Source organism: Haliaeetus leucocephalus, unplaced genomic scaffold (genome assembly GCF_000737465.1).
Source record: "Haliaeetus leucocephalus isolate CR32 unplaced genomic scaffold, Haliaeetus_leucocephalus-4.0 Scaffold206, whole genome shotgun sequence".
In the NCBI taxonomy this organism is placed as follows: domain Eukaryota; kingdom Metazoa; phylum Chordata; class Aves; order Accipitriformes; family Accipitridae; genus Haliaeetus; species Haliaeetus leucocephalus.
The window spans coordinates 2,233,499-2,354,139 of record NW_010972642.1 but is presented as its reverse complement, the minus strand read 5'-3'; the positions used below and the strand labels follow the sequence as shown (position 1 = coordinate 2,354,139).

Here is a 120,641-nt window from a genome sequence, read left to right as displayed (position 1 = left end):
GGGGGGGGAGGGGGTCGTTAATTTTTACATAATTCAGGCCATTTGAAGGGGCTTGTATGCAATTCATATCCTTTGATACATTCTTGTCCAAAAACCTCAACCACCAAAAGGTTTCCATGTTCTATAGTTTCCCATTTATATAGAAAAGATAATCAGTATTTCAGTATTTAAAGTTTATTCACAAATCTGTCTGTATTTATATTTCAGATGCTGCCTTTGCATCTTTTACCTTGTATAGAATAATGTGTGCAGTTTTTTTCCAGGGAATTATATAGGCATCATAACATAACCATGTTGGTAGATAATCTGTCATTTACATGCAAATTAACATATGGACAATTAAATAAAGTCTTTTTAATTGGTGAAAAGATTGTGTTTGGTGACAAAACTGAGTAACATCCTTAGTGGAATGACCTTCAAGGTTTTGACAATATTTGCTATGAAGTCTTTTTACAGAGGTCTCTCTCTCTTCTTTTTTTTTTTTTTTTTTTTAAGGCCATATTAAGTGTGACCCATGATTAAGTTAAAAACAAAAAGCAGAATGGCTGTATTGCACTATTTTAAATTGTGCCAATTCTTTGACAAGATGTGTTCAGCATATGATGGAGATTTTTGAGGGAAGAATGTTCTGAGAATCAAGAAATGCGAAAAGGTTTTCAGAACTGTCATTAAAAACCAGGACATCAGTACAGTTTTGAACAATTTTACTAAATCAAAATTTTTCTGATAGAAGACATTGTATCTTACTTGGGAAATCTAAAATAGACTTTTTCTTTGGTTTTCCTTGTCCTGAAAAATAGTATGAAACATTTTTCTTTCCCTCTGGAGAAAATAGCCTGAGACATCAAGGTTGTCATATTCTAGCAGAGAATGAAAAGGCATGACTTAAACAATGCCATTTTCTGTAATGCCATCTGTTTCATCCCACACTGCCCAGGACATTTTTTTTTCTTTATGAGCAAAGACAAGACAGATATCTTTAGTAGCCCTCATGTGGAGGCTGTCAAAGTAGGTACTTTAGTGCCACCTTTGAAAGAATCTCAAAGTACAGTGTGGTTCTAGCCATAATGTGTTTCCTGCAGAGACAGCTTCAGTTACCTGTCTGGTAAAGTCTGGCTGCTGCTCAGTGGATCACAGCAATGCCAGTGGGAGGCAGGATTTGCACAGAGGATGAGGGAAAGAGGAGGTGGCGTGAATCAAAGATTGAGTGGTGGAATTTCGCCAGATCCTTGAAATTGTATCCTAAAATGTATCTTACAGAAACATCTGTAAGATGTAGCTGGTTACAGATGGGTACTGGTCAAGAGGAAAAGAAAAACCAGCTACTGAATGGCTTGCTTGAGTCCTTTGGAGTACTCGTGACGCTAAGCAGTTGAGACCTTTTCTAGACCTAGTGAGTTCGATTTTTAAAACTGGTACTCGATAGGTTTAGGCTGAATTTAATTTCTAACTGCTTCAGTGATCAGAATAGGTTGAGAACATTCTCCACAACCTTCTATTACAGCATTAGTATCTTACAGTTTCAGCTGCATTTAGTTGGTTTAATGATGGGGAGTATTTTATATCATGATATTAAAAATTGGAAATTGAAACAGAGGTTTACTTAACCAAGGTCACATAGGAAGTCTGATGAAGCAGAAAGTGAAGCCAAAGGGCATATCCCTGATGCAATTAGCTTGATGTTGTGATCCCTGAATGACTGTCAGTGAAATACCTCAGGTACTGAAATGCATGTCAGTGCAAAGCTGCACCTGGCCCCATATGAAGAAAAGCCAAATATCCCTAGAGAAACTTTTTGCTCATGAGGCTGGACTGTTTTTGAGATATTAGCTACCAGCTTTGCATTATCCTATCTAGAAATTCCAGATCACTCACAACCCATTCTGCTGTCTTAATATGGCACTGCCCTGTAACATGATAAGCTTAAGGTCCTTACTTCATCAACTTGGGACCCTGATCACTAAGGTATTCTTGTCCTTGTTGTGTCCTGTAATGATTCTCATTTGCAGGATATATTCAGATTGATAATTTGATCCATTGGATATGTTTATTTCTCGAACATGTCTGTGTTGAAATCAAGTAAGAACAGTTCAGATTTTGTTTAAACGGAGCTATTAAATATATAAATTAGTGTGAGACTTCAACAAAATTACATTTATTTAATTTTTTTTTCGTTATAGTGACACATCTATTAGAGTAGCAATGTGTCATCTTCTGACAACTGTGTTGAAGTGATGTTGAGACGTTCTGACTGTAGTCCCCTCCTCCATTTTCACATAAAAATTTCTGAAAACTTCTACTGCACCTGTGTAAAGCTGGAACAAAGTCTCAGAACTGTATGAAAGAGTAATAACACAGCAGTCAAGGGAATAGAAGCTAAGAAATGTCAGAGTCACTGCAGTGAGAGTACATGGGGGTGTGTACATATGTGTATATGTTAGTCTAGCCAGTACTTTACATTAACCATCACCATGTAGTTTCTCTAACACTTCTAGACTTTCTGGTCCAGAAAGAACTTTAGCTTCCTGGACTGAATTTTTTTCTCTTGTTACCTCCATAGTTTTATTTAAAAGATTAAATGCAAATGGTAGAGCCGTTTCCTTGAAAGACATTAGAACGAAAATATTCTTAATAGTTTTGAAATGTTTCCAGCTGGTTCTCTGCAAAGCTCTGATATTCCTGTGGCATTGAAGAAAAGTTTACAATTAAGAAGATTGGACCCTTTTTCAGTGAAAAGCATTTCAGACTGCAAATAGTGTACACATTTTCTTTTTTTAATTTGTGGGACCTCTAGCACACACTGATAGTATCCTTACTGCTAAAAATCTAAGCATTGTGACTGGTGAATATACTTCCAGTTCTCTACAGCTTTCTCATATGGAATGAACTTGGAAGTTTAATTGAAGAATTACAGTAACAAGTAATAATAATCATTAAGACCCTGCTGCTCTCGATCTAGAAAGTAAATTAGTTAAAGACAGTAGATTCCTTTGCTGATTCTGTTGACATTGCAGTCCTTACTCTGGAGGCAGAAATTATAATTTACAGATGTTATGGTTTAAAGTTACTGACAAATAATTCTAGCATGTCATCTGTGTTAGAAACACTACCCAAATACGTAAAGAAGTTTATAACTTTAAACTAGATGTTTTTTTGGAATGTGCCAAATCTTTTATGACTCTGGAGATGGTTATCGCTAATTCTGTTTCTGTCAAAACATTACATTCATGTTTTCTGACAAGCAGTATTCACTTGTGTAGCCAATAGATGTGGATCATCAGGATTTATTCTGCAAAAAGCTGAACTGTGTGGAATGTGAATAATCCTATAATTATTGGAAAAAATGTGTCTTCTCAGTCTTGAGTACTGAATATTTGATATCACGTTTATTTTTGAGATATCAAAATGACTGACCTAACAGTATTTTGTCTGATGTATCTCAGTGGAACTCACTCATGGAAACTGCCAGTGAAGCTAAACAACTGCTGTGCACCAGTATGAACACTTCCAAAATCATTAAAAGAGAATGGGAGGAAAATTCTTACAAAGCTACTTCTCCCACTGTTGTCCTAATCCTCAAGGAAAGTCTGCAAAGTCTATTTGAAAGACAAGCATGGGAATGAAATTCAGAAATCTATTAGATCTTAAAACTCTTGAACTCAGTTGTTTTATATCACATTAATTTTCTTGTCCACTTCAGCTAATGCCACCATTTTAGCACCTTCCCCTTTAGTGGGAGAAAAAAAGGAATAATTAAAAAAAAAAGAAAAAATTATTAACAAATCTTGCTCCCCTCTACTGGACTCTAACTCCTTTTCTTCTCAGCTGGTCTGATAAACATACCTAATTTCAACTCAGCATGATGGTTTTCAGTTTTCCTAAATCAGTGAACACTGCTGCATTTATTTCAAGATTGAACAATGGCTTTTGCTTCGTAAGCTTGTAACTCGTTTCCAGCATTGTCAGTAGATGTAACAAAAGATGCTGATCCTTGTGTTAACCTTGCTTTAGTGGCTTCAGTGCTGCTTGTAGTAATGCTAATATCAACATACGACACGACTACACCATGCAGATAGCATTCATTTTACTGACAGAACATACTCTTTCTAGATGGGTTGGTCAGTTCGTTTCGTTCCTCAGAATAAATGAGGGGTGTGAAGGCTCGTAGAACCACTTTATGACAGTCCAAGGGCTTTGACTTAATAGCACATAGGAACCTCAAAGTATGCAAAAATAATGAAGGTTATTATTTCTCTGTGTTAGAAGAAAAGGGGTGATACAGGAATACTTGGAAATAAGAGGAAAAATTCCAACCTAGAAGTTCTTTAGATGCAGTTTAGACCATATTTATTGCAACATCCTTTGGGGCTGTTCTAACCTATTAGATAGTTTTGAGTTTGTGTAAACAGTGCACATTTAAGTATATTTAAAAGAAGTGCAGAATATAGGTGATTTTCAATACCTGTGTTAGAGTATTTTTGGATTGCTTAAAACCTCTGGTAAATTTAAGAACTAAATTTTAAGTTAACTTTCTTTAGGTGTACTTACCTGCAGTGGGTTCAGTTTGGACCAGTGAGATTTGATAATTGCTTTTCTTAAATACAGTGTTTAAAGTCTTGCATCAATGTTTTGGACCTTCAAATGTGGGTTCAGTATCTCACCTCATTTGGTGCATGAAATAAAAAAGCCCCGGGGCTCTTTCGTATCATTTCTAAGGTTACTGAAGGTGGCTGGTAAGTAATCACAGGATTATTCAGTTCGAAACTGACACAGAACATCACTTGTCCAACCTCCTGCCCAAAGCAGGGTCAGCTCTGAGCTCAGACCGGTCTGCTGAAGGATTATCCCATAGGGTCCTGAGAGCCCTCGAGGATGGAGACTCCACAGCCTCTGGGCAACCTGCCCCACCACCAGACTGTCCTGGCATGAAAACGGTTTTCCTATATCCGAACTTCTCTGTTTCAAGACAAGCCTGTTGTCTCGCTTCATCCCATCATGCAATGCTATGAAGAGCCTGCCTGTTCTTTCTTCATAGACTCCCTGTACAGATGAGCAGGCTGCTGTTAGGACCCCCGGAGCCGCCCGCTCTCCAGGCTGAACCGGCCCAGCTCCCTCAGCCTCTCCTCACGGGGCAGCTGCTCCAGCCCCGGACCGTCGTGGCGGCCCTCTGCTGAACTCGCGACAGTTTATCCGTCTTTCTTCTATCGGGGAGCAACAGAACTGGACGTGGTCTTCCAGGCAGGATCTCAGAAGCGCTGAGCAGAGGGGACGACCCCTCTCCTCCCGTGAGTGGAGCTGCTGGCCACATCCCCATTGGTCTGTCGCCCCCGTCGGTCTGTCGTCCCCGTCGCTCCGTCATCCCCGTTGGTCCGTTGGCCCCGTTGGCCCGTCCCGGGAGGCCGCCGGCCATCTCTGCTGCCAGGGCACTGCTGGATGGTGCCCAGCTCGCGGCCCACCAGGCCCCGGGGCCTTTCAGCAGAGCTGCTCCCCAGGCAGGCGGGCAGGCAGGCCGGCCCCAGCCCGTGTGGCCGCCGGGGCTCGTCCTCCCCGGGGCAGGGCTCTGCCTTCGGCCCTGCTGAATTTCATTAGGTTCTTATCGGCCCATTCCTCCAGCCTGTCTGGGTCCCTCGGTACGGTAGCCCCTGCCCTGCAAATTGGTGTCATCTGCAAACTTGGTCTAATCCACCTGCTTTTGTCGTTTTCTTGAAGGCTCCAGTCTTCCTCTCTGTTCCCCATTTGAACTTCAACTTCTACCTACTGCGTACTTGAACCCGTCTAGGCTACGTGGCCATCTCTTAGTGTTAATCCAGCCAGATCATAGTCTCCAGGGAAATCTTTAGTCACTGCACTGGATGTTGGCTTCGGTGTCATTCCCTGTAATTCATTTGGGTTTGTGCCATCTCCTTGCTTGCTGCCGAGCCTTCACTGGATTGCATAGTTTGAACAATACCCGATCTCGACCAAAACAGCAGTCCTTCCATATTTTTGTGACTAAATTGAAAACAAGTTTGTCAAAGGGTTGCCACAATAATCAACAGTGTTGCTTATTAACAACTGCTAACATGCAAGCATTTGCTTAGTTAGAAAATAGCACATAACATTTTTCATCAAGCTTTTCAGTAATATGTCAATATCCCTGTCAGAAATTTTGAAGTATTACAATGTTAGTTAGTGGATACTACTGTTGCATTCCTCTGTTACACAATTGCTAAATTTTGTAGTTCTCTTAAGCAGTTACTAGACTTTAGGCATCACTCCCATTATGCTTTTCCTTGGCTGCTGGCTTCCTCACATTGAATTCAGATTTCCAAGACTGTTAGATTAAAAGTCACTTTTCATAAGTGGTGTACAAATTTTAAATAGTGGTCAGTCAGTTGTTAGACAAGGCTAAATTTAATATTAGATGCCACTAATATAAGCCAGAAATATTTGAAATAACATAGTTTTGCAGTCAATCTTTGAATATAGAAGACTGCTATTTACACGTTTACTGCATCTAAGGTATATCCTTGAAGTTACACTAAATGTCAGAATTATTTTTTTAAATACCCATTTGGTTCATCTTTCAGAAAATACTACTTCTTGCTATGCTCACTGTTTTTTTAAACTTTTTGAAGTTTATGAGGAGGGGTACATCGGAATGCTGATAAGAGTAGGCAAGTGATATCTCTGTGGCAGCAGCTTTCTATGAGATTCTTTTTTTTAAACAGAAGATTGCTACTAAAACTTCTATAAAAAGTAGCTTTATTTCTAAAGATGGCTGGTTTTCTTTATCATAACCTGACGGAATGACTGTCAATTTTAGGACTATCGATCAATTTAAAATCTGTTTTCATTATCAACTACTTTATATTTATCAATTCCTAAAACTTTTTTGCATAAATAGGAGTTCAAGATGAATGTTGATTTAGACTGTTTATTTTTCATAGAACAAAAATCTCCTTTAAGTACTAGAATTTTTGGTTTGAAGAACCTTCAAGAACAGTACTGTATGAGCAAGTGATGCTTCTTTAATGGCCTCCTTCTGGATTAATTTTTGGTTTGGGTTTTGGGGTTGTTTTTTGCCACTGGGGGGAGCAGAAGACTGTCACAGGCTTCAGGGAATGGAATAAGAGCGTTTGTCTTCTGTTTCAGAAGATTCAGGTCTTAGTTGTGAGCTGTGGGAGACTGTGGGTCTTTCATGTCTGGCCCATGCTTGAAAACCTGTTTTACAGTGAATAAAGTCCCTAGGTAATCAGGTTTCGTGATTGCTTTTTTCCCCAAACAATTACATTCTGAATTTGGACTGGATTAAACTTGAAGCATATTTTAGAAAAGGAAGAGAAGAAAATATCCTCTACATTATTACTAGTATGAAGAGTAGATTGTGATTGGTGTTGGCTTAAGTAGAGTGCTAAAATTTTTCTCTGAAACTTTTTGTTGCAGCCGTGCCTAACAGCGAGCTCCCTCTCAGCATGAAAGTGCAATGTAAATGACTACGTCACTTGGATTGGGGTGGTTTGCTTTAATAGAAGATTCTGTAGCTGAGAAATGTGTATTTTTTTTTTAATTAACATTCATATGGCTGTTGCTTTAACTAGATGTTTGCTTTAATCCTGGTCTTCCAGAAGTAAATATAAAAATATTGTTTCCTTCCTCTAAAAGCTTTAGAAAGGAGGAAACAAGTTCATTTTCCTTGTTTCTTTTAGTTTTTAAATGCATAGAATCAAAGGCTGAATACATGTAGGGTGCTATAAACATGTTATTTTAGAAAGACTAGCAAGTCTAAATGCTGACTGTTCATTCCCAAGCTTATTTAAGGTTCTTTGTCAGTGTTTATATGTCACTGTAATTGAGAAGTGTCCCAGAGGCTGTTGCAGCCTTGCCTTTCCTGCTAAGGTTGCTGGACTGGTAATGTTCATGCTGCTTGCAGGTTCTATTACATATCTTCAACCTGTTTGATATTTGGGGCAGAACAAGACATGCCAGTTGCAAGCCCAGGTTGGGCTTTCCCTTTGGAAAAACTCGTTCTGTCTGTTCTGCCAACAGCAAGCAGTCAAAATTCCTACTTCAAAATTCATTAATATTTTTGTTCATGGTATACAGAGCTTAAACTAAGCAGAACAAGCTTAAGGAAATGCTAAAGCAACACACCAGTGCTGTCATAGATTTACAGCAATTTTGTGAAATTTCATGGGTATAGCAGAAATTGCAGAAGACAGCCAGTAGGTCCTGGAGCATACCAGCAACCTGGGTTTGGTTCCTATGGGGTCATTTGCTTTTCCACCTCCTCTTTCTTGTTTTGAGAGATATAAGCTGCCTCAAGACCTTTCGCCCTCAATTTTTTATTTTTTTAATAGGACATTCAGTTATAAATTATTTTCTGACCAGTGTTTGAAACAGCTATGGATTATTATTCTAGGAACATAACCATCTGAGGGGACTGAGTGAGCTGGCAGATGTCACCGTGAGACTGTTTTTTCTTTTATCAGTGTGGATAACCCTGATGACTAGAAAAAGGCAAACATTACTGTTTTCAAAAGAAGAGCAAGAAAGAGAATCCAGGGAACTAAACACTGGTCAGCTTCACCTTTTTTCCTGGGAATATTATGGGGCAAATTCCCATAGAAACTATTTCTAGGCTTGTAGAGGACTGGAAGGTAATTGGAAACAGCCAGCACGGTTGTATCAAGGAAAAATTGGTTGCTTGACCAATCTGACTACTTTCTACAATGACTGCCTCTTCAAGTGAGGGGGAAAAACAGTGGAAGCCACTTACCTTTAGCAAGGCTTTTGGTATAGTTTCATGTAGTATCCTTGTATCCAAATGAGGGGGTATGGATTGAATGAACAGACTACAAGGTGGGTGAAAAACTGATTGCACCATTGGGCTTAAAGAGTAGCAATCAATAGTTTGAAGTTTTAAACGAGTGGCTGTTTACAAGAAGTCTTTCTTGCAGTTGATACTGGGGCTGAAACTATTTTAACACTCCTCAGCAAGTTGGGCAATAAGGCAGAATGCACCATCAGCAAGTCCCTGGATAACACCACCCTTGGGAGGAGGGATCGGTATGCTGGAGGGCAGGGCGGCCATTCACACGGACCTCAGCAAACTGGAGGAGTGAGCAGACTGGAACATGCTGAAGTTCAGCAAAGGCAAATGTGCAGGTGGAGGAGCAGCATCCTGGAAAATGGCTTGCAGGTCCTGGTGGACAGCAACCTGAATGTTAGTGTTATGCTGCAATGGTGACAAAGGCTAGCCACGTATTGAGCTGCCTTCAAAAGTGATGAATTGAGGGGAATAATGTGTCCAGATTTGGTCCTGTCAGTATGACAGGGAGACAGACAAACTGAGTCCAGCACTAGCACGGTTACAGGGCCAGCACATATGATGTACAAGAAGAGGCTGAAGGGAATTGGTGTGTTTCTGCTGAAGAAGAGAAGGTAAAAGCAGGGACATAATTGCATGGGCTTTGTAGAGGAAACAGACTCTTCTCAGAAGTGCATAAAGAAAGGGCAAGAGGCAACGGTCATAAATTGCAATGAAGTACATTCTAACAGGTTAAAATAATAATAGTAAAAAAAAACAAATCACAAAGCTGTTGAGCACAGAGGGGCTATGGAATCATTATTCTTGAAGATTTTTGAAACTCAACTGGACAAGGGCCTTTCCAACCTGATCTGGTATAGAATTTATCTCTGAGCATAGGGTTGAACTTGATGACCACAGGGGTCTTGTCCAACTTACATTTTTGTATGAGTCTCATTTATATGGGAAATCTTTTTGATTTAAGTTTTTTATACAGCATAGCACTTATCCTGAGACTGTCCATAAGACAGCCTGTTGCATTCATCAGAAGCACATTCCCTAAAGCAGATGTCTAAAGAACTTGGTAATAACATGAACATAAAACCCTAAATTCTGTGGAAAATACAGGTAAAGTTGCCATGTGGTCATCTGTACCTATGTGCCCAGAGCAATTTTATTTTCCCCTGCTCCTTTGACCCAGTTAATGTTGTTTTTTCTTTATATTGGCTTGACTGAAAAACAAAATCATTTTTCTTCTTATTTGAAAATAGCAAATTAGGTTTACTGGAATGGTCCATAACTCTCTAGGATAGATAGTATGTTCAACAGTGACAAATTGTGACCAGTTGTCCTACTCTGATTTAGATTTTCAGGATTCATCAGTTTAACTTTTATGATATTAAACTATTGGTTTAAAATTATAGTGCTTCAGCACTGGGTGCTATCTCAGTTTGCAGGCTGTTTAGAAGTGGGGAGTTAGCTTTTTGCTATGAAATGTAACTTTGTATTTTACTGAAATCAAAAACTGAAAAATAGCAGAAAGTTGGTGTATTTTACTACTAAGTTTTTCTCTCATTCAAAATTAGCCCTTACCTACCGGTAAGCTACCATGTCTCAAACCTGATAGTTCTGTCTTCCAGCTGCCTTGGCCCTGCTTGTCTTTGTCTTCAAACATCATGTGCTAATGCTTTATCAAATCTTAACTCTGAAATCAGGGGTGGAGGCTATTAATGAAACATATTCTTCTGGAAATAGCACAGCTCCTACAAAGAGAGGCATTAATGCCATGGAACTAACAGGACATTAATTACTTCTATAAAGCTTATCGTGTGCTAGCAAAAGAGGAAAAGCCTGCCAACTTAATTTCAAGCACTGGGTCAATTTTGTACATGAACAGTGCAAGCGAGAAAGGGAAGCATAGTCTCTAGTATTGACCACTTAACACATGACTAATGGTAAAACTCTTCAATTTTCCAACTGGTTTCTGGATTGTTAACTTTTGACTTCAAGTTTCATATTCCATACCTTTCTGGAAACACCTCTGCTCAGGTTTTGCACTCCAGACTTTTGCCAATTCTAAGTGTGACAGGTGAAATTGTTTCAAAATAGGTCACTTGCCTTAAGGGTTAGCATTTCTGGACTTTGAAGCCAACCTCTTTCTGACACAGAAAAGTTATATGATCTCACCCATTAAGAAGACCAGCCTCATTTTAAAACTCTTTATTTCCAGTTTACATATCTCAGACAACTTGCATCTGTTTGTTCTAACCTCAAGTGTTATTTACCTTTCCTATTTCCTTTTCCTGCGTTACCTATACTTAGCATCATCTTTATGTAGCGTAGTCCTGTCCTACTTCATACTGCTCGGCCAGGTGAGGCTTATTCCTGTTATCTTCCCTCTTAGAGTGAATGGTCATGTTGGTAAACTTTTATTTTTGTTCTAGTTTAGAGTAATAGGTATAATTAATTGGCATACATACATTACTTAATCATATCCTGATTCTGCTGTTCTTCAACCTTTCTCAGGCTATGGACCCATTAGAAAAGGGACAAATAAAGTCAGTGGGAAGTGCAGACTTCTCCGTGTTTTACTACAGAAGTAGCCACAGGACACTGAGGTAGAGATCTCAGGTTAGAACCATCTGCATGCATACAGGATGCCATTCACATTCTTATCTTTTTTTTTAGCAGATATTTTGTTAGTTAGCGGTATCACCTTACATTTGTACTCCTGAATTTTGTTCTGCCATTGTTGCTCCTTTCTCTTGTTTATCCATTTCTTTCTGTATGAAACTCATCTATTTCTTATACTTTATCAAATATAGCTCATATGTCTGATGATGCCCTTGGCTTTGTCACCAGCAGACTTTATTATGTATGCCTTTCTTCTTAGTTACTAATGAAAACACTAATTTTAACTTAGTCCTCTGAACAGGATTGAATTCTGGTAGTAGTCTTCTGTGCATCAGCTGGTTCCCGGTTTTGTACTTGGCTGCTGCTCTTGAACCAGTTTCTTCCCTACCCCAGTGGCAGCCTGTTCCCATGCATTTGTTTCTGTTAGTTCATTCTGCCTTCCAGATCCTATGGTTGATACTCTTCACATTGAAAACTGAGGAGGAATATTACTCAAGTTTTGGTCCTTATCTCTGCTAACTCCCATTCTAACCCCTTTCTGACTGCATACCAGTTCTGTGGGTGGGGTTGGTTGGTTTGTTTTGTTTTGGTTTTTTTTTCCCCCAGTCGTCTTTCTATCAGAAGAGTGTTTTTAGTGTCTAACTTGAATTGCCATTTCTTTACTTTGAAGGCCTGTGTGTTCTTTCTGGTTTGTTCCTTTATCCTTCCCTTAGAATTTCTGATCTTACTCATGCTGGATCGTTTTTAAAAAGCAGTGATTTATCTTGTGAATTTGAAACCTTTTGCTGCAAGATTATTCTCTTTATAGCTTGCAGATAACTTCACTAATTATAACGTCAAAAAACTTCAGGCCTCTTCTGTAGTGAAAGGCTTGCACTGCCCTCAGTCTAGTTGACTGAAGGCAGTACTTTCCCACACAGTGCCCCCGTTGATTACTAACCAGCTCTAAACTAACATACTGTTGGTTCAAGACTGTTGACAATCTGTGGGCTGTCATATATAAAGATATGTGACATTAATTTGAAAATATTCATAAAGATAATCTTTGATGTTTATGATTTTAATATGAAAGCTCTCTGTCCGTACTCTAGTCTAAGTTTTGGAATTTATATAAGACCCCAGCCATCCCTGCAACTTCAACTCTAATTTTTACTTTTGCAAAAGTGCATTTTACATACCACATAATTTATTCATGCTGTTCATCTCCTTTTTGCTTTATACTTTTGAAGTAGAATGTTAGTCCATGGTTTTTCTTTCCTGCATAGAAATTTCCTTCAGTACCTCTGTTATGATCATTCCTTTCTTTTCTGTGGTGTTATTCACAGTGTGTATAGCTTCACATCCTGCATTAGTAGTTTGGATGCATCTATTTCAGTGTCAAAGTTCCCAATCTTAACATACAAGGATTACATTTTTTCTATTATTTTTTTTTTCTTTTCATCCAGTTTCCTAGCCTTTTGTTCACAATGGAATTGGGCAAGTGCTTTCTGAGGATCTTTGATTAGAGTCCATTGTGCTTCTGTTTACTCCCTGTGACTGGGACAAGGCATGCGGGAGGAGAGAAAGGGTAGTGGGGCAAATGTTGGGGCAGAAGGAGGTCAAGAGAGTGAGAAAGGTGGCCCAGCTGAGGGCCACCATGTGGAGTCGAGAACTTCTCAGCTGAATTAGCTGGAGACTGGTAGAGAGATGCTTAGTGCTGTGGTGGTCTGCGCTAGTCTTTGCTCTTCCCCTCCAACTCAGGAAGTGTTTTATGAATATTGCTGCAACAAATAAAAACTTTGCAAGTTTAAGGTAAATTAGAAGAGTGTATTTAGATAACAGAGCCAGCATGTGTTGTTCTTCAGTTTTTCTGACTGTAACATTTTGTCCGACCTTGTGATGTGCTCTTAAAAATCTTTACTATTAGCTCCTGTTGAAACTTAATCGTGTTGTTAAATGTTTTGTCTTCCATCATCTAGAGGTAGAGATTTTATTGGTAGAAAAGAGTTGGTAATTTGGAGCTGCAGTAACATTTCAGAAGTATGTGACATCACTCTGGTATCAGCTTTCTCGGAGGCTAGCAATCCTGACAGCTAAGTTGCTTTTTCTCTGGGTCGGGGTTGTGCAGTATTCACTGGGGAGCGGCTTCCAAGAGAAGAGGGTTGTACCTCACGTCCTTATGTGTTTTTTGTTGTTTGTGTGTGAAGCTTTTTGTAAAGAATGAATTTCCCCGGAGACTGGTGAGTAATTCTCATACGTTTTAACAACTGTTTTTCTTTAGACATAAAGCATTTCTTCCTCCTTTGGAAAAACCCTTTTTTTTTTTTTTTTTTTTTTAAATCCAGCATTCAATAATTCACAATATATTCAAAGTAGCACACAACATTTATAGCATTCAAGTTAAGATTTTAAATAGAAGACTAATTTTAGGTAGAAATTAAGTGTTTACTGATTTATTACTTCCTGTAACTGTGTATAACTTCCAAGATTTTTATTCAGACATGCTTGTCTACTAGATCATATGTCTAAGAGATTGAATGTAGCAGGAATTTGAGCTTTTTTAATTAGCTTGCAACACTGAATGGGAAGTACTCTCCAAATAGACACTTGTAAGTTGCCTTATTTTAATATACAGCTCATACGGCAATGTTAATAGATGACCATCTTTCAAATGTTATTTTGGGGGTTGTATATGTGTGTAGGGGGGACCAAATGGAAAAACAGATGCATTTCTAGTTAGTGTATGTATCTGTATGTGTATCATCTGCCAAGCTGTATGTTTATTTCTATATGAATGTCATATATTGAGCTGCAAAATCTGTCAGCATAAAAATTATTTAGGAAAAAAACCAAACCCAACCCACAAAACTGTATCTGGTTGTAGCTTAAGTTTTAAATAACTGAAATACACTTTAGTTTCCACTTCATGGTAACTGTTTTCTCATCGCAGAAGAAATATAAAATACATGCCTTTTTTTCTCCTCCCTAGCACTTAAAGGTCTAATTGTAAAAGTACTGCAATACTATGACATTCAGAAGCCTTGGCTGATTCCAATTTTGAAAGGGTTTTTATTTTAATATGCTAATAATCTTCCATATTATACGTAGAAAATTACAGCATACCTATCTACACAGAGGTATTTTGCAAGGGAAGCCCAGGGTTTTGCTGTGTCACTTTGGTTTTGGTTTCTTTTGGTGTTTTCTTTAAGGATGACAAGTCTTGATGAATGAACACATGCAAAAATATCTTATTCATCTGTTTGAAGATTCTGGGGAGTAGTGAAACTCATCTTGGTAAAAGTTAGATATTGATTTCCAGCGGGAAATCATTTCCAGACTGAATTTAGATGGGTCTGAATCAGAGCTGTGGGTAGCTATGTGGATGTGATAAGCTAGCTTTCAGAAGCCTGTGCTTAGGATAATTTAATTAATGAGTCAACTGACAATTTTTATGATACAGTGGTGTGGTGATGATATATTGCATGTACAGAATTGATATAATATTTATGATTTATGTGATATGGCAGATTACTATTAGCATAGAAATTCCTTTGTAGCTCTGACTCTTCACGTTGATGGCTGGCTTCCAACCCAGAACTAAAAGCAATGAGCTGTAGGAAATGCTTTTTAAATTATATTGTCACTAATAGAACTATTTTCTATGTCATTATAGTTTCCAAATAAATTTTAATGTTGAATTTAGATAAATTGTAATGGTTCATTTTAGTGAGATGTTTATCATACCTACTTGGCTTTATTTTTAAAGCTTGATAAGTTAAATTTTATTACCAGTTTTATCACTGTTGTTTTTAGTGTAATTTGGGCTTACCCGAAATAGGTTTTTATAGGCAGTTATATCAGACTGTCTTCAAAGATATTTAAAGTGTTGGTCTTTTTGATATATGTAAACCCTAATGAATGTGCTATTAAATGGAAAGGAATAGAGAAATTATACATGAATATGAGGTGCTATAAGTATATTAGGTTAGGACTCATATAAGTTGAATGACACAAATAGCTATTTTCTTGTTCTGTTGACTGGAATTTAGGACTGTGCGTAAACTTCTAATTTGCTGCTTTTCTTTACCAAAAGAGAATATGCAGCTAAACTTTTTAAATTCATCAGGATAACTTGTTTAGATCCTTTCCAGGAAAAAAAAAGGCAGTGGAATGAGAGAGGCCTTTCTTAAATATAGGTCTAAAAAAAATACTACATCAGCTAGCTTTATCACATAATTGCTAATAAGAAACTTTCTGGTTTTGTTGGTTAACTGAATAGAGCCATAGTTTGAGTTAGTGTGGTGATGGCTGGAATTTTCCAGTTACTTTTTCCTACCTATAGGAGTAACAGTCTTGCTCATAAGTTTCCCATTTTCTTGCAGGATTGGGGGGTGGGGGGCTGTTAAGGAGAAAAGGATACAGTTTAAATATGCGCAAGTGTTTTTTTAAACCTGGAAGTAGATCTTATTTGAAATGTGTGGCTAGCTAATATAGGCTAAAAGAGGAATATATTTATGTATTTAAAGGTATATGTCACCAAGCCAAGTGACTGAAAGGAACTTCTGGCTTTGCTTCTAAACTGAGCCAGTTGTATCAGTCAGTCTGCTTTATTGGGGGAGAGGGGGGTGGAGAGCGGGGTTAAATATGTTTCTTCTGGTACTGAAACTCCTATTTTATCTAAATAATATGATCCCTAAAGGAACACAAACTAAACATTCAGTGTGATCTATATTTTCCCTTACCTGACTTTAGAAACAAATTTTCTTCATGAAAAGAGTGAAAGCTATCATTCTGCCAGAAATTTTAAAAAGCTTAAAGCGTGGTGTTTATTTTGGGGGGGGGTGGAGAGAGGAAGGGGCAAATTTCTGATTTCATCTGAGCAGTGAAATAGTTTAGAGCAATGATCATTGAACAAATTCTTCACCTCAAAATACCTTCTGCCTAATGAGGAAAAGTATGAACAACATTCATGGCAAGACATTACCACTTGTTCACACTTGCTTTTGGTGAAGCTGATGAATTTATTGCTTGGCCTGAACATTTTATTTGATTTGTTTCATACATTGATCTGTTTTCATCTTCTAGAATGTTCTTTTTTCACAAAATACTGAAAATGCTTATTTTGTGAAGACCATTTTTGCTTCTATAAAATACATACTATGTGATCAAACTTTTAGCTTAGCATTAAATCATTAAAAACTTAGCTCTTTAACAATGTCAATCATTTTCTGGGTTGGAACTATCCAAGTAAAAGAGAGAATAAATTTTATCTGAAGTTGATCTACCAATTCATATTTTGGCTTGTGCATTTTCTGCTCCTTTAAAATGCATAAAGTAGGTTGGATTGTTTGATTTGGATGTTTTTGCCTCAATTATCACCAGGGAAAGGGCATGAAGAGGGAGGAGACCACGGCAAGTTTTTTTCCTGACTGTCATTGGCAGAGCATTTTCAGACTCCCCTGCCCGAGGCAGCCAGGGAACAGGAACAAATTGAGTGTTAGCATACCCTGCAGTCAATGGACATCTGGAAACTTCCCAGCCTAAGGCAATAATACGGCCAAACTCCCTACATTCATACTGCATGGAAGAGTTATTCAAGTGGCATTTTGTTTTCAACATGCAAGACTTACTTTTGTGCCCATTTTTCATGTGGAATGAGAAACTGCTGGTGAACTGTCATTCTCCCCCCTCCCCAACGTTCCATTGTTAAAATTCCTGACCCTTGCTTTATGAGACTCAAATGGGATAGAAGGAGAATTAATAATATTCACAAATAGTAGTTAATTCTACCCAGCAAAGACCTGCGTTGTGGAGTTGCTGTCTTTAAAGTTGGTGTTGCTTTGTGATCTCTCGATTCTTATTGAATGTCAGTCCTAAACATATACAGAAAGATTTGCAAAGGCTGTGTCTTCAAATGACCTTTTTATTGTAATGTCCACCATTAAGGAGAAACATTATTGTATATACAGCTCTAGACAGTAGCCTGTTTTAGAGATTTCATTCCTATTTTGATCAGAGCAGGCATACACAATAAAAGGCTGACAAGCAGTTAGAGCTGGTCCATGATACCTGTTTTGTGATATGCACTGTGCCTGAATCTTTAGTGTACACCAGGAATCTGGGTTTAAAGCAAACAAACATACAAGCGAACAGTGCTCTTTTCTGCCAGGAAGGACCAGGGGTCTTTAGTGCAACATCTAGGTTTTGGTTTTGGTTTTTTGTTTTGGTTTGGTTTTTTTTTTTTTCTTTGTAACAATGATGAAGTATTGTGCTACTATAAACCTTGCTAGCCCTAAGTATATTTCAAACCCCCCACACTTTGTAGCTAGGAGAGGGGGTATACCCATATAGAGGCTGGATACCCATAAAGAATGCTAGGAAATTGTGGATACCAGAAGAAAACCATTCTGAAACAATTTAATGTCAGAAGGTACATAACATGTAGAACTGTATTGAGTAGCTGTAGATCTGTAAAAATTCTGCGTAGCATAGTCACTTTATAGATCTGGAATATCTCTAAAATTGCTGATTCTGGAAACGTTCTGGAAGGTGAGAGATACTGTAAAAGCATCTTTTTTTACAAATATTCTGTTTTATAGTCTTGAAATGTAGCCTAAAATCTGCTTTTCTGATAGAACGTGTAATCCGGAAAGAAAAAAAAAATGACGGAAGAAGTTTTCACTTCTGGGTTTCGTATGAAAATTCACTGCCTTGCAAATCTCTTCCTTATGTTCATGTTTTCTAGTGGTAAAAGGAGAAATGAGTAATACTCCATATGGTAAACTGCAGTTAATTTATCTTCTTGGATACAATTTTACTAGTCCTTTAAAATTCTTTCTAAAGCCAGATTCAACATAAGAAAAACAAGTTCATAAAGAAGTTGATAGAAGATTGTGTTTCCCACCCAATACAAAGAGTGGTATTGGATTTTCTTTCTCATTTAAAAATTCCATTGAAATGACTTTGACATTGAGTGTGATGTCTGCCATCCAAGTGTCCTTTTGTCCCAGACCCCCTGCTCTGACACAAATGAAATGAACTGATTTGTCATTTTTACGTATGGTGTTTCTTTATGAAATGAGTCTTTACCAGGACTTTTTTTTTCAGCACCATTTAGTTACACTCTTAGAAATGTATAGTACTGATAACTGCTCTGACATTAAAACCATCACTTTTGCCAGCTTGAGGCTGAGGTTGTAGTTACACCAATGCAATACTCAGCTGTTGTCAAAAAGGCCGGTTACACTTCTCCTGGCTGCACCCTGTGCTGTGAGCCTGCAGGAACGTTAGTGCCATGAAAACCAACTCATTTTCAGTTCGGTGAATGCTGCGTGACTGCTTGAGCACTGGTGCCAGCACAAGAGCAAAGGGTGGAGTGGGCTTGTCATTCTAGAGCAGCTAGCCGTTTTCTCAAAGCGGTTGTAAGAGTGTAGCCCCAAGACCTGGCTTTGAGCAGAAGACATCGACCTGCACACAGAGCATCCCTGCACATGTAACAGCTGTCTGTTGTTTGGGTGGGCCTGGCATATGCATTTCCAATGCAACAGCCATGTATGTACCTGCCTTACTGCTGCACTGAGGCTGAAGCCTGTGGTTCTTCTATCCCAGTTGCAGGTTGTGGGCTGTATTTTGTGTGCAACATCGAAATACTTCTGTGTTACAGCTGCTCCTGTGTTATATTAATTTCAGTGGTCGGTGGCAGGTGTGTGAGTGTGCGTGCGTCACATCAGAAAATTCTAGCTGTTGGGATTAAAACTCAAAAAGTCATCACCGATGCTGTTAGCATTTTATTACTCAATATGTGAGAGAACAGCCTACCAGAGTTGGCCGAAGATGGCTTGTGTAGACTTTGGATGGCCCAGCACAATTCCAACAGCTTGAAAAAACCACCTGTGAAAGAAAACAGCTCCCAGCTTCTGGCTCTCACTGAGGTATGAATTTAATGCAAGAAAATGCTGACAAGGTCATCAGAGGCATCATGTCTTTTCAGAGGAGGTATTGACCTGCAGTTTTTTCTACCGCTGCAGTTAACCTATGATAGTAATTGGAAGAGACAACCTGTTGTGCTATTTTCTGAAGGGCTATGTGTTGCTGGGTCAGCAACAGTTTTTAATAAAAATTAAGTGTTATTTCAGTTGTATTGTGGGATAAGGATACAGTTGTGAGGGTCAGGATGTAAAACTAAGACTGAGTTATAATAACTTTTTGCTGTCTATGTTTCCTGCATAGCTGTCAAATCTGCTGACAGTTCATTTTGTAAATAAACTGTAGTTGTTCCTTTGCATTTATGAAAAAAATGGATAATGCAGAACAATCTGTGTAGGTGTTGAAACTGAAGATGTGAAAATACAAGGGGAGACAGCCAAGAAATACTTTTGTCAAATGGAAATTTCCAAACTTCTAGAGCCAATGGTTTGATTATACGAGACCAACAGACATCAAAGTGATTGACAATCTGCGTATAAGCACTAGATGTAAACTCTTGATCAGATGGGGTGCTAAAATTTCATTTGGTAAATTGAATAATGATATAGCCTACTACCTAAATGACCTTGTTATTATGGTACTTATTTTGGCCCATTTGCCTTTTAAAAATACCTGAGTGTATGCATTAAAACACATTCTAAAAAGTAAATCTTTTTTCAATGTACTGCAGCCATTTCCTAAAAGAAAATACCTTAAATAGTTCATTTGTGTTTACCCATCATACAGAATTTTTTTCTTTATTTAAAAAGGCCAAATTGCTTTAATCTACAGAGAAAGCGTATTGTAGTTACTCTTCATCTGTTCCACTTCCTTACCTAATAATGAGTAACAGTGTTGCTGAAGTTGTCATAAATTGTTGCTACTACTTCAGCAGTCTGAACTGTGGTATTCATTTATTTTCTAAGAAACTTAGCATTCAGATAGGAAAAAGTAGCTAAAACACTACATAAAGGAAATAGTACTTAATCTTGTGTTCAGATTGACTTGCTTTTTTTGCTATTTGTAGGTAGGCTGGTGCTAAAGTCAATGGATTTTATCATAATAATTTTTACTGTGAATAATCTTTATATGGAAGTATCCTTTTAACTGTTTTTTCTTTCTTAGTATTCTTTTTTTAACTAAGTTGGCATTTTTGAGATCATTTAGGGGAAGATGTCTGAATGATGTAAAAGATTCTACACAGCTAGGAATCTTAAGTAGCAGACAATGACATTTGATAACAGTACCATAATGTTACTAAATTTTTCTGTGTGCCTTCTGAACTAACAGAAAGATACTCCACTGTCTGGGGCTCCTACCAGTTGTGATGAGGCATATAACAACAGATCAAGAGAAAGCAAACCAAAACTGTATTTGAAGGAGGGTTCATTCGTGGTTTTGGGGGGGGGTTGTTTGTTTGTTTTTTATGGGAATCTGACTAATCACCTGTTACCTAATCTTGGACATTTTCCTTTAGACCACTGCTTCTAAATGCTCCCACTCTTTCATTTTTGTGCCTGGTAACAGAGGGAGGGCACCAATCTCCAGTTCCCAGCCATAATTTGGCTCTGCCTGTTTCCGTGGTGTATTTCTCAGCCCTTTTCTTGTTGCATAAAACTGTGGGCTTCCATTGCTTTTTGATCATATGCATCAAAGCAAGGAATTAATGCTGCAGACTAATAGCATTAAACAGCACGGAAGATAGATTAAATGCTGTGAAGGGCTGGTTTTGCTAATTGCTGACAGGTATTCTTAGCACCAACAATTAGGCGTAGACAGTCACTTAACTCTGACAATCAGAGTTAAACTCCCCATAGGAGCATAAGGGCTGTCGCCATAGACCCGACAGTGGGTCCATCTGGCCTGACATTTTCTCCCTGGTAAGGACTTCTGCTGATGTTTGAGACAAAGGTGTGTGAGGAATTAACATCATGTCGAAGTGTGATTCTCTTTGGTATTTTTTTGTGGATAATATTGTAATGGTGTTTTTTCTGAAAAGCAGTATTTGCTGAAGTGTTGAGGCCTGCCTAATTTTTAGAAATACTTGAAGCTAACAAGATGAATAGTAGGGAATGATGAATTTAAAACCAGAGAAAAGAGAGGAAATGTGGCCTTTTTTGTAGTTAGATCAGTTCTCAGGGTTTCCCACAAGCCTGACTGGCGTCCACACCTCCAGATTAAAATATATTATATCTATCTCCACCAGGATCTTTAATCTGAAATATGAGCAAATGAACATTAAGTGCAAACATGAACGTGAAGTGTGAACATTTCAAGGAAACAACATAGTTTTATTTAAAGGACGTGAGTGTGCAGAGAAAATCCTGAGATAATTTCTGATCTACTTGTGATTTCAAACAAATCCAAAATGAATTTTATTTGTTGCTAACGTTTCAGTCTTTTGGAGCCTTCTAAAACAACTTGCTGCTATTCTTCTAAGACAACAATATTATTATTTTTCTGAAATGATCAGCTGCTGAAGCTGAACCCGAATGGACTGAAAGAAACAAGAGCTGAGCGAGGCTGAGCTGTGCCCTCAGACCTTGGAGATGACAGCTGACACGTTCAGCGTTCCAGTTCAGTGCCATGCGTTATACCCTGTGTGTCTCTGTACTTGAACTTTACGTCATAAGCAATGAATATTTTTAATGAAGTTTGTACTCTTTTGTCTGAGATGACTGTAGGCCCACACATGGTGTAAGCTTCAATTATTTATCCTCTGGGGTCTGGTGCACATATTTGCATACGCTCTATCAGTGGACCACCAAGATTATTCAATTAAATCCTTACAATGGCTTTAAGAAGGCCTGTGATTAAAGTGTTAGTGATGACTGTTCATTTAGAAAATAATTATTTTTATAAATTTCAGTGTCTACCCTTATATCTTGCAAAATAGGATCTATTGTGGGGGAAAGCCTGAAATACAGGATGTGTCTGAATTGTTACCACAATTAAAACTGATACGCAAGTGGATGCCCCAAAATTTCAGCTGCTTTATTCTGTCAGATTGTTAAGAGAAATATTTCTAAGCATTTCCCAGATGATGGTAATGTATTTACTTTGCAGAAGCTTGCCAGACCATTTTCCCCTCTCAGCAGACTGAGGAAGTGTCTAGTTATGACCTAGTATGTTCTGATATAAGTGCTTGATAAGCATGGCTTTCTTTTAAAAGTTCTACTGGGTTCTTAATAGAAGTGTGTTGTTATTTACTAAAAATGGCTGTTTACTAGAGATGTGATTGTAGAAGTATGCCAACTCTAAGGCACTGGGAAAGTTATCAAGAAATCATGGAAGTCATGTAACTATCTGAAGATGGTATTATTTTGTTACACTTCTGTGTAACCTTGGCTAAGAAAGGGATTTGCTTCATAGACAGCTAATACTGTGATTCACATAATCTGGAAAAAAAAAAAACAAAGCAAAACACCCACCACCACCACCCCCCCTCAGAGTAATAATAAATCATAGCAGATGGGATAAGGGAAAGAGATCCCTAGAAATCTGGCCAAAGGTAGAAAACTTCTAAGAGAAATAAGGTATTTAACTACTTCTGTTAACGCATATCCGATTTTGATCCTGATGTGCTTAGCTAGATTTGTGAAGCAACACAGTGTGATTTCACCAAATGTCTCTTGAAAGTCTGCTGTTGAATTTGAGGTAGTAATCTACTGAAATTATATATATTTTTTTAGATTTATATATATGTATTACATTTGTAACTCAATAAAATGAAGCAGCTTTACTTCTTTGCAGTTCTACAGCAGGAGTTTAATTGAAAAATTGACTTGTGCTGTAACTCCTGCAACTATTCTTTAAAGGTTGTGACTGCTGTTAAGTAGTTTGAGACTAAGCTAAACAAGATTGAGTTGTATGATACAGGAGTGAAAATAAATACTAAGCAAGTCATATCTTTTAACAAACCAGCAAGCAGTCCAGAGTGAAGACAATGGACAGCTGAGATCTAAGGAGACCAACAATGGAAGCAAAGTGGAATGTGAGTTTTGAGAGAATGAGAATCCACAAAATTTGAGTTATTTCAGTAGCAGGTAATTATATGCTGTTATTGAAGAGGGGAAAGTAGGGAGAGGAAGAAGGCATGACAGTGAAAGCATTGAAATTGTTGCACAAAAAGAGTGGAAAGCTGTGGAACTACATGCACAGTTAATCATTTCATGGTCCTCTGGTTTGTCAACTGGGAGAGAGGGAGAGGCAGGGACAAGGCTTTTAAGTGCTAAATGTTGAAAATGGAAGAGTCATGCAGTAGATGATGAACGTGTACTCATAGTGGGCTCTTTTGTCTATACCTTAAGCAAAAAAAAACAAAACCCAAACCCACAAAACAAACAAACAAACAAAACCCAAAACAACACTCAAACCCCACGCAATGTGGTGAAAACTGGAGTGAAAAGAAATCTGATATGTAATGTATGTGGGGCAAAACAGATCATTAGTAAGAGAACTATAAATAGGGGGCAACTATACCAATTACCTAAATTTTGTGAAGGGGAATTGCTGCCTGTTCTGAAACGCTTGTTCTGTATCAGAGAACGCTCCAAACTGGTTGAAAAAACTGAGGGGAGTAAACACTTGTAGGATTTATTGTTCTTGTTAGCAAATGCACAACTGTTTCTGAACGAAATCCAAAGTTTTCTTTTGTGTGTGTGTCCTCCGATTACTGAATCCATTGAGATCCCTTTTGAACTTAAAGTGGAGAAGGAGCTGGATTGAGCAACAGGACAGTCAAGGTTGTCAGTGCTTGAGAGGTGGAGAGAAGTGGCAGTGATGCAGGCTCTTCAAGCCGAATGGAAATTAAGACGTTGTAGCACAACTTTGACTTTTTTCAGGGTATGCTAACTGGAGACATCCTGAGCTCTTGAAACCATGTAAGCCTGCAGAGAAGTCTGACCCAAGTCAGACTTCAGTTGGAAGTACTTTTGACAGCAAGATTGGTTTTTTGCATAGGCCATATATTAATGTATTTTAAAATATATATACACATATGTAGGTAATAAGCCACTTAATTTGTCTGCATTATCTTTTCTTATAGTTATCTTAGCCAAGCCATTCTTTTTCAAAGCATAATTATTGAAAAACATGTAAAAATTAGTAAAAGGAAGTGTTATTAGAGTAAGTTTCTCTTGCAAAATGTCTCTAGTTTCTTTACAGTGAAATGGAAGCATAAGTCAAAATTACCTTTTGAGTTCATACTTCTGTTTCTAACACTTGCTCAAGAGCACATTTCGCTTATGCTTCTAATACTGTAATAAATCACAAAGGGCAAGGCTTGCAGAAATGAGCTTAGTGATATGTGTTGGAGATAATTTTCTGTCTAGTGAGCTTTGAAAACATTTAAAGTTGGTATGCAGCTATCAAAGCATTTACTAAAAGTTTTTACTGAAATTGATGCTTAGAGTTGTGGAGGGTGACTAAGACAACTGAATTCGCTCTAATTTACTTGGTGCGATGAATTGCTCTGGGTAGTGTGGTACAATCACGATCATGCAGTTAGTTACACAGCCCAAGCGTATCTGTCCCTTATAAATTCAAGTCAGGTTTGTTTCTGGTTCTGAAAACCTTTAACATTCTATGTGTAAGAAAATACCAATTAATGGTTCCTAATTAACTCATCCTAATGAAATGCAGCAATTTATTAGTCTGCTAATCTGAGTGGTCTAGCTTCAGCAGCAAAGAGACCGTGTTCTTCGTATCGGAACAGCTGTTGACTGTGGCTTTTTGTTGCCCTCTCCACAAGTTAGCTTTTACTGCTTCCATCCTCTCTACCTCTTCAGGAGAGGCTGCAGCGTGTCCCTCCCGCACTGGGGAAGCAAGCTTTTGGGCAGCACTAGCTGATCAGACATCTGCTGTCAGTCTTCAACAGGAAGAGGCAGCAGCAGCCAGATTGGAGCATCCAGTGCTGCTTCTGGTCCACAAGCCACCTGCTGAACCATACTACTCCAAATCCCGTTTTTCTTTAGAAAACAGATTGTGGGTTTTCACTGCAGAATTGTTATGTTACTCTAGTTCTTGGAAGCTTTCCAGGTAGTTAACTATTAAGGGATGCTTGGATTTCAACTATCAAATATGAGGCTTACAGATAATTCTGCCTTCTAACACCCAACTCACTATTTTCTCAAACTTATCTCAAACAGCAAATGATGTATTAGTCATTTTTACTACAGACTAATACTTACAGAATTGAAAATTTTCATCATCTGCAGTGCTATTATCAAGGTACTACATTAGACGCTGTGCCCAGAGCTTAAAATGTATGTAGTGAAATGTTTTATAAATTGATGATGTATAGTAAGTACCTCTCCCAAATTGCCACACTTCTGTTTAAAGGTGTGTGGCTTTTGTGGCCTTTACCAAGTCTCATTATCTTACAAATTCCCAAATATGTTATCTATAGAGTGAAAGACATGTTCCTACAAAGTTTTGGGAAAACTGAAAACAGTAACACTTTCTTTTCCTGAAAATACAGTGCTTGATTAGAAAGAACAGTTACTTATTAAAAGCTTCTCAGTCTGTATACAGTATATGCTATTTTAGAAAGTATTTAATCCTAGCATTTTGAAAGAGTTTTCAATATTTGCACTTAATTACATAAAGTTACAGTTTTACATGGGAAGTATGTCATGAGAGCATGTTAATCATATCTGCTCAAGTGAGAAAAGGCTTTGCTTTTACATACATATTTTCATTGGAATATAAACCTCATTTTAGAATAATCCCATTGAAATAAAGGTGTACAATTTCAGGGCAGTAGTGCTTAATCGTTTGGAAAATAAATATCAATAATAAATGAAAAGCTGAAGTACAGTCAGTTGTATAGAAATGTCCAGGTGCTTTTCCATTACAGCACCAGCAAGGATACCAAAACTCCCATAACTGTAACTAAGGAGGGCTTAAAAGGAAAGTCCACAGAATTGACACATTGCTTGAAAAAGTAAACGCGTAATAGGCCAAGAAAATGGTGGCAGCAGCAACTATAGTTTAGGTGTTGCATTGTCTGCCAAGACAATTAGTAGAATTTTGTATGCACCTTCCAAAGTGTGTGTACACATGAAGGATTATAAACACTTTACTCTTAGCAGCATATGTGATGTTATACAGGTCTGTCAGCACTTTGCTTTGAAACTGTCTCTTTACACCCTCTTTTGTTCAGACTCCCTGATGTTAAGTTACCATACTCACATGTTTTCCAGTGGAGCCATGCAGCCTGGTTTCCAAAGTTGTTGTTTAAAAAGCTTAATTGAAAAAAGGCTCATAATTCTAGGGTATGATAGCACTGACAAAAAAGTGCTTGCATTTGCTATTTACTGTACAATGTGGCATTACAGACTTAGTAAAATAGAAGAGTTGGTACAGCCACAGACCACATCCTTGCTAGCAGTTGTGTGGGGACTGCATTTACTTAAATTTTTTCCAAATTCAGGCAACTTTTTGTTAGATAACTGCAAGTTACTGCATTTATTTCAATTAGAAATGAGACATTCTTGCACTAGGAAGCAAGCATACAAGGTAAAAAATGCTGATGTAATTTCCTCCCCACCCCCAGTTCAGGAATGAAATGCTTCACAGAAGCAGAATAAAGCTGGCCTAGACTTGTCTTATGTTTGTCTCCAGTTGAACCTTAATTTTAAATGTCAGTGCAAAAATTTAGCATTAACGTAGAGAGGATGACTTCATTGCTCTGGTAATTTTGGTCGTCTTAACTTATCTGTAATTTTTTTAAGGTACTTTGTCATGAAGCAGGTATGAAAAATGCATAAAACTGCTTCTCATAAGAAATACCTATGTACTCTGAGTATATTTGTGATATACAGAGTTTGCATGTTTGCATAATAGAGATTAGATTGTCAGACTGAATTGTACCTAAGATGTAGAATAAAAGTTAGGAGGCAGATACTTGTTGTAGCATTCTTCTGAAATGTGTTCTTCAGTGTTCACTTGTCAAAAGGAACAGTCTTTCTAAATTAAAGATATGGAGGCCTGTTGAAAGTTGTGTTCTGGTTTATGACTTTGTATTCTTTCAGTGAAGTAGAACTCAGCCTTTGCTTTGATGGTCACACTGAGAATGAGCAAATGAGAAGGCCCTAGCATTTAGGAACGCATAAATAAAGTCTACAAAGAAAGGGCATGAGAGAAGCTTTGAAGTGGCATCTAGTTTTAATTTTAGTGGGAGAAAACCAGATGTGTCTCTGGGAGTTCTGGCCCAGCTCTTTTTTTTTTGAGAGGACAGGGAACTCAACCAAATCATACAATGGAGAGACCCCAAACCAACTGTCTCCACCCTAGTACTTTGATCTTTCTTGCCACTTCTGAGTGAACTGCTTTGTTCCAAAGGAAAGATGGTCTAACCCTTCATTTTTAATTGTGTACATCCTCCTGTACAATTGGATTACATATCTCTCTTTTTTCCATTCTAACTGCTATTATCTGAGTTTATTTCCTATTTTAAAAAACCCTGATACTGTTAAAGATAATAGCAATTTCAAAACAGCGAAACTGGAGAGAATTTTGAATTTGCTGATTTTTGCGGTGGTGTATGTTAGAACAAAATATTGGTACACAGCATTTCTGGGTCAGCAGTCCTGTAAAACACAAAGTAGAATGAAAACAAACAATCCTGCTTGTGTAGGACTTCTGTTGGCAAGTGCTGCTCCTGGAATTATGCATTCTGTTGCTACTTACAAATAGAATAATACATTTGAATGATATATTTGAAGGCTTTTTTTTAGTAGTCCTTGGATCACATTTGGCCATCAAAAAGATTTCTGTTGACTGTATGTTTAGTGAGTAGATTAAAACTATACAAGAACATTTTTTGAGGATGTCTAGAAAATAAGTAAAATAATCCTGTCTTCTAAAGAGATTAAGGGTCTCAAGGGAGGGAAAGGAGGAAAAGCGTAGATAAGAAGGCAAAAAACGTGAGTCAAATTCAAGGTTATTGTCAATTTCTAACCTGAACAAGAGAAATCCTTTTGCTCTGAGGGCTTGTCCATGTGCCAAAGCTAAGCTACGTGCCAAATGATTCCAAAGCTTGCAGTGTTCAGAGGAAAGGATTGGGAAGAAGTTTAAAAATTTTGAAGAAAAGAGGTCAAGTTAAGTTGGTCAGTTGTCTTGCACTGAGATAGCTACAAATGGAACTTGTCCCTGCATGAGCTATTTTGGTGTGGTTAGGGTTTTGTGTTGTGGGGGGTGTTTTTATTTATTTATTGTTGGTTTGTTTTGGTTTGGTTCTGATCCTTTTATAGCAGGTCATTTTCCCAGGCCACTACTGGAATCAGGAACAGAATATTATCTTGATACATGCAAGAACTATGCTTTAATTTGGATTGAAATGCTTATCTCTCATGTCATCTTAGTCAGCTGTGTCGATTTCTGGAGCCCAACACATCCCAGTATCAAATATTAATGAGGAATAATTTGTGCCATGTACTGAGTCTGCAGAGTATGCTCATGAATACTAATAAAATACACAGGGAATTTTTTCCATCTTTGGCTCTAGTGTTTATCATGGTATTAATACAGCCTAACTATGGATGCTAAAATAGTAATGGTCAGTTATATCCTTCAGTATAAGTGTGACAGTGTGTGTGTATAGTTACCCTGTATTCTCAAAACACGTTGATATGAAAAATTGATTGGAGAGAGAAGGAAGAAGGGTATTGTTTCCATGTACCTCTTGCTTGTGTAGAGATACAACCTCCAAAAAGTTAACATGCTGGCTTCTAGCTGCCTGTGTCAAAGTGAATCACTCTTTACCACATAATAAAAGTACAGACACATAAATATGCAGAGTTGAAACTCTGAATTACACACTGGAGTTTGTATAAAATCGAAATTAAAGTTCTCAGTAAAAAACAAAACAAAACAATTTTGGCTTTATTTCCCCTGAGATTTACTGATGAGATATGTATTATTATAGTGTAATATATGAAATACTAAGTGTGTTTGTGGACCCGGAAATTCATGGATGACTGAACAACTGTCTAAATTGGATGTTGAAGATTGTGAGTATCAAATTGTAGCTTGGCTTTAATGAAACCCTCTGTAGTCTGCAAGATGGAGTTTAAAACAAATGCCTTAACCTACTGTTATGTAGGAGGGTTATGATAATAATCATCAAGCTACTCTACACCTTACGCAAGTATTTTGAAGAGTCTTGTCAAAATATCGGCTAAATTAATGCCAAAAATGCAGTAATTCAGATGAGTAGTGAAAAAGTTTTCAAACAGAAGTATTTAAAATCTATTCATCCAGTTAGACATATTTACAGTCGTCACACTTCTTAGTTGTACAAGCTGAATTTTCAGTGTTCACTCATGAGATTTCACTTGTGTCTAAGCTGAAGAGAAAGAAAAGGTTGTTCTTCCTTTGCCTCACCTTTTTAGAAGGAAGTGACTATAAAGGTCTCTCAAACTCTAGAAAGAAAGTATTGTATATCCCACAGGAGAGTGTTTAATGTCTACAATATTTTTTTGCCTTTTATGTTATGTCAGCTACACCTCTATACATCTTGACATCAGTGTGAGTAGTAAGGAAAACCGTATTTTGTCCAAAAATTTTTGGAATGCTGACTTGATATATGACTCAAGCCCGAAACAAAATATTCTTGAATAGATTTGTGTCAGTGCTGCTCCTCCTCTCTAATTTCCTCCCCCTTTCTGCTTTCCCTCCTGGTTTTGTATGACCTCCCCTTTACAACCTTTGAGTACGGACTCTTCCTCTGTCATTCCTGTGAGCCGCACGCACTGATACAAAATGTGCCATGTGTCCCCTCTGTAGGGGTCCTGAGTATAGATGGTCCTTGGCCAGAAGTCCTAATCCATTTATTGCTACATTTCTGGATGTCAGCTGATAGTGAACAAGATGGCAACATTTTGGCAAAGCTTGTGGAGTGCCAGCTCATCTCCATAATTATGGGGTTTTTTTTCAGTTTGGTGTAAGAGTTTCTGAAATGTCAGAGGGAACAGAAAGGTTTTGGAACTGAAGAAAAAGAGGAATCACAGAAAACCCTGGATGCTTCCTCAGGAATGTTTTGAATTTTAATTCTCTTCAATCTGGGCCATTTTCACTTGAAAGGCTTTGTAGGACCATGGCAATTCGGAATGGCACAGATGTACTCTTTTCTGTCCCCTCATTGTAATGGATGTATTTCTGTAACAGAAGCTTCTTTAGAACCTAAACTTAGAATTCTGCTGAATTTAGTGTGAAGATAAAGTACCAGCATTTGCCAGCTCACTAGTTAAGCTCCATAACATGTCTAGCCATTTAGATATTAGTAGGTTTTTAAAATCCCAGTAAAGAAAGTGCAAGGAATCGGGCTATCTTTCTAATCTTGCACTTTAGGTTTATGCAGTGTTTTTCATCTGTCCATTGACCATGAAAGTAGTGTGAATATTTTTTATTAGGCTTTTGTTTGGAGGTAATTTTAAATTAGTAATGCTCCATAGTTGCAAAATCTTATGATCCAAAAGCATTTTCAAGAAACCTGGGGAATGTTAGTCTTTGTTAAGTGTAGGTTGTTTTAAGAAGCAGGAAGGGTAGAGAGTGTAACATTTGCTGGATGAGCTGTGCTTCATAGTTTTGAAAGCTAAGAAGGTTAAATGAATAGGCAATAAAAGAAGTAGGTGTTAAGGATGAAGTGCCATTCAAAGCTTTTTGTTGTTCTGCACCTCTTGTGCTATCTTGCAACTACAGCTTTTTTTTTTTTACTTTTTTTTTTGTCCAGGTTCTCTGTCCAGGAATGTTTTTCAGGGCTGAACTTGTGATAAGAAAGCCATAGTGTTATATAAGATACCTTACATGAAAAAGATTATCATCACATATTCTTTGCAAAAGTAAATACTAACAAATTGATTTACTCTCTTTGTGACTTAGTGCTGATTTCAGATACTGGTTTTCTTGCATTGTACACTTCTTTGTCTATAAATATTATTTAAAGTGTTAAAACTAGAACAGGTCAGTTTGTTTTGAAGCATGTGGGTTATATCCAAATAACGCATCTGCCTTATATAATCATTTCCCTTTTTTAGTCTGATTTCTGCTTATATGCTTTTTAATCTCTGAACCACGTTTCAGTTTCGTCAGTGCACCTTTCCTGCTCTTTCCTGCATTTCAGGGCCAGAGAGTTCAGAGGGGCTTATGGCAGTTCAGCCACCCTTGCCTCTCCTCGTTGCGCAGTCTTGCTGCTCGGCCAGCTGGTAGCTCGTGCTCTCAGGTGTGCTCGTAGCATAACTGGGGTGGGACCCTGCCGCCTGTGTGGAGGCTGGGGGTAGAAAAGCCCTGGTCTGCAGCAGGCACAAGTTATAACTGTTTGATATGCCTGGTAGGCAGTAAAGGCAATTCCTCCCCTTCTCTTCCTTCCCCTCTAGGGCTGGAGGGCTCAAGTCAAAACATTTCATTCTTGAGTGGCAGCGGCTGCTAATTGTTGAATTTTGGCAATTGCTTCCAAATTGTCGGAGCTGCTGTGATCTAGCAACACCTGTGGTTCAGGGGAAGGAGATACTGCAAAGTGGGTGTTTGTGCTGGTGAGGGTGAAGCCCTCAGCTGGCAGACTCCCTGCCCCTTGAGGGTACTCCCAAGACGGCTGCAGGGGAGCAGCATTAAAAAGTCACCAGCAAAAGTAGAACTGTGATTGCGATGCATCACTCTTGTTCCCATCGCTGAATATTTATCTGTAATTATTGAAAAATCTTAAACTAGTAACTTCATGGTCTAAGCTAGAAGACAATTGCTTTCACGGTAGTGATATTTCATCCCTACAGAGCAGTTGCTTATGTCTTATGTTTAACTTGTCCCTGTCTAGCTGAAATCCTGTTTATGAATATATAAAGACTTAGCTGAAGTGAATTATTGGTGATTATATATGAACTAGTAACACACTTACTGCTCTAGTTCTTAAATTCGAACCCATTACCAACCCGTGCCAATGTTTCCCATCTCTTTCCAGAGTATTAATGAAGATTCTTTAATACTTGTTATCATTCTTTTTGTTAGTTTATATATATATGTATCTGTGTGTTGTGTACATGTACATTGTTATATGCTGTAATGAAACATTTGTAATTGTTTTCACTGGGCTGATATACTCAATGTACTGGATTTATATACTTGAGTTGGAAAATCAAAGTATCATTGCCTAATAATTTCCTTATCTCTCTTCCACAGTCATAATGAACGAAAAGTAACCTGCAAACATCCAGTAACCGGACAGCCATCACAGGACAACTGTATTTTTGTTGTGAATGAACAGTAAGTGGCATCTGTTTCAGTCTATAAAATACATGTTTTAAAACTTGTTAATATTGAAGTAAGATTCAGTGATTGCTAATTGCAGTATTTATTTTTTCCAAGTCAGATTAGCATGTATAAAGTTTTACTTGTTTAAATTATTTGAAATACTAATAAATTTGAAAGTAATATTAAATATTTAATACTAATTTTTAAGATAAAAACCATAGCCCAAATTAGTTATATGATAGAAATGCAGCGTATTTATGCACTGTGTAAATTTCCACTTATCACTTTACTTATTCTGTAGTCAAGACATTTTCTGTATCATTGGATAATAACTTGGTTTTGCTATCTTTGCATTGGTTTTGTAGAATACACAACAATATGAGAAGGTATGCATGGAAGTCATACCTGACCTCAAGATTTTACATGTGGCTGGGTATTGGGTGTCCTACTCACCACCACCGCTGCAACACATTATACAGTTGCTAGAGTGAAAACCATCAGAACTGCAATATGTGAAATTTCATAAACATGCATGTTCTCACTGAAGTGGGACAAAGCCATATGGGGTCTTCAGAGACCATTTCTTCCCATTTCCATGTCATGCTCATACCTGTCTTTTTTCCTCCCATCAACACCTTATGCGAATGCAGAAATCCTATTTTAAAACAATGGCTTAAAATTCATCTATAATAGATTTAAGTTTAAAACACAGTGCAGGTAACTTTACAGTGAAGTGTGAATTGCTTTCAAATTGGAAAAGTAGGACACGGGCTGTATTAGGCTACATCTAGGGGTGTTTTTTAATAGCAGTCTGCACACACAGCATGTTCTAGTGCTATTACATATTCTATTTTCAGGACTGCTGCAGCAATGACATCTGAAGAAAAGAAGGAGCGACCAGTAAGCATGATATGTGAAGCAACTAACTATAATCTGACATCAGATTATGCTGCTCATCCAATGAGCCCTGTGGGCAGAGTAAGTGTGTCAAAATTAAATTATAATTAAGATCATTCTGTTATTCCACAAGGTACTAGACAGTGCTATATATTAGTATTTCATTGAAAAAGAGAAACAAAGCACATATTTTTTTCAGGGCACTTGGCTCCTTTCATGTTTAATTTGGAAACTGAAGTGTGTGAAACAAATTATCACTGAAGCTGTAACTTTTATCAGGTATATCGGATCTTGTGACTTGCATGTACTTAAATTGTTTACAGAATCTGACCTTTCTAATCTGTGTGAACAGTAAAATGTTGAGTGGCTGATCAAATATCTGAGTAAGCATTGTTACAGAAATTGCTCAATCACAAATAATTGACTAGATTTCTCCAGGTAAAATAGACAGAATTATAGTTGTACGTAAGAAGTAGTTACAAGAGAGATGGAAGGTGACCCTGTGGTAAAATTACAGGGCAGATGACATGACTTGCTGTCATTGGACAAGAGGTAGAAGTCCTGGTTTCCTAGGAAAATTCCTGGGAAAAGTCTTAGAGATTCCTAGGTCACCTTAATTTGTGTCCCACTTTCCCCATTCACCCAACTTCTCAGAAGGTTAAGGTAAATGCCCGGATGCTTATTGAAGTGATGCGTTCAATTATATTAACTTCTAAGTTTATTGGATAAAGCTGACGAGGCGGTGTGGATTTTTTTTCCATTTTCTGGATAGCTTTCCTGAAAGGAAAGTGCGCTTGCTACAAAATTAAGAATTTCCTTAAGTTTACTCGGACAGCAAAATAACAACTTTGATCAGTGATGACAGACAAGAGCCCTGTAATCTCTTCTACCCAGCAGTTAACATTTAAACAAGGAAAAAAACCCCATACTTTTGCTAGTCATTGAAAACTTCAACCCTGAGAAGGGCTTTTCAGCAGATTAATCGAACCTGCAAGAGAAAAATAAACTTTGGAAGGTGTTTTAACTGAGCAAATTCCTTAATTTCAGAAACTTGGATTGAAATAATTTATTTTCCATGTGGTAGGGAACATTGTAAGGTTACTTTAAGTACATCTTGGAAACATTTTTTTGTTGTTTTAAATGTCTCAGTAGACAGGCAGAATCCTTGACCTACATCAGAAAATTGTTACTTAATAAGAAAATGTCTTGATCTATTAGTGTTGCTGGGGGGGGGGGGGGGGGGGAAAGGGGAGTCACAGATAAATTATAAACAGTAACAAAATCCATCTCAACTTTCATATGATGATGCTTAAGTCCATGCAGGAAAGCCAGTTTAAAGCAAAACAAAACAAACTAGGAAAACCCCAAACAACAACAACAAAAAACAAACCCAGCTAAGCCCTAAAACAACCAAGCAAACAAAAAGCCCAAGACAGAGTTGTAATAGTGACATAGATTGCAATCCTCGCACAGAAGATGAATTACAACAGAACTAGCTAGGAAGCACTCTCAGGTTAAATGAGGAAATGAACTACAATTTAGGAGCACATGTTTTGCAAATGTATTTTTCACACTCCTCTTTCAAAAGAGAAGTTTAAAATGCCCTTTAGCATGTTTGTTTCATAGTGTTCTAGAAGGAAATCAAGAGTGCTATGGCCTGGTTATTGTAATTTCTTTACTTTCAATGATTAATGACACTTTAGCTTCCCGTGGAAAATACTATATTTTGAAAAAATAGACTTTTATTCCATTTTTCATTCCTCCTGTCTGTTCCAGTTATTTAAATGCACTTAAAATATTAATATGATTACTGTGACTGTATGTACAATTACTGTACATCAGTTTTCAAATGTAAATTTGTGTGAATTACTGCAACACCATTTAAAAAATTTTGTTTTCAGGAGATGAATGCTTGCAAAGTAGAACCACAGCTGATATTAGTCAGCATTTTCTGGCGGTTATTTAAAGCTAATGAGTTCAATTATTTTTAAAGATAACTATACAGAAATTGCCCACTGGTTGTACCTGGATACAATAACTGATTTTCTTCTATGTTTTTATTCATATCTCCTAACAGTAGAACCTGAAATTCTTAGCTGTCTTATCAACCTTTGAATATGATATGTAGAGTCTGTGTGTTTTGCAGCACAATAAGAGGAGTAAAATATTGATGAGGAAAGTAAATTACAGAGCAGAAGAATGCTTCATGTGGTTGCCACACCTGTTTTTTAGGTGTTTCTGTTTTCAGAGATAGCTCATAAACACACATAATATTGGAAGGTGATGAGGAATGGAAGAAAAGTTTGTGGTACAACTAAAGTTTCAGACAATTCAGGGGGTGTAGAAATAAGTTCTCCCTTTCTTTAATGTTAATTGATCTCAAATAGATACAGAACTTCACTATTTTGTGGGTGAAAGTCTCACTGGAGTTTAATGCTATATATACGTAATGCTGGCCAACTAACACACTACAGCTCTGTTAAGTGCTGCTACTTCCCTATTAGCTTGAAGTGTATTTCTAAACTTCAGGCCACTAGCACAGACCTCTGACTGTGGAAGAAGATCTACATAGGCTTGAGATTGCTACAGAGGTATATATTTCCACCCCTCTTTTTAAAATTAAGAAGTTGTTTTTGTAGTTATCTTTTTATTTTGGTTTTTTTCCCCACTGTAAAAATCGCTACCTAGACAAATATGATTATGCGTCCTGAAATGCATTCAGGGAATCAGCTTTTGAATGTGTAAAGTCTGTCATATTACCAGTCACACCCCACAGTTCATCTTTCCTGCTCTTTATTGCTGTCCTGATTATCAGCAGAATAAAGCTAAAAGTTTTCTCACAGTGAGTGTAATGGAGTGTTAGCCCAGTACAGCTGCTGCAGAGCTCCTCATGTCTCCATTACAGCTAGGATGTTTCACGTGGGTTATAAATATTGTTTGTTTATAGATATTTCATACAGTGCTTAAGCTAGTCCAGCTTTAAATGGCTAGTTTAGGTATAGCCATACATGTCTTCTCAGGATTCAGGTTAGCCAGAAATTTTGGAGTCTCAGTCCTGAGATACAGTAGCAAACAGCATAGTGAACAGGAGCAGTGTGAAGGGCAAAGTATTGCTGCTCGGGGCTCAACGCCTGTACTGTGTTTTCATGGTTTATATTCGGATGAGTCCAGTAGTGCTCCTTGTGCATCTTACATTTTAGTCTTATCTAAAAATAAATCCAGTTTGCTGTACTATGCAAACCAAAGCACAATAAGAGTGAATGATTGGGAGATTTGCTTCAAGAGCAACCTCCTGGTCCAAGCTAAAATGCTGAGGCAGAAACCCACTCAGCTCATGGAAAACTGCAACATTGGAAGGCGCTGAAATCGCCGACAAAATTCAGAAGGCAGCATCATGTTGGTTTGTGGTTTGGAAGATAATGTAAGACTTGAAGAGTGGAAACGTATTTTTAAACAGAAGTTGAAAGTAACAAAGATTTAGATTTCCATTCTTTGAGTTTACATGCAGAAAACTTCCTTATCAGCAAGGTTCTCAACCCATGTTTTTCAAACGTAGACACAAGAAGCTTAGTGTTAATTAATTACTTTTGTGCTAGTTCTGAAATTGGGAAGAAGCCTCACAGAAATTCTGTGTCCTCTACCAGCTAAGCAGAGAGAAGAGCAGCTTGCAGAGCGATGAAGTGTGCAGGCCCAGCTACTGACTGGACTGTTGCCCAGAGTTCAAAACCCTGCCAGTGGTTGTTTTCTTCAGGTTTGGGAAAGAGTGGATATCACTGGCTGGACTTCCTGGCTTCTTTCTCAGTACTGGAACTGTACAGGGTCCCTCCCGTAGGTTCTGGGTTTGGAGGCACGACAGTCGCTGGGACCGTTCCTTAGAATGGGTCAGATGGCGCCAGATGTGACTGGGAGTTTGCTAGCTCCGTTACCTTCTGCACCTTCCAGCAAGTGGTTAGTAGTTGGACCCTTCATTCACTCTCCTCCTTTTCTCTTTGCTTTTTCCAGAAGCTGGAGCTGTGCAGTATGCCCTGTATTTTTAGGGCTGTGGGGTAAATAGTTGAACCCTTCGATTTTATTTTTTTCCTTTCTTCCTGTTTCCCCAGTTTGAGATATATTAGGCATGTGTGTGAGAGAATATGGGATGGCCAGGGATCCCAGACATAACAAGAGCCGGAGGTGATCTAAAAAGTTTGAGTTTATGTATACACCTATGATATTTCAATATCCTAAAATACTCATTGTCTTAAGGCTCAAAATTTGTTGTGAACAGTTATTCTCTTTATGCAGTGTGTGGTAAAATAATCACGAGTCATCTGAAGTGTTCTCTGTATTAACTAAAATTAGAAAGCACTTGTGATGCTGTGTTTAATTAAAGGAAGTTTGTATTCACAGTTGGTAAGATGTAACTCATTAAAACTTAGCTGTGAGCTCAGTGAAAATGGAGTCAATATGGTTTATTATCAGACCTACCTAAGAGATGCCTATCTAAATTATCTGAATTTGTTGGTAGACTTGGCATTAGTAGTACTTGTGGTTGGTTTTGTTTTCAGAAGCATCCTTAATGCATTAGCCATTTTATAAGCATAGGAAGTCTGGAACACTCTTGAGAGGTTTTGAACCTTTAATACCTAATATTAAAGCAGCTATGAGTGTTATAAATTATTTCTGATTAAAATCTTGGCACAGTTCTGGTGTGATATGCCAATATAGTAGCCATACAGGTTAAATGAGATAGATGTAGCTAACTTTATAATGTGCTCTGGTTTGTTATATAGGTTCTCTGTATATTCCCTTTTTTTACAGCTGGATGTCATAAGTCTCTTGGCTTCTTACAAACCTTTGTCCATTTTGTACTGGTAGAATTGTTCAGATGAAAATGTGAAAGACTTTTACTTTTAATTAGGTTTCCAAACAGAGTTGAGTCAAATTTCTGTATCTCCAAGGGAAATTAAAAGCACTCTGATTGTTTTTATATTCCCTCCTGATTCTTTCAAAAAAGAAATACAAAACTACATTGTTTCATTGTGTTGTAGGCTTAAGGCAAACACACGTAGTTTTTGTAATATTACGCTTTTTTGGCTAAGCTATGTTATATTCTTCAGTTAATGGCATTGTTGACAAAAGCTGCACATCATTTTAAATTGCAGTTTTCAGTTTATGATTTTTAACCTACTGTGGAATTCTCTCTGAAGCGTGTATAAAACCCAACCGAGTTCTGTGATGTGTGTTGAGAGAATTTCCATAGAAAAACCCCATACCCTAATCTGCAGCGAAAACCGAGTGTTTGATTAGCCTTCCTCCTTTAGGAACTTTGCATAACCTTATGATTCATTTCAGTAGTAGAGATGGGGAAGCTGAAGCACAGGATTATATTGTCTCAGTTCAAATGGTGGATTTGGAGCAGAGCCATGAACACAGCTTAAACTTATTTGAACTTTACTTCCTTTGCAGAGTGGGATACTTTTGCTGTATCACATTGCATGCTCTCTGAGGCACCAGTTCTTACAGAATGTAAAACACGAACGTTCAGCTCAGTTGCAGAACAAACTTTCTAAATGTAGGCGGAAAAGAATGAAGTGTGAATTGGCAAAGCACTGCACGTTTCTTTATGCCTTTTCCTATTTCTCTTGGTTACTCGAGTAGAAGGCTAAAATCTAAAATGGCATATTTATCTTACTTCTCTTCATCATCTGTGATCATGGTGTAGCTGTAAGGTTGTAAAAAGTATAAGCAACAGCAGATATAAGTAAGCACTGGAGTTTCAGGGCAAATGTTTCAAAGTAGGCCTTAGTGCAAGCAGGTAAAATAATGAATATTCAAACCAGCCAAGGGATCACAGAGCAAATGGTTCTTGAGAGGGAAGAAAGAATTAAAAAAATTTAGTGTATGTTAGAAAAGGGGGAGTTACATCTTGTTGAAATCTGAACATGTTTGCATATATTAGGCCAGTGTTGGAAGCAGGAAAGAGTAGCATTTTCTTGCCCAAGTGATGGAATTTTTCATAATTTATAATAGTTCTGTTAGTTTTACTTCTCTTTCTACAGCTTGGTAGGCTACCTACCTTATAAGAAGGTCAGATATGTATTTTGTTGGTTTTTCTTGTTTAAAAAAAAAAAAAAAAAGCTTTACCTACTTGTCTTGGGATTTGTCTTTAAATTTTCTGCAGAGGAAAAGAAAGAAATGCTGAAGCCAGCAGAACCATCATAATAATTATTTATCTAAAAAAACAATACAGTTTGTATTCTGCAGTGCCCCGGAGGAACATGTGCAAGAAAAAGATCTTAAAGAAAAGAAAATGTGTTATGATTTTTCAACAGATATTGATGTCATGTTTTCTTTAACCTGTTCGATTCAATTTAGACATCACGATCTTCAAAGAAGGTTCATAATTTTGGAAAGAGATCAAATTCAATAAAGAGAAATCCTAATGCACCAGTTGTCAGACGTGGCTGGCTCTACAAACAGGTACTCTTCCCCTCTTCACCTTTTTTTTTTTTTTTTTTTTTGGTAAAGTATATAATGTACAAAAACCAATCATTGGCATAAACTACAATAATAGCAATATCAGAGTGAAACTATAAACTGTGACGAACTGACACATGGTATTTTAATTAATTAGCTATTTATTGGATAACATTCTGATACAAATGAATAAGGGCATCAGACAAGTGCAGAACATTGATATATTATATTTCTGTCTAAAATACACAAAGGGCTTGAAAAATCTAGGCAGATGTTTTTAGTAAATAGCTGAATTAATTTCAGGCATGCTGAGGTGATGGGACAAGGATACTAAGCCCAACATACTGGTTTTTTAAATTCTGAAGTTTCTTTTGGTAGACTGTATCTCTTAATGTTTTTTTTAAAGAGTAAGTAGGTATTTTCAATAACAAATTGGAAGTCACGCAATTTTTTCACATACAAAAAGAGAGGAATGCCTGTTTTCTTAACTCAAAGATAATTATCTTAAAACCAGAGATCATTTTAGTTTTTCCTATCGAATGTAAACTAATCTGAAGTATGTGCTCTTTAGTATTTAGTGACACTGTACCTACCCTGTTGTAGATTTGCTATTCTGCCATACCAGACCACTTGCACTTTCTTGCTCTGCAGGAAATCAGAGTAGAGTAATTTGGTCAAAAAATTGAACAACAAAACTGATTAGGCCATATTAGGAATATATTTTATAAATCCACCAAGAACCCTGTAACAACTTGCCATTTAAACTCAGCTGAGGCAAATGTGTACATGTAGTTTTGAATCTACATTCATTTACTGTTGCTACTCTGATAGACTGGTATGACCCACAGAGCTTTCTGGATGCTGTTGATGAGTCAGTTTTTAAAAATTACTATCAGATAAAAAGTCTAGAAGTATCTGTTTAGTAGATTTTTCTATGTTTAGATACTCTTGTGGCCTCTGCTCTCATTCAGTGTTGAGAGTGAAAAGTTGTCACAAAGGTGACAGATTTTTTTGCTTTGTTTTGGGGCTATTAAACTTTTTAGCTTGAAAAAAAATTCACTCTTTTCCTAAAGTAACATTTTCTGGATTTTTTAATTAAATGAGACAATCAGTTAATTTGATTGACATATGAAGTCTGGATTATAGCACAGGTGGTTGTGCTCATAAGTATCTGTTAGTTTGTCTTTGCTGCCTACTTCTGAATAAGTTAGATTCATGATGATCTGGCTTTTTATTCTGAAGTCCTTTGTAGTGAGTTTTACATGTATGAAAAGATATGGTTATGTACCTGAACTAACTTACTGGAATGCTCTAAAGATTATAGCTGATTTATGTCTCTTGTTTTACATCAAACCATGGATATTCAACACATAAAGTAGTACAAAGATGTTGCTTTCTGAAAAATTATACTCTATGTTCATATTACCAAGTCCATTTTAGTGTACAATTACATTATTTTACTAATGAAGAAACAGTAGCTATACTTTAAGATCACAGAATTATGATGGTTGGAAGGGTCCTCTTGATCATCTAGCACAACCTCCCCTGCTCAAGCAGGCTCAGCTAGAGCAGGTTGTCCAGGACTGTGTCCAGCCAGGTTTTGAATATCCTCACAGATGGAGACTGCACCACAACCTCTCTGGGCAACCAACTGTGCCAGTGTTTGATCACTCTCACACAAAAAAAGTTTACCTCTGCTCAGGTGGAATTTCATGTTTCTTAATTTGTGCCCATTGCCTCTTGTCATGTCACTGGGCACCACTGGGAAGAGTTTGGCTCTGTCTTCTTTACACTCTTCCATCAGGTATTTATACATGTTGGTAAGATGCCCCCAAGCTGCCCTTTCTCCAGACTGAGCAGTCCCAGCTCTCTCAGCCTTTCTTCACATGAAAGGTGCTTCAATCCCTTAACCATCTCTGTGGCCCTTTGCTGGATTCACTCCAGTATGTTCATGTTTCTCTTGTACCAGTGAGCCCAGCACTGAACCCAGCACTCCAGCTAGACCCCAGTAGTGCTGAGTCGAGAAGAAGGATGTCCTCCCTCCATCTGTTGGCAACCCTGCTAATGCAGTCCAGGATGCTCTTGGCCACCTCTGCCATGAGGGTCCATTGCTGGCTCATGATCAGTTGTTGTCCACCAGGACCCCCCAGGTCCTTCTCCACAGAGCTCCTTTTTAGTTGATCAGCTCTGGTGTGTACTGGTGCATGGGGTTGTTCCTCTCTAGATGGAGGACTGAGCATTGCCCTTTGTTGAACTTGATGAGATTCTTCCTGTTGAGGTCCCTCTGAATGACAGCACAACGGTCTGGTGTATCAGCAACTCCTTTATAGTTTGTATTACCTGCAAACTTGCTGAGGACTCATTCTGTCCCAGTGTGCAGGTCATTAACAAAGATATTAAATAGTCTTGGCCACAGTATCAACCCCTGGGATAGACCACTAGCAACTGGCTGCCTCTGGTGCCACTGATCACCACCCTCTGGGCCTGGTAGTTCAACCAGTTTTCAATCTACCTCACTGTCAAAATGCATACCATTGGACAGGGTTCATGTGTAAAATGATTTAAATGCTGTGATGTTTGATTGTTTTTGGTAAGAAAAGGCATTGCTGTATGTTTCCATGTTGTAGTAGTAATTGAAAGGCAATTTAGTCAAGAGCTTTACCAACAGATGCTATCTTCAGAAATTTACAGTGAAAGCTTGTGCAGGTTTCTTTTTAATAGTAAGATAACTTTCTTAACATGTTTGTGTAATCACAGAGAACGGCAAGTTTTGTTTGACTCGGGGTGTGCTGTCTCATTGCGTGTAATGCTGTTCTGTGTCCTGGTTTCAGCTGGGATAGAGTTAATTGTCTTTCTACTAGCTGATATAGTGCTATGTTTTGGGTTCAGTATGCGAAGAATGTTGATAACACACTGATGTTTTCAGCTGTTGCTAAGTAGTGTTTAGACTGAGTCAAGGAGTTTTCAGCTTCTCCTGCCCAACCAGTGAGAAGGCTGGAGGAGCACAAGTTGGCAGAGGACACAGCCAGGACAGCTGACCCAAACTGGCCAACGGTGTATTCCATACCATGGGACGTCCCATCTAGTATAGGAGCTGGGCAGGGTGGGGGCGGGGGGGATCGCCTCTCGGGGACTAACTGGGCGTCGATCGGCGGGTGGTGAGCAATTGCACTGTGCATCATTTGTATATTCAAATCCTTTTATTATTGCTGCTGTCATTTTATTAGTGTTATCTTTATCATTATTAGTTTCTTCTGTTCTATTAAATCGTTCTTCTCTCAACCCACGAGTTTTACTTCTTTTCCTGATTTTTCTCCCCCATCCCGCTGGGCGAGGGGGGAGTGAGTGAGCGGCTGCGTGGTGCTTAGTTGCTGGCTGGGGTTAAACCATGACATTCTGTCATTTTTCTACTAATTTTTAAGTCTGGAGTCAACTCTTTTTTTGGAAGGTGTTTACTGTGAACATACTGTTACCGTATTATGACATAATCACAATAAAGAGGAAACAATAATTAGTTAATCCACTGATACAGAAAGGATGTACTTTAAAATAGGAAAGAATTTAAAATATGAGAAGCACACAGTCATTTTGTGTGTGCCTCTGCTATGTCTGAAGAAGGCCAAAAGATCATTCCTAGCTTGTCTAATTGCTGGCAGAATTTTTACACGTGGCTGCATAGAAACCTGCTGGTGTTTTTGAGTGATGGGATAAATGTGACGTTGCATAACAGCCTCTTCAGAAAGTCCGTCTGAGGGTTTGTGATAATCCTTTATACTGAAGAAGTTTGGGTATTTTCACAGCGTACGGTTGATTTTTATGGCCAGTGTCCTCTGGGCCAGGGGTTCAGCATCCTAATCGACTACAGAGTCAGTGACCTTGTCAGTGAGGTGAGGAAGGCAGCCTCCCCTCCTCGTGTCTGCCTTTCCAGCTGGGAAATAGGAGCTGACTGCTATGGGCAGTGCTTCCAGACTTCATTAGTGGTTGTTAAACCACTTTGAGGTCCTCAGAAGGAAGGTGCTATAAAGTGTTTAGTTATTCTATTTATGAAAATGTTTGTAGCAAAAGGATGTTTTTAACTTTTTCTGAATAATATTTCCTAGCTAATGCTTGCTTCACCCTTTCTTCTCCCACCTTCAGCTTACTTTCCTCACCCCAAAAAGAGCAGAGCTTGAAGTATGATGCTAAAAATTATGCTGAATTTTCTCAAAAAAACCCCCCAAAGAACCCCAAAAACAAATCCACCCCACCCCACAGTTTTTCATTATAGAATCCCTCTTCTTGGTTGTCACAAAACCTATTTCCTACAGGAATATTGATAATTCACATGTAGTTTTCTTCTTGGAACAGATTAACATATTTATTAAATCTGATTCTACTAGGATGTGCGTGCTGCAATGCTCTGGCTTATTTACACTGCAGTAGCGGTGGCAGTCTTTCATTCCGAGTTGTGCAGTGTAAATTGGTTATAAGCATAAAAGAAAATGAAATTGCTTTATGAATAAACTTTATTTGGGAAAGAAATTTCCTCTAGATATGAGTGGTAGTAGAAGATGAAGCTCAGCAGAGAGTTTCTTCAGAAAACAAAGGATGATGTACCCCAATTACTACCTTGCTCTTTTCCTTTTTAAAAAAAAAGTATACATTTTTTTGGTTAACTGTAGAATGTAGTCTCTAGCATGCTAAAATAATCAGCTCCTGTTCTTGAATCATGTTAACTTTAGGCTTCCTGGGCTATGATCTTTGTTTGCAGTGTCAAGTAGGTGATGAGAAGTCAAAGATACTTAAAATATCTTAGCCAAGAAAAGGAACTACTAGCACATACCACAGTTATGTATAACTTGGTTTACTTTATGAACTATTGCTGTTAACAGTTTGAAAGTTCTTACTTGATCACTTTGATTAATACAGGATAGCACTGGAATGAAGTTGTGGAAGAAACGGTGGTTTGTGCTCTCAGATCTGTGTCTCTTCTATTACAGAGGTAAGTTCCACTCAGGAGAGCTTTGTTTGCTAGTTTTACTGGAAGCAGATACATTTTGACACACGACTCAAATGTAAGAAAGAAGAAGCTGCTACTTAATTTAATGGATTAAAGTAGTTGTATAGCTGTCAATATACAGGCCTGCTACTTTTATCTTCTTTTTTTTTTTTTTTTTTTTCTTTCTTAATTACCAATTTCACATAATTGCTTCCTGCTCGTCAGGTATGCTCAAAGGGCAAACCCATTCACAGCCACCTCTTTTATTAAATTCTGTATCGTAGTTTTCTCACTATTTCTGTTGCTAGGAACTAGATATGCCAGGTTAAATCTGATTTTGCATGCAAACTAAGTAACTGAAATGGGGATAGGAAAGGGATAGTGCAGGGGAGCTGAAACTCTGCCTTTGGAATGATAAAGAGAATATATATGCATTTTGGGAATCTAATCAGTGTTCATGAATACTTATAAAGTGAAATGTTGTCTAATTCCATATCAGTAGAAGTCTCTGCTGTATTTGGAACAAAGAAATCTGTTAGTACCCTTATGTAGCTACATCAGACTTATTTTACATGGGAAAAATTAGCTGCTTATAATTCTAGTCTGGAGATATGTATGTTAGAAAACTGATTCCTTCACCATTACAGATTATTAAATGTAGTGCTCCTGAGGGGATAAGCAAATGGGATTTGTGCATATGGAAATGTATTCAATCCTGAAATAAGGTGTACAGCCGTAATAGTTTAAAGGAGGCTATGAGCAAAGAACATTGTAAAGCATGGCAAAATAGAGGAAGATAAACAGTTAAGGCCATCTACAGCCTTAACTACAGATGAAGGATAAGAAAGGGTTTCAGTTTAGGATGAGACTTTAGAACTGGTAGAAGCGATGTTGATGCTGGTGATGCTGAGAGCAGTGACTGATGACTTTAAAATGCTGTTCTGTTAATGTGCAGCATGGTTCTAATCTAATCAAGACAAATCAGGTCATGAAATATAAAAGCTCTGTAACTGTTTAACTGTTTTAGTTAACAAATTCTGAATTACTGAAATATAATCATTAGGCTTTGTTTCTTTACCCCAAGAAGTATAGATGTTGGGTAAACCACTGCTGAGTCAAAATTAGGCTATAATTTCAGTCATGGAGACATTGATTGTGATACAGTTACACTGCATTTAATTAAGCGGTCATTATATACTCTGTGCTTTTATAGGGTTTTCTTTTTTAAACAAGTCTTCAGGCTCTGCCTTCCAAAGGGTCTAAAGACAATGCTGCTTTATAGCTGCCTTAAGAACAAATTAAATTGACTTAAAGCACTGCACATGAAGTATCTCAAAATAAAACAAAAAGCAATAAGCAAAACCAACAACAAATAAAATAAATCGAAACAGCTCTATAATCTTACTTTTTCATTTCTACATGTTAGTGTGCCAAATAAGCTGAAATACAAGCAGAATAGTCTAAATTGTTTACATGATAAACTTAGCTTTTAGCTATCACTCACTTAACAGAAAGCAGTTAAAGCAGATAAACTGTAATTAAACATGTATAGTGATAGTCTTAAAGGTATTAGAATTGACTACTAAAATATAAAAAACTTGCGCTCTAAAACATGTGCTTTTACATTTTTGTTAATTCTGTCTCAGATATTGAAAAAATGGGAAGGGGGGAGCCATGCACTTATTCCCAGATCGCAAACAGTGTTTCTGTTTGTGCGATTGTGGTTGTTGGGGTTTTGGGGGGTGTTTTTTTGGTTTTGTTAGCAAATCTTACTGAACTTTTACAGTTGTGTTACAATGTTAGCAGCTTAAATCTAATTTATAGATGAAAAGAAAAATTATTTCATTGTATTTTTTTGGAGCTTAGAGAATACTGGTTTTCTGTTTCACGGAGGGATAAAAGACTGCCTGCTTTCATATTGGAAGGTTATTGTTGCAACAAATAAAAGATCTTAGAGCTAGACAGAAGATCTGCTATTTTTCTCTTGTATTATTCATACACAGCATACAAGTAAAGATGGGTATGGTACAGTGTAATGTGTAGATAAAAGCTAGTCTGATTGGAAACACATTTTTAAAATCTAGAAATGGAATGTAGCAGTATGTCTTTAACAGAGACTAAAGTCCTCCAGACATGCAGCTGTTCAGTGGAAGAAAAATGCTTAATGCTTCTATATGGCACTAGTGGGTGTGACTTAGTAATAAGTCAAAGTGTAATCTAGCAGAAGAAGGGAATTTTTCCCAAAAACAGCAGTCCAAATAAAGTGAACCCCAACATTTGCTATGCGTTCTGGGACAGGGAAAAAAAGGCAGATTTTTTTCATGTGTGGGGCTAGCAAGGAGTAAATAATTGAGAGGAGAAGGTGGGATGGATTCAGGCTTACTTATGAATACAGTTGACTACCTGAAAGTAAATCCACTCCCTTCATTTCTTTTCTACCTTTTAATCAGAATAATTTTATGGTCAGTTCTCCAATTAAATTACTATCCAAGAAAGCATAATTTTTACATCTAACATGTCATGTAATACTAAAATGGCTCAGCAGAGCTTTCCCCATATGAATAACTTAAATGAGAGTTGTGGCTTTTCAGAATTTAGTGAGTAAATGAGAACCGGGAAAAGATTTGTAAATCCGTGTATGAGAGGGAGTTCTTTTGTGCTGTTGACATGTATTTTAATTGTAGCTATTAATTTTCCATGCTTGAAACTTTGGAATATCTATGTTTTCATCTTAATTTCATAGATACATAGTCATTTGTTGTGGGCAGTATCTTCAACTAAAGGAAGTGTTATGGGGGACAGTGTCCTAAGATACGGGTTGTAAATAGAAGTTCTGTATCTGAAATAGAATTAAGATTGACTTTGTGAATTGCATCCAATTATTCCTTTATTAAAGTATAATTGGATTAAAGAGCTGGTTGTGGTTCCCAATTAAAATGTCAACTTATTATTACAATGTATTGTTCTAAAATTTTATGTAAAACAAGGTTCTGGAAAAAGGGTGTTTGTTTGGGGGGAGAGTTTGTTTTTTACAAATTATCTGAAACATGAATTCTTACAAATAGAATGTAACTGAGTGTAAACTCTTCATGGGAATTATAAAAACTTGTAGCTTGATATGCCCAATATCATAAGAAGAACGTGCAAATTTTCTCTGAGGCCAACAATCAGAAGCAGTATTTTAAAATACTTCTGCTCTCATAGGTATTTGCAATTTTTACTGAGCAGGCAATAGATAGCAAGTATTGTTCTTGTCACTGAATTAGAGGCTTGACTTCCATCTGCTTTTCAGTTTTGAACTCATATGCAGGTGAGCACTGATCCCAGAAAGCTCTAGGCATATCCACTCGTGGTGTTTTGCATAAGGCAGATTCCATAAAGTAGCTCACGTGCTTCAACTTTTGCAAACTAGCACACTCGGGGGCGGGGGGGCAGGTTATGCTTGTCCATCTTGGGAAAAAGTCAAAGGTGGCCGTTTTCAGGTGGCCGAGATTTCACGGTGCTTAGCAGGTTTTGGGGGGCACACACTTGTGCGGTACACGTCCCGTGGCGTGTGTTGGCAGAGGGGGGCTGCACAATTGCTCTTGTGGTCTGCACCCTTCTGAGACTCTGTACAGGCACCTGCACAACAAATCAGTCGGGCTTTCTGATTCTCTGATGCATTTTTTTCCGAGGTAAACTTCTTGGTAGTGGTCTTGTGTTGTTAAATACAGAGTTTCACTGAAGTGTCTGAATACAAGTATTATGTGTCAAAACACTTTGTTTCTCTAATCAAAGACTATTTATTCACAGATGAGAAAGAAGAAGGAATACTAGGTAGCATTCTTCTACCTAGTTTTCAGATATCTGTCCTTTCTGCTGAGGACCATATTAACCGGAAATATGCCTTCAAGGTAAGGGAATCAATTTTTCAGTTTAATTTTATGTCCGAAAGCACAATAGCCTAGTGATCAGAACTCATTTTACTGAGTAGTTATGCAAAAGAGGATTGACAAACAGCTTCTGAGACTGATTTTTGCATGATATAATAGCAGAGGATTCAGGTATTTAGCCTGATGTAACTGTAGACATAACTATCAGAGAAAATGGATGAATATCACTTATTATTAGTCTTTTATTTTTAGTTCATGGATCTTAAATACTGTGTGTTGGTTTAGAATTGTAGATGCATCTGCAGCTGGACTTACCCACTAATTAAAGCTCTTTAGATACAAAGTATCTTTACATATAAATAAAAATAAGGTTTTATTATCAATTGAGTCATAATATTACGTGAATCATTGTTAGGAGTGTTTCACAGCTAATGTTTTTAATCATGATATAAATCACTCTGCTAAATATTTTCTCTTGACTTTTTGTTGTTGTTGTTTTATGAGCTCCTTTTGGCTCTTCTTTTGGCCTCCTAAGCAACACATCGTTTATTGACAATGGTAAGTACAAATTAAAACTTACAGTATCATTCAGACTGCAAAAATCTATGCCAAAATCTTATTTATAATAATTAATATAATTTACATTAATGGATAGTCAAGATAGTTTTTAATAGATTGAAGAAATTTAAGGGCTTTTTATTGAGCGTACTAATGAAGAAGCAGCTATGATTGAAAATTGTAGGGAATTATTTTGAAAATATGAATGCAGTGACAGACAAACATTGAAGTGTTCCTTCTGATGTTTTTTCTGATAATATTATTTGCAGAAATCTTATTATAGTAAACATTAGAGTGAGTATACGGTAACATTATTTGCCTCTTTTCTTTTACAGGATCTTATATTTTTATTGCAATGACCATGTCATTTCCAATCAGGCAGCTCATCCAAACATGAGGACCTATTATTTCTGCACAGATACAGGGAAGGAAATGGAGCTGTGGATGAAAGCCATGACAGATGCAGCACTTGTGCAGACAGAACCTGTGAAAAGGTAGTGTGGATCGACAAAGCAGTGGCACACAGTATTTCTTTTTCATATTTAGTTTGATTTATTTAAATGAAAGAGTTTACCTTAGAATAGAATGTAAGTTGGCTGAAGCAATTTCTCCTTATATTGAAGACCCCTTACTAATTTAACAATGTTGGATAAAATTTTGAAGTGGTAAAAATAGACTAAGTTCTGTTCTGAATATGGATGCCTTGAGTGTAAGGGGCTAGAAGGAAAAAAAAAAAAAAGACTGTTTCCTTTAGCATCAAAAGCAGTCCAATGACAAAATACTATGTGCAGGCATGTTTGTCTTCCCCTGCCCTCCTGACTGAATAGCAATAGCAGCTCAGCTGGTGGTAGTCTTTGGCTTAAAGCTGTCTAAGTCTCAAATTCACAACTGTAGTTTCTGGCTAAATTAAACAGTTGTGCCTATGGGCAACCTGTGGGGAGCAATTCTTGTTCATCATTAAGCTGTCATCAAATTTATACTTACCTAATCTGGACCCTTATCCTTTATGTATCCATGTGTTGACAAAGAAAAGCAAGTTATCACTGGAAGCCTTGTGTTCTCAGAAACTGAATATTGTCTGCTCCTGTCTACCCAGTAAGAATAGTTTTCTCTCTGAATGTGGTCCCTTGGGTCAGCTCCATGGCATCTATAATGGAAACCTCATCAGTTGAAAATTTAGAAGCTTCTCATTATTGATGGTACAGAAGTTATTGCTAATGGCTGCTGTCACTTGATCTATTCTGCACTCTGTTAGTTCTTGCTACACTGGAGCTAAATGAATGGCAGCAATGCTGAGAAATTTTAAGTTAAAAAAAAAATTTTAAAAAATCACATAGACACAGGTACCAAAGAAGGAGAAGGTGCAATTTTTGCAGAAGAGTAAGCACATTCAACTTGTTAAATTACAAGCAATCTTTCTGAATTTTGCCTTGCTAATGCAAGTCATCCCTCTTAACTTGTTCCTGGCATTTCTATATCCCATGTTCCAGTATGGTGCTGGCAGAAGCATAAAATGGAATGCAGAATGATTAGACACTTTTAATGTTACATGTTTTAATGTTTTGTGGGCTTCTTAGTCAAACATAATGAAGCTTTTACTTACACCAATCTACAGGACATTCAGAAGGCTAACAGTAAATGAGAACACTTAAATTTGCACCTGTGCAACCTTTAGTGACTAATCTTAAACAAAAGGTTGAAATCTTAGCTTTCATCTCCAAGATCCTTTAAATATAGAGATAGTAAATGAAGTATTTGATTCTCTGCATTGGACAGCATGGCGAAAGAGCTTAACAGAAAAAACAGATTGTTCTCTGTACTTTGAAAAAATAACACATGTGCTTCAAGCTCTCAGGGGTCATGTGTGTTTTTCCCAAAATTACTGAAAATAAAAGATTTCAGCTTATAGAAAGGAGGAGTGGTAGGTCCAATTACCACAATGAAATTTGATCTGATTATGTATGATTTCATATTATATATGAAGATTTTATGGTTTGTGTCTTCTGTAACCCTCCTCATGTTTGGGAACAGTTGATGTTATGGGAAAGGGATGAGCAGAGTGAATTTGAGCATAAGCAAGTAGACACTTAATAGCATTTTCACCTTTTACTTCCTCTGTTCAGAGCTTTTAAGAGATTGCTCTTAAAAGAATGAAGTTACTTTACAAAATAAAATGTTTCATTTAGCTTAGTGAATAATAAACTTAATCTGAAAAATCAGTTTTGGTTTGCATTGTAAGTGTATTGCAGTTAGCTGTGGTAGCTTACAGATGGTGAAATGATTAAACCAAATCAGACCCACTTAACTTCTAACAAAAATCATGTATTGATTGTATAAGCGCTTCATAGGGGGAATAATACTCAAGTGAGTCATTCTGACTCTTTTTTTGAACCAGTGAAATGACCTTCATTTGATATTTGCAATACTGTGAAGATTGAACGTTTGAAGAGGACATCTTTGTAGTAGGAAAAAAATTAGTGTGAAAAAAGTGCATCTCCATTTGACAGAGCCTCCTTAATAAGTGTCGTCTTCATAGTCTCTCCCATAATAGTCAAAGCTCTATAGAAGATACTTAGTAAATTATATAGACAGATGTTACATTATTACTTGTGACATTTCTTTTAACATAAGAAGCAATCTAAAATGTTTATGTAAATATCAACTCTTTTGCGCAGTTCATTAATACAGCTGTACAGTCGTGTTAGCTGCCTCAGAGCCCATGAAGACACGTCGTGAGCTCCACTGCAGGCGGGTCGTCCTTCTAGGCTGCAGTGCCATGGCAGCTATAATAAGATGGATGTGCAGTCCACTGCCACGAAGGGTGTTCCAGCTCCTGGAATGCTTGGCCATGCATTCCTACCCCCTTCTGTCAGCTGCATTGATGTCTGCCTATTTCAGGTGTTTGGTAGTGTATAGGCAAACAGTGGGGAGTCCCAATCCAGCTGAACTTATTTTACACCTTTCATCCAGCTATACATGCACCTGCGATCTGCCTTGCATTGCTTTTGGTGCTTATCTTACTCCTTGGTGAATCTGTAGCACACTAAATGGGTAGAAAAGCACTCGGCAGCAAAAGCAGTAGTTTTCTGCCTGGATATCACAGGCAGAATGGACGTGCCAACAGCCAAAACAAGTGTCAGAAAAGCAACAGGAAAAGTGACTTATGTTACACGATCTTGTTGTTTTAATTCAGGCGAGAAACCTCAGGATGAAACAGAAGTAGATGTGACCTCTATTAAAAGTTTTGTTAGTAGTCTTGAAATAATTACTTCAGAGAAAATAACATTTCAAGACCAGCGAGGTCTAAAAGACTTTTGTGTCTGTTAGCTATAATAAGGAAGAAAATCCTTCAGACATCTGTTTTCTAAAGAATCCATCTTTTGGCTATCAAACCAGTTCTTAAAATGAACCATGTAGCAGGATATGATCTTATCCAGAAGAAATACTGTTTCTTCCCTGTAAAAATCTGTTAACTATTAAGTATTGTATTACCTCATCTCTAAGTAGCCTAAAGTTTGGCATGCACATAGCTCTAAGCATAAATGATTTTGGTTCAGTCAAATTCAGCCAGTACCTTTATTTCTCACTTCTGTTTTTTCTAGACGTTCTAACATTGTACTGAATACAGTTTTCTAACAGACTAGATACTTGCAATACAATAGCTAGAGTCAATAAGAACTTACTTCCTTAAATATCTATGCAAGCTGATGTTGAACCACTCTGAAGTGCTTATTAATATAAAAAGCCCAATGATAAGTCAGAGTTTTTACAGTATAGTTCTTTAAATCTAGAAGTCAAGGTACTTCACTGCTTATGATACTCTGGAAAGCCAAACCCAACAGTCTGTTAAATTGAATGTTTCAGCTTTAAATAATTTCAGAGCTACAATTTGTATCTTTTTATTTTTCTGAGGTTTTCTATAAAATATTCTTACTTTCAACATCTAGTTAGCAACATAATACAGAAATGAGATACTGAGTTGAGAAAATAAAAATGTAACCATTTCTTTTAGAACTGATCTGCAGTCACAGCAGAACAACTCCTTTCTGATGTATAACTGCAGGGAAGAAGAAATATTATTTGGTCCTATTGACTTAACTGTAATTACTCCTTTCTAAACATTTTTGTTTTAATTTTACCTAGATAGTAAATTCAAGTTTAATAATGTACTGAGAGGCCTATTAAAATAATTAAACACAAATACTTTAGTCAGTGAGGAACTATTTAAGCCTATGACTCAAAATATGATCTCAAACAACCTCTCTGAATTAGCAAAACATCTTACTCCATGTTGTATCACTGCAGACCACAGTTAAGTTGTATCTATGAGTACTGGTTGCTTGCTTGTGTTTGTAGATGCTAATATCCACCAACATACTGATTTATCATTTTTACCCTAAATGCTGATTTCTCTACTCTCCCATGTTTAAGAGCATCATTTTTCTGTCCTTTCACTGTCAGCTGTGTGTGCTAAAGCCTTTGTTTCTTCTGAGTGATGCAGCATGTACTAAGAAAAGATATTTTACTTTTTTTTCCTCCTCCTAGTGTAGCCACTTTCCCTGAACAGCATAAGCTAAGCTGCCAAAAAAACGCTTGTTAGCATAGCGACATCCACAGTGGGGGTTTACTGATGTTGCTGGGTTTGGAAAAAAAGGCTTTTTCTTTTCAAATGCCTCTGCCTGGCTTTATTAAATCACAGTCCTCATGTCCATCTGAAACTTAATTACATGCCCCCTGCCCAACCCTTTCAGAATTATTTTGTTTATATAAACCAGCAGAAAATAGTACTTTTCCTGCATTGCTCTTCCATACATATTATTCCTGTTTGGCTGTAGAGAACTATAAATTGCATTCAGTATATGCTGAAAGTGCTCATTCGCTTCGTCTTTTCCCTCTTCCGTCCTCAAAATACCCTGCACGTTTTGTTGAATGTGTTTTTGAGAGCTAAATATAAATATGGAGCCAAATATAAATATGGATTTATGTTTCTTATGTTTACCTATTAGTTTCTGATAATTCTTTCCCATTTGGATCCTTTGCTGTGGGAAGAGGTCTCTTGCTCACACTGGGTTGACTGATTTGAAGCACAAAGTTAAAGGAGAACCCAGAAGTCTATTTGAAAGTCAGTCATTCAGCCTCTACACCATCGCAAAGAGTGTCAAATATACATGCTTGGCTCTGCTGTGTATAACCATAGTAACGAGTGATACAGCATAAAGATTGCATGGAAAAACAACTCTGTGATTTTGGAGTTTGTTGGTTTTTAATTAAGACAGACAGTGGAAAGTAGTATGACAGTGTGAATCGAACACTGTGCCAAGTCTTGCCACATATCTGATGAATATCCTTAGAGATGCCACTCTCCCTCTGCACCACAGATTTCCATCTGTAAAAATGGCAACTGCTTCTCTGCTGTAAAGTACCTTGAGAAAAGATTGACATAAAAAGCTATATAAGGGGGTAGGTGGTACTGTTAAGGCATGTTGCATATATTAATGCCCATGTTTAGGATTATTTGCAAAGTAGTCCTTACATTTATTTTTAAACTCTTGAGCGCTGGCTGAAAGCTGAATTTTTAACACCCTTTTTTGACTTGCTAGTTGTGGGAAATGGAGTTTTCCATTTGCTTTCCTGTTTAGGGAATTCCGTCAGTTTGTGGTAGAACACTGGGTATTTCTGAGGTGGGAGGGAGGAGGTGATCCAGTCTTTTTCCATAACCTTGAGGAGGAACCGAGGCAGAAATGTTTGGTCTTAGGAACAGTTTTTAAAGTCTCGGGGGGGAATAAAAACAAAACGCCTCACTTAAATTGTAGTGTGAGACGATCACAGAATTTCTTTGCTGATACTTGGAAATTATAGAAAAGGTGATATAGGTATAACAGTTCCACCACATGTCCTTCCCCACAAAATTCTACATAAAACCTGGTTCTACATAGGGATTTTCTTTCTCTGAAAGTTATGGTTGGCAGAAATATTACCCTTTCCTTTCTGCTAGCAGAAAACATCAGATATATCTAACCTCTGCATTTAATAGTGATGTATGAGAAAAAATATTGTGTTTAAAAATAATGCTGATGCACATAGCCAGGGAGACATTCATGTTGGATTATTGGCAGGAATGTTTCCATTTGCAATACGTTTGACGTGTGTGTACGCTTTCACATCGGCAGCTCAGGAATAATCACTGAAAGAAAAGGACTATTTTGAGCTACTTATATTAATACAGTGAATTTTGGAGGACTTCTATAACATTATGAAGTATCAAGAAGAGATTGGGATCATCACAACTATGTCAGGAAGAGGCTCGGGGGAAAAGAGTCACACCCCTTGTTAACATGCAAAGTGCATGAGCATTTCATTCTAACTCAGGCACAGTATGCAGAGGACATTGATGTCTTGCTGTTTCTGACTGATACATTTGAAATGGTGTACTTGTCAAGGTAGGAGTCTCTTGATTCCTTTCACATCATGGAGAATTCATAGCAAGAGTAGGGTGGTAATGGGAGGTGCATTTGAAATTAAGTGTCCAATACTATTAGCAGTGGGTAGTATTTTATAAGGACCTTAACAGTTTTCAGTCCTTTATGTATTTGCTAGGGTTCTGTCCTAAATAGTTGTTGGCCTGTTGGGAATTCGTGGCTTAAATAATCTGTTGGGGAAGTGTAGACTTGTTGGACATTTAAGCCTGCTGTTCAGGATGGGGTAAGCAAAATGCTTACAGCTATATGTAGTTTTTCTACTTGGAATTAGAGTATTTTTCAGAGGAGTGGTTATACTTGTGCTCTTGGTCAGTTGTGTATGTGATGGCCTTTTTACACATGGATTAGGCATTTGAACTGGACACAGTTATAAAGCTGAATAATACATTTTCAAAAAAGATGCCAAACAGTGTGAAAGGTTAATTTGACATCATCTTAAAATAAAGATTTGTTCTTGCTTTGGTTTTATACAGAGATGTATTCTTAAAAAATTAAGATTCTTCTTTCCTCCCATACCAAAAAAATGTTGATCAAAACATTTTATGGTTTGGGTTGGTTTTGGTTTTTTTTCTAGTAAACTGGAAAAAAAAAAAAAGTCACTATCTGAGCTGGATGTTCAGTTTATGTCCCAGTACAGAAAATGATACAGCTTCTTGACACTTTGAAATTTTAAAAAGAAGATAGCTAATAGAACTGCATACACTGAGTACTTGTATAAGTACTGTAGAGCAGTAACTGTTCTAAAAATATCATTATTTTTGTGGTACAGTTCCCTAAGTCAGCAGCTATTTTCTCCCTTAAAATTAGGGAAGCCACAGTTATTTTCCACAAAACGTGTGCCAGCCAAAGTGATAACATACCAGCAAAACCTAATTGATGCCCATGACCATGAAAAGTTGTTTGCTTTCTTTAAAGGAGCTCATTATATGTTAAATTCAGCAGTATTGTGAATCACAAGCTGGTCAGCAATGTAATCTGGTACCATTTTTAAAGATGGCTTTAGAAATCATCTGAATTTCAGGCTGTTGACATCTGGAAGCTGTAGTGCTTGGAGAGCCACTGAATATTTTTATTGTTGAGTGTCCAGCCCTCCAGGAACTGAACATCCTATTTTTCAGACTCTGGCTTTATTTCTTCTTGTGCACATCTTTTCTAGGGGGTTAACTGGAATTTAGCTTAAAAAATTTACCCTATGTTGTAAATGCTTTTAAAATAGCAAAGAAATAGAGAAGTGTGGAAGAAAAACCACTTATACTCGCCAACCAAAAAACCCCCCAAACTAACCAAACAAACAAAAAATAAAAAACACCAAACAAAACCCAAAAACCAAACCAAACACCACCACGACCCCCCAAACCAAACCAAAACCCAAAACAACAACAAAAAAAACCCCTGTCCTTGATTATTGTGAAAATATGTCCTAGATTTTTCTCTCAAAGACAAGATATAAGTGTAAAATATCTGGACAGGGATTCACTGAAATAAACCTGATAAGCACCAGTATATTCACTTGTCATTTTTTACTATTTTTAAATGAATGTTTTGTTGCTATTATAGCTTCTTATATATTCCTTTCCAGAGTAGAGAAGTTAACCACTGAAAGTACACCACCTCGAGAGGCAAATAATATTTCAAACCATCGGGTGCTAATTAAGCCAGAGGCACAAAATAACCAGAAAAACAAGGAGGTGAACAAAAATGAGGAGAAGAAAGCTTTGGAAGCTGAAAAATATGGATTCCAGAAAGTTGGGCAAGATAAACCACTAACGAAAATTAACAGTGTAAAGCTAAATCCTTTGGGATCCGAATACAGGACTTTACCCATAAGCACGATTCATGCTGGACACTTTAGACCAGTTCATTTAAATGGGTCTGAGAATAAAGCTGTTGGTGTTGTCCTGGCAGACGCTGGAGATGGAGGTCAGCACAGTGTGGTCCAGTCACATACAGAGTCTGAACGAGTTATGCAGAGAACTAATTCAATGCTGCAGTTGGAACAATGGATTAAAATACAAAGAGGAAAAGGACAAGAGGAGGAAACAAGAGGGTAAGTACTATGTAATTTTTATTTTTACTAGGCTTTTTAGCAAATACTAAGACAGGTATCCTGGTGAGGTTCCTTTAGGTTTTGGTCTATATTACATAAATATATAATTCATTGTTCTCTGTAAGAAGTGCCTGGATGACTGCTCAGAACAGATTTATTAAAGTTTTGCTTTTATTAACATTTGAGTGATTAGTAATAAATTAAACTAGATTAATAACTTAATAAATAAAAATGGCCAGAAACCCTTTTTGGGTGTTAGAAATTTCTCTATCCCAGCAGAGAGGTGTCATCAATCATAACAATTTTTTTTCCTCTTAAAATCTGTTCTTGAAATTGCCCTGTCTTCTGCATTTTTGTTCACAAATACTTGTAATAATATTTTATTTAAAATTCTTTAAAAATATTCCAGGGATCTTTTAAACTTTAAACAAGCTTTAATTAAAGAGAGAGAGAGAAGCTTTACCTAAGAGTAAGTCATAGAAATCTAACTAACTTGATGCTTAAAGCTTCTTTTGTCATGAAATTAAACATCTCCCAGTTCTAATATTGAGTTCCAATGCTTATTCATGAAGCTTTAAAATTATGTATGAATGATTGACAATATTGAATCTTGTGCCAACAGCAATTACTCTGTCTGACAAAAGTGTAGGTACGTTGCTTCCAGGATGGCTTACAGACAAGCAGTTCTAGAAGTAAAATATAAAAGTTTTCAATATTACATTAGATAGGAAGTATGGAGATGCTATCACAGGAGGTATTTTGAAGAGCTGGAAATTAGGGAGTTTGTGTATGGATAGATGACAGAGCAGAGCTTAAGACAGAACCAAGTTCAGAAAATGTGTTTTCTGCAAATTTCAAAATATGGCGGTTGGGGGCTTTTCAGTTTTTGCCAAAACTTGAAAAATTTACATTAGTTTGACTTACAGTTGCCAATATTGGTTGAACATTTCCTCATTGCCATTAGTCCTTCATTAAATATAATTAGGAATTGTTAATGTGTTGTTTCATGAAATACTCCACATAAGCAGTTTGATGAAGTTTGAACTTGCAGTGCAGACAGCGACTTGCACACCCTGACATTTATTTTGTAATGCATGCTGCAGAATGAGAACTGAGAAAGCTCTTTGATGCAATTAGATTTTTTTTTAAATTGGACTATAAAACTTGCAACAAAACAGTAAAAATTTGAATAGCTGTGCCATTTTTCAGTTGCGAACAAGTATAAAACCCTAAAACTGATTTCATCGTGGGAATCAAATAGAGGGAAGTACTGTTAACAATATGTTACTAATTAACAATATTTTATTCTTGACTATAGAGAACACTTGTTGCTTAAATAAGGGTGGCATTGATAGCACAAAGGGTGTGCTTTCAAACGCAGTTCTACATAAAAGTAGCAAACTGAAAAGAATTTGCCTTGAGCTATCTTTTTTGCTTTGTGTGGAAGTGGTCTTGAATAATGATCGACATTTCTAATGTATAGTGATGTCTTTAGAATGTGGTTTCATTTAAATTTTAAATTTTACTTTTGTTCAGGTTGCCAGTTTCTGGCTGGAGACAGAAATTTAAGTAGAATTGAAGTTGGTGAATGAGAGTAGGAAGCTCCAGTTTATGTTAAAGCTTAAGGTTGGGGTGAGAGGCTAGTAAGGCTGTTTGTCGTAGGTCCTGTTCAACTCATAACTTGAATTTATGAGAAGAGTAGACTTCACTTAATGGGGAAAAGTTGCTGACATTTAACAAAGATGCTATCCATTGTATACGTCTCTCTGATGTGTTAGAGAAGTCACGGAGAACAAAACTGAGTATCTCTGGTGTGTCAGACTGAAAAAAAAATTTAGTTCTTTAAGAATATTAAATTTTTAACAAACAGATTCAATTAAATAACTATATATAAAATAGGAGCTGTTAGCTGCCCTCAATACGGAATGAAAAGACTTCACTGTAAAGCTACTAATTTTTTAGAGGAACAGGCTGACCCCTTAGTAATTTGACTGATGAGAATGATGGCATTGTAGTTTTTTAATTCTTGAAGCTGTTATCTGCCATTTCTGTGGATCTAGACATCTAGTTTTGCAAGAGCCACACAAATAAAAGCAACTGATGCCATGAGGAAGACAAACCTTTTTTTAAAAAAACAAAAATAAATATTTTTTAAATAAAAACATTCCACTTCAGTATCATTTTATTTAATTAATTTTGCACAAGTCAGCTACTAGTAAACGTTTTCACCAAAAGCGGTCCACTTGAGTGGTCTTTCTCAAATGTGAAAAAAATTTAGAAGGGCTGCATGGTACTAAGTGAGGTTTTTTGTTGCTGCTAACCCAGGATGTGAGACTCTGTCTCCCCACCTTGCCCATATAAGCTTCATCCTATGTAAGAAATGCCTGCTGTACAGCACCAGGTTTCCATCTTCACTCTGCCACCCTTTGCTTGATTCGCGTGTGGAAGTTCTGTATTCTGGACCAGCTGGTATTTGCATTCTTTAGGATGAAGGACTATTTTGAGGTTTCGATCTGAGGGTATTCATAACATTGCAGGACTGAGCCCCTAGAAGTTTAGCAGCAAGGTTGCTTTCCCAAATAGTCCAACCTGGACACTGGAACCAGTATTGCCACCCAACAGTAATCCTAGGGACAACCTCTAAAGGTGTCTGAGGAGTCTATAAACTCATGTGGAAGCCTTTTTTTCACATGGGAACATTTGTAGGGAGCTTTTTATGATGACAGTTGCAGAAATATTTTACAATTCACAGTGTGCGTGACTGCTTGACTGGCTGCAGCAGTCGCCCTTTGTGTGCGAGGCAGCCGTAAGCTGCAGTACTGTCTGAAGTTGTTCTTTGGATTTGACTAGAATGACATTTTTGCAAGTATCAACAGGACATTGGTGAATCTGTTTTGATTTTATCAAATGATAAAAACAAGGCTTAATATTGAGGTGGTTGGCCTTTTTACAGTTTTCATGGTTTACCAATAGAAGTTGGATATGTTATCGTCCTAAATGTTCTAGAACATAAGTAGTTGCATGCAGACTTTAAATTGCTATCTTTACATAGTAAATCTTCAGACAGCTTTTCATCGGGTTGTCTGGGATATTTAAAGGAGCCAACAGGATTACACTGCCCATTTGATTAATAAAATGGGAGAGGAGCTTCAGTGAGTGAGGTGTATCTAGCTACCAGATATCTTCATTGAAAACATCAGGCTTCCCCATACCCACTTGTGAATAGCTAAAATAATATTTTGAAAGTTAGAAATTGAACCCAAAAGGGTCTTGGTTGTTTGTTTTTTCAATATGGAGATGGAGAAAAGCACTTATCTTTAATGGTATGTTACATGAAGAAATTTAGAGGTATTTAAACAGGTTTTGCAGCAAAAGAATAGGATTTAGAGTCCATTTCCCTGTTTTATATTTTTTTTGGTGAGAATGGAAAGCTGTCCAATCTACAAAATGGAGATAATACTACATTAATTCTTAGAAAGCTGCAGAAACTGTAGCAGACGGATTGTGTATGTAAAGCTCTTTATAGCAGTTTTCATCTCCAAAATGTTACAGGTGATCATAAATACTCAGCTTAACTATTTTCAGTGAAAAGTGGATTTTACCATCATCAATTTCCTTGATAGTTATTCCATAAGCATCTAGCATCCATAATGCTGGTTTACCTTGCCATTTGCCCTACATCACTTCTTTAATGTTTTTGTGGCACTGAAGTAATTCAAAACCGTCTTCAGATTCTGGTGCTTCGTGGTGGCAGGGATTTTAGTTTGAATTAGTCTGGGATGTAGTTAGAAGCTGCTGCCCTCTGAGGGCTGAATCATGTCCAATTTGAGATCAGTTTTGTTGTCTGTGGGCAAGCATCTATCATAGATGTGATCAGTAGCAAAACGCTTTAAGAGGTGCTCATCTGAATTTTAGATAAAGGTTGAATGAATCAATGTTTATGACCTAGATTTTGTCCTCTGAGAAAGCAAGAAATGCTTTGTCATGCTTAAGCATGCATCGATACGTGGTATGGAAAATTTTGCATTTCAACTAATGCTGAAAGTTGGTAAATGACTGTAGCACTCCAGAATTTTAATGTGGCAACAAATTAAAGAATAAGCCTTTGAATTCATATCTGAGTTGAAAAGCAATACAATATTATTATAAAACAAAGATGATATTTTGCTATTTGTTTCACTTGAGTAGCTGATATGGAATGGCTTGTCCTTGACAATTGCAAAATGTAATTTCATTAGACAATTACTGCTATTTTTCCTTGGTCTGCTGTTTAAAATTTTTTTTTTTTCTTATGTCCATAGTAATTGCTCAAGATCTTCTTAGGGAAACAACAGGAGAGCTTTTTTCACTTTTGAAAAATGGGCTCATATGGAAACAGGATAGAACTTCAAAGCTTTCAAAACTCTGAACTGTCCAGCATATAGACAGGTTACAAGATTTGATCTAAACTTAACATTACTAAACTGTTCAACTGGTAAAAAGATGAAATATGGATTATATAATCAAGCAGCTAATCAGAGAGAGGATCGAGTTTCAGCTGCCACAGTACATTCAATCAATATAGTTGATTCTTTAATTGATGGTTGTCTTGATTTTCTTGCATGTTTTTAAAATGGTACCTGTAGTATTAAAAAAAAAGGTAAGCGTTAACTAGATAAACCTAACAAATATTAAAAAACTCTATTGCCATAATATTAATGCTGTCCACTAATAAAAAGAAAATTTGTGTTTCAGCATAATCTCATATCAGACGTTACCAAGAAACATGCCAAGCCATCGAGCTCAAGTTTTACCTCGTTACCCAGAAGGCTACAGAACACTGCCAAGAAACAGCAAAGCGCGGCCAGACAGCCTCTGCAGCGTAACGCCATCGGCTTACGACAGAGCCATGGGACCAGTTACAGCCGAAGAAAAACGGAGGTCGATGCGCGATGACACAATGTGGCAGCTCTATGAATGGCAGCAACGTCAGTTTTACAATAAGCAAACAACTCTTACTAGACATAGTACTTTAAGTAGCCCAAAAACTATGATTAATATTTCTGATCAGACGATGCATTCAATTCCCACCTCACCTTCTCATGGTTCAATTGCTGCTTTCCAAGGATATTCCCCACAGCGGACCTACAGATCAGAAGTGTCTTCACCGGTGCAAAGGGGAGATGTAACTATTGATCGCAGACACAGGACGCATCATACTAAGGTAAAAATACTTATTTTAGTAGTTGAAAATCTTATTTACAAGGATTTTTAGTAGAAAGTATACAGTTACTGTAAAACTCATGTTGCACTGTATTTTATTATAATGAAGATTAAGTTAGATCACTGTTTTTATGGAGAAAGGTTTGATTTTAAAAAGCATTTAAAAATGTAAAGGTAGTAAAAAGGCATTTTTTTTAATACACTAAGTGAAAACATGTTGTCCTAATACTGCTGTCCTTGATACTCTGTTTCTCTAAAGGATAGAAAAGGAGTCAATAGGCAAAATGTTCATAATAGTTTGTTGTATGTACAGAAATCTTTCTCCTTTCTAGCTTTTTTTAGCTGGAACTCTGAGGACTGCAAATCCCAGATTTCTTTCCACATGCTGTTTTCTATTCTTCAGCCACAAGTTTGCCTGCCGTGGGTTCCAGCAGAAAACTGAACATAGTGGTTTCTTTTGATGCCTTTGAGTTATTAGGGAGATCACTAAAGATCAGAGTCTATTTGCACACAACCTTAGTGCTTGACTGGTGTAACTTTGCTGGTCTTCATCAGTGAGATGGAGACACAAAGAAATTGTAAACGGGGTGCCGTATGTGCCTCTGCTATATCCATCATGCTTGTGTTATGCATGTTAATAGATTGGAGGTAATTACATAAAAATTACTTTCAGTTGGATATAAAACTAAAGTTTGTGTAAAATGCTCCGGAACATTATTCCTAAATCTTTCTCTCAGTTGTCTTTATGTTTCTTGATGCAGGAAAAAATCTTTAACTGCATCTTAAAGCAGTTTAAGTTTAAACAACTTACAGTTCATTACTAAGTCTTGGTTTTGGAAGTTTTTAGGTCCCTATCAACAAAAGAGTCATTTTGACATCCTTTATGTCTCAACTGCACTGGAAATTTAGTAGTCAGTACTTCTCACACACCTGAGAAATATCACTAGGGTCAGTGCTGCAGAGCATGTGCTTACTTGTCCTTTCAGCCATGTTTTGCTTTCTGATATCTTTTTCTTCCTTGTGAAACACTTTATGCTAGCATTTCAGTTCATATTTAGTGTCTTTTGTACAAGACTTCTGTTTACCTTTGGTTTTTCATGCTATTTGGTTCATATTTTTTTAGTTACACAACTACCTTTTGCCATTAACTTAAAAACACAGACATGTTTTTAAGAGGGAGACTGGCTATTTCAAATCAGTAAGGTAAATTAAGGTTTAAACCCCTCTATCTATATAGAGGTCTTAGGTTTTTAAACAGCTTTCAGTGATGGGTGACAAACTAAAATTGTTGTTTACATGGGCTATCAGTAGGGCAAAAGCTCTGAGGGAGGACTGCTAATTAAATGAATGATGAAAGCTGGGGTATTTCTAAAATTTAGTGGTAGGCTACTCAAGTGTCCTAGATAGTAGATCAGCAGAGAGCAGAACTGGCCAAAGCTGGCACAAATCATAGCAAATTTGTCATGAGCATGAAGTTGGCTTGACTTTTTTTTAGCATTTAATAGTTTTTGAGGTTTTTTGATAACTATGGCTCATACTGTGCTATTTTGTTTTTGTACAGCATGTCTTTGTGCCTGACAGAAGGTCAATGCCAGCAGGTCTGAGTTTACAGCCTGTTACTCCTCAGAGTCTCCAAGGCAAAACAGTGAGTTGCATTTTTATTTGGTACATCAGGGTTCTTTTAAGATTAATGCTTTAAGTATGAAGAGGCAACACTGAAATTTTATTCTATTCAAAGGTTGCATTAAATGTAGCCTTTATTTTAATTATCAGGGATTTTTAAAGCAAATAAAATATTCCTCTGTGGTTCCATTGAATTCTGAGAATATTGTGTAGCTGCCGAGTCCAGATTTTCTTTGAGAAATACAGATGATTTTTTTTTTAAAAATCATCTTTGATCCATTACTGAAATTCCTGGGAGAAGGTAGAATACATCCCAGAACACTTATTTCTCCATTAATTTAGAAAATCCTGGAAGTAAAGTTCACCTTTTTTGGAAAACTTGAGGATGCTAAAATTGCATTTGGTAAAATTGTGCCCTTTCTGACATCTCCTGTTTTACTGTGGTAGAGCTGAAATTCTCATCGAAGTAATATGGGTGAATACCATCCACCTTCCTCATTCAAAGATGACTCTTAGCCAAAAGCTAAGAGATAGTCCTAAACTTATGTCATTTCTTTACCAGTTTTTGTCTCCTTTCCGTAATCTTTCTCCGTCCATCGGAAATTACTGTTTGAGAGCATTATGAATTAAGAATACAGATTTTGAATCATGCTGTGGGCAACAGCTCCCCAGTCCATCCTTCCACTGCCTCGACCCCTGTTTCTTGCACTTCCCAGCATGAATCCCTGGCACCTTCAGCAACTTAGGGGTTGGCCTTTGGTAGCTGGTGCCTTATCTCTGCGCCCTGTCTTCTGCAGACATTTCTTTGGGTTCATGGCCCCATCAGCTCCCCTGGGCTGAAGCTGGGCTGATGAGCAGGGTAGGGGGCAAGGAGGTCCAAGCTTCTGCCTGTAGAATCCAGAAGTCCTGCCCACAACACAAGTGTTGCAGGGGCTGGAGGAGGAAACCTGTAGGTAGCTCTTTAAACAAAATGTTGTGTTGTGGTTGTTGCAAGAGTCCCAAGAGCTGTATCAAAAGCACACCACTTACAGCAATGTCAAAAATGTTTGCGACATTGTGAATGTCTAGAGAGGAGTAGGAATTACTGTTCGATGGGCTCCTCTATGGAAAAAAGTTTGCTTGCAAACGTTGCATTTAAGTACCATTAAAGAGTTGATTCCTAATGCACTAAAATCGGGCTTTTGCAGAACATACTGAGAAGAGTTTTGATCTTGAAAAAGTGATTCACTGTTCCTTTTGTTTGAAGATGCTACTTTTAATTCTCTTATTTCTAAAAATAAGTTTTCTTGTGCTTTGAAATGATGTTAATTTTCAGACTGAAAGCATTGTCACTGATTTTTGGAGAGAACTCAAAAATGTCTTGTATAGCAGTCTAGATTCTTACGCTTACTCTCTGAAATTCAGTATTTCAAATCCAGGTATTGAAAGAGTACTCTAAGAGGAAGATTGGCCATTAGACGATTTGGCTTTGGTGTTGGTTTTGACAACTGAAGCTATGTGGCGATCCCTTGCTCCCTCTTGTGGGTTCCTTTGGTACGAGCTCACAACGGTGCCAGTACCACGCTTAGTCTCGGGGATTTTTCTTCTTTATTCTAAGAAACTGGTATTCGTTTTTCAGTAATTTAATATGTGGTTCTCTGGAGCTTTTTTCTTTACTCTGCTTTGGGGAAATTCTGTGACTGTGGGAAAGAGCAAGCGGGGTTTTAGGGGTTTTTTGTGTTTGGGTTTGTTTTGGGTTTTTCAACTCGCAGAACTTGTGGGGAAATCAAAATGCTGGGTGAATATTTAACTTTTTATAAGGTTGACTTCTGGAGAAGTGTAAGAAACAGAAGCAAACAGGAACATAACAAAAATATGTGATGTTAATGGGTTTGTTTTCTTTAAAGTATTGCTAATAGAAGTGGCTCCCAGGAATGGTTCAGGTAGAGTTTCCCAAACTGACCTAAACTGATCTGTGTGGAATTACCTGACAAATACCTATTTGAGTGTGACTTTATTTCCATTATATATATAACCTTGGACTTTAAATACTATTCTTCATCCCTTCCTAAGGCTGTATTGTACATCTTAGTCATAAAAGTAAAGCAATAAATTAACTGGTAGCCTCTGACCTGTGGAAGGTGGGATGGAAAATTATTTTTGTCATGCTTGTGCAGTTTTATTTTGTGAAAGGTGATCGTTTCTGATGTAGTTCAGTTATCGTGGGGTTTTTATTATTTTTACTTTTAATTTTGGCCATCCTTTCACCCAGCTCAAATGGCTGTCCATGTACAGGTAATGATATCCTAAGGGCTGGAATTATCTCCCCTTTTACTTAAGTCAATATCATCAGTTTGAAATGCATGTCAGAAAAAGTTTGAGGGCTGCACAGACTTTCTCCTGCAAAATCCTCACTTGTTTTTGTCCTTTATATAGAATGTTCCACTTCTACAGCATTTGCAGTATCAATTGTTTTGCGTAGTTAAAAGTTAACCCTTCATTATATATTTGAAAGTGGTCACTTTGGGGGAAGAATGGTGTATCTTTTGTTGTATCACTATAGAAAGTTTTTGTAAGAAAGATACTAAGAACCCTTATTTTAATTAAGTGTTGTTCAGGATACCAATTAACCTTTTTTCTACTCTTTGGCTTCGCACACTGCACTCCTTCAGCCAGAGGAGCTCACGCTGCTGCTAATAAAGCTGAGACGGCAGCAAGCTGAACTGAGTAGTATCCGGGAACACACACTAGCACAGCTCATGCAACTAAAACTTGAGGCCAGCAGCCCAAAGGTCAGCTATAAAGCAATGTGTGTCATGTACCATTCTCACTAACTTGTAGTCATTCATTAATCAAAGTTTGCATTGTACCGTTAGTGCAAAATTTTCTGACTGCTATGGGAGTAGAATAGAGTAACATTGGTTGTGTATGTAATGTTTTGCTATTAACCCTTTGAGGCTTTACTCACAGCTTTTTGATATTAGCTAAGTCAAAATTACATAGGAACAATTCAAAATATATGGTAGTTAAGTTTAAAGTTAAAGGTTTTTTACCTATTGTTTTAATCAAAATCAGTGGTGATAGATCATGAGATTAATTTATTGTTTATACTGCCTCATATCAGATACAATCTTACGTGTAATCTGTGTAGATAAATCAGGACATGTTTAAAACACAGATTTATCAAAGGGTTTATAGTTCTCTGTGTAGTAGAAATTTACATTAGCTTACTGTATTTTATATGTAAAGCCAAAATGTAATGTAGTAGTTCGTAGTCTGATTCATGGCAAACTTTCATCAATTCTGTTTTGGGATCAGAACTTGTTAACACTTCACCAAAAAAAGCAGATAAAAGCAGCATTATATTTCTACATAAAACAGAAAGATCACTGTCTAGTTTACATCTTTTAAAGCTCTTTTCATACATTCTGCACTTTCTGTCCCTTTCCTTTTTCTCCCTGACTGCTGCCTACTAGAATGAGATTCTTTCACATCACCTTCAAAGGAATGCCATATATTTGGATCATCAGGTGGGATTTGCAATTTTCTTGTGTGTTTACATTTCTTAATGCTTTTTGCCTGCTCCTATCAAGCTGGAAATATTTGGGGAGAAGGATTTTCAGTGCTTTTTATCAAATTGGATATTTAATAAACACCCTTTTTAAGTAGCACAGAATATCTTAATCAGTTACAAATTTGACCTGTAATGGGAAAAAAACCCTCAATTTAAAAATTGTCAGAATACAGTAGCCACCCACCAATTAATTTTTCTGTTCCTTATTTCCTTCTTATAATAACACTAACTGTAGTATTGTATCATCTTTAATCAGAGGCGTAATATATTTCCAAGCTCATATGACACACATGCAATTTATAGAAACTTCTGATAATTTTAGTTTTCTGAATTAAGAAGAATTAGATGTTTCTACAGGACACTAAATGAAAGGGAGGTCAAACAGGAAAAAATGTTTTAAGCAAATCATAGCATGGCTCATTAGTTTTTCTCCTTTTACTCAGTTATTTCTTAAAGGTTTAAAAGATTTTACTTCTTTACAATTTCTGATAATTTATGGAGTGAGGGTACAATTCTGACTTCACTAACATAATTGATTGCCAAGTGAAGAACTGTGATATCACATACCTCTTTTTATGGGTTTGTTGCACGATCAAAAGGGATTTCTGTACAAGTTATGTGTGAGAAGTTTTTAAATGGGAAATTTTTGCTGACACTTATGAAAGACAGTCATAAGTGCTTAGAAGAGATATAAGCAACTACATGTCCATTAGTTAAAGATATAAAAATCAATACAGCTTATTCTTTTTCTAATATTCTTTCTTGTAATGAACTTTTTCAGCCTTACACTTAAAACGAACTGTTCTTAGAACTTTTATGTCCTACCTGTTCCTCTAATAGGATTTCAGTGAGTTACTAAAAACCACACACTCACACAGAGACATCCACACACATGCACTTAGTTCACCCAGTGACTTTATTTTCCTATTATCTCTTGAAAACAAGGTGTGAATTGTGACAAATTCAGTTAGATGCCAATGCATTTCTAAACATCTCTGTCTTAAGGGGCTGCAGGAGTTCCAAAACAGTAGGGAAAAACTGCTTGCTAAATTTGGCCAAAATATTTCATCCAACTCGAATATTTCCAGTTTATAATGTTTTGGAATAAGGGAGTAATTCTGTCTTCAACAGTGTAATTCATTGCCAAGAAAAGATAACTGTCTATGTGAAGTGTGAAACTGTGTACCATGCTGTTGCTTGATTAGCCAAGCTTGTGAGTATAATAGACAGGATTGAACAGAAAGAATTGCCTATATATAACATGCAAAGTGATAAGAAGGATTTTCTTTTGACTTGCATCAGATAAAATTTAGAAAAGTGATGTGATAAACATTAATTTAGGGAAGTGTCTAAATCTTACAAATGTGCCATAATTACCCCTACCAGAGATACAAGAAATCACTGCACTTCTTACAGCAAGAAATCATTATCAAGTCTAAAATATATTACCTTAATTACAAAATCATGGAAGAGCAGGTTGGAATACTTGTCCCAGTTTCTGATCAGTTTTTCTTTTTTTCCCTTGTCTTAATATAATCCTGCAACCTACCTGTATGAAATAAATACCCCTGAGACTCTCTTTGCTTTGAGTACCACTGCTTCTAGGGGTGGTATCTCATTATATCTTTTTATTACTTTGTCCATTATCAGTTTTCTTTTATGTTGGGAAGAAAAAAATCAAAGTTTTTTTTAGTCTAGTTGAGACCTTTCTTCCTCGTTATCCACAACTGTAACCAGCTTGCATAATCACTTGCCCTCTTTGAATTTTAAATGTCCAGTGTACTTAAATAAGGTATTTCCGCTTGTATTAATCCCTGAAAATAGTGTCAAAACCTGCTTTGCCTAAAGCATGTGGTGGAACTCCAGTCCTGTTATCTTCAACTCTCACCTTTTTGGTCGCAAAGAATCCAGTACTGTGCATAACAATAATTAGTAAGTTTGTACCAAGGTTGCACAGGTGAATTTTTCAGGCAGACTAAAGTTCATGTGTAGGGAGGGTAACTTTTATGCTGTTGCAGTAAGTTGGTGTATACTGGTTAGGTGGCTTTCTTATCAAGACTCAAGAATATCCCATAGCCTTTTTTAAATCATACTTTGTTTTTGTACTGCTGTTTCCTGTTGACATGCTTAGATACACTTTTTGATGTTTTTGTGTTACACTTTCAGAATTTTTGTTGTTGTTGTTGGAGTCCAGAGGTAGGGAAGAAAAGATTGAAGAGACTTGACACACTTACGTGCAACCATATGATTTCTCTGATGTCCAAAGAATGATTGTCCAGCATCCTTTTTTTTTAAAGTGAGGTTGTGAACCACTCTGCTGGCTCAAGGTTCATAGAGAGGTGGGAGAGAGACTCATCTGCCTTTTAGGAAGTAGTTCCTGCAACACAGCTAGCAACCCTAGGCAATGATGATTTGTTTGCCAACGTGGGATGGCAATGAGGGCACATATAATCTCAGTCTTCTGCATTATCAAATTTTAAGGGATGACTTATTGTGTATTACTAAATCCAAGCCAGCAGTCTCCTTAATGCATTTGTACCCAGTAATTACAATAACAGGAACAAAAAGTAGGAATTTTTTTTCAAATAAAAGCTAGACACGCTTTTTTCTCCTTTGTAAATAAAGCTGGGGCAGGAGGTCCCACTTGAATCTTTCTGTTACTATGGAGAATTCCAGCAAACCAGTCTTTTAGTACACTTCTGAATTTTATGTTCATAGTAAAACTTTTCTTTGGTTGAAAAACTCTTTTCTACTGAGCTCAAGCTATGTATGTAAAACTCTCCATGCATGTTGTCATACTGATTTCAGCATATCCCAAGTTGGTTTGTTACAGTAGAAGCTCTACTAAATTTCATTTAGTCTTGGGGTTTTTTTCCCGTTTTTTGAAATGGCTATTTATGTAAATAGTTTAGGTGTTAAGTAGTTCATATACTTCTGCTGGTACTTTCATTTTTAGTTTCTTTCACTTTTCAAAGGGTGCATAAAAATAAACAGAACTTGAACAAGAAGTTGTCAAATAAAGAAATAAAGGAGTGCAGGTCCCACAGCCAACATCCATACTGTCTTGGTGTTTCGCTTCCATTTTTTCCTCTTCACCACCCTCTTTCTGAGACGCTGAAGGTGGTTCTGGGAAAACGTAGTAAATTAGGGGAGGCCGGAATAGTACAAGGGGGTTTGGATAGAGCTGACAGATATCGTGTATTATATCTGATATCTTGTGTTTCAGCCTAGAATTCTATGTCCTATATTAGCAAAATATAGGATTACTACTCTTACTTGTATTTTTCAGGTTATCCGGAAAAGGTAGAGTGAGCTGACCCAGCCACCACTGTTGTTCTTTCTGCTGCTTTTTTTTCCCTTTTACCTCCCCAGAGGAAGAAGGGAGGCTCAAGGACAGGGGCTCTGTAGGGTGAAAAAAAGTCTGCGCTGGAGGCAGCATTGCTGTAAAAAGGCAGCAGGAAGGAAAAGTGCTTTTTCCTTCTTTTTTTGGACAGAAGATTAAAGAGCAGAGGAAAGGTGGGAGAAAAGCTTGGTCAGGTCCTATTGCCACTGCTTTTACCATCAGGAAGCTTGAGAGGAAATGGGTAAAACTGCCAATCTGAGCTCAGTCTTTTGTCACCCAAAACATATGGTCTTATCAGTGAGGTCAACTGTCCTGGTAGGGAGCCGCTATTCCAGCTGATCGCTGCCACCAGAACAGCACATACTGAAATGTCATCCGTATAGGGTGTTATCAAACACAGAAGAGAATTTAGGAAAAGGAAGGAAGAGAAAAATTGTCAATAGTTTGGCTTTACAGTTTAAAACACAAAATACCCACTCAGGTACTCACTCATAAATAATGTAGCTGTTCATATAGATCATATGTCAAGGTGGTATTTTTTCGTTGCTTCCAACTGGAAAATGCTTTTATATACTACGTTAGTAAAGAAAAAAACAAAGATGAAACATCACTTCTGGGAAGAAAGTGTTATTTACTAGAAGTAGAAAGTGATAAAGCCAGGACTGATGGATTTTCCTTGGTTTTACTGCTGTGTTGCTGTGTGGCGTCAGGCAGTTCACACTTCAGTTTGCTTATAAAAATCTTAATTCCAATTTTTTTGACTTAAGTGGAGAGACTCTATAATGCTATTAGTATTATACATAGGATCTAAAAGGCATCCTTTACTGTACAATATTTTTTTTTTTTTGGAAGTGAGAGAAAATCAAGGCTTATTTCTGTTGTGAACAAGCAAATATTTTTCCTTGAGCTATTTATTCAATGTGAATAGTGTCCAGCTTCAGTTTGGGAGTAGCCTCATGATAATGCTTTAAGAACACAAAATAGGTATCCTCTTCACCTTTTAGAGCATGGGACTTGCCGTTGTGTACAGCGTAGCTCTAGTTTACTTTGACAGTTCTTCAGTATGCATTGCCTTGCGTGTGCGCTAGCTTTAGTTAATGGAAGGTTTGTGACAGATACATACTCCCTCAAGAACTTAACTTCTCAATAGTTAAATATCAGTATTTTTTGGAAATGTTATTTCCTAAATGGACAAAAAGCTTGCTATATTTGACTGCTATAAAGGCTCTTTGGTTGGCATTACTTTACCAATTATCTGTTTTTTCATCTTTGTTCCATAAGGGCTTAAGGAACTGGAGCTTTTCTGGAAATAACTGGCCTTTGCAGTGTTAGATAAGCACAGTTAAGCACCAATGGTAGTAAAAATATTGGAAGAAGTCCTATAAATCAAAGTTGGAGCTGGCTGGGGGACAAAACATTACTTAGGAACATCTTTTGAGGAAATCCACTTTTCTTCTTTTCTAATCTGGATAAGAACAATCTTTGAACAGTTCCACAGAAATTAATTCCAGTGTCTGTTATTAGTCAGAAAGAAAAATTTGAAATTCTGTAAAAAAGAATTAGCCAAACAGCCTGAAGCTGTTGAAATCCCCCTAATAAAAATGCATCCAAACCAGTATACTCCTAATAAAATATTTCAGCTTCAGAGCAATTTTTCCTTTACAAATATTTCAGTTGGCTGTAGTTTGATTGCTTGGCTTTGGACCTTATTGTTGATCTTACTATTGAGCTATCTTTTGGTATCACCCTGTGCTCACACTCTCTGGACAAAATTTTAATGTAAAGGGAGAACAGCTTCTTGTGTCAGTTCTCGTTTTCTGTTTATGTATACTGTAGATGATGATGCCAATGGGAGGGGTTGCTCGTTTGTTTTTTTTCCTGCCTTGAACAAACAGAGCATCATAAGCTTGCCTTCTTAAGATAAGGTACTGTTTATTGGGTGATGAACTTATCAGCTTATCAGACTTTACTATGTATAAAACAACAACAACAACAACAAAAAGGTCCTCTATCTGTAACAAGAAAAATGTGGCTCCTACAAGGAGAAGAAAAAAATACTTCTCCAAATGTACAAGTTAGGTTTTATCCTAAGTAATTAGGGGCAAGAAATTCCAAAAGGCATCAAAAACTCAGGCTTTCTGTTGCATTTCAATCTGTGAGACAAAACCTTCCCATGCAAATTCATGGTGAGGCCATATATATACATGAAGACAGAGTTGAAAGATCATAAATATTCATACACACACTTCCTTCCTGTGTAACTATACTTGAAACAGGTATTGCTAAAGTTTCCTAAAATTTTCAATAGGTCCTAAAGCTTCCAACAAAAACAGGAGGGGGATTGTGCGTTAAGTGACTTTTCAGTTTCCTTTGGAGAGGAAAACTATCTGTTTTCATAACTTTTTCCTTACTGTCAGGAAAGTCTCCTTTTTAAACCCAAAAATCCCATACTATTTTGTGTTGCAATTTTTACTGTAATAATCAAAGTATCTGGTTTTGACATTTGCACACACATCAATAAATACTAATCATTATAGAAAATGTCTGACCAGTTCTGAAAGAGTTTCACACCCATATATGAGGGTGGATAAATACAATGGGTAATGATTCAAAGTTCCTAAGTATATAAATCAGTGCAGTATATAAAGGCATTTTGTGATACGTGAACATAAGTCTAAACCTCGCTTCAATATTAAGAAGCTGGGAATGCTTATATCTTCTTAATGTACATTGAGTTATTAAATCTATAATTTAAAAGGTTTTCTGGTAAAGGTTTGCATGTTCCTATTGCATAATCCGATAATACCTTTCATTTCAATCTCATGCAAAGTTGGGCTTATTTTAAGCATTTTTATTTTTAAAAAGGGAGAGTGTTGGTGAATAAATGTTACATTGGTTTTGAGCATTTATGTGGTTTTGTTACTTTTTTTGATGTTACTGAACTTTTCAGATGTTGATATTACTGAATGATGGAATATATAAAAAGCATGGGATAAAATGTAATCTACTGCATTATTAGAAAAAATTAAAGTAGAGGCTATATTTTACAGTGTCGTCTTTCAAATCTAGCCATGCTGTAAACTGATGTTTGCTGTATGCTCCTCCTGATTTGAAATAGATGAAAGAGAATGAACCTTTAATCACCATGGTTCACACTATGATTGAGAACTCGGCGCTAAGACCGCAACTGTACCAGCAAGTAAGGTCTTGGATAGTGAATGAAATTGCTTTATCATCTGCGAAAATTTTCCTTAGTGACAGTTTTGGTTGTTCCTCAGATTTATTCATAACATTGGTGTTCTCTTATTTGCTTTGGAAAACCACAAGTCATCCATGCTTTATAAAATGCTGCAATATCGTTAGCATGGCTTTTGCTGCGTTTTTGTTGTTAAGTATTAAATGTACACTTTGAATAACTTTTTCTGTCTAGACGATTTAATTAGTTGATGTTTTATGCAGGTGTCCAGTAAATTCATAAAACTTCCAATAAGCTTCCAACATTTGTCTTAGCATGATTCTCTGCAATTAGTGTTCAAAGGTGCTTCTTTCTTTTGACCACTACAAAAGCATGTGAGTGGTGTTTACCTGGTCATTTCTGGCAATTTTGTTTTGTTCTAGGAAGTGGATTTACAAGTTTTTGTTTGCACCTACCAAGCCTTTAGCCACTGAAGAAAGGAAGGATCAAATTTACTTTGATCTGGGGACTGTAAATCCAAAAGGCAGTGTCTGTTCATAAAGTCACAGCAGACTTAACCGTGCACACTTAGAGTATCTAGTGATGGTTGTAAATGGTAAGATGGAAGAAGAATCAGAAATGTGAATGGAAATATTGTCTGTGAGTTGAGACCTGCATTAACTTATGAGCATGGCCAATACGTATCTGTTGGCACTGCAGTGTCTTAGAGATACTGGGCCTTAACTGAATAGCTCCTGTCACATCAGGGACTTTTTAAGAAGTTTCTAGCCTCAACTGCAACAAAGATGTTGTTCTTACTTAAAAGACTATGATATTTTGCAGCAGATGTGGTGTGCAATTCTGGCTGCCCATCAAAAGGGAATATGTGACCAGTTCCCTTGCACTTGCATTTATGCCCTTGTGAGCCAAACGACATATAAAGGTTGCATAGTTTGAAAAAAAAGTAGATGTTCTGCCATGTAACACAGTCATTTATTAGTGATTAATGCTTTGCTGTGTTTCTAAAATATGCTGCAGCTTAATTTCATGTTTCATTTTTTTGGAAGTCAACTCCACATTGTAGACTTGCTTGTGATCCAGAAAAGTTGCAAGAAAAATCTCAGCTTTCCAAAGGAAGTTGGGTTGTGAGTGACTTTGATTTCAGGATCATCCAATTTGTGCCCCTATGTGCACAATAGGAGCTTTAACATGGAACCTGAAGGAACTGTTTAGGAGAGGAATGGGAGAAGTAAGGTGTCCTCAAGCCCTAAAAAAAAGGGGGGTTTTTTTTTTTTTTTTTTTTTTTTTTTTAAGAAGCCTAGCTGTTATGATTTTTTAAAAGCAAGTCAATTTTCTGTAATGAGTATGTAAGACAAGTAAGTCAACATACATATAATGAACAGAGGTGCTTTGGATGTGTCAGGGTAAACTAGCTCAGCTTCTAATGTAAATATAGACACATTTGAGGCATGGCTGTGCCTGGGCTAGTCTGCCTGCTTATTGAGGGATACCAATAAATTTCAGAGCGCTGTCTTGACAAAGCTATGCTGTCAGCTAAGGTATCGCTACACAGCACTGCCTTCACCTTGTAGACATACCTGCTGCTTCATACTTGACACTGAATAAGCACCTTTTTTGACATTCTTGTCAAAGAAACAGTGAATCTAGCAGGTCATGAAGATGGAATAACCTTTTGTCACTAGAGATGTGATCTCTTCAGGTCAGAGTGTTTGTGACAAGTTGGCAGGCTTGTGCAGAAAAACCCATATATTGCCTAAACTGGAGAATAGCAAGACCTTCTGCTTTCATGGATAAAGTCTCCTCCACAAAATACTGCATTAACCAACTGCTGGGAAAGGATAAAAATACACTCAAAATTTCACTGCTTAAATAGTCTTCTAAACTTCTGAGATGTAAAACTAACCTGTTTAAAATTCTGGCAACTTATTTAAAGTTTAAACAACATACAATTTTTTTTATTTAAATAAAATAAATTGGGTTTACCAATCATCTTTCCCACTGCAGTTTTAAAGAAATGTAAACAATTGGGAGAAGCCTCTGTGTAAGCAACTGAAACCTGTTTTGTTGTCAAGATGATAAACTAGTTTGTGATGACTGTAACCATTCTTGTGGGTAGAGAAAAGGATCTTTCTTTGCTTCAGTTTATTCAGTTCAGTTTTATGACTGAGCTCATTTAGAGTTAAGCAAAGGAAAGCAAGAAACACTTCTATTTAATTAAAAATTAAGGTGTCTTCCTTCCTGTTTGTAATGATTAATGGTTCTTTAGTAAAATAGCTAAAATAGTATATATTTTAAATATGCTATTTATAAGACGTTTTTGTTTGTGATTTCTTACATCTTCACAGTTATTTAAATCACATTGACTTACATCAGTCTGCTCTATGGACTGTACTGTAAATTTACAAGTATAAGCCAGGGCAATGATTCCATATGTAGAGACAAGAAAAATTGAGGCTTTTTACAGCCTGGACCCATTTCTACTTTGGGGTTTTTTTTCTTTCTTTCTAATACTAGGTGAGGAATGATCATCTTGTTTTCTAAAGCAGTATATACCGATTTTAAAAAGTAGAATTATCCTCTGTTCTTCTTACGTGTGTGTGTTCCCTAAAGGGGGGAAAAAAATGAAAATCTGAGTGCAACAAGCTAACACCTAGGTCTTTGCTTGGGTAATTATTCTTAATACATTAAAAACCTATAAAAATAGTCCTTGATTTTTTTTCTTCTATAAGGATAGGGAGATCTTGTTTATGGCATACTTTAATATTATCATCATCATCACCATCATCATTATTATTGTTATTATTATAGCAGCTGCATACATTTAAACTGTTATGCATGTTAGATTTTGAGATTTGTAGGTAGAAATATTTTTAAGGTTTTGCTATGAACACGAGATGATTGTATTTGAGCTAAAAATCTTGTATTTCCAATTTGTATTTGAAATGTTATCTGTCACATTATGCAAAATTAGAGGAGAATCTTGCTTACTGTGGGGTAAATGCCCATTTGACCTGCTTCCTGATAGTAAGAAGTACTTTAAAAAAGAAAAAAAAAAAAAAAAAAAAAAAAAGAAAAAAGCCTTTGGAAGTCTGACTTTAACATTGTGCTCCCCACAAAATGTCCTAGATTGTCCTGTTTTAATTTCCTAAGTGCAGTAACCTTGCAGAGATGCTTAGTGTGCTTTCAGGGTGTGAAATTTCCTGCCATATATTTATTGAATCAAAATGGTTAGCAGAATCTGAAAATAGCTTATAAGGTAATGAAATAATACTGTCACTTAGTTTTTAATATTGACTGCTTAAATAGGTTTAACCCCTCATGTCTCAAGAGAGATATTTGCCTAATCTGCTTTTATTTGGGAAGAAATTTCCGTCTAAGGACATCTTACATTGTGTCCTTTGTGGTGGATTTATCCACTTCTGTGATTCAGCTGGTACTGGCGTTTGACGGAGATGGGGACTGTACAGTAGGACTGTAAAGTAGATGACAAATTATTTCGAACATAAGATGGCAATTCAATTAAGGTCACTTAACCTTTTCACATGTCGGAGGTTTGGCCACCCTCTGCATGTGCAGTTTGCCTTTCAAAAATGATAAGTTCTATTTGTAGGTATTCAGGGTGCGGCTCCTTAATGTCTGGGAGCTGTACAGTGTATTTCACCGCGGTAAGAGGAATGGACTTTTTTATGTTTGAGTAGGCAAATGTTGAGGAAAAGTGTAGAAGTCAGCAGCAAGTCATGTCATTGATTCAGTAGGTGGCACTCTTTCTCTGAAATTAACATCCTGGTAAAGTGTTTGTAGGAATGATTTGGCGAGAGAGGTGTTTGTTGAATGTGACATAAAATACATTTTGATAACTTGATCGTTGGAGCTCTTATAATGCATTTGCCAAGGTTATGAGGTTGTTAACCTTGCTTGTAATGTGTAATTGCATTTTGTCTACTGCAATTCCTCTCATAATTCCAGTAGGATGTGATAGCATTCTGCACTTTTTGCCTTAAGCTGATTTATAGATGTGCTATGGAAAGAGAAGCTGCTGTTTTGTCAGAGATGGATTAAGTGTTTCATACTATTTTTAGAGTTTTTGCGCTAAGTCTACGTAAAATGTTGCAGTAGAGATGTTGAAATGAATTGGTGCTCCAGCAGTGCCTATTGTGGGAAACTAGTACCGCTGACAAAAGCAAGAAGTTGGCAGCAATTTTAAAAGTGTGATAGGATTTTAATAAGAAGAATTAGCACGTGCATAGTCTTCTTTGAAAATGTGTTTTTGTTTTCTGAATACTTAAAATATATTCCTTTTAGGAGGCAGGCAAGGATAAGGATGCTGAATTGGCAAGCTGTTTTAAACTTGGCTATAATTAAGGCTGAAATGCCAAAAAAAATCAATATTTTTTTTAAAAAATTAAAACAGTGTAAAAAATACTGCCTTGAAAAAATAACATTACATTTTTCCAGGCAAGCTATATAAAATGCTAAGCAGTGTCTTGGGAAGATGTATTTTTGTAATAGGGAATAATCTTTCTTTTGTAAAATCTTCCTGTTGTGAAATATAACTAGGTTTTCTCTGTAAGTTAAAGACATTTGGCCATGTTTATGAGTTTGGTTTTTTTTTAAATATTTCCATTCCTCATTTTTCTCTCATTGTGATAAAATCAACAGTTAAAAAAACCACAACTCTACAATAGTAAGAGTTTAAATAGATATCTTAATTTTTGTGACATTCATGAGGTGCAAAAGTGCTGTGGCTTTCTTCATATTCCAACACTCATTTTCATAAAATGTCCATTTCAAAGAAAGTTACTGTGTGGTTTTAATACACTATACATACTTTTAAATTGTCACCAGGTGCATTTGCATGAGGTATGTGGACATAATGTCTTGAAATGAAACACTTAAGTGTGTTGAAGATTTACTATATGTTTGGAATGCTTGTCTGATTAACCCTTCCCTAGTCCTTTTACTTGTAAGTGTGCTTTAACATAGAATTGTGTTTTTGTAGTCTGTCTTGCACTATTAAATCACGATGACCTAATTATGACATATACATGAAAGGAAAGCATCTATGTTGGGACTCAATGCACACGTTTTTAATTAAATAGAATACGAAGGTTGATAGTGTTATACCAATACGTGCAGTATAGGACATTAAGTAGTTACTGTATGTGACAGTCCATTGTAAAATGGAGCGCTACCTTTTTTCATGTAAAATATTTTTAAATCTTGTTACTGGCCAGTTTGGAGACTGAAAGAGTGAAGAACTTAATGTGAGGAGCTGTATGAAGGTAGTGTGAGGATAGCTTACATGCTGACTGGCATGAGGAGACAAGTTTGCATAGGTCCAAAGATAAAATAGAAGGGCTTCCATTTGTGGCATTTCTGGTAATACTTTTGCTGTGGTTTAACCCCAGCCAGCAGCTAAGCACCATGCAGCAGCTCACTTGCTTCCCCCCCCACCCAGTGGGACGGGGGAGAGAATAGGGAAAAAAAAAAAAGTAAAACTCATGGGTTGAGAGAAGAACAGTTTAATAGAACAGAAGGGAAGAAACTAATAATGATAATAATGACAATAATAATAAAAGGATTGGAATATACGGAACAAGTGATGCACAATGCAATTGCTCACCACTCACCGACCGATGCCCAGTTAGTTCCCAAGCAGCGATCCCCCCAGGCCAACTCCCCCCAGTTTATATACTGGACATGACATCCCATGGCATGGAATACCCCTTTGGCCAGTTGGGGTCAGCTGCCCTGGCTGTGTCCCCTCCCAACTTCTTGTGCCCCTCCAGCCTTCTTGCTGGCTGGGCATGAGAAGCTGAAAAATCCTTGACTTGGTGTAAACACTATTTAGCAACAACTGAAAACATCAGTGTGTTATCAACATTCTTCTCATACTGAACCCAAAACATAGCACTATATCAACTACTAGGAAGACAATTAACTCTATCCCAGATGAAACCAGGACAACTCTGTTGGAGGGGAGGGAATCCATATGAAAAAGTAGGCACAAAGGTATTTGGTGGCACGTACTGGGCATATGTCTGTAATGAGATATTTTACACATACTTTGTATACTTAGGTCATTCTTTTCTGATTTCGGATTCACATCAGAATATCCTCCTTGTGAATAGACTTGATCTTAGCGGGCTAGAGTAGTTAATTCCAAGTAGAATGAGCCCCTGTGTTTAGATTGCACTTAAGAAAATGTACATAATGATGTATAACTTTGTCTAGGTGTACTCTGGCGTTTTCATCTTCCTACATAATCCATACTTGATTGAGTTAGTGGTACATCTTTAAAAATCCAATTTCATTAGAAACATAGTGTATTAAGTTAATGCAACTTTCTGCTGACAGTCTGCTTGACATCCCATTTACTTATCTTCATTAATACATACTGGCTAAAAATATATTGTTCAATATAGTATGTTTGACTTTCAAGCAAAAGCTGATTTTGCTAGTAAAACTCTTAAGCTGAACAGTAGTTTCATTTTCATAGTCCAATTAAGTTGTTTTATGGCATTATTATTCTTCCTTATAGTTAACACAAGAAGAATGTAGGGGTACACTATACAAATATAGAACTGAAGAGCTGGATATTGATGTAAGTAATTTGTATTTCTTCTTCCTTGGAAATGTTGGTATTTGTCTCTTTATTTATACCCCTTGACTTTAGGGTTTGAAACACACTTCATATAGGTGATTGCCAATAGAAATTGCTTTGTGAAACTGAGGGGCATAAGACTCTTTTTGTAATAAGCTTCTAACTTGCAGGAGGTATTATCTTTTAGGCTGTAATTTCACGTTTTATATCTGTGCAAAGGTGAATTGCTTCCAGAAAGGAATTAATTACTTTAAAAGGGGAAAACTCTGTAGCTGTAGTTCAGTTATAAGCATGAGATGTAATTTCTCAGGAAATGTGACCGATACTGCAAAACTGAAATTTGGCATGGGTAGTTACCATTTAGAGTATCGGGTTGCTAGTTACTAAAGAAAAGGTGCTTGGTGTAAAATTGGTGGTGAAAAATACACTCATATAGTCATACTGTATATGCTTACATATGCATGTCTAGTCATTCTTGCACAATGCAACTAAGAGTAGACATAATGATTTAAGGGATGTTATATTAAGAATAAAAAAGAAAGCAGGCTTCCAGTGTTTTCTTAGAGTTAAAAAGTCAGAGCAGCACAAACTGAACAAAAAAGGTTGTTCAAATAGAAAAGTAAACTGTTTCAAATTGGTTAGAGTGTGCTGAACAGTTACATGCTCGAGCTGGAGTGGAACAGCTTTAGTCATAGCCAAGCCTTGGTAAGAGCTAAAACAGAGCAGAGCATGGATAGTCCTACTAACTAACTATTAAAAACTACCCCAGAAATAAACCATGGGAAAGGCTGCAAAAGTAATACAATGTTCTTTTGGCAATAATACTGAGGAATATGTAAATTAAAAAGGTATTTAATACCTATTATTAAGTTGTAAAGATTTAGCTGTAGAATCACAAATTATATGTTTTCAGCCATGCTGTTTCAAGTTATTATACACTTATTTCATAGTATCTTAAGAGGGTTTCTTAAGGTTAATTTGAAAATGCAAGACTGATGCCTTCATAATTTTAGAATTCCTATTTTGTGGTAATAATATTTTATATAGATTCATGTAATGATTTGATCAAGTTATATTTTGATTACTGAAGATGTTAAAAATGAAATCCTAATTGCAATCATTTTCTGTTATATACTAGGCTAAGCTTAGCCGTTTATGCGAACAAGATAAAGTTGTACAAGCACTGGAGGAGAAGCTTCAACAGCTACACAAGGAGAAAGTAGGACAATTGTATTTATTACCTAAAGTGGATGTTATTTTACATGCTTATTATCAGAACATTGATAACTGCAATAAAATTAAAATCAGGCTAATGATGCAGAACATTAAAAATAATTCTTTTTATTATAATAGTACACGCTTGAGCAAGCTTTGCTATCAGCAAGTCAGGAGATAGAAATGAATGCAGATAATCCCGCAGCCATACAAAATGTAGTCTTACAGAGAGATGACCTGCAGAACGGACTACTTAGCACTTGTCGAGAAGTATCGCGAGCTACTGCAGTAAGTAATACGTTCTTGTCAGTAAAACTCAATGAAGTATTAAACAATTATCTTCATGTTCATATTCTTAATTGGATTGTCTTTGGTTATTTTTCATTACATTCCAACAAAACTCAGTTGTCTTTTACTTGCTTGTATTTTTGACAAAGGCAGCTGGAAAATTATATTTTCACTATATTCATTGAGTAGTTTTTTTGTTTGGGGGTTTTTTTTTTTTTGGCCAGGAATGAGTGCACACTGACTTTAATTGGTGTGGTAATTTTGATCTACATGATATGAAAAATTGATTACAGAAGAAATAAATAATGTAAATAAGCTGTTTCGTATGATGGCAAAATAGTAGCAAGTGCAAACTTTATCAGATATTCAATCAGATAGGCGATGTATTTTAAGCAATGTTTTAAGGTGTAGGATAAAAAGAAGAAAAGATTATACTGTCGTGGTCTCTTAACAGTGGGCCATTATATTTAAAAGATCTTTCAAGTTATGGACTTTCAAAAGCCTTAAAAAAAAAAAAAAAAAAAGGAAAAAAAGGGAATTGTTATTTACTGTCTTTTTCCACTTCATGATGGTTTCTACACTGAAACGACAAGGCAAAGAATCATTTTTCCCTACGTATGTGTATATATCCAAAAAGGTATTTCAGTGTTAAATTCCAGTGGTTTGCTGTGGTGAAACTGATACAAAGCAGGCCATGAAATACTGGTTTTAGTCTGAACGTTAGGCCATGTTGTAAGAGGAATTGGTTGGACAATGAAAAGGGAATTAGGGGAAAGGAAATCCTCATGATATACTTTCCCTCATTAAGTTTTTAATTTATGCTAAATTGAGTAAATTGCTTGATGTAGGCTTAAAAAGCGAGATGGTAGAGCTGACCTCAAAGAAGATTTTCTTTTTGCCCCTTCTCCCTTCTGGTGTTTGTAGTTTCACATATGTAAAGTCATGGTGTATTAGCAGGCTTGGAGCATTCACGGGTAACCTCACAGGCAGGGTTGGATGACTTATGTTTGTCGTGCATAATACATTGCATATACATGCACATGCTGTGCACTCACATATATGTATTCTATGTGATAAAAGAGGCAAATTTGCATCCATTTTTGTGGGTTTTCTGCCTCGGTGGAAGGACAGCTTAAGACCCACATGCCTGCTGACTATAAAGACATATTCTGAAGATTTTGCCCTTGCCTATAATTTTTGTTTGTGAAAAGACAAAATGCTGTTTGTTTGAATTCCATTCAGTATCATTAGCAAATCAAAAAGGTGTTTAAACACTGCATTCTCTAAAATACATATTTATTTATTGCTGACATCTGTTTATACATTACTTCCTTAAGTTTCATGCCACTGAATAAAGAAAAATAATTTAATTTTTTTTTGTACTTGAATGTGCATCTCTAATTCTTTACTTCTGTTAGGAACTGGAAAGAGCTTGGAGAGAATATGATAAACTGGAGTATGATGTAACGGTTACAAGGAACCACATGCAGGAGCAACTTGATCGGCTTGGAGAAATTCAGGTGTGGCATAGCTCTTAAAGTACACTTAAGTCACTTTCATTTTCTATGATTTTGTTTAAAAACTATACAAATGAAAAAAGGGGGACATGTGCTGCGTGAACTTCCAAGGTATAAAAAAAAATGAGAAGTCTGTAAGCTCTGAAGAGGTCTTCAGCTTTTCCTGGTTTTTTGAAGCTATAGCACTGGTTTTCCTGTGTCTAGAAGCCTCCTCTTTCTGTTTCAGTGATGGGGTCCAAAAGGGGGTAGTTTTCTCAGACTCTAATTGCTATGACAGTCATATTAAATCTTCGCACAAATTCTTCCATTTAACTGAATATTTTAAAATGTAATTAAATCATTCTATCAAAATAAATTATAATAAAAAATATTCTAGGCATTGCTTCAGGTCTTGCATATGAAGAGTTCTGACGTGTAGCTTATTACCTCACTGTGCTGTGGCGGATTGGATGGGTAGTGTAAGTTCTGAATTTCTCAGGAGATCTTTCTGAGACACACACACACAGAGATGCGCAGGCAGAGATGTGCATATATTATCTGGAGTGGGCAGATGGGTGTGGTCCATGCTGGGAGGCATTAAAGGCTGTTTGCTCCAGGGATTGATTTTCTATGCAGCTATGAGAGGCAGATTACAAGGAAGCCCAAGAGCTGAGAAATTTGTGTTATGCAGTCCAAAGCATGCATGACCAAAGCATGCAAACAGACCCACAGTTCATATGCTAGAATGCAAACACCATGTTCATCGGCACCTATTTTAGGGTTGGAACTGATGATTCCTTTTCTTCTGTTGTAAGACTCCCGTGCAAAGTTTGCTTGGATTTTCTTTGGAGACAGTAGATACAATTCTATTCCTAAGTGGAGTTTGAACTAGCAAATTGCTGTCAAATTAACTGACACATTATGAAATTAGTTAATCTTACACTTCTTATTTCTGATAATATTTGAATGTTGCACTTTTATGGGAAAGGAGAGTGTCTGTCATTACTGCACTTTATTTTCCTTCAGTGGGAAAGGATACGCAGTGTAATCTAAAGAAAGAAAAAGGTTTTCTGGTTTTTTTCCGCTTGCAGTGTATTCTAATTTATTTCCTATATATGCTGTTTATTTACTGGCAGACTGAGTCAGCAGGGATACAGCGTGCTCAGATTCAGAAAGAACTGTGGAGAATTCAAGATGTTATGGAGGGTTTAAGTAAACATAAACAGCAAAGAAGCTCTTCAGAGGCAGGTAAACTGATTGTTTTTATCTCATAGGAAGTGCGTTTGGATCATACACATTTTTGAAGGATAAGGTCCACAGTTGCTTTTGCATTTTTGAAAAAAATGGTACAATTGCTGAGAAAAGAAGAAAGCAATCATCTATTTTAAGTTAATGCTTTCCATATTTGATAGCAACAGGTTATAGTTCATAATTTAAAAGCTGTTTATTGAAAACAATTTTTCTCTTGTCTTTCTACACCTTTCCCCCTCCCCCTAAACAGGCATCATGGGATCAAGGACATTTTCAGCTATTAAATATAAAAATGAGGTATGGTTTTAGCATATTTACCGTTTTATCATCACTGAATTTCTACTATACCTATGATAAAAATGAACATTATAATAAATTGTTTTACGCATGTCTGAAGTATGTATTCAGTATGTTTCTGTGAAAATATTGCATTATTAATTACTTTTAAAGACTGATACCTCCACTAGTAGTTCTAACACGTTCATTTGTTCTCTGTCTTTGTATTCTCACTGGTATGTTTCTCTTTTCCATTTCTCACCTTTTCCTCTCCCTAGGCTCTTACCCTAGAAATATAAACCCTGACTTATGGATTTGTTTTCTACCCACCATACTTTTCATGGGAAGAAATACATTGCTTTATATGTTTATTCACATATTGAGCCGGGTTCTCAGATGGCCAGAGCACCCACAAGAAAAGCTGAAACTGTGGGAGCTCCCAAATGTTCAATTCCTCTGAAAATCTGGCTAGAAGTTACAGTTTTAAAGGGACATTGTCATGGTTATCTAAAGTGTATGCAATATACATCTGGCTTACAGAACTTTCTAAAAGTCTGATTTATGTAAAAATCTTAAAAAGATACTGAATTTAATTTTTAGAAGGATGATTCAGAGAGTTCATACGTGTCCAGCAGAAAGTGCAGGTGTTAGAATTGAAAATCTTGATAAGCTGAATAATGAAACTATTGAAGTATTTCAGTCTAGGTGGTAGTAATAAAATGAAAGCAAATGAACAAAAAAAACCCAAAGAAAAAGCTCTCTTGGCCTTTTTTTTTTTTTTAGTGTGACATTGTCCCTTTAATTCCACAGTCTATAGCTGGTGTAGCTATGGTAATATATTTTTCTTTTTAAGTTATAAATAATTGTAACAGGTGTGCACATCTAAATAAGGTGACTATTCTACAATCTTTAGGAAGAGGAAGTAGTCCCACCTCGTCCTCCACTCCCTCGGTCCTATGACTTTACAGAGCATCCTCCCATAATCCCCCCTCTGCCCAGTGATAGCAGCTCCTTGCTCTGTTATAGCAGGGGCCCAGTACATCTGCCAGAAGAAAAGAAGATTCACCAAGTGCAAGGATATCAGAGAAATGGATCTTACTGTGTAAGTGGCTTAAACTGCCACATTGTTCTTGAAGCATCCCCCTTCCTTTGCACAGTCACAATTTTTATTTTGTCATCTGGCTACTTTTGTGTTATGTTTCTGCTTTTGTTTACTTAGCTTTCTTTATAGCTCCATCATTTGCTCTTCACGTTTTCCTGTTTCATACATTCTGCGCTTATATAAAAAGTCTTAAGACTTAAATGATTGTCTCTGAGTAAATTTCAGAAAATTAGATTCTTCTACTCACAAGTTCTCACAAAACTCTAGGCTCAGAATCAGTTTTTGCTGGAACCTTATACAAATTTGTTTACTGAAGATCATTTAAATGAAAAAAAAAACCCTCCGTATTTTTATGGCAAGTTTTTTCTGTCATTTCTGTCTGCAAATGTTGTTACTCAAATTAACTACAAAGAAATACTGCTGCAATAGTGCTTCAACAATGAAACATTGTCTTAAAGTGAGAACAGAGTCATCACAAAATAACTGTTTTGAGTCTTAAGACATAAATGCTTGTACAAAAATGCCTATTCGTTTACCTTATAACTTGCCGTTCCTCAGGGTCCTGATTATAGGCTTTATAAGAGTGAACCGGAGTTAACTACAGTAGCAGAAGTGGATGAGTCTAACGGCGAAGAAAAAACAGAACAGATTTCAGAATCAGAATCTACTGCTAAAGGTTTGTCCCCAGGCATGGTGTTTACAACCTTTCAGCCTTTTTCACAAGGAATACAAACCTTTAACTGTGTTATAGAAGCTATATCATCTTTTGCATTTTTGTAGCATGTCCATTTCTTAATATGATGAAACAGCTTTCACTATAAAATAATGATTTAATTATATGACGAGAAAGATTTCAGTCAATTACACTGCAGAAAAATCAAACATTACACTCACCAACAACCCTGAAATCCTTATTGACACCATGTCTAATCACATCACTCACATTCCCCACACACCATTCCCTTGAACAATTACCCATTTTATGTTCTTGCTCTTGAACAATTATTCAGTTTTTGAATCAAGCTCCTGATGTTATGTCACTGGAACGTCCAAAAAGGCAGCACCACAGAATTTTCAGGCTCTCATAAGGCAGGGAAACAATGTCTTTTTCTTTTTTTTAATCTTGTAATTGTTGAATTGCCTTCTGTCCTCTGATATAATAGGAATAATGATCATGACCTTGGAGTGTACAGACAATAAAGGTCTTTGCAATTGCTAAATGCTTTAGATTCTTCTCTTCATCTAGCTTCCATAAAGGCTACTAATTGCTTGGTAGAGTCTTTTACCAGGAAGTGCTTCTCAATTCTGTTTGTTAAAACACACAGAATAATTTGTTAAAGGTGACTTCAGGAAAAGCAGCTTGAGCACCTCCCCAAAAACATATTAAGAGCTTTTAGAAAAAGTAACTAAACTTACCTATTTTTTTTACCGTAATGGTTGATGTTTCCAGTGCCAGAAAGATCACTGCCTTCTGTTCTGCTACTTTGACTAAGCATGTACATAGCAGGCTGGTGCAACAGTACCAGAATTTGACCAGGAACTATGGCCATATAAGGATATTATTTTCATCAGAATGGTAGTGGAGGTTTTTAAAACTAAGGTTAGCATACAGTTTGGGTGTAAACAATGTGAATGGCCCCGTGATATATGATGCAATTAAGCTTGCACTTACCAGACAATTAGTCAATTCAGATTCACCATGGTATTTGCTGAGGTTATAATGTTCACTTAAGATAGATATTAAATTTCTTTTAACTTGGTGGTTTAGCCTGAGATTTGCTAATCATCAACTACCTAAATTGAGGAGCTGCCTTTCTGACAACATGCCTAGGTTTTATTGACCTGTGGTGTTCCAGATTATTTATAGTAATTTATGACAGGAGGGAAAGTAATTATCAAGACGATACAAGAAAGCCTACACTGACTACATAAAGCAAACCAATACTTTTTGAGCACCCCAATCTGCTTTCTTTTTTCTTCTATAAAGACATAAGTAATTTTTTATTATGTCCATTTGTAGAAAAACAGTCCTCAGTAAGGGAAAGCAGTAATACAAATTCTTCTAATATAAATAATATTTAGAGGAGAGGAGGAGAATAGCTGCAGTGGTAGCAAGCAGCGAGAGGCTTTTTATCTCTTAAACAACAATGAAGTGGGTTTATCGTAGCTGTGTTTTATCATCCGGTCCATGCTTTTGGGCGTGTGAATTTTCTAACCGATATTTCTTGTTCTGGGCATTCACTTATAATAACAATCCGCATGCAGTAGGAAAAGTAGAACCATTACTGGTTGTTTGGGGTTTTAATAGTGTGTATGCCATTGCAACTATATGCTGTTTCAGCATTTTTATGCCATTCTATCTTAACAGTTTATAAGCTGAAAAGTAAACAAACTCAAAGGCAGCTCATCTTTGCAATTCTTCTTTCTTGCTGTTTTAAGTAGTCAAATTACATAGTTTCCTACTGAGGGTGATTCTAAAAATTAGTAAATTTCAGAGGAAATTTAAAAATGGTTTTCTAGTTCATTGTGGATGTTAGTGTACTAGACACTTCTCATGTCAGCCATTTCCCTCTCTTTTCAAATGTCAACAAACAGAGAAATGTTTTCATGAGACTATGTAAGGTAACCCTTACAGCTGTCTGCAAGCAGAGGAGTATTTATGACCCGAGTGGTACATAAAGGTAACACAAAAGGAAAACGGACTTCAGCTGTGTTTTATCCTTTCTATGTCTAAAGGAGACCCAAACTGTTGCTTTATAGTTTTTGTTTTGAATGATGGATTTGGCATTCAAATACTTTTAGACTATTTTGTCAGCCTATCAAACAATTTGGAGAAAGAGTTGAGCCTTCACCGAGTCAGTATTTCCTCTCAAATCTGTGCAAGCTCAGGAAAAACAAGGAGAAATAATTTGGCTATCAAAGAAGATATTATATCTGGTTTTTAGGTGAAGTCAGCAAGAAAACAATATTTTTAATAGTTTGATTTCCTGTATGTATAAGAAGCAAAAATGAAGAGTGTGTTATTTATCTGTATAATTTGGTAAATTTTAACTTACTTCAGTTTTCTATCAGCTTAATTATATTTTGGCAGGGCTTCTCTAAGTAGAAAAACTAGTGGTGGATATTGTTACAAGAGGCTGAATGTAGTGGACGTCAGGACACAGAATATCCTCAACTCCCGACCAGACGGAGCCTGGCTGCTCTGGTTCCCTATCCCCAAGTAGCACGAGCTGCGAGGCTGAGGATATAGTCCCACTGTGCATAAGCACAGCCACAGCTGACCACAACAGATAACACAAGCGGGTTTGGGACCAGTGCCATTACAGGCACAGCATAAACAAGACCAACACTCGCATGACAGTGGAACAACACAAATAGCATGATCCTATTCTCACTCACCAGCTAACGAGGCTCAAAGCCTGCTAACTGATCTCCTGCACATCTAGACATGAGCACATGTGTGCATACCCACAAATGAGTCCCTGCAAAAGCTGGCCAGACCTATGGTATCCTCATCTGTCAACTCTCAGTACCTCTGGCCATTCCAGTATCTGAATCCTAGACCTAAGGTCTCTTGGACAGCTGGCTCCCACACCTCGTATTCTGCTTGCCATCTAGTCTTGTCTTCAGTTTGCTAGCATCTCACAGACAGAAGGTTCCCCGGTAGCAGGTCCAGACCTATGGTCGCTCCAGTAGCTGACCTGCAGAACTGCAGTCTTTCCCATCTTTGCCCCCCAGACCTATGATCTCTCTGTAGCTGGCTCCTACTCGCAAGCTGGCCTGGCTTGAAGATCACTACTATCTCCCACGTTCTCATACACAGAAGGGAAAGCTACTCCATGGAAAATACTTAAGAATAAAGTTTAATAAGAACATAGGCCAGACTGCAATGCTAAGGCACAGGGCTAGGTCAGACAAGCATACTGACAAATGGCTTGTTTGTGCAAAGCTGGCCCTTTTTACTCCCCCTTCTCCCTCTTGTTCCATGTCTGTTCTTTCCCATCCACCTTGCCCCATCCCTTTTGCAGTTTTTGTTTCCTCCCAGATAAACAACCCACCCACAATTACTTTTTGTTCATTAGTCCCACTTTTGCTAGATTTTGTATGTTTGACACCATTATCTAGGTAAGCTTGGCTGGAACTGGTAGCACTGGTATGGCTACCTAGGCATTCTGCTGGCCTTGCAAACCCTATTCCACAAAAAGTCCCCGGTGTGGCCATCCAATTAGCTGTGAAGTTTGGCCATCTTTCACGTAATTCCCCCCTAACCATCTGTGAAATCTAGCCATTCCACACAGCACTAACTTCTGTCTGTTTCTCACAGACAAAATTTTTGCATTTATATTTTTATGTCCAGCAATTTCTTGTGCCATGTGCAGTAGTTTCCCCATGTTCTATTCAGCTAAACCTCAGGTGGGGGGCTAGTCTACTGCCTGTGTACCTTAACAGATGTGGTAGTTAGGCATTAAGATCTTTGCTGTCTTTTGAAGAATAGTGTCCAAGGCAGACTGTGTATTTTCTAGAAAACAATGAACTGGTTTGGCAATGTTTTGCATAGAGCTTAGTATATTGCTTTACTGTTTCGCAGGCTCACATTTTCCTGTGGGAGTTGTACCACCCAGAACCAAGTCACCAACACCAGAGTCTTCAACAATAGCATCCTATGTCACTTTGAGGAAGAATAAGAAGATAGATCTAAGAACGGTACTTTAAAATAACCTTTGAGTATTGATGGATAGTGATGGGTACACTTCTAAGTTCAATTTCTGTAGTTACTTAAAAAGTTGTAGTTATGTTTTTAATTTTCTTTACATAAAACTTGCTGTTATAAAAATGTGCTAGGTTAATGGAGACAGCTGTAGAAAGAATGACAAAATTATAAAGGTCGTGCATGTTAAACTGCATAGAGATTTCCCTAATCTCAAACTGGGCAAGAACTAAATGGTAATGATATATCTACTAAGCTACTGAAGTTCACACCTGAGTTGAAAGGACAGGCAGCATCTTAGGCTAAAGCTTTTGGAGGACTTGTATTTGGCTTCTGGGGCAATTTAACAAATATCAGTTTTATTTATTTTATTACTAATATTATTTGGGGAAAAACTAAAGCAGCCAGAAAATAAGGGTACAGCAAGTAATAATGTGGGCAATAAGCCTGGCATTTCAGATTAGAGAGTCCTGTAGTCTCTGGGTTGAAGACAAAAGTTTACAGGTAGTTCAGGCAGAAGGGGGGAAAAGTTTTGCCATTGTTGTAGCGTGAATAGAACAGGAGAAATTGTAGGAAGAACAGGAGAGGAGAGAGAAACTCACAGGATGTTGCCTGGAGAAAGAACACCACTTTTCAGAAGTGAAATCAGTTACTGTGAATGTACTGAATGCAGCTGATTAGCCAGAAGTAAATTTTTTTTCTGTCTTACAAAGTACAGAACTATCTGAAAAACAGTGAATTTCAAGAACAGAGTAGGTAAAGTGATGGTTGTTATTTTGGGAATAATATAATGCTTTGAATTACAGATTTTTAAATGGCCATAGAATCGTTTAGGTTGGAAAAGACCTTTAAGATCATCGAGTCCAACTGTTAACCTAACAGTGCCAAGTGCACCACTAAACCCTGTCCCTAAGCGCCACATCTACACGTCTTTTAAATACCTCCAGGGATGGTGACTCCACCACTTCCCTGGGCAGCCTGTTCCAATGCTTGACAGCCCTTTTGGTGAAGAAATTTTTCCTAATATCCAATACAAACCTCCCCTGGCGCAACTTGAGGCCATTTCAGTTTGTTTCAGCCTGTACTTGCCATTAAATGATGCCCAGCTGTAGTTTTTCTTGAAATAAAAGGGCAGAAATCACTATTAGATCAACTGGTATAAATGTCCTGGATCATTAAATTTCTATTATGTTTTTGTCTCAGCCAAGTAACTTGTGTTTGCCTGTTGTATAATGTCTAGTAAATTGTTTCGACTGATAGGATGGCTTTGAGAGAGCATCTACCCATTCTCTTAATGTTTATCATTGATGGCGACAATGTCACTGTTCAAAAAATCAAATTATTCCTTTTATTTCAAATTTCATTGTTCATTTATTAATAATTGGTTCTTATACTTTCTTCACATACATAGGAGATCTTTACTTGCCCACTATTCTTCTGCTTCTTAGTAAATCATTAGGTGATCTTTTCTGGTAAACTAAACAGTTTAGAATCTTGCTTTTTTAATGAATAAATATATATATATATTATTTCAGGAAAGACCAAGAAGTGCAGTGGAGCAGCTGTGTCTTGCAGAAAGCACACGGCCTCGAATGACTGTGGAGGAACAGATGGAAAGAATAAAGAGACACCAACAAGCTTGCCTGAGAGAGAAGAGAAAAGGACTCAATATTATTGGTGTTTCAGACCAGTCTCCTTCACAGAGTCTGTCATTTGTCAGAGAGAATCCATTCAAATTGGCACAGGTGGGTCCCACATTATTCAAAACCTTTAATGTGTCTCGTTAAAAGAGAAAAGTTACAAAACTGTTCTTTTTCTAAAAGATCACACTGGGGTTGGGGGGTGGGGTGGTGGTTTTTGTTTTTGTTTTGTTTTTTTTAACACTGATTTGGAAATGTCACCTTCTATGTTTTGTATGCAATTTAACATCTGATTTTCCAAAGCCAGATTAAATGCATTGCACTGTTAAGAAGTCACATATTTCCAAAGAAGTTTTAGTTGTGGGTTGTTTTTTCCCTCTGAGCATGCTAAGCTGCCTTCAACAGCATTGGATCCCCAGAAGACACTGAATTCAAGTTTTGCCTTTGCGTTAGAGCATCTGTATTTGGGCTGACATCATGAGTGCTAGATATGAAGGGGGCTTCTACAAATATTTTTGTGATAACACTGCCTTTCTCAAGAAGAGGACACGCAAAGCAAAGCTTTGCAGATGTTTCTTTTTGTAGTTTTTACAGAGGTGTTTGAGCTTTACCACTTTCCTATGGTACCCCTTCCTACCTCAAGGTGAGGAAACTGCAGTCATGTATGTGTCATACCTGCTTAGCCAGCACATTGGGAGCAGAGTGGGGAAAGCGGCCAGATCCTCTGTGCCAGCACTACTTGCTGTACAGACCTGAAAAGAATTTTGCTCATGTCAGCATGTTCTTCAGTCTTCTGTGTGAAATCGGTGCTACGTGGATGAGATAAGAAATTTATAGAATAAGTGAGAATGTGTCTGAATTGAATATTTAGCTAGTCATCCGTGCTACAAAATCACTTTTTCTATCACAACTTTAATTTTTCCAGAATGCTATTTGGCAAAAAGCCCCAAGATATGAGGTATTACACTGTAGTAATAGCTCTTACTTTTAAAAGCATAGTTTGTATGCCTATTGATTTTTATACAGAAAAATGGTGCAATGGCATTAACTGCTGGAAGTCTTTTCAACTGGGGTTTGGTTCTTTAAGAACTGGAGGAGAAAAAGAATTTTATAAACAGCCTACTGTGTAATTTTTAAGTTATTACCACAATACAATTGCTTCACGATTGTTATTGTTTCTGGACAAGTGTATTATATGGGTGTATACTTTAGTTAGGAAAGTAGAGAGATTGATTTGTGAACTGACTTGCATGGAATTTCCTCTTAACAGTGCATGTGCTAAATCACATGAATTCAACCACAAGATTTACTACTTTCATGGCTCCTGTTTTTCTCAGCCCTAGTACTTAGTTTGATAAGACTTATATGAACTCACTTCAGTTTGTTTTGCTACTCTGCCAACATAATGTTTGCAGTTCACAGTGTTAAATCACATCTACCATCCTTCCTCAAAATTTTTAAATCAAATTATTCTCTCCGCAACGGATTTTTGTTGGTTTTTTTGGTTTTTTTTTTTTTAAGGAATAAGTAATATCCTCTTGCATAATCAGCTGCTATGTTGTCCTCTGTTAAATCAGTTAACAGCATAGACTTGGAAGATACCCAAAATAATTGGAGAAAGACACAGTGCACTTGTGTGCAATTTTGTACTGAGCAGATTTTTACTCCCCCCCCCTTTTTTTTTAAACCAGGAAAAGCTATTTAAAAAAAAAAATCAGTGCTTATGAGGGCAAATAAGAATGCTACTAAGCCTGTGTGTGACTGAGCTAAATATGAATGAAATTTCAGAAGACAAAGGTGACTAATAGAAATGCTGGATATTGGAGGGGGGCACAGAAAGTAAATAATCTTACAGAGAAAAAAATTGTTAGGTACAAAAATAAGAAAATTCTAGGTCCTTAACAATTTCCATTTTCCTTATTGCAATGTGGTATACTTAAGGTTTTTTTAAGTACTTTTTTTATCACAGTCAGAGGACAGCAGAAGAACTGAGACTGTGATAACTTTTGTAAGAATATGTCTGTATATCAATTTTGTTCCACAGAATCGAAAAAAGGATGATACCGTATCTAGTAACATGAAGGAATTAGAGAGCACCAGTAAAGAAAGTAATTTGAAACAAAATAATGAGAGTCCTGGAGAAGAAATAGCACAACTAAAACATGATGGAGAACAAGAACATAATTCAAGTTTTACTAAAGAGGTACTAAACTGTCCCTTATTAAACTGTACATCAGCCTGTCTTGCAGTAGGAAAATATTTTGAGCCACAGACAGCAGAGTATGGGAAATTGAGCCAGTTCCTTTTGCTTGGAAGATTAAGATATCTTTTTGGATATAACAAACATTCTATACAGAAGCGCAAAATTGTATCGGATCTGTCTATAGCTGAGATAGTGAATTTTCTTGTATGTGGTCTTCCTAAATTTCATTTTACTTAACTTTATCTGTTACTATCTTGATTGATTGGAAAACTACAAAATTGTGGTCTTTATTTATTTGGAAACAAAATCAATACTAATGTATCTTTAAATAATAATCATTGATCTGTTCATTGCTTAGGATATCCCAGTGTAGTTTTAGACAGTCATTTACTACACCTGACTTTTTTGTTTGGTTGGCTATAGCGCATCAAATAGTTACAGGACGCAGAATAAAACTGACTCAACAATTTATATATGGAAGTAAGCAATAACTGTAGTTTGTGCTATATGGTCACTGGATTGATTTCTGTCATGAAATAGTCTCAAACTCATTTGGCAGTGAGTTACCTTGGTGTTTCTGGTACTAAAGTGCCCTGAACACTCAGCAAAAACAGACTGACTGTGAAGAATAGATTACTGGAGTTGTTTCTACGTAATCATATTCTTTAATCATCCTTTGCTTTTCCTTTTCTTCACTCATTTTTCCTTTTGTCTTCCTATTTTATATTTAGCTTTTTTAAACATACATCTTATGGAGAATGGTATAAAATCAAATAATTAACATCTGTTGTTATTCTTTAAAAGCACTTTCTTTTGAGAGTCTGTTGCTTTATTAAATATGCATATCTTTTAAAGGAAAATTATGTAACACACTTACATTGGTTATATCTAATGAAACCTTTAAGAGCAGTGTTCAGGCTTATCAACAATATATTCCAGTAGCTGGAATCTCTGTTGGCATTGTGAAGAGAGGGATAGCATGAAAAAAAACAGGCAGGCTGCAATCCAAAGAGTTCAGATAAGTTCTGGAAGTTATTAAGCCAAGCCCTGCCCATTGGCTCTGATATAAGTTTCAGGATAACTCTATTAACCTGAATGGTATTGATAAAAATTTCTTAAGTTATGTAATTCTGAGTTACTAAGTATACATGATGGCAAAATTTGTCTGTTAATAAAACTGTTTCCTGACACTGTATTTCTTATCTGCCACTTAGTATGTGTTACAGCTTATTGTTTCATGATTTCAATTTTTTTATAGCTGACAAAAACTGATGATATTTTATCAGATGCACATGTTGTATCTGACTCAAAAGAAGTGAGTAATGAAGAGAAAGCAGAAAAGGAAAAGAAAAATAAATTGGAAGAAACACATGATGGTGATATAAGGTAAAAATAAAACAAGATGTGCAAGTTTAAAATAGCCTCTGAACATTATATTTACTAGCTGAATGGACCAAGCAACTAATGAAACACTGCCATAAATACTTATAAGGTATATTTTTATGTTTTTGAGTGGTTTACATATAGCGAAATCTGGTGAGAAACCTAACCGCTGCGGGGCTTCAGTAAGAGGTGATGAGTTGGTGGGTGAAGCAATGTTTACTTTCAAGTATTGCCCCAATTTATTGTTATAAAGAGAATATGTTCATAATCCTTGCTTTGGGATACAAAATGTATTTAGTAATGTCGGTTCAAGCTTTGCATTAGTTTATTATGAAAGCTTCAGCCAGGGCTTCTGCAGCAAGCTCTTTACTGCTGATATTTAGGAGCAGGCTAAACAACTTATTCTGTATCTCCTGCTTTAATTTTTACTTCACTATTTTGGAGTATTGCAGAATTAGAGGAATATCATGTCTTGGATATTCCTTTTTAAGGATTCATAACTTTAGTGTAAGTTACACTGTAGATCCTAAGTGAGTTCTTACATTAGGTCATAACTTTCTCACAGCACCCTTCAGCAAAATAGATATCGTGGAGTAGGAAACTGCATGAGTATGTAAAAGAAAGGAATTCAGTTTCCAGTACTTTTTTTTTAAGTCTAACTTTACGAGGTAGAAGGGTTTCAAAATACGTGCTTAATTTATATTACACAAACTTCCAAGTTGCAATGTTTTTCTATTAACAAAAGAAAATTAAATTGTAACTCCTATACTTAGTGGTTAACACCTGAAATTAAGTTAGACTGAGTTCTAAATGCTGTACTTTTTTTAACCAGCTTGCAGAGTGTGACCACAGTTACAAACCACAAACCCAAAACCAGCTCAGAAGAAAGTGAAGTAGTTAGTGTTCAGGAGCAAGAAGGGATTATGTCTTCATTTGAATTAGCAGCACAGTCTTCAAAAGCAAATCAGGCAACAGCAGGTATGGAAATGAGTTTGACTGAAGCACAACTTATACAGTACATATGTAAAACTTTATTTCATTTTGATTATGCCTTTTGATGCTTTGAAACCCTGGTGAACTGAAATTGCTGAGCTGGTCTAGATGTCAAGTGTATGGTTTTATAACGTAGAGGAAAAAGTGTTTCCCAGCAGAAAATTACAGAAATTCCATTTTTCTGAGGTTTTAATGTAGCATTTAATTCAGGGAATTAAATAACTATTGCCAGAAATTGAGTCATACTATAGTTGTTGGTTGGAGGAAATCTTTCCCTATTCATCTTGTAGAACAGCATCTCAATCCTGGATATATATGGATTATTTACCCTTACCTCCTTGCTAATGGATGGCCTCACGTATGCCCAAGATGGAGAAATCCTTGAGAGCTGCCAATATATCTATTAGATTTTGAACTAGCAAGTAAAAGACCCCAGTTCGCTCATGTTTTCAGGAGTAAAAAGAGATGAAGAAACAGAAAACACTAGCTGACTAGTAAAATGACTGATGGTGTGCTACTCTGCAAGAAGAGAAGGCTGGAATAAAGCAAATTTGTTTGCAAAGAGAAAAAAAGGGGGGGGGTGTAGGGGAGGAGGAAGGAAGAAGATAGAATTTAAGATATTATTAGGATATCTAGTGATGGGAATGGCTAAGTAAGCCAAATGGTTCGATTTATGGATAAAAAAGGTGACCTCGACCTTTGTAGTGCAGTCAGCAACCCTTTCTGTGACTTGATAATCAGAACCAGACCTTCTAAGTATATTTTATAGTGCTCAGCAGAATAAAAAATGCTTAGTTAATCTGAGCTGGGACATAAAGGTGGGTCTGGGAGTATCCTGACTAGTTAAATTTTACTGGTTTTTTTCCCCTTGCTCTTTGCAACATAAATAGCAAGTCAGCATTCATGTGTCCATTGTTTGTTCCTTTGGTGTTCTACTAGTTGTTTATAGGCCTGAGTAATGATCTTTCTTGAAAACTGCTATGCTCTCCCCTGAAGCTGTGCTTATTGTGCTGATCAGATTTTAAGTCTTTACTTGTGTAGCTTTCATTTGGTTCTGCTTATATTTATTATGGCTTGAAATGATCATTTTCAAGCTTATATTTATTATGGCTTGAAATCATGCCTTCTGTAACTTGTATTCTTATTTATCTTGCTGTGTGACTCACAGTGAAAAGTTTGCCTTCTTCACCAGAATCGTCATTGTCACCAGCTCCATCTACACAGACACAGCTCACAGAAGGATCACATTTCATGTGTGTATAGTTACAGAGAAGTACGTCTTTTTTTTTCCACTCCTCCTGCCATTTTCCTAATATTTTTCTAAGTATATGTATTCTAGTTATTTTTCTAAGAAACATCCGTAGACCATACTTGGCAAGACAAAGTTATCTAACAATGTTGAATATAAACTAACTAGAAAACAAAACACATACATGTATGTATTTGCTTGCAAGTAATATATTCTCTAAGTACTAAGAGAAAAGACTAATTGGCTTATCAAGCACATTCTCCACAACTGTCAAGATAATAGCCTTTTGAACTACATGAGAGACCTAAGCTATTACAAAACAGATACCCAGTTAAGCTATGAGCATCAGTGCTCAGGTGCAAATGAATCTTGATGCTTCAGTTGTGGTAATAGGCAACTAGAGCTAGATGTCTTAGTGATGCATAGGAGGGAATGGTCTAATGGCCCAAAGAGTTTATAGCTTAAGACATAGATGACTGAGGCATGAGAAACAGGAAGGGAAAAAATGAGGGTAGAAGAAATGTAACAATTACAAAACTTTTTTTTTTTCTTTCTATAGAGATAGCCCTATACAACTTTTCTTCCTTTGTCGTAGTAGGTGATTTCTTCTAGGAATCAAGTTAAAAAGCATGAGTTAGGCTAGATTTACATGTTCATACTTGTAGTGTTACCTACTTAATGAATAGAAATGGAAATGGAAGTAAGCATATTTGTTTATAAAAGTGTTTAAAGAAATTAATAGGATACCAATGTGAATGCTTCAGCACTTTACCAGCATTTAAATCAATCCACGTTTCTTTGTTGTCAGGAAGTACCTGTTTAAATAAGCTTTCTAATAAAAGAATGAACTTTGTTTCAATGGTAATGTTAAATGCCATAGGTAATGTAACTTAAGAAGACTTTAAAATCAAGAAAACTTTAAAATCGAGACATTTTCAGGCATTTAGCATGAGGAGAACTGAAAAGGCATTTTTTCATTTACTGTCCCAATCTGCATTGCCAAGCTTTCATCTTGGCAAAATTAGACTTATTATTCATCACAGATAGCTTTCTTGTATGAACTATAGGCAGGAAACTATTCATATTCTTAAAAAAAAAAAAAAGGAAATTATTTTTCTCTTTTTCTCCTTCTGAGAGTAGAAAATGCACTCTTCACATTCAGTGCTGACACCTGTGTTGCTGGCTTCCTGATGGATGTGGTCTGTCAGGATTAGATTTAGCTTGGACTTTTTTGTACTTCTATTCAAAAGCTTTATTACAGAACTATTTAAAAAAGATAAGTGGGACTATTGAGTTTTTCTGGAAATACTGATTTGTGTTAATACTTTTCAGTTTCACTGTATAAATACACAGGCATTTATCATGCATCTCCTTTTCAAATAGGACAAACATTACCCCATCAACTCAGTTTCAGGTCAGTAGTAAAACTGAAACTGCACTGCTGAATTCTGTCCATAGCCACGGTGTGCCTGTCTTGAAAGGAGAAGCAGCCTATAACTTCACCAGGAATCTATTACCAATTGCATTAAGTTGCTTTTAGCTCTCATCATCATCTCCAATGATCAGATCAGCAAATTCATTTTTTTAAGGATTTATGCTAAATATGAGACTAGCAAGTGAAGCACTCACGTAGTGATCTGCTTTGTAACTTAATGCCCAAGCCTTCACATCCCACAGTGTGCTGTATCCTTATAGGTAATAGTGTAGCTGTAACATTCCCATGTGAAGTACGGTTCTACGAATAGACCTTAATTGCTTATGACAAAACGGTGCATCTGGGATGGCACTTGTAAAACTAATGCTCTGCATACACATGCCTCACTATAATGAAGAAAGGATTCCAGAACTTAAAGTACATTCACTTTGGCTGTTTAGAATTTGAACTGAGTTGGAAAAAGCATTGAACTATGTGCATATACATTCCACGTTTCTTTGCTGCGCTTGATGCCACTGTCGGTTGTTTTCTAGGAGCTCTAAAATAAATTCATGCCATGAGCTGGGCCTAGTATACATGGGAGATGTATGAAGCATAGTCTGCTTGCCTGAAGTATTCACTGCCCCTTACCTTCTGGGGCTGCCGCTCCAGTATGCCAGTGCTTTGCTGAAAGATAGGTCTTTTAACGGGCAAGAACTCAGTGTGTCTCAGATGCAAGAAATCCTAATGCGGCAGAGGGAACTTCAGAGCTGTGGGATCAGCCCTGTTCATATCCAATGAAATTTTTCAGACAGCATCTGGAAAATGTATGGTAGATTTCAGAGAATAATGAGGTAATACCTATATTTGGCTTTTATGGTCAATTAGTAAAATGATACTCTTGGCACGATGCCAGGGGAATTTGGCATAGGGAATCGGTGGCATAGGATATTGTAGGACTAAGGAAAAACCCATTAACACAACGCTACTTTCTTTGTCACGGCTGTTGCTTTGCAAAGACAAATCTGGATGTGTACCACTAACATTGTTAGGTTTTAAGCATTACATTTACACTGAGTAATGGAGGGATAATGAAATCTTATACAGCACCTGGATCCAAAGCACAGAAGCATTTTTGCTAATGAACTGTTAAAAGCTATTTATAGAAGTCCTTTCAACAATTACCAAAATGCAGCAAGCTCTGGGTGGAGCACTTGAACTTCAGAACACTTCACAGCTATGCTGCCATTATGGTGTAGCAACTGAATAATACTGCATCCCTCTTCAAACTGTACCTGTCCTTTGTAAGAGCAATTAGGGTCTTTGGTATTATTACTAGTTTTGTATGAAGAACATTTGGAGATGGCCATGTACAACAGGAAAAAACTCTCAGAATAAACAGGCTTTCATACGAAGTTGTGTAAATTTGAAAAAAAGCTTGCTTTTGCTTCTTGCTGTCAAAGTATCTTGACAGCAGTATTATTCATCAGAAAAATTGATTTGGGAAACAACTGATTTCTAAAATAATTTATTGTGTTTACACCATTGATGACTACTGCTAGGATGAGGTCAGAAATTCCTTGTTGTGTTTAATCCCAGGAGCTGCTTTATACAGTATTCTGTTGTCGCTAAAATAGAGTAACTTAATCTATGTCTGTCTTTCAGCACTAATGGCTTCTATTGAAACAATTCATGCCTGAGATGTATGGACCTGACCTATGAAAAGAAGATATTGTACAGTATATTTTAAATCTATGAAATTCATAGTTCTGATGCTTTTGGCCACAGAGCATCATTTTATCACTTCCTGGAAAATGTTTATTCCAAGAGAGCTTTAAATGGCCCACATGTACACTCAACAACCTTCAAATTGTTCTCCTGATACCAGCTTGCTGCTATGATTTCTGTGCACATAAGATAAAGGCTCTTTTTAATGTGCAGCCTACAGTCAGAACTTTATTTGATATTCTCCAGAATTTAATGTTCTTTTAATTATGGATCATACAAGTTTACTTTTTTGCTTCTTTTAGATGCATAACTCAGTTAATTTTACATATCGCCACTAAATCTTGTTTTACACTTTTAAAACATTACAATTTATTGTTTTAACATTTTATTTGTAAAATTTTTATATATATATATACATATAGATATATTTAAAATGTGCCATTTTTATTATTGCTTAGTAAAATATGTCCTGTTTCTGCTGTAATTATTTCTTGGTCAGGTTGCAATGTCAGCAGTTACTGCCACACTTCTGTCAACATATACATTAATGTTAGTGGTTACTTTTTCTTAAATAAAATGGAGTGTAGGTATTTTGAGGTACTGGGCTTTTCCTTCATTGGGTTAGGGTGTGTACAGCAATAAGCAGGTTTTCAATCCAGTACTTAGTTTGTGTACAAATGTAATTATGTTCATTGTGTATATATTATACAATGAGCACATACGATGTAAGTATAAGAAGCCACTTACTATTGTTCAAATACGAATGTTCATATCCCATTTCTTTTATAGCATATTAAATAAATGTTGATGTTCTTAAGGACTTGTATGGTTAGTATTTCTTCCAGCAAACAGATGTCACACTGTGTTCCACCTTTTGATGTGGGGAATGCAACAATTCTTATCTCATTGGCGACATCACCTGTCAACCAGAGTAGCAGTGACAGACTCTTAAGAGATTCCAGTCTTCCTCTACAGGAAAGGATAAGGCTGTAACACAGAACAAAAAGACAACCTGAAACCGAGACGCAAGAAATACAGGTTCAGCTCCTGATTCTCCCAGACTTGTATCGTGATGTTGGAATAATCACTTAGTCATTCTGTGCCTCCATTCCCTGCCTGTTTACTTAAGAGGTAATAGCCTGTCTTACTGGGGTGTGGTGAGTAGTAATTCAATATTTGCAGATGTTGAATGCCACGTTCAGTGGGGTTAAGGAGAGAAGTATGATGATTCCTTGAGGCTCTGAAATCTGCAAAGCATCTTCCAGAAACTGAAAGAAAACCTGAGATAGTTTGTCAAGTGTCATCATGCTACAGATGTTACTAGCTTCACTTTTCCATCTCACACTGCTGTCTGAATTTGCCCGAGACAAAACAGGTTTAGGAAAGAACGATGGATAATGAAAAGATTTAAGGAAAAGCTTTTGAATCTAGGATATAAAGCTAAGAAATCTTTTAAAGGTTCAGGCAACTGCTGTGTGCTTCAGTGCATATGTGTGCCATAAGTGGTAAGGTCAGTTTCATATGAAGACGACTGCCAGCTCCTGTTGTGCTTTTTTATCATACAAATCATATCCTGTTCAAGTTAATATTGCTGTTTTAGAGACTATATAATTCATTGTGCTTTTCCATAGAGGAGTGCCTGACATTGACACACAGCTGAAAATTAACTCTTTATCAGTCCCCTAAGTAGGAGTTTGTGTTCATTGTACTCTTCTGCCACTCTCAGCTCTGCTGCCAGTTCTTCCTGGGGCTCTTTGCCACAAAGACAGAGAGTACCTGTCTGTCTACCTGTCATTTTGCCATTTTCTTTGAAAAGTGAAGAAATAGGAAGCAGAAGTTAGCAGCAGAGCTTGGAGGGTCATAGTGAAAGAGCTGGCTGAAGGAAAGAAGATGAATCATGATGCAGACAGACAGAATCCAGCTGAAAGTTTGACCAAATAGCCTTTCTTCTTTTTTTGGAATAGTAGCCCCAAATTACTACATCCTTCCATCCAAAACATAGAGTGAAGAGGAGGAATGTGATTTTTATTGCTCAACCAGCTGAGGTTTAAGTTCAGTGGCATCACTGGAACACCTGGGGCAAAGCAAATAGGACACACCCTGTTCTCTCCCTAACCCTTCTAGAGAGAGCTGTTCAGCTGTCAAGCTTTGCAATCTCTTTCTGTCCTTGCTGCCAAGAAACGAATTGCAACAAATAAAGGAAAGAATGACTAAGTGTTTTTCAGACATTTATAGATCTTGTCTGTGTTTAAAGCAGTTGTCAGTTTGGTATATCTGCGAAGTACATGAAGTTTATGCTGAAGCTGTGGGAGGGTGGGAGAATTAGCAAGTCTTTGCTGGTATAACTTGGCAAAGACAGCAAACGTAAATGATGCAGGAATGTAGTAATGCTCTCATAGACTATAATTTCACTTCCTGTGGGCACTTGCAGCAAAGACTTGCAGTTTCATTGGGTGCTCTATTTTTTTGTCGTATGGAAAAAATGTATGGCTTTGTGTTATCACAGAGCATCTACTGTCTCTTACCTCATCAGAATAACTCATCCCAGTGATCATACTCCTGAGATATAGAAATATCAGAATACTGATATTGTCAGTCTTCAAACATCTATTTTAAGTTTGTATCTAGGATATTTTTATATTTCTGACTGATTGCTTTATTGGCTGTTGCACTGACACTTTGTATATATGGAACATGCTTTTTTTCAAAAGCAAGAGTCCTTAGGAATAATGCAACACATTCTCTACAGATGTTCATGCTTTTCAGAACCAATTACATCTATTTTTGTCTTTTGTTCACCACTTGCATTGTTCCAAGGCTACTAGAGAATGTGATTCTTTTAAGTCCCTTAATAAAGTGACATTACTCAAAAAGTTATAGTTGGTGTCTTGGTAGTTTTTGACTGTCGTGGACTGGCTCAAAGAGAAAGACATCACCAGGCAGTTGAAACTCAAACCTTGTTTATATTATTACTGAGGGGGGAAAAGTAGTCTTCAGTTAGTATTTCCTTATAAATATATCTGTCATAAAATGAATCCAATAACGTTCTATTTTCAGGAAATCAGAAAAATTTTAAACAGTTCATTTCTATCTAAATCACTTTAATTGGACAGTATGGGAAAGAATTATTACCCACGCTATTGGATCCACTCGATGTAGTAACCAGGAGTACATACATGAAAAATGTTAATGGATTACACTGTTAGTAATAGATCTTCTGAATTCTTTAGTACTTGGACTGGTGGCTTAAGTTATATCCTGGTTGAGTAAAGCAGCAGAGTGGAAGATCTTTCATCAGTGGTGGTGCTGGATAACTCTTACCCCAAACTTTTCATTACTTTGTAACAATAAGGTTACAATAAGGTTTTTTTTTCTTTTCTAATAAATCATAAATAGTACTCATTCAGATCTGAGAAGTGGGTCATCATGTCTTTTCTGCACTATACTTTTTTGTCCCTGTGATTCTGGATTTTGCTGTACTTATTTTCTTAAGTTATTCTAGGGTGATTTAATCTTATTTCAGTTCGAATCCTCAGTTAAAATGTTATTTTCCATCCTTTGGAAAGTTGACATTTAAATGGCCAATGAACAAATTGCCTATACCTGGCATTAATAATATATCTGAAACAATTTAACTTTTTTAAGGATGCATGTGAAGATAACAAAGCAACATCTGGCCTTCATTTCTTCTAAAGAACATTATATATACTTGCTGTTATATCCTTGGAGCTGTTTAGCTTGTCCATATGGGAACACTGCAGAAGCTGCTACAAAATAAAATGGAATATACTGGTGGCTGAAAGCAAATGTCTGGCCCAAAATGAAGGCTAAAAGCAGCTGCTTTCTAAACTTGACACGCACAACTTGTTACCCAGCTGTTCCAGATGTGTCAGTATTCAAATGTTACTTGTGGAATGAAGTTTTTGGTATTTTTTTTGTGATGTTTCTTCAGTCTGTTGTATGCCAAAGAAAATGTTTTTAAGGTCTGTCTAAATATTATCTAGCCGTTGTTGAGAAACTGCAAGCAACTCTTTAATTGTAACTATGGTAAGTAACATCACCACAGTGGTTGTGAATTGGCTCATATGGCAGTCTTGCTATGGATGCATTTAAGAACACTTATTTAGGCTGGATTAGGTTCTGTTTGGAATAAAAGAAAAGCTGTAAGCAAATGGTGCTGTTTCCAGTGGGCTGCTGTAGAGTATATCAGGACAAAAACAGATGTGATCTCATTAACTTCTTTATGGCTGAAACCAAACCTAAAACGAGGAATTAATTTTTTGTCAAATTCTATCCAGATCCCTGTTCTATGGAGCAGGAATACTTCAAAGAATTTCAGACTAAAAATGGAAACAGCCTCTTCCTCTTTCGAAGGTGAAAGGAGTACTGTTTAAAAAAAAAAAGAAAGCAGACCCCGCAGGTTTAACTTTATACGTAGAAGATGCAAGATTTACTTGCAGTCTAGAGATTTGGTCAATGAAAACTTTCAGAAAAATACCTGGCCCTCATCTGTTGTCATCTGGTAGTTTTTGTGAATCACAGTGAAGTGACTGGCACTGTCCAGGACTCTCTTTTGCAGCTTTAAATCCACTCCAGCCCAATGCGTAAAATATTCTGTGTTCCTTGTACGGAGAAAAAAACGTGTTATCCATACAACAGTTGTCTGTCCCTACATAAGCAGCTGAGTCCAGGACACCAGTTTCTTGCTTGAAGTTGCTAAAAACCGCAGGTGCTTAGCATCTTGAAAGATCAAGCTCAAAGCATATGATGTGAGGCACCCAACACTTCCAAGTAACTTGCATGTGAATCTCCCTTATTATCAGCAATAGATTCTATTTAGATGAAAAAAAGATATTTTTTTTTCAAAGTACTAGTCACACTGCTAGAAATCAAATAATTAGTAGGTACAAATATATAAAATTCTTTGAGAAAATTGTCATCAATTGACGAGTACATTTCAAAGTGATTGAAAAAAGCTGCAAAATTCAGCAACTCTCAAGTCATAAAAATAACTTCTTCACAATATGAATTTCTGCTGAGTCTTGACATTGATTACATGTGTAGTCAACTGCTTTGTATTGTGCAACTTTCTTCTTGGTAAAATCCCAAGTCAGCAAGAAGATGGAGGCTGTTTCAGATGTTTTAGCTTTAAAGAGGAATGATTTTTATTTTTTTTTTTTGTATTTTCATGCTCATGCACCAGTCTTGGAAACAGACATTAGTGGCTATTGCATTTATTCTCTTTATACACTGAAATGGTCATATCTAGATAGAGAGAAAAAAGGCAATGACAACTGAACTTTCTGATTAATGTTTTCTGATGTTTGTGACTGCTGCTATTTTGTGTTTGATTTCTGGCTGCCTGGAGACTGTTTCAGAGTTTACACATGCAAGGGCTGGTACTGCACGGAAGCCAACTTGTGTATGAGTGAGGACTAGCTGAAGGTGTCATTTTTGTGAGCTAGGAGATTGCCTGGAAATCTGGGATTGTTTGATCTAAAGCACCTTTGAATAACATTTCTGGCTGTTTTCGTAGCCTGTGCCTACATACCTATAATACCTTGTAACTACTGTTTCTAGTATATTGTGCCTACAAATAATAAATATTTTTAATAAAGACAAAGTGCCTGGATAATGTGTGAGATCCTGATCACTATTTACAAGGTAACAGTTACTAATTAAAGAACCAGCTTCTCAACCATTTAGGAAATTGTGTTAGTGAAGAGGAATTGGTTAATACTCAAATGAATTGCAACATTAGGAAAAGCATACTTGCTTATATAATCTGATTCTGTGGAATATGGGGGGATAACTACTCTGAATTCACAGTATTTTATTTTAAACCTTTTATTTCATGATCTTAAAGCTATTCCATTCTGTGTGATCTGCTAAATACAACCTAGCTAAGCTCCTCTTCATTTCCATTATCCAGAATTTAGGACAAGGAAGAACAGAGGTCATGACATTTTGATCATTTTTGCCTCATTAAAATCATGTGGAACCCAAGGAGCACAGTTAGGTCATGTTTGTAAAAGGTAGGAGTCTAAAGCCTTGCTCTGTGCCATGCCTATTTCAGAGAAGTGCTCTGCACGAATTACCATACATCTTTCCCTGTCTGTCTGGTTCCAGGCTAGAGCACTCCAGTTATTTCACCTTGGAACAGAATCCCTAACTTTTACAACATTTTCAGGCAATTAATCATAAGCAGTCTGTGAAGTCTAAGATCTCTTTACAGCTGATGGCTCTAAAGTATTAGGAGGATGACTGTACACAGAAATGAATCCCAGTTAAAGCCGAAGCACTCCAGACTTTCTAGCCAATTCCCAAACCCTCGGATGTTGTAACTGCATCTTTGTCTGAATGCAGCAAACTGGATTTCTGTTCAGTTGATCAGATGACCTCCTCCAAGAACTGTTGATTTTAAGGATGCCCAGCAAGCTGGATCCGTGTTTTGAAAAGTGCTGCTGGCAATCAGTATTACTGTAATAGGAGGCTGTCCCTCCCACAGCCCTCCCTTTTCCTGCAGCTGTCAGTAGGCATAGACTCACTGGCTTGTGCTGTAAAAACAGTGTTTTTACCTGTTGGCCTTGGTGCACAAGCAGCCAATCTAAGCTTCCTTCCAGTATCTGCACTGGGAAGATAAGTTGTGTTAACAGGGGAAGCAAAAGATGAAGGGCATGTACATTATCAATCCAAGTTCAAGTACTCACCCGGAAGGACCTCGAAAGAACAAAGTTAGCCTCGCTGCAGCTGCCGCTGCCACTTTCCCACTTCAGCTTTCCTCCTTTTTCCTCTCTGCCTGTGCTTTTGTCCTCATGGCGTGGTTGCCATTGTATAGTAGTTTTAAGGCATGAAAGCAAATGATTGCTGATGGGTGACATGATAGTGCTTTAAATGAGAATGCAGATTGGTTCCAATACCGAGCAATATAGTAACGTGGACAAAGCAAGTGGCGGCAGCATAATAGGCTTAGAATGATCGCCATAACCGTAAGCGACTGACAAAAGAAACTGTGGTACACAAATACCAATATGTGTTTAAAAAAAAACGCTGATGTTAAAATGTTCAGAACTGTCAAAGATCCTGTGGTCTGGGAAAATGTAACTTGCAAGCTGTCCAGATGCGGCACAGACTGCAGCTGACCTGTCATCTTAGTAATATTTAGTATCCCATTCTCTTCTGACTTTCTGGGAATCTGGGTGCTGAGCACGCGCAGGAAATCGGGGATTACAAACTTGTCTGAACTTTTCACTGCCAGACATTAACATGCGGATGCAGCAGCCTGTATGTAAATGATGTTATCTGAGCTGTTTTATGCATGTGTTTCCAGGATAAGAAAGGAGATTATTTCATTGTGTGAACTAATTACCTGTGAAGAAAAAATTAGAGCCTTTTTAATGTTAATGCCAGGCTGTATTTTTATTAACCTTCATACTCAATGATCCAGTGTTGTATGTTTATTGTGTATTTTCAAATATTAAGGACTTGATCCTTTAACCTAAATGAAAGAAGTTCTTGATGTGACTTTGCATAAACAGGTTTCTTTGCAAGGTTGTAGCCACATCTCAGAGCCTTCCTTTGCCCATGAAATGGGGTTGCTTCACCAACCATAAAGACAAAGTGACTTTTAAGTGTCATGGTATTGCTACACAGCATGCACAGCAACAATTAAAGATAAAAAGTGGACAATCATATTAAACTGGAACTACAGGACAAATTACTGCAAAACAGAGAAAATATGTTCTTGGCTTAATCTGGAGTTGCATACAAACAGAGCAACAGAGTTCATGTTCATATAGCAGACCTGAGCCCAGATAGGAACAGCGATTTTGGCTTCAGGTGGACAGCTTGTATGATTAAAAGTTAAACATGCTCATACTGCAAACATTATGATAGGAGAGAGAATTTGTGCAAGAGTCTGATCTCTTGTGGTTACTACATCTCAGCCGAAATTCAGCATGTTGCTTATTAATACAATAATTAGGTAAGGGAAGAGGGGAGTAACTCTAAAATATTTCATGTTTTAATATTTGTATAGATTTTAAACCAGCATTTATTTTGTCATACTTTGTTAAGCATGATATAAACTCGGTTGTTGAGGTTTGCATATATATTTTACTATAGAGCATAAGCTGATGATAATATGTTACTTGTAATGGAAATAAATATACATGCAATATGCCAAAGGAGGTTACCACAGTACAGCGCAGGTGGTGGAATGAGATCACCTAGTGCAATAAAAGAGAGTCCCAAAACCTGACTATATCAGTATGAAAAAGACCTCTAAAATGCATGCTAGTATAATAAAACTGAAAGACAAGTGGTTCACAGCCATTGGTCCAGCACTTAATTCATATGAAAATAGTCAAGGGGGGGGAATGTTTTTTTTTCTGTAAAGTCCATTTTAAACTGGCTGCTTTGCTACCAGGTTGTGAAACTGGGAAGTGAACACGGCTGAGGAACGTTTGTGTAAGATCAGGTCCTCAAGGGTAGCAGGCAGCAGAAGAATAAGGCAGAAGTAGGTCATTGCTCTCTACAGAGCTGGTACCTTAACGCTTTTCAGTGCCCAAGTTACGCTTCTATAATACATGCCTCTTCGTTGTACCTCTCATGCGGTAGCACAACCTAAATCACATAGTCTTCTCAACTTAGAGTCCCCAGTTTTATGTGAAGACATGTAGGCATGAATTGTAAGATGCACCACATTTAAAATTAGATCTTTTTTACCTTGCTCTAAATTGTTATAATAAAAATGTTTCCTGTATTTCCCAGGCTTTAAATAGCTGAATCCACTTTTCACCAAGATGAAACAAATACTTAACATTGCCAAACCCACCTAGAAATTCAACCGTAAAGATGATGGTTCTGATAAATTATCTAGTTAAATGTAGTATAACGCCAAACTGCTGCCATTCATCCTGATAGTAGGCCTATATAGCAACAGCTTACTAAGATTTTATAGTGCCACATTTTCCTACTATATTTTAAGTGCTATGGTAGGTTGGTTTGGGATACGGAACTGTCTAGGAAAAGTACTGGACAGAATTTGTTTCTTGAATACAGTATAAATGTGTCACTAGGCAAAAATCATTAAGCACATAATAAATGGTCATCTTCGCTGAAAAAAAGAAGTTTTAAAAGACTACATAGAATCAAAAGTGTTATGTCATTAAAAACTAGGCCCATCTCGATTGGGAACATTCCATGTATACATATAATGAGCTTTCACTGGACAGGCAGACAACTATACTTCAGAGCAATCCTGGGAAAGAGACTATTATACACATCCTAACCATGGTTAAATTGCTGCATAACAAAATGATAAAATGGTTTGTCCACTCCTATAGCAAGGACTATACGTCCCTTGCTTTAGAGAGTCTGTGAGCAACTGACCTGGGAACAGACTTCAGGAGAGGGGAATTGCTGCTTTGGCTATTAGAAGACATGCAGCTCATCTGTAAGGCACATCATTGGGGCATTAAGCTAATTTAGGATTTAGGTCTCCCAATTCTGCAATGTATTCCAGGCTTCCTGAGGGAGTGACCCTCTGAAATATTTAAATTCTGAATTATGGAACGGTCACGGTGCAACTTAGACTCTTCTGTGTGATATGTCCCCACCTCCTAGTAGCCATCCTCCATCGGCCAAGAATATCAGGGTTTGCTATGAGTTCCTCGGAACTCCTTGTTTCCCCAGCTCTTGGGCTGAGTTTGACATTCTGGCCCCACTGAGGTCAATGGGAATTTTGCAATCAATACCAGAGCGGCCAAAGTTTCTGACAAGGCTTGTAGAGTTCATCTGAGAGCAGACATCTCTGATCATTTAATTTGCAGTAAAGGTGGCTGTTGTGAGATTGGGTGTAAAGTGCTCGATCTCAGTTTCCACTCCATTAGTGATAATCGGCAGGAGCATAATGCAAGTTTCCAAATGTTCATGTTCATATTTCCCAGTGCTTCAAATAAACAGTATTGGAATTCAATCAACATGTGCATAGTCAAAAAGACCTTACTTTCTCCTTCCTTGTTTACATTATGAGGATCTCAGCCATGCAGCAACCATTTTCAGCCATTTCAGTAAAAGAAAAGCTTCACTGTGAATGAGGAGTCTCAAACTGGTGCTTGTGGTGATTACAGTGGGGCAGTTGGCATGGACAGCAGGTTGCCTAACTGCAGCATGAAAGACAACGCATTTACTTGGAATGGAACGGCAAGAGCTGACCACGTTAAGATCCCACTGTTGTCAAAACTATGACCCCAAGCAGCTGATACTGCCATAGAAATCCTCTCAGGTTCTTGCCCCAAAGCTGCCATGCAAACATCAGAGCATACAGACATGCTGGCCCATAACATTGAGATAACAGGAGTGGTAGTTGTTACATCGATGGAGTTGGATTGCAGAACGTGCTGGTATTTGTATAGGTTTTCTGCAGATTATTGCTGCCTTCTACGTGACATTTTTGTTGCCAGGGTGGGGCAAAAGGGAGTACAGGAAGACTAGGTGCTGCTCCTGTTAAACCAGATAGATGAACTGGAGGTGTGGGGGGTATTGAAGGGGGAGGAGGGGGGCAGGAGAGTTCCATTTTTGCCAGATTGCAACTACATTCCAGCTTCAGAGGGCAAGAGTGGGGAAGTTTGAAGAGTAAAACCAGGGAGATTTGACAAGGAGGCGCTCCCCTGGCTCTGTTGTCAATATGCAGACAGGCAGTGCATTTCCTTTGGCACAGAACTGCTGCAGTGAGCCGATGAAGATCTTTTCAGTCCCTGGGCTTCCTAGTGCTGTCATGACAACAGCTACTTTCTCGGTCCTTCTGAAACCCCTTTTCACATTCAGTGAATGCCATGCACAGAAAAGTAGGTTGTTCTCATCAATCTCCCTCTCTCTCTCAGATTTGATTGATTGAGAATAGGGAGGGACGCTCTACTTCTATGGACTTCGCTTATTTTCCATTAACATGACAGATGCTTGATCTTATAGGAAAGGTTTGAAGAGCTATGAATTGGAAACATTTTAATAGCTCAGAAGACAAATACACTATCTGTAATAAATATTTGTCATTAGTGGCAAATGACAATAAAGTCATCCTGCTGGTTTTGTAATTGGTGAATTAGTTTTGATTACTTTGAGTATGACTTCTGCTGTTCGGTGAATACCATAATAATGGAAAAGCTAGTTTTTGGATGCAAATCTGAACTGTTCTGAAATTCAGGTATTTGCTTGTGCTCAAGCCTACCAAATAATAATTTCTATTTAAATACACTAATTCTGTATATCTCTAGCTGTTTGATAAACATTCCATGACCTGAATTTTTCTTGTAACATGAGCAGAGCAGTGGGGAGAGAAGAGGAATCGTCCAGCTGTTAAGGTTTTGGGAAATCTGTACTTTGACACCTTTTCCATGAGACTATCTTGCCCAAGGCTGACCAGACTGGGTGATAAATGCCTCTCTTAAGGATAACCTTCCTCCCTTAACTCTCTAGCATGCCAAGATCTGGCAGTCATGGAAGGTATGTAATCTTAGATGTATGCCACTTTTAATTTCACAGGATTTAGCAGGACCCTAAATTTGTCATACGCGCTATCATGCGAATTCTGAATGCAGTCATTAGGCTTTCAGGCTGCATCTAAACCTGCCTGCAGGGACTCACTGCTTGGTTCCAGTCATGCAGCTCAGCTTCTGTGGCTCCTGACTAGGCCTCCCTTCCCATCTTTAGAAATCATGGTGCAAGGCATGACCGGTGTGAACATGGTTTTCATCCCCAAGCTGGAGCAAAGCCAGGGCATATGGTTATATATGGGGATGTAGAAAAATATTTACTGTTTTTGCAGATTTGACAATGCCTGTGTCTTTATGTAACATGGGAACAACGTCTCAGCTTTACAGAATCACAGAAAAGTTGAGGTTGGAAGGCATCTCGGAGATCATTGAGTCCAACCCTGCTGCCCAAAGCAGCGTCAGCTAGAACAGGCTGCTCAGGACCACGTCCAGGTGTGTTTTGAATACCTTCAGGAATGGTAATGCCACAACCTCTCTGGGCAACTGCTTCCACTGCTTGACAGCCCTCACTGTGAAACAGTTTTTTCTTATGTTTAAATAGAATTTTTTGTATTTCAGTTTGTGGCCGTTGCTTCTTGCCGTTCACCAGATGCCACTGAGAAGAGTCTGGGTCCATCTTCTTTACTTGCCCCATCAGATATTTATACACCTTGATAAGATTCTCCTAAGCCTTTACTTCTCCAGGCTGAACAGTCCCAGCTCTCTCAGCCTCTCCTCATCTGACATGCTCCACCACTTTAATTATCCTCAATTATCCTTATCACAACATGATCTGGGAAGCTGACAACCATGGTTGGAAGGACATGTGTTCACAAGAGCTTGATCTTAGAAAGACAAGAGATTGTTTCAAGAAAAAAAAAAGCACAAACATTATAACTAGATTTCTGCAAGGGAATTTTCATTTAAATTTTATGAAATATTAATTTTAAAAAAATTTAAGACCATATTCTGGTTTTGACCACAAATTGAAGAAGAGGAGCTTTAAAGTAATCCGAGAAGAACATGGAAATCTGCTGCAAACTTGTACTCCTTCCAAGCTGTGATTTGTATTTAATTAGCATTCAATTCATTATGCATTTCTGTTTGGTTGTAATGGTTACACACCGGTTTTGCAACATGCAAGATCTTGATTACTTTTATGGTTTTGAAAAGAATCTCCATGTGTGCAAAGAAGGACTTTGCTCTTGACTTCACATCTACATTTTTAGAAAAAAAACTGCTGGGATTTACTGCCTAGCGTGCTTGTGCAGAATTGCCCCCGCCATTGGGATGACCTACCCCTGGTTTTATTGTAATGCTCTGTAGTAACTGACCTGCAGAAAATAAATGAATGTACTGGTGGCAACCCTGTATTTGTGGTCCAGCACACACCTTCATTTAAAGCTGGAATCCAGCTCTGGTTTGCATAAGAATGTAGAAAACATGCATTCCCCAAATTAACAGCATGCTAAAGACTCTTTAATCTGGAAGCAAATATGTTAATTATTTATGGTTAAAACTAATCTAAATTGTACCCTTCAAGAATGTTGATTTTTCTGAGACTTAAGAATTTTGGCTGCTTTTTATTGAAAAAGGGCAAACTGTGCCAAGTTAAAAATGTACACAAGAAGGTATAAGATGCTTTGGGAGGAAAAGAAAATGTCTCTGATAATTTATATATTTTCTTGAATCATAATATAAAAATATTGACAATATTCATGACAGAGAAAAGATGCTCTATTTGCTTGTACAGTACTGCATATATTATTGTTTTACCTGGTCATATGATGTATTGCATCAGCTATTTAAATTTTCCAATGTGGCATTTGGAAAGCTTTCTGAATAGTTTCAAAGAAAAGCACAACACATTTTTAGCATATATTTATGCAAGTCCCTGGAACTCACAAAAATTAAGACACAGGGTGACAGGATTAATATTCAGATAGATATACCCGTGCAGAGGTATTGCAAGTAGCTTTTGCTTTTGAAGCAAATTCTGAGTTCATTCTCAGTGGTATCTATAATAACTAATAGCTTATCATAGCTAAATAGTATCTATTTGAAATTCTGTGCTTATGTTTCAGGTTTTGCAACAAGCTGTAAAGCACATAAATGAACCATATTATGAGTCCACTTAATGCCTTGAACTCAAAGCTTTGTATCTTTCACTTACAAGAAATCTTCATGCTTTCTTGTTTTGCTTTTTGTTTTCCTTCAATATCATTTGACAGCAAATTTAACATCAATTAGCATGCATTTTAGAGAAGACGTTTTATGCACTTGTAAAATATCTGATTCCTTGCAATTATATCAGAACATCTATAGAACGTGGGCTTCCTCTTACTCATTGTGTTTATAGGTGGCTTAACGCAAAGATGCCCCCATCTCCACTGTTGTAAGTTGTTACAGTAATACAAATACAAATATAATGTTAGGATGTGCTTTTGGATGAGCTCCAGAATGATAGAAAAGGGTTTTTCATTCCTGAACTAACTCCTGGTCCTTTGTGTCACCTTAATAATTTCTTAATTTTTCTGTTCCTTTTTTTTTCCCATGCCCAGAGTGGGCACAGTTACATTTAACTGAGCTGTCTGGAGTTTTCTGAAGTTTCATGACCTAGCAGCAACAGAATGCCCTTTTTTTTTTTTTTTTTTTTTTTTTTTTTTTTTCTTTCCCCACCCTACTTACCACTAAAAGCAGTTCCTTGGTCTAGCTCATGGCATGAATTTCAGAGACAGCTGTGCTGGCACAACAGAAGAGGCAGTGTGTCACCATGAGAGCTGTAACAAAGCATGTGCAGGGAAAAGTGGGAAGAAGGACACGAGCAGTATTTAGGATTCATATTGCTGCAGTGTTTTGCAAAGCCAGTGTACAGCCCCAGTGAGGGCTCACCACTGAATGGGGAGAGAAGAGGGACCCCAGCCCAGCAGGCATTCCCAGCAGCCTCCCTTTGGTTGACTCAACCTAGGCAAGGCTTGAAGTTTCCTATAGTCATGGTTTCTAAGCAAACAGTATGGGGAAAGATTAAAGGCAGCTTTAAAAAGTAAACAGCGTAGAAGCCGAGTTTAAAGGGAGAATTAACTGGGTGCTGCAGGAGAGGGTGGGGTCAGAATTGCAGAATGAGGCAGTTTCAGTCTGGTCTGAAGGGAAGGGTGAGAACCAGTGCTGGATGCTTACTTGAAGCAATGGGAGATTGCAGCCTCTTCCTCCAGACCTTGAATTTGGATGGGGAAGGGTGGGGCAGAAAGAAGGGAAGGGTGCAGTTTCCAGAGGCTGCTGAGCAGGCAGAATATTGTGAGCAAGGTGAGTCATGAGGTTCAGGCAGCAGGAATTTCCTGCAGCAAGACATGCATGGGGAGGCAGGGGCAGGAGAAGGGAGCCCACTGACCAAGTGTTTTGTTTCACAGAATTTCCCCTGGTATCCTAACAAGTGCAGGACGGGATGTCGCTTTTCCTGTCTCTTATGCCTACGGCATTTTTTTCTTCTCTCTTTATAGGCCCTTTTTACTGTTTTGAAGTGTTTTTGCTTGCATACTATACATCATAGTGTTATGATGCTGATCAACATTAGGGAAAAAACCTCAAAAAACCTGCTTTACATGTACAAAATCTTCTGATGATCTCACCTAACTGTCCTTCAAAAAAAACCCCACAAAGCAGCAAAATCGTTGTGACTCAAGAAAAGAAGAAACTACTTCTTTGGAGTGTGCTCATTATTGATTCTGCTGTCAATGTGAATGCCCTGCATCCTGGTGTTACTGAGGTAAGACAATAAAATCTTAATTTCTTCTCCCTGCTCTGCTGTGTCTGCAGTGTTGTTTGTTCTCACAGTAGTGGAGAATGGTTCTGCTTGGACTCTTTGCCTGTGAACAAGCTTCTAGTTTATCTACTGACTTTTTTTTTATTTTGTACTTTGTTGAGAATGTTTTCAAAGTACCACAGATTAGTATGCCTCAACATAAATATCTCAGTTTTAAAGCATCGTCCCTGTTGTAAAATGATCATACCAAGCTAAACTGAGCATACGAGAAGTCCTTTGTGTGAAGGACAGAGTAACATCCTCCCTCAAAGCCTAAGTGGATGTTTAAGTTCTTTTTTCCAAAGGATTTCCTAACAGCGTGTCTCCTGCTTTGAGCTTTTATCAGACCATTCAAATGCAAGTGATTCAGATGCCTTTCCAAGTTCTAGACTCACCTGTTCCCAGAATAATCTCCTCTTTCAAGAGTTTTGAAAAGTCAAAAATCTTGGAGAAAAAGGAGAATTACCTTTGGTAAACTGCCTATTTTTGCACAGAGAAAGCTCAGTAACAAGAGATTCAAGTAATCATTGCTGGCTTGCCCTTGATTAGGACTTCACTATAGCACTCAAGGACCAAGCCTGGACACAGAATTTTGTGGTTTTGAAAAACTGAGAGCAGAACACCAAGAGATTATCACCGAGTATTTCTTTGATGACTGCCTGCTGCAATAGTGACCCCTTTGGTATTGATCTCTTGCTTAAATGCTAAGTGATTTCCATTAGGCAGGTTCACACCGTCCTTCCTATTCATTTGTGTCCTGAGGTTTCCTTCCCTGACCCTCTTCGAATACACAAATTACCTAATGAGCTGGCGTCTCTACCGCTCTACTTAGGAAAGTGGGAGGTCTGAATCACCCTGCTTGCTTTCGGTACACAAGCACAAGGAGCCTTGCGTGCACACGCGACCTCAAGAAACCCCGAGAGACTTGGGGGGAAAAAAAGGAGGTTTATGGGCTTGAGAACACACAGTGGAGTGGATTTGGACAATTCACATTAGGGTACATAGAGTTCTTTGAAGTAACTTTCCCCCCTTCTTTCTCATATACTTAGGTTGTGAAAGGTGTCTTTTAGTTAAGTCCTTTACATATTTTTGGTTTCTCATGACTTGATACCTCTCTGATTCTGTCCCTTACTACAGCAGAGAACTCCAGAAGGGAATCAATGGGTAGAAGAGAAACAGGAATTACTTCAGCTGCTGCCATCTTCTGAGTGAATCAAAGGGTGTCGTTTGTTTTTGAAACCTCACGATTTTTGTTTGATAAGACTAGAGGCAGCAACACCCACGTGGGAGTGCCACACCTTCCTAAGTGAAGTACAGGGCACCTTGTTACCGGGACCAAGGAGGAAAGGCAGAAGAAGATGTAGAAGCTCAGGGTTTGGTGACTATTTTGGTGGAGTTAGTAGACCAGCGTTACATATATTACACATATGAAACAGCATTACAGCTGTCCTTGTCTTTTTTTTTTTTAAAGCATTCTTACCATTTCCACTTTCTAGCTGATGCTGGTTTCTAGAAGTCTCGGAAACTATCATCACTCTTTTGCTGCTGTTGGTTTCCGAAGTTTGCTTATGCTCCTCTGCAGGTTAAAGATGTCATTGGTTTCTTTCCAAAGATTAATCCAATGTCATGTCCCTTTGCTCCAATAGTATGTTGCTGTTTCAGCACTGTGGCATTCATTCTATGTTGACACTGCTGCACCACGGGTTGCTAGCGTTGCTGCTAACAACTGCATTTGTTGATGGGCTGGGAGACATCTCCAGCTATGCTAATACAAGCCTTAGAAGCACTGTTTCCAGATTTTAATCCTACGTGGTTAATTTCTCCTGGAATCTAGGATCTCTGTGGATATGCCAGATATGCCTGCTGTAACTTGAACTGGTGATGTTCTTCCTGTTGTGCAGAAGGCACAATGTTTTTCTGGAGTAAGTTGCGGTTCTGTGTTTTGTAGTTTGTTTTTAAACTAAACTACCATTGCCTCACGATTTTTTTTTAAATGTGGCACGCTCTGTAAGAGTTGGGTAAAGATTGACAGATGCATATATGACATTCAAAATTCATGTGGAATAGCATTTTATGCTTTCAGTTACCCTCTTCATGCCTCCAATAATTTGTCAAGCTACCTGATTTCATCTGTGTTCAGATTCCACCCACCTTCCTGTTCTACTGCAAATCCCTATCCTATAAACTTTTGCTAATCACTTCCACGTGCCAATTTATCAAATGCTTTCTTGATGTCCATATAGACAAGAGTCTGGTCAAAAAGCCTGTCACATTAGTCTGGCATGATCTACCTTTAGTAAACTTTATCCAACTTTAATATTAAAATTACTTTAATTTTCAGAATTTGTTCTGAAGTCTTGTACGTGATTGACAGTCATCCTGTTCAGCTGTCTTTCACCTTTCCCCTTCTACACATACACAGCTGGTTTTTTTCAGATGACACAATTCCCAACTCAACAAATTTACTAACCCCATGCCTCCGGAACCAAATTTAGGTTCATGAGAAAAAAAAATTAACCAATTTCCGCAGTTTTAGTACATTGAACTCTTTGGGTTTACTTTCATTTGAATGCAGTAGTCTGTATTTTGCACTCCCTTTTAGTCATACTGCTTTTGCCCGGTAGCCAACATGCCTCTTTACCGCAAACAGAGGTTTAGGGCCACATCTAGTTTATTCTCTTTTCTCCCTCTCCTCACTGCATAGCACGACTGCTTTTTCATTCCTTTTTGTCAGTATCGCTGAAAACCGTTTTCTGTCTCCTTTGTGTCTCCGCCGAGCTTGTCTTTTGACAATCCTCACTGGGTAATGTCACGTCGTGACCTGCACCCTGTAGCTCTCTTTGCTAAGGAGCCTCGTCTCTCCCTTTCTCGTAAGCTCCGTTTCCCCCCTATTTTAAGTTACTACGAGTCCAGTCAACTCCGGAGTCCCTACAGCCT

The 120,641-nt window shown here is 37.2% G+C and overlaps 1 protein-coding gene across 1 annotated transcript; it reads left to right on the top strand.

Moving 5' to 3' along the window:
* The first annotated feature begins 33,484 nt into the window (after positions 1-33,484).
* PLEKHA5 (pleckstrin homology domain containing, family A member 5) lies at positions 33,485-103,930 on the top strand. Its single transcript, XM_010566110.1, has 24 exons — positions 33,485-33,592; positions 39,869-39,973; positions 44,879-44,951; positions 48,741-48,841; positions 49,757-49,872; positions 57,437-57,904; positions 62,639-63,107; positions 64,668-64,751; positions 74,744-74,824; positions 81,363-81,425; positions 82,564-82,644; positions 82,779-82,928; positions 84,347-84,448; positions 85,561-85,672; positions 85,926-85,972; positions 86,865-87,053; positions 87,612-87,729; positions 91,642-91,757; positions 93,297-93,506; positions 95,446-95,604; positions 96,863-96,990; positions 97,820-97,965; positions 99,149-99,253; positions 102,309-103,930. Exons 1-23 carry the CDS (start codon positions 33,485-33,487, stop codon positions 99,241-99,243), a joined length of 3,321 nt encoding a protein of 1,106 aa, XP_010564412.1. The 3' UTR covers positions 99,244-99,253; positions 102,309-103,930.
* The last annotated feature ends 16,711 nt before the right edge of the window (positions 103,931-120,641 follow it).

Coding starts and splice junctions, on each gene's coding strand:
- PLEKHA5 (XM_010566110.1), top strand. CDS start 33,485: ATGACATCTGAAGAAAAGAAGGAGCGACCAGTAAGCATGATATGTGAA. Junction 93,507..95,445: donor ATCCATTCAAATTGGCACAG/GTGGGTCCCACA, acceptor TTTGTTCCACAG/AATCGAAAAAAGGATGATAC. Junction 97,966..99,148: donor AGCAAATCAGGCAACAGCAG/GTATGGAAATGA, acceptor TGTGACTCACAG/TGAAAAGTTTGCCTTCTTCA.